The sequence below is a fragment of the Megascapheus bottae genome, chromosome 10 (genome assembly GCF_031878675.1).
Source record: "Megascapheus bottae isolate mThoBot1 chromosome 10, mThoBot2.hap1, whole genome shotgun sequence".
NCBI lineage: Eukaryota > Metazoa > Chordata > Mammalia > Rodentia > Geomyidae > Megascapheus > Megascapheus bottae.
In genome coordinates this window covers 43459905-43575462 of record NC_143518.1, presented here as the reverse complement: position 1 = coordinate 43575462, position 115558 = coordinate 43459905, and the positions used below count along the sequence as shown (strand labels likewise).

The following is a 115558-nucleotide window of genomic DNA, read 5'->3' as shown; positions in this document are numbered from 1 at the left end:
GGCCATAGACCACCGCATATGAAAAAGCCAGCTCGAGAGTAGGACGACTCAAGCAACATGAAGGGCAAGTCATCTTGAGTCAGGGGTGCAAGATAATGTAGTATGCGGCTCAAGTATTTGAAGGACTGGTCTGTGAAGGAAGAGCCAGACGAACAGGAGAAAAGAACAAGAAATAAGCCAGTGAAAGTTATCACAAGAGAGAATTTTATTCATAAGGGAAGCGTCACAGAAAAAGGTGTAGGCTTCACCACAAGCTTCTGGATTTTTTTCCTAGCCGTGAACCATTTGAGAATCTGAATATTATAGAGATTAAAGCGTCCAGAGTTAGTACCTAGGTTCTTCAAGTACTACAAATAATGATGCTGTTTACTTTGTAAACAATGCACAGCCATTGGCTTGAAAGGAAAGATCTTGCTGCTGTTTTCCTGTATTTAGTTACCTTCAACCTGTGCTCTAACTCTGCAGCCAAGACTAACCTAAATGACATGCTAAAGGAGAGTAGGCACATTTAAAAAAAAAAAAGTCACTAGCTCCTAACCAAAGCCTCATATACATGGCTTGCTTGCTTGGCTACCTCTCTACCATTTGAACCAAGCCTCCCGACTGGCTTGTTAGTTGGAGATGAAGTCTCAAAGACATTTAACACAGGCTGGCATTAAACTATAAACTATGATCCTCCAGATCTCAGCCTCCCATGCATGTAGGATTAAAAACTTGAGCCAATGCTACCTGTCTTACTCTGGTTATATTTGAGATAAAGTCACCCAGTTGTTTTGGTTTGGTTTTGTCCTTCTTCATCCCTCTGCTGGATCATGATCCTCCCACTTACACTTTCTGTCATAGCTGAGATGACAGACATGTCCCACCATGCCCAACTTTTTCTGTTTAGATGGAAAATTGTCTGTCTGTCCTGGGGCTTGAACTCAGAGCCTGGCTGTTGTCTTTGCGCTTTTTGCACAAAGTTAGCATTCTACCACTTGCATCACGTCTCTACTTCTGGCTTTAAAAGAAAAATAGTTAATTGGACATGAGCCTCATGGACTTTCTTGTTCACGCTGGCTTTGAACCAAGATCCCCAAATCTCAGCCTCACCAGTCTTGTACCAGTACACCCAAGAAAAAAAATATTTCCTAGACATCCTCAAAATACACTCACCAATGTGTGTGTGTGTGTGTGTGTGTGTGTGTGTGTGTGTGTGTGTTTGTGTTGGTCATGGAGCTCAAACTCTGGGCCTAGGCGCTGTCCCTGAGCTTTTCAGCTCCAGGCTAGTGCTGTACCACTTTGAGCCAAAGTGTCACTTTCAATTTGTTGGTGGTTAATTGGAGATAAGAGTCTCATAGATTTTTGTGCCCAGGCTGGCTCTGAACCACAATCCTCAGATCTCAGCTTTCTTAGTAGCTAGGATTTCTGGCATGAGCCACTGGCACTTGGCTCACCAGTTGTTTTTAACCTTTGACAAAATACAGTGCCAAGGTTTGGGGTTTTGAATACTTACTTTCTACAAGAGAAATACATTTTTTTTTGACAACAGTTCCTGATCTTACATTCACACAACCCATTCTTGACATAAAAATAGAAAAAAAGATGTGTCTGTGTTTATTCTGCCGACTTTTAATTTATAATCTATTGGGTCAGCAAACCTGCTTTATAAAGAAATAGAAAATAAATACTTTGGACTTTGGAGAGCATACAGTCTCTGTTGCAACTCCTCAAATATGCTGTTGTAGCTCAAACATCAGCCAGAAACAGTATGTTAAAACATGAACATGTATTTCATGAAAACTTTGTTTATGACAGCATGTGTTATTACTCAACATAGTGGTCTATACCTACAGTCTCCACCATTTAGGAATCAGAGACAGAGATAGTCCTTGAGCCTAGGAATTTGGGACTAGCATGGGCAACATAAAAAGCTACCATGTCTTACAAAGGAAAAACAAAACAAGTTTTCTGCCGTGTAAGAAACAACTGTCTATAAGCAGATCTCCTCAGCAGTCACCAAATCTGCTGGCATCTTATTCTTTAATTTCCCAGCCACTAGAACTTAAGAGCTAAAATTGTTTATAAGACACCCAGTTAGGGATCGGAATGTGGCTTAGTGATTTTATATCGCTGCAAGTAAATTCCAGATTCTTTGTTTTTTAATATACATGTATGTTCTTTGTTCCAGGATATACCTGAAACATGGCAGCCCAGTTAAAATGATGGGAGATTATAATACAGTTATCACAAAGGATATATACCAGAGTGAAGAAAATGGCTAATTTCTTACAAAAGACTTCGATGCTCTGAAGGCACATCTTTCAGGCTCCATCAAAGATATTAAATCTGAATTTGGAATGAAGATTGTTAACTTGTATGCAACATTAATGCTGTAAAAAATGAATTTTTATCTACCATCCTCAAGTAGAAGTTGTCCTGGAGTTTACCCAAACTCTGCTTGCTTAAACTCATAGGGATGGGCTATCTGCAAGTCCTACAGGTATGTGCACAGGTCATGGTAATTGTCCTCTGGCAACTGCTACACTGGGCTGGAGCTCTGAGAGCCAGATCTCACTGATGACCTGTACAAAGCTCTCTTTTGATTCTGATTATCTATTAACTATGTGAAGCACTGCAAATCACAGAAGAAATGAATACTTTTTATATTGACTGCAAGTTGATGGCATTTTGAATATATTGAGCTAAGTAAAAAAAAAATACATTAAGTCGGGCACATGGCTACTCAGGAGGCCTGGGCACAGAAGGACCTGAGACTCTTATCTCCAATTAACCTCAAGAAAATGGGAAGTGGGGCTTGGCTCAAGGGTAGGGCGGTGGCCTTAGCTGAAGAGCTCAGGGACAGCGCCCAGGCAGAGTTCAAGCCCCAAGAACCACAAAAAAAAAAAAAAAAGTAAGCGCATTTGTTTAACTTTTTAAAAATGTGGCATCTAGAAAATTTAAATTATATCATAGCTGATATTATATATTCCTTGGGCAGCATTCCTTAATAAATCAACAGGAAAAAGGGGAAATGCCAGGCAATGTTTAAATGCTTAATTTGGGTTTGATTTTTTTTTGTGCTATCACATACCACACAAATTTAGTTGAAATGGGGTTTTTTTTGCAAGTCCTGGGGCTTGAACTCAGGATCTGAGCACTGTTCTTGGGCTTTCTTAAGGCTAGCACTCTACCACTTGGGCCACAGCACGACTTCTGGCTTTTTTATATATGTGGTACCAAGGAATCAAACCTGGATCTTTGTACATGCTAGGCAAGCACTCTACCACCAGGCCAAACTCCTGGCCCAACATAGAACTCCTGTTTTTCCTGGGTGTAATACATTCATGCCAACTTTTATTTTATTCATTAACCATATATTGGCTATTAAAATCTAAGATTTCTTTATTTAAACAACACAACTGAGCAACCCTTTCCTATTATCTAATGTTATAAGTTTTAATTCAGCCCTTTTATTATTATTATTATTAATGAGGAATCTGAGACTCAATGGCTAATCATACAACTAGATCTTTGATTCCTGGTTCATTTGTTGTGACTATATTTCCTGCCTCCACTGTTGTTCTGATAAGGGGGTAATTCATATATGAATTAAATGGACAGAGCTAAACAGCCTGCACTGCAGAAATTGCACTGTACAGGACACATCCTGAAACCTATTCTGCATTTGTTTCAAAACATCAAATATTTAAGTTCTGTGGAAACAGAGCCAAAGTAAATTAGGCAGAACCGGAAACAGGAACACAGATACACCTGATATTCATTGCAATTACAGCTCTTTGTATAATAGAAAGTGGAATAATATTTGCCAGAGTTAGACAAACAGAATATGCTGGCAGAAGACCTTGCCTTGCATATGACTCACTGCCTGTAGAACATACACGTTTACATGCTTTTTAATTGTAGAAAGGGAGTTAACCCTTTTTGTCAAACATAAATTTCTATTCTCCCTGCTTTCAGAACATGATGCTTGCTTAAGTTCCACTTAGTTACATAACCTATGTATTTCAAGTCTGACATATTTCTACAGTTTTTTTAAATTCTATTAAGTCTAAATTCTTATGCTTGGTTTTCAATGATTTGCACAATTTGCCCTATAACCAACACCCAAATCTGCCTTCCTTTGTTTCTTTGCAGCACTAGAGGGTTGAGCTCAGGACTGGGGATCACACTTGCTAGGCAAACATTCTACCACCTGAGCCATATCTCTAGTGCCAAATTTATCTTCCAGTATTCACTCTCAAATCCCACCACCCAACCTTACTTTCCTCTGTCTTTCAATTCTTTGTGTGTGTGTGTGTGTGTGTGTGTGCACATGCTAGTCCTGGGTCTTGAACTCAGGGCCTGGGCACTGTCCTTGAGCTTTTTTTTTCTCTCTCCAGGTTAGCACTCTACCACATGAGCCACAGTACCAGTTCCAGCTTTTTCTGTGTATGTGGTACCAAGAAATTGAACCCAGGGCTTCATATATGCTAAGCAAGCACTCTACTACAAGGCCATACTTCTGACCCTCTTATAACTCTTTAATGCTTAGAATTTTTTTTACTAAGTTTTAATGTTTATGGTATGACAATATAGGGTTCTTCAACACTCCCAACTGCCCTTATTTTTACTAACAAGATAATTAGCAAAGGAGGCTTGTTTATCTTTGATTACTTCACTCTGTAAAGAATATCATCCATCTTAGAGGGAGCCTTGTTGGGGTTCCTTGGGCACAGGTGTAAAGGTAGACTGATCTTCTAAACTCTGGTGTATAAGACATATTGGACACAAAAGAAGCCAGACTTCAGGGAAGAGGGAAGAAAGAGAACCTCAGGATATGGAGCAGGAAATATTTTGTAGCTTGACCTGATGAATATCCATGCCATTTTCTGACTCACCACTCATAGTGTTTGCTTTTGGCCTAAGTTCTTTACTAAGTTTTACCTGTTTTATAACTCATTGGCCACTTTGTTGTTGTTATTTTGATTTTGTTTTGTTTGCTTTGTGTTTTTGAGGTTAGATCTCACTGTGGAGCCCAGGCTGGCCTGGAACTCATAATTCTCTTGCCTTTGCCTTCTGACCTGTGCCACCAATACTCTCAGCTTTTTCAGCTCCTCTTATTATATATTTCCTCCATGTAACTCTATTTAGTTATTAGTAGTACTGTAATATTTAAGTTATACAGTTGTATGAGTTTAGACACAGGCAGAAGCACACAAAATTGTCAACACAGACAAAACATGTTACATACCCACCACCCCAAGTTTTTTTTTGTCCATCTACCCCTCCCTGGCCTCCACATCCCATTATCAGGTAACCCCTGCTTGTGTTCTGTCATCATGGATGTTTGAATTTTGTAGCACCTTATCCAAATGGATTATATAGGATGTACTAATTTTTTCTGGTTTAGTTCACTCAGAATCATCCTATTGTTGAGTATCAATCATTCCTTATTTTCTGAGTAGCTTTCTAAAATTTATTATCTATTTGTGCTTTTATGTGCATCTAGGTTTTTTTTAATGTATTCCAAATTAACTAGCACTCTACCATTTGAGCCGCAATGCTACTTCTGACTTTTTTTCTGTTGATGTAGTACTCAGCAATGGAACACAGGGCTTCATGAATTCTGGGCAAGCACTCTGCCACTAAGCCATATTTTGAAAGAAACTACCATACTATCTCCTAGGGTTGAATTATTGTTGATGGTCTCATTTTATTTTTTACCATATATATATATATATGTATAAATATATGGCTTGAACTCAGGGCCTGAGCATTGTCCTTGGGCTTTCCTCAAGGATAGAGCTCTACCATTTGAGCCATAGCACCACTTCCAGCTTTTTCTATGTATGAGGTACCAAGGAATCCAACCAACCTGGGTCTTCGTGCATACTAAGCAAGCACTCTACCACTAGGCCAAACTTCCATTCCCATATATAATTTATATTATGGCTTTGATTCACAATTCACTAGTGACTTAACAATGTACAAATTTGCCATGCATATATTTACTTTGGTGAGGTAGCAAATGAAATCTTTTGCTTAGTTTTTCAAATTGGGATTTGTGTGTGTGTGTGTGTGTGTGTATTGTGGGGCTTAAACTCTGGGCCTGTGTGCTGAGCAATTCAGCTCAAGGTTAGCACCCTAAGCCACAGCACCACTTCTGGTTTTCTAGTGGTTAATTGGAGATAAGAGTCTCACAATCTTTAGTGCCCAGGCTGGTTTTGAACCTCTATCCTCAGATCTCAGCCTCCTGAGTAGCTAGGATTACAGGCTTGAGTCACCAATGCCTGGCTGTTTTCTTTATTAATATAAAAATTATCCATTCATTCTAGATACAATCCCTTTAACAGATAGCTTTTTTTTTTTTCTAGTACTGGGATTGACCTCAGGGCCTGGCCGCTGTCCCTGAGCTCCTTTGGCTCAAGGCTAGCACTCTACCATTTGAGCCACAGCTCCACTTCCAGGTTTTCTGTGATTAATAAAAGATAAGAATCCCAAGTGCCTCCTATCCAGACTGGCTTTGAAAGTGATCGTCAGATCGCAGTTTCCAGAATAGCTAGGACTACAGATTACAGGAAGGAGCCACAAGAGTAGACTACAGATAGCTTTGTTTTGTGACAGTTTCTCTTAGTCTTTGGTTTACATTTCCATTTTCATAACTATAAGGGTGGAAGAGAAAGCCTATCACTATTTTGAGGCCATAAGTATCCCTGTGAGAACCAAGGCGAGGGTCGGGATACATGCAGGCAGCAGATCAAGATGCAGGATCTTAAGTCATTGGTGCTGATGGCCAAGGATGCTCCTGACCTGGCCAGGTCAGAAGTCTCATTTGGTGCAAGAGAGATGGGTACCCACAGGCAACAAGGCATCCCAGGTTACATGACCCTCCCCCTTGTACCTCCAGCTCTGGGAAAGATTCCCTGCTAGGACTGAGAGGATAAGCTGCCCAGAATCTAGTGGACATCAGGCCTGTATTAGGCCTGGCTGGACACTCTTGAAAATGATTGGGCAGACAGATTGTGTCAGGTCTGGATGGATGCTTTGAGCCCACATCTGAAGAGCTAGGAAGTCAATCACTCTTCTTCATCTTCATAGAATTAGAGATGTCTTTCCAGTCTCTGTCTCCACATGCCAAGTCCCCCAACGTGTCAGTATAGAAACTGAACACAGTTTCTATACCTACCAGCTGTAAGACTGACTGCTGAAGTCTGGAGACAACTCATATCTGCATCAGTTTTTCTGGTTGCTGCATACTTTGCAATGCTTTATATCCTTAACCTCATGTCCTTTTTCTTTCCATGCATCCTTTCCTAGAAAATCAGCTATGACAGGAGCTTCCACTTTATTAAGGGGGCCTAGTTTTTCACTCTGGAGTGCTTTGGGCTAGTGTCTTCCTGTTGTTGGAGGAAAGGTGTGCTTACATATTTGTTACAAAAGAAATGAAACTAGTCTGTGTATGGTTTCTGTTCCACATCTGTGCCTCCATACTTTCTTGCCTTTGTCCTTGTGTTGAAGGTCAGGTTCTCAAATTCATGTTTTCTAGAGTGTCAAAGAAGACAGTTCAGAAAAAGGAGGAAATGTGTCCTGTCCTAGTCAATGTTATACATTAATATGTCAGACTCTGAAACTATTTTTATTTAAGATATGAGTAAAAGTTCTTCAAAAACTTGCAGTTTAACACATTTCATGGATTATAAAGTTTTAATTTTCATGTGACTTATTGATTTCTTTCTTTGTGGGAGCTTACACTTTTTATGTATTTTTTGTTAGTTTAGGTTTTTTGTCAGTTGCAGTGCTTAAACTTGGTTCTAGACTCTGTCCCTGAGATCTTTTTGCTTAAGGATAGCACTGTACCACTTTGAGCCACTTCTGGTTTTCTGGTGGTTAATTAGAAGAGTCTTTGAGACTTTCTTCTCTGGGCTGGCTTTAACCATGGCCCTCCTATTTCTGTCTCCTGAGTCACTAGAATCATGAGCCATCTGCATCCAGCTTTGTGTGTGTGTGTGTGTGTGTGTGTGTGTGTGTGTGTGTGTGTGTGTGTTTGTGTGGGTGTCTTAGGGCTTGAATTCAGGTCCTGGCTGCTGTCCCTGAGCTTTTCTTTGCTTAAAGCTAGCAGTGTCCACTTGTGTCCTAGCTCCCCATCCAGCCTTTTGGTAGCTTATTGGAGATAAAAGTCTCACAGGCTTTCCTGCCAGGGCAGGCTTTGAAGTGCAACCCTCTGTTTTTAGTCTCCTGAGTAGCTAGGATTACAGGTGTGAGCCGCCAGCTGCCAGTAACACCTTTTTCCTTAGTCAACATTAGAGATTGATTACATTGTGGATCATATTCTTTGTCCCTTGACTTTAAAGAACCCAATCCGTTTGGAAACCCAACAGTTGATATTGTTTCTCAAGGTTCAAGTATTAATATATCACTCAACACGAAGAATTAAAATATAACTCCTTAGCAGAGATAACAATGAGAAGCTCCTGGTCTCAGACAAGAGCAAGTATCCCAGCAAGGACTGGAGCCTCTGAGCAACTCTTCCTTGGGCTGACCTGCCTGTGTGTTTGTCACATGCAGGTAGATAGTTTGGTTAAATTATGATTGAAATGAGATGTTTCCCTAGTCAGCAAGATAGTACCAAAAATGGCTAATTGGTTGAAGAAAACACTAGAGTTGTGATTAAAAGGGAATTATTATCTGGACTTGAATCTTTTTCTTTTTTCCTAGTCCTGGGGCTTGAACTCAGGGCCTGGGCACTGTTCCTAAGCCTTTTCACTCAGGCTAGTACTCTACCACTTGAGCCACAACTCTACTTTTGGCTTTTTGGTGGTTCCTTGGAGATAAAGAGGTTCAAAGATTTTCCTCCTGGGAACCATGAGTCTCAGATCTCAACCTCCTAGTAGTCCTTTGTACGCCCGCTGGCTCAGATGTCTTGACTTTGGACTTCCACCTCAACCCTGTCCCACACCACCATGCCAGGGGCTTTGTCCAGTGTCTGGCAGGAATGGGAACACAAAAATGCAAATCCAGCCCATTGGTGTTGAATTATTTCCCTTATGGAAATAAATGGGAGGAAGGCTGCCTACTTCTATAGGTCCTAACCCCATCTCCACCTTGAAGATTAAACTGGCCTCTGTCTCTAATGTACATCCTCGCCCACTCCTTTCTTCCCTTTTCCCTTCCATAACGAAAGGCGATCCCGGAGTGAGGGCTCCAGAGCCCCTGGAGTGTCTGAAGTGGGAGCACAGGTAGTGGGGATCCATGGACGAACGGTGGCAAATCTTAGAGGGCATTGGGTAGGTAGTTCAGAACCAAGAACCGGGGCTTGGAGGGTGGTGGTGAAGTGGAACAGACACCCAGAAAGGACCTGTTGAGGTTCTGGGATTGGGGGTGAGCGATGGTCGGAGTCACGCGGAGGGTCGCTCGTGGGGAGGGGGGGCGGCGCCAAGGCAGGCGATTGGGCGAGGGAGAAGATACAGAATCGCGGTTGCCAAGGCAGCAGCAGCCGGAGGGGAATGCCTGGGGAAGAGGGACCGGGCTGCGGCCTCCCCAATGTCCCTGGGCATCTCTGCGGAGCCCGGGCTGACGTGTCACTCGGGAACTGCTGAATCCATCCGAGGGCGCCGCCCCTCCGCGCCGCGCTCCCCGACGCCGCCCCCTGCGCTCCGCCCCCGGCACCGCCCGCCAGCGGCGCCCGCCCGGCCTCGGCCTCCTCCTCCTCCTCCTCCTCCGCGTCACCGGCTCCCGAGGTGACCACAACATGGCTGCGGCGGCGCCGGGGCTGCTCTTCTGGCTGCTGGTGTACGGGCCGCCCTGGTGGACGGCGGGCCAGCTAGACCCCAGCCCCGGCCGGCGCTTCTCCGACTACAAACTCTGCGCCGACGGCGAATGCAGCAGTGAGTGCGCAGGCCGGGGTCGGGGTGCGGGGGGTCCCGGGTCGCCGCGGAGGCGCCTCCCCGGCTGCGCCGCGCGGGGGACCGGAGCCCCGCAGCCGGGCCGTTGGCCTAAAGGGGGTCTCTGGCCCCCCCGGGCGGGGCGCGGGGGATGGGCGATCCTCGGGGTCGTTGGACCCCTCCCGCCCTGCGGTCGCGTGGCCGGCCGGCCCGGGTCGTGGGGAAGGGGAGCTGCACCCCCCACTTGTTGCCAGCGTTTTCTTTTCCCTGTGCTGGTGGCAGCCGGATCTGGGCCGGGGACCCCGCTCCTCCTCCCCAGTGACAGTTCCCTCCCCGCTCCGCCTCGGTTCCCTGGATGGTGGGGTGGAGCGCCGTGCGCCCTGGGCTCCCCACGCTGCCGCCTTAGCGCTTTCTCGCCCCCGCCACGGGGGTCTGGGTGGCGCTGGACGGCGGAGGCTCGGTGGGCAATAAACCCCAGCTGAGATGGCGTGGGGTTCCTAAGGAAGGGCGCTCCGGGCGCTGCCCCTTAGCCCTATCCGGCTGCACTGAGATTTGGGCTCATCCATTGCATTTTGGGATAAGCCCAGTGTTTTGCAAGGTCTCCGCCCCGACTCTGAAACGAATCCTGTCATTTCGGTGCGTGGAAGCCTCCTGGCCAAACTGCCAGGTAGGGCAACAGGAAGGCCCAAATCGTTCATTCTTGAAAGAGGCCACGATCGGCACGGTCCACCGCGGGGCCGCAGCCGCAGCCTTTAGTGCGCAAGAAACGGAATTGAGCCTTAGTCCTGGCCGGGAGGGGGCAATGGGAAAGACGCAGATCTTGAAATTCTGAGGAGGGTAATTACAGTAATAATAAATACTCCAAGGATCTTCTAAGACAGTCCACCTTTTAGCTCAGCGGCTTGGGTTGATGGAACCTCTTCCTGGGTGTTTGCCCACCCAGGAATAATTCTTGTGGTGTTCAGGGTGGGTGGTCTGCAGTAACTTGCTGACAGTGTTACACGTGATCGTAAATAATAGGCATAGAAAAATACCCATTCTCAAAAGGCCAAAATGTTTAAGCTATATATTCCAGTTGATAGGATCAAAAACAAAGTTCATAATTCTAGTTGCAGTCACTACAATATCTGTCAAGAAAATGGAAGGTGTTATTTTTCAGCGATTCCTAGAGGAAACCTTAGGGTTTGCAAAACGAAACAAAAACAAAAACAAAACAGAGCAAATGCCATGATTTTCCCCCAGGCTATTCTTTCACCACAATGTACTTGGGTGCCTTGAAAAATTACCTGGAGACCCAAACCACTGAGACTTAGACACTTTTGGAACGGCTGGGAGTTGTAATATAAATTGTCTAAACACACAACTCAACAATGAGCAAAAGGTGGAGCAGGGCTTGGGTCTGTTGTGTTGTAGAAGTGTGTAGTGAGGTATGTGTGGTATGTGTGTGATTGTGTGTGTATATAGTGTCCTTGAGTCTGTTCCACAGTGTGCCGTATGTTGTCATTGGATTCATTACTACCAAATCTCAAGATCTCCATGGAAACGAGAAACATTGCCATTTCCAGTTCTTATAGAATTCTCAGCCTTGAATTCCTTCAACCTGGCACTGTACTCAATTATGTCTGTATTAGGATGCTAACATGTCTGAAAATAATGTTAGCTTCAAAAACCAAGTTACTCCTCTGAATCTGTATATTTTCCTCTTTAATACGTATTTTTTCCTAATTTTTTTTTTTTTTTTTTTTTTGCTAGTCCTGGGCTTGAGCTCAGGGCCTGAGCACTGTCCTTGGACTTTCTCAAGGCTAGAGCTCTACCACTTGAGCCTCAGCACCACTTCCAGCTGAGGAATCGAACCCGGGTCTTCATGCATGCTAGGCAAGCACTTTAACCACTAGGCCAAACTCCTGGCCCTTTCCTAATGTTTTTTAAATGCACACTTTTATGTATTGTTGCGACATGGCTTTTAGAAACAAGTGTTATTTCCATTTCTTCCTCATCTCTGCTACTTAAGTGTGTCTATTGTCCATTTGTCTTACATTAGAACTGTGTATTTGGCTTCTACCAGTCTCTAGGTTGAGTGTGCTTCAAGAAAATTACTGACCTGATCACATGAATTTCCTTGGTCCCTGGAAAATGGGATGTCCACTTTTGATTTTGTATGTAGGAAAAAGATAAGAGCATCTTTTCTTTTGAAACACTCATTATTATTTGCTTTGTGATTGATTGGTTTCATAATATGACATGGTAGCTTCTTAACTTTCTCAGATACTGTGCAGACACAGCAACTTGGCTGCAAATGAAATTGATTGTTTACTGCTACATAGTAGCAGTTGCAGCCACTTAAAAGATAGAACTTTTTAGTGGTTAGATCAACTTAATTGATCCCTTGGGGGATCCTGGGGGTTTGTTCCTGTTTTTTATGATCTCCTTAGTAACTACAGTTAAGCCAATCAGAATCTGTACTTATCCACCTGCAAAGTGAGGCTTTTTATGATGATGAAACATTGAAAAATTGAGGCCTAAAAAAATTCTAGATGGAACCAAGAGGTTGAGTGGAGACCATCCACGTGGTGGTGGTGGTGGTAGACACATTATTCTTTGCTTCCCTGTATGAGGCATACAGAAAAAGAGGTTTTTCATGTCCGATTGTGGAAGATGGTAAGATTTCTAGCAATAAAGCTTTAAGGATTTTAAATTCTTTGAGAATGTGAACTAAAAGCAATTCCAGAAAGTACTGGAAAACATTATTATTTATAGTGGGATTATTATATCAATGACAGATGTGTGGGACTGTAATATCAGATCATATTATCTGGTTACTTATTAGTATTTTTTCCTGTGTTTATGTGCAGTGTTAATGTTCCGAGGGGAGGCTCTGGAAGATTTCACAGGCCCTGATTGTCGCTTTGTGAATTTTAAAAAAGGTGACCCTGTATATGTTTACTATAAGCTGGCAGGGAGATCCCCTGAAGTTTGGGCCGGAAGTGTAAGTAAAAAGTTAACCAAACTTTATTTTCTCACTTGGATTAAATGGCTTATTTAGTATACTCCAGTGACTGTTTTCTTGGGTTTTTTGGTAAAGGTAACCTGTCCTCTTTGCTGGACTGAATAAAGATAGGCCTGTGAGTTCAAAGCCAGCCTTGCCAGAAAAGTTCCTGAGAATTCTTTTTTTTTTTTTTGCCAATCCTGGGGACTGAACTCAGGGCCTGAGCACTGTCCTTGGGCTTTCCTCAAAGCTAGTGCTCTACCATTTGAGCCACAGCACCACTTCTGGCTTTTTTTTTTCTATGTATGTGGTACTGAGGAATCGAACACTCTGTCACTAGGCCAAACTCCTGGCCCTCCTGAGACTCTTATTTCCAAGAAGCTAGAAGTAGAGGTATGGCTCCAATGATGGAGTGCCAGCTGAGTTAGAAAAGAAAGAAGAAAGAAAGAAAGAAAGAAAGAAAGAAAGAAAGAAAGAAAGAAAGAAAGAAGAAAGAGAAAAGAAAAGGAAAAAAGATGGCTCTGATTTTAGCAGAACTGCTCAGAGAGGAGACTCAACAGAGATTCCTGAAACAAAACCAAAGTATTCTGGCCATTGCCCCTCAGAATCAACTTCCAGGATGGTTGAAATGGTGAAAACTTGGTTTTTTTTTTTGTTTTTTTTTGTTCCAATTCTGCAGCTTGAGCTCAGGACCTGGGCACTGTCCCTGAGCTGCTTTTGCCCAAGGCTGGCAGTCTACCACTTGCCACAGGACCACTTCCACTTCTGTTTATGTGATACTGAGGAATGGAAGCTAGTGCTTCACGCACGCTAGGCAAGCACTCTACAACTAAGCTACCTTCCCAGCCCCTGCCCCCCTCTTTTTGTGCCAGTTCTGGGGTTTGAACTCAGGGCCTGAGTACTGTCAAGGCCAAAGCTCTTACCACTTGAGCCACAGCACTACGTCCAGCTTTTTTTTTTTTTTTTATGTATGTGGTAAGAGGAATCGAACCCCAGTCTTTGTGCATGCTAGACAAGCATTCTACCATAAGGCCAAACTCCTTCCCCCCCCTTAAAAAAAAGTTGTATTTAAAGATGCACTGGGCATTGGACTTAATCTTGAAAACTTTATGGGAGATACTGTTTCAAATATGTAAGTGTAAATTTGACTTTACTTTTGACCTTTTTATATTGTGAAAAAAAGACAAGATATCTGCCCTGAGAAGAGTTAACTAACATTGGTGTAGTTCTTAGTTTGTTTAAACAACAAAACTGTTGTGTTCTCTGTATACTCTGCCCCCCCCCCCCCCCCCCGTCTCCTCCTGAAGTCCTAGGGCTTGAACTCAGGGCCTAGGTACTGTCCTTGAGTATTCTCAGGGCTAGTGCTCTACCACTTGAGTCCCTGTACCACTTCCAGCTTTTTCTATGTATGTGGTACCGAGGAATGGAACCCAGGGCTTTGTGCATGCTAGGCAAACACTCTACCACTGAGCCACGCTCCCAGCCCTTTGCTTGTTTTTGTTTGTAATTTCTGGGTCATCCCTTGCCTGCTTTTCTGATACTTAGTGTCTGGGAGTTTTCCCAGGGCTTCTGTTCCCAGCCATTTTCCTGATTGCCATCAGATGTGGTGATCAAAGACTTCATGTTCTGATATTTTTAATCACGAGATTCATTAGTAGTGATTTGATGGAGAGCCTTTCCTTTTTAGAATGTGATGTTTACTTACAGTAGTAGTTCTTGATGACTTTAGGAATGTTTCTGCTTAGAATGATTCCCAGTCTCAACTGTGAAAATTCTCACCCTCAATATAACTCTTAACAAACAACAGAAAATAAGTCTCTAGAAAGCCCTGTGGGAAAAAAATAAATTTACGTTGTTATCATTGTCAGTATTTCTGGGTCACAGCTCCCCCCAGCCTTCTCCAGGCACTCACCTTAAGTACTCAGCTGGAAGGGATCTCAGCTGGCAGTGGCTGGACTGTTCATGGGGCAGTCGTTTTACTGCTTTACATTGCACTCCATTTATGTACTATCTTAGTTCAAATAAAGTAAAACAAAACAAAACAAACCTTTGTAAAGGAAGCCTTATCTTTTTTCCTTTTGGTATTTTGTTAGGGAATGGTGACTCTTAATTATATTTGTTCTGATTGTAGCACACGTAGAGTTTGTTCTTTCCTTCCCTACCCTCAAATCAACAGTGCCTTGGCAAAGATGATCTGTGGAAGCAAAATCAGACATAATTATTACTTCCAGTCACGAGGCCCAGTGGTTCTGCACCACTTTTTGTCAGATCGTAAGAAATAGGATATCAACCAGTGTGTAATTATGGAGCTTTAGATAACCTATGGTCTCAGTGAATGAAGATTTGGCAAAGATCTCACCTTTCCTTTCTGCCTGTATTTCTGGTTTCTTTCCCTTTTCTAGAGTTAAGCTTAATGGAATCTTCCTCAGAAAGAAAGAAGTATACTTCTCAGACTTCCCTCCTATTTCATGAAACTTATACTTAGGAAATGAAAAAACTCTCCAGAGGTTTCAAAATGTGTCTTATTTCTGATTCTTAGTTCGCATTCTGCAATCTGTGTGTGTGTGTGTGTGTGTGTGTGTGTGTGTGTGTGTGTGTGTGTGTGCTTTCTTAAAAGTTTCTGTCTTTATTGATAATGCAGCTTTTAGTTGCATTGTCTTATCTATTTTATTCTACTAGCCACACTGGCTTTCAGATGGTTTGCAGGTAGAATAAGAACATTCATGAAATAGTATATTTTAGAGCTAGTGATAAGATGTCTCTTTTTTTGTGCACTTAATCTACAGATCAGGCTCTTTTAATGATTGTGAAGAAACTTACTACTGCTTCCTTTTAGACAATAGCTAGTCAGAGGCTCGTGTTTCTCAAGAGAACTTTGTATACTCTGTGTGTACTTTATATGGCATAGCTGTTGTTGATGAAAATAAATGGTGTTATTTTCTGTAGAGAATTTATTTTACATGGAACCAAGGCCTGGTATGTAGATAAGCGCTTCAATTTTATTGTCATGTAGTTTTTATTTGTTTTTTTTTTTGTTGTTGTTGTTGCTGTTTTTTTAAGGGGGATAGGTTTTGAACTCAGGGCCTTGTGCTCTCACTTGACTTTTTTTGTTCAAGGCTGGTGTGCTTTCCCGCTTGATTCACATTACCACTTTCAGCTTTTTGTTGGTTGATTGGAGATAAGAATCTTGCAGGGGGCCTGGAATATAGCCTAGTGGTAGAGTGCTCATCTAGCATGTGTAAAGTCCTAGGTTCCATTCCTAGGTACCACATACATTTCTAGCCAAAAGAGGTGCTGTGGCTTAAGTGGCAGAGCACTAACCTTGAGCAAAAAGTGTTCAAGGACAGTGCCCAGGCCCTAAGTTCAACCCCCAGGACTGACACAGAGGGAGAGAGAGATAGAGAGAGAGAGAGAGAGGGAGAGTCTTGCATGCTTTTTTGCTCTTTGGCTTTAAACTATGATCCTTAGATCTCAGCCTCCTGAATAATTAGTATTATAGGCATAAGCCACTAGTGCTTTCTTCAATGCAATTTTTGAAAAACTTGGTACAACATATAATACCAATAAATATTTGCTATTTGTTATAGTGGTTATATATTTTGGAAGCTTCATACTTTTTACTTATTAATTTTCATGATTATGTTATGATTTTTGTTTCCATTTCCTGGAGTTTATTTTGATAAATAGTATTTTATATGATCAGAGACACATTCAGATTATTATTATTATCATTATTATTATTTTTTTTTGCCAGGCCTGGGCTTGAACTCAGGGCCTGAGCATTGTCCTTGGGTTTTCTCAAGGGTAGCGACACATACTTTCTTTCTTTTTTTTTTTTTTTGCCAGTCCTGTGCTTGAGTTCAGGGCCTGAGCACTGTCCTTGGACTTTTCTCAAGGCTAGTGTTCTAAGCCACCGCACCACTTCTGGCTTTTTCTATGTATGTGGTACTGCGGAATTGAACCTGGGTCTTCGTGCATGCTAGGCAGGCACTCTACCACTAAGCCAAACTCATGGCCCAACATACTTTTTTCTGTGTATGTGGAACCAAGGAATTGAACCCAGGGCTTTGTGCATGCTAAGCAAGCACTCTACTGTTAGGCCATGCTCTCTGCCCCTCACAAGTCTATTTTAAGGAAGGTGAGCATTGTTCATAAGCAGGTACTTTTATTTTATTTTTTTGGTGCTGTGGCTTAAACTCAGGGGTTGGCCCTTGGCCCTGAGCTTTTTTGCTGAAGGCTAGTATTCTACCACTTAAGCCACAGCTCCATTTCCAGCTTTTGTTGTTGAGTTGATCGAAGATAAGAGTTTCATGGATTTTCTTGCCTCAGCTGGCTTTGAACTGTGATCCTCACATCTCAAGCCTCCTGAGTACTGAGGTGTGAACCACTGGTACTCAGGTCCTAGGCACACTTTATTTGTTCAGTTAATGCTTGCTGGAGATCGTTTGGAGATGTGTTTCTAACCAGCTTTTATTTGCATAGTTTTAATTCTATAGTATATAATACTCTTCTGTTAGGCAGATCTTTCATTTACCCCTAAATCAAACTAAACATCCCCAGTGTTTAGAAGTAAGCAATCGATCATTTATATTCCTTGGTTTGAATTTAACTGGTATTTGTCCTTTTGCCTATTCTTTCATATAGGTGGGGCATGTCTTTGGATATTTTCCAAAGGATTTAATCAAGGTACTCCATGAATATACAAAAGAAGAGCTACAGGTTCCAGCTGATGTAAGTTGTTGAGTTCTTTTTTGTTCTCAGTTACAAATTGGCTTATCAATTTATCACCTGTAGTTAGTCAACTGTTTTTGACAGTCTGAGTAAAACACTCAAACATTTATGTATCAGATTTAATTTGGAATCAAACTATGTAAGAAAAGAAAGGTTTGAAAAGCATTGAAAGGATATTATAACCTAGTGGTTACCTAATATTTTTAAGCAGATATTCTTAGAAAAGGGTATATGCTCATATACAGGATTTCCTTTACTGTTTCATATGTGAAAACTAGAGACATTTGTACTTACTTTCTAGAGATAAAGGCAAATACCACTCTGAAGCAAAAGGAAGTGTCCCAATATGAAGACTACTCATTTAATAGGTATTAGACCTTTATATATGAACTAAAGTCAGCTAGATACTAGTGAATCACCTATAATGGTCTCTATTCCAGAAGTTAAGGTCTGAAGATCAGACCTGATTTGAAGCCAGCCAGGGCAAAAAAAAAGCTGGAGGGGCAGCTGTGGTTCAAGTTGTAAAGTGCTAGCCTTGAGTGAAAAAGCTAGGGGACAGCACTCAGGCCTTGCATTCAAGCCCTTGTATTGGCACACACACACACAGAAGCAAAACTCAAAAAAAATAAGGAGAAGGGGAAAAAAGGAAATGAGGTTAAATGAATCCCACTCTAAATTATGTGCAGGTTTAGAAATGCAAAACAACAGAGGTTTTCTTATTGCCTGTAATGCTTTGAGAAATCATAGTAGGTTATAAATTGAGTAAAGTGACTTAAGGTTTTGGGTGAGGTCCAGTCTCAAGTCTGTAAAGGCAGCAGGTGCGTACTCTGCACTCATCTGTGCTGCATGCACTGAAAATTTTGTCACGGCCAAAGTTCTAGACTATGTATTCCAGCGGATTGTTTTCTGGAGTTTAAGCCTTATAGGAATTCATTTTCACCTCCATTGAAGCATCCATGATCAGCATATTTGGAGCAAGTCCCAAGCTATAAGATGGACAAAATAGACAAAGTAACAGAGCCACTGCTGTTTTTAAAAATCTCTTGATAATCTCATGCACCATAACATCAGTACCTGCTGGGGATTCAGTGTTGATAAAGATACTGGGCAGGATTTAAGTGAGAACTAGCAATTCATTGTTGTAGAGAGCTCACCCATTTTGGATTCTGCCTTCTCATTATACATCCCTTTGAGGTGTGTGTGTGTGTGTTAAGAAATGCATATATATGTGTATGTGTGTGTTAAAAATAATGCAGAAATCGGAACTGGGAGTTTGGCCTAGTGGTAGAGTGCTTGCCTAGCATGCATGAAGACCTGGGTTCAAATCTTCAGTACAACATATGTAGAAAAAAGCTGGAAATGGTGCTGAGGCTCAAGTGGTAGAGCTCTAGCCTTGAGAAAGTCCAAGGACAGTGCTAAGGCCCTGAGCTCAAGCCCAGGACTGGCAAAAAAAAAAATGCAGAAATGCATGTGATACATAGGAGAAATCCCTTCTATACTGGTCTCTCCAGAATATTGTAAAGGTTTACTTAGGAGATGAAAATTATCATATTTTTCTTTCCTCCTCCTCCTCCTCTTCCTCCTCTCTCCTTATTCTGCTGCTGCTTTTTTCTTTTAAGTTTTTCACTTAGGTTTCTTTTTGTGCCAGTTTTCTTAATAGTGCGAAAAGGGTGAATATAGATTATGAGTAGTCCTGAAAGCAGATATTAATGACTGTCTGAAACCTTGAATTAGAGAAAGATACATTCACCTTGCTGAATCTTGTTTTTAAGTTATCCTTATGATAGTAATAAAAGTGGAGTGCCTTTTTTTTTTTTTGCCAGTCTGGGACTTGACTCAGGGCTTGGCCACTGTCCTTGGACACTTTTTGCTCAAGGCTAGTGCTCTGCCACTTGAGCCACAGTACAATTTTGGCTTTTTCTGTATATGTGGTACTGAGAAATCAAACCCTGGCCTTCTTGCATGCTAGGCCAAGACTCTACCATTAGGCTATGCTCCCGATACTGGAGTGCCCTTTTGACATCATTTTTTGGCTCTTTAATTTTTTTTACTGCTTATCCCCTGAATCTCAGAAAGATTCATGTTAATCTGATTTATCTAAAAATATGTGTAGAAAAATAGAGTCTGTCAGCAAGGTGATTCTGCCTATTTCCAGCTGAGGGAGAAGAGGATAGTATAGAGGATACAGGGGTGGAAAAGCTGCTCCAGCACTGATTACAACAAGAAGAAGTAACAAAATATCAAGTGCAGATACTGTGACATCCTATTTTCCTTCCCTCTTTTGCTCAGAACAAATTGAGAGACATAGAACCAGGAAGATGGGGCAAAATCACGGCTACTTACTCATTGAGCTGTTTAAAGAATATGGCCTATTTTTTTTAACTTAAAAAATGTAGACATAATAATCTTTCTAGCTTTGCAGTCTAGAGTAAGACTGGTAGACCCAACTGCAGAGATACTCAACTGGGAGCCTATCCAGGAAATTCTGTTCATATAAATCTAAAAGCATGGAAAAACAGTATTTGTTTACCTTATGGCTGTCCCAGTTAGTAAACAGAAAACAGAGATGGGACTGAGAAAACTCACTGGCCACATCATGAGTCTCTCTTCTTTTTAGGAAGAGAGAATGAGGGTAAGTGAGGGTTATTTCTTGGGATCTAGCCTCTCATCTCCCATTGCACAAGAACAGTCATAACCCAAGATTGGCTCAAAAGCTCCTCTAGAGCCAGGCATTAATTTGTGATTCTCTTTGTTATTACCATAAGGCAAGACTTGCTCCCATGTCACTTGCTTGTTGACATAGTAAATGTTTTTCTTCTCCTGACAGGAGACAGACTTCGTCTGTTTTGATGGTGGACGAGATGATTTTGATAATTATAATGTAGAAGAACTCTTGGGGTTTTTGGAATTATATGATTCTGCAATAGATGATTCTGAGAAGGCTGGAGCAAAGGTTTCTCAGACTGAAGTATCTAAGGAAAGTGAACCTGAACCTGAGCCAGTAGAAGTCAATGTAGAGAAAAGTGAAAGTGCATTTTCAGAAAGCAATAATAAGGAGCCAGAGGAACCATTCTTGGCTCAGAAGGGTCACCCACATGCAAACAGTCAAACAGATAATGCTCAGGGACAGCAATCCTCATTTGACTCTTTTGAAGAAATGCTAAAAGATAAACTAAAAGTACCAGAAAATGAAAACAAAACCAGCAACAGTTCTCAGGTCACCAATGAACAAGAGAAGATGGATGCATACAAACTTTTGAAGACAGAAATGACTCTAGACTTGAAAACCAAATTTGGCTCAACTGCTGATGCTCTTGTATCTGATGATGAGACAACTAGATTGGTTACTTCATTAGAAGATGATTTTGATGAAGAATTGGATGCTGAGTATTATGCAGTAGAGAATGAAGAAGAGGAGAATACAGACAACTTTGATGAATTACCATTGCTAACGTTCACAGAAGGAGAAGAAGAGAAAGCACCAGTGAAGTCTGGAATGGAAAAACATTTGACTGATAAAGAACAAAATTTGAACAAAGAGGGTAAGGTTGAGGTGACTCTGCCCCCTACTGTCAGCACTGACAATAAAAATGTCTCTGTTGTTGCAGATGGTCAACAAAAAGCAGGGGTGAGTAGTTCAGAGAGCTCTAACTCAGAAGAAGCAAAGGAAGATGGTGATACAGGGGGACCAGAGAGCAAACAGGGCAGATTGCAATCAGCCGCAGCTGCCATTGCCCCTGAACATACAGAAGATGATCTTTTTGTAGAAGCCCCTAACACCAATGATCAAGATGACTCAGAGCTTCATGTTAAAGGAGAAAGGGAGGATGTCCAGAAGCCCAAGACAGACCTAGTGCCAGACAAATCAGAGTTAAAGGATGTGGAGCCCGAAGGGGTGACTAGACACAGTTCTCAAAACAATAAGCTCGGCTCTTTGTCAGCTGTGGAAAAGGATAAAGACATATGGAAATCAGTGTTTAAAAGCAAAGAAAATGACCTAAAAGAAACAGTTATTCATATCTCAAAAGAAATGTTCCATGAAGAAAAACCTGGAGAGAAGATTTTGGAAGATAGCCCAGAGAGTGTATCTACACATCAGGCTGGGGAGAACCAGATGACCGAAAGAAAGAGCAACCAGAAATCCCTGGGTATTGTACCACTCTCGGGAGAGAATCAGCATCATACATCAAAAGATAATATGGAGGAAGTAGATGTTTCAGTAAATGGACCAAACGTACACACACCTTCAGCAGAGCATCAACATAAAGAGGACGATGTTTCTAAAACTCAAAGCCAACCAAGCTTCTCTTCTCCAGATGAAATTGGTTTGGCAGGAGAACTGAAAGAAAAGGTTCCTACTTTGGGAAGAAATCTTTCTTGGCAGCAAGAAAAAGTCATGACTCCCACAGAAAGTGAGCAAGCAAACGAGAAGTTAGGGCTCTCTGAGAAAGAGGGCAGTGAGGACCCCACAAACGCACACTTGGTTCATCAAAAGGCAACACAAGGGAGACAGGACATTGAAAAACCTGAGCAAGCTGATCTGCCAGAAATACCAGGCGCCAATATTGAAAAACCAGATTCAGATGATGATGACTTCCTCCCTGAAGAACTACTGGAGGATGAGAACGCTCAAAGTGCGAAACAGTCTAAAGAGACACCCGCTGACATTCAGGAAGGGAAGTCAGATGTTAATTTACAAGTTAATGAAAAAGCAACTTTAGGGACCATGAATCCTGATGCAGAAACCAATGGAAACACACTGTCAAGTATGGTTTTGGAGATGAAAAAAAGTGACATTGTAGCTCCTGGGGTAGACAAGTTAGGCAGGGAGCCAGGTAGTGTGATGGCAGGCAGAACAGAAAGCTCTATGCTAGATGAGAAAGCCCAGACATCATCAGAAGAGGATGGCTTTCCTGACAAGGAAAATGCTCAGCTTCCAGGGTTAGAAGAGAGATTTCTAAATAAAGATCCTGATGATGGGGAAAAAGACAACCCTGAAGAAAATCTAAACACCCCAGGACTTGTAGAGGTGACTGATGGAGAAGAAACCTCAAAAGAGGAACCTGAGAACATGGAGAAACTCATGGACTCAGAAAGCCAGGGGCCTGGGTCTGAAGACCTCAACCCTGACTTCTTCCCTTGGAGCTCACCCACAGCTCAACAGCCAGAGCTCGGCAACCTCAGAGAGACCTTGCCCATCATAAGCAGCTTCTTCAGAGAAGATCAGTCTCTGCAGAGGTTCCTGAAGTACTTCAATGTCCACGAGCTAGAAGCCATGCTACATGAGATGTCATTAAAGCTGAAGTCGGCACAGCAGGAGAGCCTGCCCTACAATGTGGAAAAAGTCCTGGATAAAGTCTTCCGGACTTCAGAGTCACACATTCTGAATGTGGCAGAGAAAATGCTCGATGCTCGAGTGGCTGAAAATAAAGACCTGGGAGTGAAGGAAAATAACATATTTGAAGAGGCTGCGGTGCTGGATGACATTCAGGACCTGATCTATTTTGTCCGGTACAAGCACTCCACTGTGGAAGAGACTGCCCCACTCCTCACTCCCCCTCCTCTAGAGGAAGGCTGGGCTGGGCCAACAGAAGGTAAAGTTCCTGCCTGCTGCCTTATCTGTTGGGGTGGTGAAAAGTGGTGGTGGTAGTGGTGGTGGTGGCTAAAATGCTTATCTGTAAGGTTCCTGAATCCAGTTTTCCATGTATCTCTGTCATAATGAAACCTATGTGGTCCTTCTTGCAGGCTAGAGCACAAAAGGAGATTTTTTTTCTTGTTGTTTCTCTAAGGGGGATTAGTGTTTCAAAAAGACACTTTATAAAAAGCTAAAGAGAAAGCTACAGCCAGAAACTTAATGCACAAAGTAGACTTCTTAACAAAGCACAGATCTCAGATAAAATTGTAGAAAGCCTTTATTGGACCTGATTTCTTCATCCATCATAAAGTAATGGCTCCCTAACCAAGGACTGACTGCATAATTTTTTTTCTATTTCTTTTATTTTTATTTTATTTTATTGGGGTAATGTATAGAGGGGTTACAATTACATTTGTCAGGTAGTGGGTGCATTACTTCTCACAGATTGGTACCCCTTCTTATGTGTTTGTCCCCCTTTCCTGCCCCCACCCCCTCCCAGTCATTTTGTTTTCCCCCTTCCCTTCCCTATTTCAAATGAACAAATAAACGTATACAATATACCAAGTAACAAAGTCAGATACAGTAGCTACATGAGATTAACCATAGGGGAAAAAAGAAAAAAGAAATAACATAGTACATTTAAGAACAATAATCACAAAGATAAACCTCTTGTTTTCATATCCTAGAGTTCATTTTGTTTAGTCTCATCCTATATGACCATATGTACATAGCTTTAGAGCTATTGTGATCCTCTGCTAGGAGAGTCCTAGATGTGTACTAATTATTACAAATGAGGGAAACCATTGAGTCTGTGTTCCTTTGGGTCTGGCTTCCTTCACTTACTCTGATTTTTTCCAAGTCTTTCTATTTCTTTACAAATAGGGCGATGGCATTCTTTCTGATGGCAACATAGAATTCCATTGTGTATAAGTACCAACGTCTTCTTGATCCTTTCGTCTACTGAGCAGCAACTGGGTTGATTTCATATCTTAGCTATGGTAAATAATGCTGCAATGAACATTGCTGTGCTAGTAAGTTTAGTATGTCCTTGTTTCTGGACATATGTGTAGATGCCAAGGAGTGGGATTGCTGAGTCATAGAGGAGCTCTATGTTTGGTCTTTTGAGGAATCATCGTACTGCTTTCCAGAGTGGTTGAACAAGTTTACACTCCCACCATGGCATAATTTTTTTTTTTAAGTGTGGTACTAGGGTTTGAACTCAAGGGTTTCTGCACTGTAAGGCAGGCACTCTACTATTTGATCCATGTCCGCAACTCTTGTCTAAGTTATTTTTCAAATAGGGTCTCATGCTTTGTGCCAGGGCCAGCCTTGGACCATGGTTCTCCTTCCTACAACTCTCACGTAACTGGGATTATGTTTTCACGTCATGTTTATCATATAGAGATTGGGGGGGAGAACCATGTCTCAAACCAACCTACCAATCTCCATACCCCAAGTGGCTGGGATTGTAGGCATGAGCCACTGAACCTGGCCCTTGGCAGAACTCCCTCCTCTCCCAGTCCTGAGGCTTGAATTCAGGGCCTGGACACAGTCCCTGAGCTTTCTTGATCACAGCTAGAGCCACACCTCTATTTCCCATTTTTTGATGGTTAATTGGAGATAAGAGTCTCCTCGACTTTCCTGTCCAGGCTGGATTTGGTCCTCAGAACTAGAGAGAGTTGTGTTGTTTCTAAGTAGAATAGGCTTTTCATATTTCTATTCTTGACTGGAATTCTTTTCTGCACATTTACTTGTGTGGGCATATGTTAATTTTCCAAGGGAGGTTAGAGTATGGAAGTCTCTTCCACAAATGTATGGAATTTATTTATGAAAGAAATGCGTTGGAATAAGGATCCCTTTGTAAACTTGGTAATGTAGCTCAGTACACTTCAGTGGTGTAAAAGAAATGGAAACTCTTATGTCACTGCCTGGTTAGACTCAGGGGACATCTGGACACAGGAGACAGTGCCCTGGAACTGTACAGTGAAGAAATACTGGATTGTGGGACGGGCTGAGTGGACAGTATCAATCAAGGTGGCTCACTGAATTCCTTTTCTCCTGTAGAGATACATCCTCCCCATGAAGATAATTTCCCACAGGAGAATACAGACTTCAGTGTGCAGCTTCCTGAAGAGCACAGTCTGGATCAACCTGTGACTGAGGACACAGATACCTCACAAGTGTTCCAGAAGCTGGATACTGAGACAGATGTAGACCCAGGTAAAGCTTTTACTTGGTCTATATCATAGAGGCTTATAGTATAGAAACTGTTGTTGCTAAAGGTAAGATAAAGAAGTAGGTGTAGTTGCTCATACCTGTAATCCAAACTACTTGGGAGGTAGAGATCAGAATGATTGTAGTTTGAGGTTTGTTAACAGGCCTGGAATGGAATCCTAGACCTGCCATCCCAGCTATACAGAAGGCCAAATGAAAGAAGATTTTAGCCAGAGACCTGTCTCAGAAAAAAAACATTGAAACTACCTGAAAACAAACTAAGCCAGGTGCTGGTGGCTCACACCTATAATCCTAGCTACTCAGGAAGCTGAGATCTGAGGATCATGTTTCAGAGCCAGTCTGAGAATGAAAGTTTGTGAGACTCTTATCTCCAGTTAACCACCAGGAAACCGGACATGGTATTGTGGCTCAACATAGTAGAGCACAAGCTTTGAGCTGAAGAGCTCAGGAACAGTGCCCAGGCCCAGAGTTCAAGTGCCACAATCACCACCACCACCACCACCACCACCACCAGAAAAAACTAACAAAAAGAGTTGGGGGGAGAAGGAGGCTAGAAGTATAGCTCAAGTGGTAAAGTACTTGCCTAGAAAGTATGAAGCCTTGAGTTTAAACCCTAATACTTCCCAAACAAAAAACAACAGCAAAATAAAACAAGGTAGGAAAGAGAAGAAAGGAGAGCATCTAGATGCATATGAGTTAAAAACCAAACCAAACAAAAGCAATCCTAGAGTAATTGTGAGAAAAGTGTGAGTTGTAATAAAGACCAAAAATAAGAAAGAGTCCAGAGGCTGTTACTTACCTACAAATCAGTTTGCCTGTATCTGGATTTTTAATCTAAAATATCATTTTTCAGTGGCCATATGTGCAAATACTGTTCAACTAGACTAAGAGTTTCAGAAATTCTAGGGGTTGAAACAGCAATGTGTGGCTTGGAGCTCTCTAAGAAACTCTGGCCCCACACAAGTTTAGAGTTTCATGTCCTAAAACACACACATTCTGTGTTTTTTCACTTCTTCATTTCCTTCAGTGGATAAAATTGTAATGTAGCTCAGATTGTTTTTTGATTTGTTGGCTCAAGATTACAAAACTTTTCAGGCTACAATGAGCATTGCAGATATCTTTAATTCTGTATCCATCTAGGAAACAGTCCATTATACACTGCCACTTGTCAATAGTCCTTCATACAATGGGAGATGAACATTTTTTTAAAAAATTCCCAGTAAGCTAGAGCCAGGAGCTCATGTCTGTATTCCTAGCTACTCAGGAGGCTGAGATTTGAGGATCACAGTAAACAAAAAACACAAAATCTTCTATAATAGAGATTATCCAATTTTTGTGCAGCTTTGCTCATTTTACTCATAAATCAAATTAATACGACATGATTACAGTTTTGTGTTATTATTGTTGGTAGTAGTAATAGTACTGTGGGTAAAACCCAAAGTCTGTGCATGCAAAGTGGCAGCTCTTTCACTGAGCTGTATTCTCAGCTGTGTGTGTGTGTGTGTGTGTGTGTGTGTGAGGATTCTGGTCCATAAGTCCAGCCATAATATTAGTTTGAAGAACTGTAGTGTTTGTAGCACTGGACCCCAACCACCACTGCCATGGAAATATGCACAGTATAGGGAAAGTAGAGAGAAATGCAGCTAATTTGAGAGGGAATGACATATCAAAGGCCTCCATACCCTAGAGGATACCTCATTCATCTATAATACTTTCTATTACTAAACTCGTGTTTGAGCTCAGAAAGGTTCTATGCACTGAAAAATGATTCATCTACCACAAAGAGAATTAAGAGCAACACAGAATATTATCCCTGATCTCGTTTTTGTTCAAGGCTAGCATTCTATCACTTGAGCCACATTACCATGTCTGGCTTTTTCTGTGATTAACTGGAGATAAGAGTCTCATGGGCATTCTTGCCTGGGCTGGCTCCCTATTGCAGTCCTCAGATCTCAACCTCCTAAGTAGCTAGGATTACAGGTGTGAGTCACCTGCTCAAATCTTTTTTTTTTTTTTTTTTTTTTTTTTGCCAGTTCTGGGGCTTAAACTCAGGGCCTGAGCACTGTCCTGGGGTTTTCTCAAGGATAGTGTTCTTCCACTTGAGCCACATTACCACTTCTAGCTTTCTCTACATATGTGGTACTGGGGACTTGAACCAAGTGCTTCATGCATGCTAGGTAAGCACTCTACCTCGCTCCCAGCCCACCAGCTCAAATCTTTAAAAATATCATATCATGCATCTCAACATTGAGAAGCTGACACAATTGGGAAGATTCTCACCAGAGGTGAAACTCACAGAGCAATAGCCAGGGGCCACTAAAGGTTCCCAATCTCTTACTAATCTCATGTTAGACTCTTGGCTGTTTAACCAAATGTGTCCAGTTCACATGACTCATACTGAAATGCTATCCCTCCCTCCTCATGTGAAAATCCTCTCAGGTACACTGGAATTCATACTCTTTCATGGAGCCTTTATGGCAGGGTCCCAACTCTGCAAGTCATTCTCTTTAGATTCTTTTGGCAGTCATTTACCACATTCTCTTATGTCTCTGTCACCTGTCCATTCAGTAAGGAATTACTGAGTACCTGCCAGGTGTCAGATGTGTTAATCCTTGGTGATTTCCACCAGCAAGTCTGTGGAACAAGTTTCATTCTGTCAAATCTCCTGAAGTTTCTAATACAGTGCTTTTCAGCACCAAATCCCTATTGGCCAAATGAGACTGTGGCCATATAGTGAAATCTCACTTGCTCTTCCCCCATTTAGCATGAGTAAATAGTTTTAATGGCAGTTATATGGACAGGGGAGTGATGGGAGGCTGAGGAGGGTGTTAGAGTGAGTGGAGAGATGTTCATTTTATTAACTGAAGGGTCTGATGGCTCTTATTAAAATTCTGCAGTTTCTTTTCTCTTTAGTTTCTTTAGGAGAACCACATATTCTTTGCATTCTGACTTATATTTAGTGAACTGTCAAACCTAAAGCATAAAATAAAGTATCTGTTTTCTCCCTCATTTTAGGGCTACTTGCAACAGAAGGTACTCCTGTTGAGTCTGTTGACACAAAAAAGCGACTAGAGACAATTGTGGAAGAGTCAGCGAGGGTCTCACCTTTAGAGAATGCAATCCTTTTAATATATTCAGTCATCCTTGATTTCACCAAGAAGGTAAGTCTGATGCAGTTCCTTAATCTACAATGTTGCTTAAAGCAATTTTTAATTTGATTTTTGAACATGCCTGTAATGTCTTTAGGAAAGCAGGCTCTGGTCCTCTAAAGACAATCCTAAAATGAACCTTAAGCATATATAGCTTCAGTTAGGATTCTGTGTGTGTGTGTGTGTGTGTGTGTGTGTGTGTGTGTGTGTGTGTGTGTGTATCTGTGTGTGTGTATGTTGGTCCTGGGACTTGAACTCAAGACGTGTGCACTATCCCTGAGCTTTTTGCTCAAGGCTGACATTACTGCTTGAGCCCACAGCTCTACTTCTGGATTGTTTTGGTGGTTCATTGGAGTAAGAATGTCATGGACTTTCCTGCTGGCTTTGTACCATGATCCTCAGATCTCAGCCTCTTGAGTAGCTAGGATTGCAGGTGCAAGCCACTGGTTCCCACCTCATGTTAAGGATTCTTGATTTAGTACGACAGGAGGATTTGTTCCCTGCCAGGACTGAGCATGTACATACCTATAAAAAGATGGTTCTTCTCATCAGGACATTTCAGTCCATAGCAGGGAGATAAAGACATTCACATGAAACAGAACAAGATGTAGGCAGGAACAGAAATATGTACCTGATTATGGACTAGTATATTCTGGAAATGTGTTTATCGTGATTTGAAGATGACAGTATTAAAATTAGCTGAGAGATGTGTTTTAAGAGAATCAAAGGACAAATGGGAGTTGTCACATAGTTTGTTGTTGAATAGAAGAGCTCAGGTGAGGGATGGAGAAAGTGGGCAGTCAGAACAGGTAAGAGATGGAGAATTGCAAGAAAAATGAAGAGTCCAAGCAAGTGTAAGTAGTGTTGAATTAGAAGTCAATGTTGGCTGTTGGAAGGAGTTGTGTGCCCAGGATATGTGGTGCTAAACTGTTGGTGGAGGGGATTTTTTTGAAAGTTTAGGCAGGGGATTTTTTGAAGGTTTAGACAGGAACCAGTCAGAGCTGTTTCTTCGAAAGAGTCAAGTATGACAGATGATTTATTCAGACTGATCTTTTGAAATAGAGTCAGGATCCAAATGAGACATTTTGTTTAGGAGCTTCTCCAAGACTTTTGAGGACTTAGCTCCCTCTTGTGGTACTTGTTGATATTGGACACTTTTTTTCTGGCTAAACTATTGGAATGAGCAAGCTTTCAGAAGGTGGAGGCTAAAATGGTAGCAGGACTGAAAAGTGAATGATCTTTCCAGCCAAAGTAGTTTCCTGAAAGTGCTATTATTTCAATGCTTATGTAGGAAATGTTTTTTTTTTTTCCACCCAGGGTGATCTGGTTTCAAGTCTCAAAGTTATAGTTTAGAAGTTTGGGCAAACTACTGAATTTTTGTTGTTGTTATTGTTTTTAAATTGAGATTTAATATTTACACATTTGAACATGAATGTAAGTCAATATATGTATATATTGCTTAATGATCAAATCAGTGCAGTTAGTGCTTCCTTCTCTTCAAACATTACCCAAGTTTTTGTGTTGGGAATTTTGCACTCATCTAGTTATTTTGAAATGTATCATAGGGATTTTTTCCTTCTTTGCAGGACTGGGTATTACACTCAGTGTTTTGCTTGCTAAACAAACATTCTACCACTTGAGCCTCAGCCCCAGTCCTTTTACTTTAAGTTTATGTTCCAGATAGGGTCTCACACTTTTGCCTAGTCCAGACTCAGCCTGGTAATACTCCTGTGATGATATCCACCAGTTAGCTGGGACTATCAGCTAAGTACCATTACACTTGCCTTATAAATTGTTTTAACCAGTTGTTATCTTACTGTACTATAGAAAAGCTAGAACTTACCCCTCTCTTAATTGTGTTTTGGTGCCTCTCTTCTAACAATTCTGTCCTTTCTATTATTCTTCCAAGTCTCTACTGACTCCTATTCTATTCTGTTCTCTACAAGATTAATATATTATAAAGTACTAAATTTTGAATCAATCTCAGCTTCTTTATCTGAAAAAAAAAGATGAAGATACTTATATCTTTTTAAGGAATCAAATGATTTGCTAATGTAAAGTATCTGGTGATGCACTTGGCATTTTAGAGTTTTATCTTCTAATTTTTATTTTGATCATCACATTAAACCAGCTAGAGAGTCATACTTTGATGATCAGAACAAGCCATCACTTGGAAAATTGAACAGCCTCCAGATATGGGAGAAATTCTTCATTATATTTCTAGGTATATGCAGCCCTCTCTTTTAGGTCTAGATTAGGGACACACATGTGAGGGTAACAGAGGGAGAAACAGACATAAATGGCAAGAAGAGGCCCAGTGTTATAATATTAATTACCAAAATGCATTTTGATGACTTAATATGTACAGGATATAGTGGTAGGAATATCTAAGACAGATAAAGGCTTAAGGAAATAGCTTACCAAATATATGTGGCAACCGGAGAAGTGGAGAGTATATAAACTGGTTGATGTGAAGTTTCAAATAAGTAATATTATTTATCTCATAAGACTGGGGAGAATGGATGCTAGCTTGACTGGCTGACCTGCACCAGAGATCAGATTCATAGTCAATTGTTGATCACTACTCAGAACCTTAGGGTTAGAAGAGGTGTTAGCAGTCACTTCCTCTACTACATCTTGGACAAGAAGTTATGAGGCCTGTGTATCCGTGGTTCCCAGTACAAAGTCACTGACTTTATAGGTCTCCCATTCCTTGACAAGCTAATTCATTCTTTTTTTTTTTTTTTGGTTGATCTTTGGGCTTGGACCCTGGGCTTGCACGCTGTCCCTGAGCTCTTCAGCTCAAGTCTACCACCTTACCTCTTGAACCACAGCCCCACTTCTGGTTTTCTAGTGGTTAACTGTAGATAAGAGTCTCACAGTCTTTAGTGCCTGGGCTGGTTTTGAACCAGGATCCTCAGATCTCAGCCTCTTGAATAGCTAGGATTACAGGTGTGAGCCACTGCGACCGGCTAATTCTTTTTTTTTTTTTTTTGCCAGTCCTGGGGACTGAACTCAAGGCCTGAGCACAGTCCTTGGTCTTTCCTCAAGGCTAGAGCTCTACCACTTGAGCCTCAGCACGACTTCCGGCTTTTTTCTATGTATGTGGTATTGAGGAATTGTACCTGGGTCTTTGTGCATGCGAGGCAAGCACTCTACCAGTAGGCCAAACTCCTGGCCCTAATTCGTTTTTATCATAACTCATATTTTCCTCTGTATATTATCCCTTATAAAATCTAATTCCTCCTTGCTACTTGAGAGGCAGAAGTTCAAAGTTTGAAGCTAGTGTGGCAAAAGTTATCAGCAAGACCCTATTTGAACAAGTAAACAATAAACAATAAACCCCAAACTAAAAGTAAAATGATAGGATGGGTTAATCTCTCATGAGGTAGAGCACTTGTCTAATAAGCAAGAGGCCCTGGTTCAAGTCTAAATAACACGCACAAACACGCCCTATGATTTCTACATTGTAATCCTTTAAATATTTGAAGGCATATCTTAATTTTAAAATTGTGTTTAGTATTTTGCCATGGAAAAATATCAAACAACCGCCACCACCACCACAACAACAACAAAAAGAGAATAAGATGGGCTGGGAGTTTGGCCTAGTGGTAGAGTGCTTACCTAGCATTCATGAAGACCGGGGTTCCATTCCTCGGTCCCACATACATAGAAAAAAAAGCCAGAAGTGGTGCTGTGGCTCAAGTGGTAGAGCTCTAGCCTTGAGGAAAGCCTAAGGATAGTGCTCAGGCCCTGAGCCCAAACCCAGGCCTGGCAAAAAAAAAAAAAAAGAGAACAAGATGATTGTAAATAATAACAGTAATGTGGAAGAAAGGGTTTTTGAAGTTTTCCAAAGGTAGATGTTTGGGCCAGGTCGAGTGGCTCGTGACTGTAATCCTTCCTTCTCCTCTCCCGCCCCATCTCAGTTCGGAATGAGAGGTGTGCATCACTGGTACCCAGCTATGCCTTGAGAAGAGGGCCCCTTAACTTTTTTCTCTCCAGGCTGGCCTCGAGCTCCCTCGATGCTCCCTTTCTTTCCAAATAGCAAGGGTTACAGACATAAGTGACTGGCTTCGGACTAGGATAAGGCCTTTTAAAAGAATGAGATCAGCAAGTAGAGGTCAAGAGGAGAAAAGCAAGCAGAGGACTGAAGTGGGCTGGGAAGGAAGGTTTTGTCCGTTCTGAATGGTAGTCCTTCCGAACCGAGCAGGAGAAGCATCTCTGGTGTGGACATTTTGGGGGGCCCAAAGGTCCATTTTCAAAGGTCCCGAGAGGCCTGAGCCCCGCCGCCCCTCCCCTGCTCCCAGCTTCGGATCTCTTGGTAGCTCGACGGCTGCCCCCTGCACCCTTTAAATCGCGGGTTCTCACATCTCACTGTCCTGTCCCACCCCACCTCCCCTTCCCTGGACTGTCCCGCTCAGCTCTCACCCCTGCGCCGGGAGTTGGTTGGTTTCACCCCGGCCCCGCCCCCGGCCCCGGCCTCGCCCCGCCCCGGCCCCGCCCCGACCCCGCCCCCATGGGCAAGCACGTCGACGTCGTGGTCCGCCCTGGGCATTGTTTGATGACGTGTTTTCCCGGTGGCGGAAGGCGGAAGGTGCCGGCCTTGGGGGAAGGCGAAGTTCATTCGCGGGGTCCGCCCCCTTGCCGGGGCCCGGCAGAGGAGGAAAAGTGGAGCTCCCGGGCCCATCCGCAGGGAAGCGTCGCCTCCGCTGTGCCGTCTCCACACCATGGACACGGTACCAGCCACCGTGCCATCTGTCACCGCCTCCCCGGGGGACCCGGAGCTTCTGGGGCCCCTGTCGGTGCTCTACGCAGCCCTCCTAGCCAAGCTCCTGGAGGTGACCGTCCCCGCACCCGGGGGGGGGGGGGCGGGCGAAGGAGAAGCGGGTGTCAGGCCCGAGGCAGGCGGGATGTTGCCGGGCTCTTTAACGGGGGCTTGAACATGTAACTTGAGAAGCTCGATCTTTATTTCTCTTTTCGGTTTAAACGGAGCACTCAGGCAGTGTCCGGCCCTGTTAGGTTCTAGAATGCAGTCGCAGTCAAAACAGCTAAGGTCCTGTTGGGGGATGGGCCGGGGTGGCAGTTACCAGGCCGCGAAAACCGGCTGGGCGCCCGTCGGGCTAGGTGCTGTTGTAACGCATTGTCTTTGAGGAAACAGTTACCTCCAGAGCACTCTATCGAAACCAGTTACCAGCATTTGTCCTCGTGTATATAGGCGCAGAATGGAATGATATAAACTCTTTGAGGAATGTCACTTCATTTGGGCTCTTCATTATCATATTGGCTTTTGGTTTTATTTACAGCCTTTATTATACAATGTGTGTGTGTGTGTGTGTGTGTGTTTGCTTGCTTGTTTGCTTCCTTCCTTTTATTTCTTCCCTCTCTTCACTCCTCCTCCCCTCCCTTTTTCTCTCTGCTTTTTAGTGATTAAGGGGGGCTTTGAACTGTGATCCTTAGATCTCAGCCTCCTGAGTAGCTACTACAGGAGCCACCAACACTGGCTTGTATGTCTCCCCCCCAACTCTGTTCTCTTCCTTTCCCTTCCTCCCCCCTCAATTTTTTTTTTGACAGTCTTGGTGCTTGAACTCAGGGCTTGGGCACTGTCCTTGGACACTTTTGCTCAGGGCTAGTGCTCTACCACTTGAGCCATAGCGCCACTTCGGTTTTGTTTTTGTTTTTTTGTTTTTTTTTATTCTGTGTATGTGGTACAGAAGAATGGAACCCAGGGTTTTGTGCATGCTAGGCAAGCACTCTACCACTAGGCCAAAGTGGAGGCCCCTCCCCTCATTTTTTTTTATTAAGAATACGTTTATTGTTATGAGTAACAGAAATACTTTAAATCATGTTTCCTTTTGAATATCTCTTGTTTTCCCCTCATTTTTAAAATAATATATCGAAGAGTAAAATACAATCCAAGGGACTTCAGCCATTTATTAGCTTATAGCAAATGTAACTGAAAATATGACTTATTATATTAAAAAACAATACAAGCCAAAAGTTCCTTTCTTGAACCAGGAGCTATTTGAGAAGACTTTTGAAAGAGTAGTTTTTTTTTTCTGAGTTTCATTTAGAATTTCTGTGATGATTGTGGTGACTGTTGTGAGTGGAAGGTTTCCCATTTATTGTGTTTATCTATTTCAGTTAGTTGCCACTTTGCCCGATGATGTTCAGCCTGGTCCTGATTTCTATGGATTACCATGGAAGCCTGTACTCCTCACTGCCCTCCTGGGAATAGTTTCATTTGCCATATTCTTCTGGAGAACTGTTCTTGTCGTGAGTAAATTAAGTGAACATATACTTCGACTTATACATGGAACACTTTTTAATCAGAGTTTTTCTTTTTTTAGTTTCTGACAAAAATATATACAATTCAGACTAACCTTGTAAAATAATTTACTGTATTTTTTTTTTTTGCCAGTCCTGGGGCTCGAACTCAGGGCCTGGGTACTGCCCTTGGACTTTCTCAAGGCTAGTGCTTTACCATTTGAGCCACAGCACTACTTCTGGCTTTTTTTCTGTGTATGTGGTACCAAGAAATCGAACCCAGAGCTTCATGCATGCTAGGCAAGCACTCTACCACTAGGCCATGCTCCGGCCCCTATATTTACTGTAATTTTTGTGTTGAAAATCACCTAAGAGAACTGTGGATATATAATCGCAATAGAAAAACTCTGATTTGTAAATCCCTTTTATTAAAACCTGAAGATTAAGAATTAAGTGGATGATTATGTACCTGATAGTAGTTAAGAGGATTGATTCTTTCTTTGTTTCTTTTTTTTTTTGCCAGTCCTGGGCTTGAGCTTAGGACCTGAGCACTGTCCTTGGACTTTCTCAAGGCTAGAGCTCTACCACTTGAGCCTCAGCACCACTTCCGGCATTTTACTATGTATCTGGTACCTAGGAATCGAACCCCGGTCTTCGTGTATGCTAGGCAAACACTCTACCACTATGCAAAACTCCCAGCCCTCTTTCTTTGTTTCTCTCTCTCTCTCTCTCTCTTTCTTTGTTTCTTTCTTTGTTTCTCTCTCTCTCTCTCTCTTTCACTATAGTAACATTTCACTATAGTAGCATTTCACTATAGTAACAAAATGGGTTCATATATCAAGGTAAGAATTTAACAGAACAGACATTGTTTGGATATAAAATTACGGGAGACTTAATTTATAAATCACCTTTATAGTATTTAGATTTCCATCTTGGTATATAGAAGAAAGAAGTTAGCTTATCTGAAAATTAATGAGAACTACTTAAGTATAATGTGATCAGATTCTCTTCAGAAATCTGCATTAAAAAGTTCAGAGAACTGACCCTTGTTTTTGGAGCCTTTGTCCATAGCCCAGTGTCTTCATTGTTGTGGCAGGGGAGATTTTCCATCTTCACACAGAAGGGAAGCAATTTGAGGATGGGCTGTCGCCTCTCTCTTACAGCAGCTATATCAGTGTTCTTTTTAGCCTTCATTTTTCTCTTGAGAAGAGTGGAGTAGGAGGATATCTGTAGGAATAAGATATGACATTCATTTATCCAACCCTCCTCTTTTCCCTCTAAAATTAAAAAAAAAATCTTGTATCAGCTCACTGGTGGCTCACACCTGTAATCCTAACTACTCAAGAGGCTGAGATCTGAGGATCACAGTTCATAGCCAGCCCAGGCACAAAAAGTCAGTCCATGAGACTCTTATCTCCAATTAACCACCAGAAATCCGGAAGTGGCCTGTGGCTCAAATGGTAGAGTGCTAGCCTGGAGCTGAAATGTTCATGTGTCATAAAAGCGCTCATTTATTAAGTATATAAACATGTCTTTAGCTACAAAGTAAAATGTTTATGTTTTATGTCTTGAGGCTGTTTATGATATATCAGTATCAATGAAATCTAAAGTGATTTTTTACCTTTCTGTATTTTTTAATACTCTAGATTTACTATCCTGAACCAAGTGATTATTCTTACTTATCATGCTTCAATTGTATTTAGTAATGTACTTCTGTTTATCAAATATTTGACATCAAATTGAATTTTATCTCTCTCTTCTAGGTAAAGAATAGAGTATATCAAGGTAAATTTTTTAGGCTTATATTCTTATCCTCTATTGGTGTTTGATAGGAATTTTGGGGGCCAGTACCGCGGTTTGAACTCAGGACTTTCAAGCTTGTTAGCAGGCATTTATCACTTGAGTCATATACCTCTAGCTCTGAGTTTTGCTGGTTGTTTTTGAGATAGGATTTCACTTATTGCCTAGGCATATACCTGTGTGTGACCCACCTATGCCAGACTCTTAATAAAGCTAGGACACTGATGTACACCATCATATCCAGCTATCTTGATTGACAAATGGCCTCTCAAATTTTTCTGCTAGCCTGGCATCAAGGCTAAGATTCTTCCAACTGGCTTCCCAACAAGTTAGGCATATGTGACACCACTATGCCCCATTTTTAAGAGGTTTTTATGTAAGCTGGAAGCCATACCCCCAGCTCTATGATGAAGAAACTTTTACATCCTTATAGCTATAATTCCTGCTAGGCTAGCACTCTACCACTTGAGCCACAGCACCACTTCCATCTTTTTCTGTGTATGTGGTACCAAGGAATCAAACCCAGGGCTTTGTGCATGCTAGGCAAACACTCTACCACTAGGCCAAACCCCTGGCCCTAGGTTGCTTTGCAAGGGCAAAATGTTTATGGTAAGGTTTTCTTTTTCTTTATAGTGCTAGATAATGTGTTTGCCTCTAATGTTGGGGATAAATCAAATTTATTTACTGCTCATAATAATCTTTATGGATGTTTCCCTTTTAGTCACCGAACAACAAATTTCTGAAAAGTTGAAGACTATCATGAAAGAAAACACAGAACTGTTACAAAAATTGTCTAATTATGAACAGAAGGTATAATTACTCTTTTGGTCTTTTCCCTCTGGTTCTAGCTTGAATTATTTCCGTATGTCTTACAATTCAGTTATTTTTTCAAATTGTATTTTCTCTTTTATTATTTCCTATAAGCCATTCTAACTCTTAAGCAGTCAGTATATTTGTAAAGCACTGTTTCCTTCTGTTAAGATCCACCTACCTGGATATAAGTTTTGGTAACACTGTAATTTTTCCTAATTCCAAATGTTTTTTTTTTACATAGATCAAAGAATCAAAGAAGCACGTTCAAGAAACTAAGAAACAAAATATGATTCTCTCTGATGAAGCAATTAAATATAAGGTACAAGTTTCTTATCATTTGGGAATATATTTTAAAGGCAAAAATAAATGTTAGCAACTAATTTTTACTGTAATTTCATTTTTTTTAAAGGATAAAATCAAGACGCTTGAACAAACCAATGAAATTCTGGATGACAGAGCCAAAAATCTTCGTGTTATGTTAGAAACTGAGAGAGAACAGAATATCAAGAATCAAGACTTGGTAAATGTTTTACTGCTAATGTTACTATAATACAACTTTTAAATTATTTTGGAGGTTGAGTTGAATTTTTCCTATGTTAATTTAAAGTAATATTAGGGTATGGAAGTTGAATCTACTTCTGCTTTACTTCTGCTCACTTTGTAGACTTTTAAGTTCTAATTAAATGTTATTTTTAATGATCATAGAAAGTGTTTTTGCATTCAGTCCTCTCTTATTTTCCAGTGTCTTGATTCTGCCCTCCAAAGCACAGTGAACAACTAAAAAACTAAAGTTCAACTAAGTTGAACAGTCCTTTTATTTTATTTTATTTTGTTTTGTTTTTAAAATTCCTTTTCTGGTAAACTTTTAGAATTACATAGTAGTAGTTTTACTATCTTTGTATAAGAATATAAAGAGGATTCCTGTATGTCCCATCCCCAGTTAAGCTTAATCACTTAGCCAAGGCCATATTTGTCCCATTTCTGCACTGTAAAATCACCTTGCAACTCATTACAATACTGTATTTTTTGAAAGCATCTATGCACTTTACACAGCTGAGGAGTGAAGATTTACATGCTCTTACCTCCTTCAGGCAGTTAGTGTCTGCATAAATGTTTTGGAATTCTTCTGTGTGATTATCTATTCTCCCTCCTGTTCCACATTTTTACTTTAAACAAGAGAATTGTAAAATGACTTTTTTCCCCCCCTACTACTAGGGAATGAAAACTAAAAACAAAATAAGATACAAACTGTTCCTGGGCTTGAGGCAGGGCCTGAACACTGTTCCTGGGCTTTTCTCAAGGCTAGAGCTCTACCACTTGATCCACAGCACCACTTTTTCTATGCATGTGACTGAGGAATTGAACCCTGGTGTTTGTGCATGCTAGGCCCGTGAACTTTTTATTTGAACGTTTTTTCATTTTCTTGAATGTTTCTGGTGTTCACCCTACTATGTTATCTCTTTCCCAGGAAGGTTGTAGATACTATGAAATATTTATAACCTCAATTTCCTTAAATTTCTGATTTTTTTTGTGTAGAACCAAACTGGGTCTCTTTTATCTGAAATGCATAAGATGGCTTGGATTATGTTTTGTAATATTTTCTTTATTTTAGCTTATATATCCAAAATTTTACTGAAATTTTGTGTTTTGTATTATATTTTTTACCTGGCAGATATTGGAAAAAAAGAAATCTATCGAGAAGTTAAAGGATGTTATTTCAGTGAGTGCCTCAGAATTTTCAGAGGTAAAGCTGCCTGCATTCCTATATAATATCAATGCTCTTTGTTTTGCTAAATAGCACAGATTTCACGTGTGCTTACATGTGCAAAAGTGAAAACTGTGATGTTTGGGGAAATGTAACTTATTTTTCTTTGGAATTATTTTAGTAATAGGAATGTTTTACGTTAGGTTCAAATTGCCCTCAGTGAAGCTAAGCTCAGTGAAGAGAAAGTAAAGTCTGAATGCCATCGGGTTCAAGAAGAAAATGCTAGACTAAAGAAGAAGAAACAGCAGGTAAAGAAGAGCTCATGTCAGTTGACATTACATCTCAATGATTTTTGCTCAGAATTGCCTTTTTTTTTTTTTTTTTTTTTTTTTGGTGGGTCATAGGGCTCGAACTCTGGGTCTGGGTGCTGTGCCTAAGCTCTTTAGCTCAAGACTAGCTCTAGCTCTCTATCACTTTGAGCCACAGCACTACTTCCAGTTTTCTGGTGGTTGATTGGAGGTAAGAGTCTCAAGACCTTTTGTGGCTGGAGTGGCTTTGAACGATGGATTCTCAGATCTCAGTCTCCTGAGTAGCTTGGATTACAGGCATGAGCCACTGGTGCCCAGCTTCAGAATAGCTTTTAAGGAAAGACAATATTCATGGAGGGGGCCTGTTCAATATAGGCTTATATAGGTTTTCTCTATCTGTTCTATGCTTTTCTGTTCTGAACAAGTTACTGTAGCTTTCAAAAGAGTATTTAGTCTTTCTATTTTCAACCATCAATCAGATTAACTTGAGTAGTCTCAAAGCAGTAGATTGGTTTTTTAGAACAAAAACTCTGAGAAATTACTGCTTTGCTGGCTAAGAAGTTATTTGACCTGGAGTCTGGATTTAGCATTTAGCGAGGGGCCAGTCCATTCTTACTAGAAATAAAGTATTAGAAACAGTTTTTTGAAGTATACAGTGAGGCCAACTTCCCTGAGAACTCTTGACTTTCTTACTTACTCCCATAATGCATGTCTTAATCCCTCATCAGAGTCCAAGAAGAACTTGATTTCCTGTTCTGTCGCATTTACATTGTCCTGATGTCTGCTATGAAAAATATCTAACCCATAGGAATTCATGTGTTTTTAATTTTCAGTTGCAGCAGGAAATTGAAGACTGGAGCAAATCACATGCTGAACTCAGTGAACAAATCAAATCATTTGAGAAGTCCCAGAAAGATTTAGAAGTAGCTCTTACTCACAAAGACGATAATATTAATGTAAGTTTATTCTCATTATGCATGCTCAGTATCATGGATTTTTCTGGAAGATACCAAATGAAAATTCAGAAGCTCTTGCACACTTGTGCTTCTTTTTTTAGGCTTTGACTAATTGCATTACACAACTGAATAGGTTGGAGTGTGCATCCGAATCTGAGGATCAAAATAAAGGAGGAAATGAATCAGATGAATTGGCTAATGGAGAGGTAGGAGGTAAGATTGGTCTCAGGAAGGCTGGACCCTTTTTACCCTCATGTTGTACTCTGTTACTGCTTGTCAGCTGGATGAATATCTTTTCAGGCTTTAAAGTTCTAGACATTATCACTGCACATGTGTAGATATGTCTCTCTTCATTTGGCAGAAATGGCTGAGTTGAAGTGTAACAGTAAGCATACAGAAAACACTGACTTTTTTTCATCCCATTGAGAACTAGATATGTATACTAGAGCTGCATTAGTCGTGTCTTATATCTCTAAATATTGAACACTATACAGTAGGAGAAATTTGTTTCTCATTTTTATGGAGATATTTGACTAATACTCATATGTCTGTGCTTCTAAGGCCCACAGCTTATTTCAGAGTTCTAGGATTAGAATCATTATCAGATGCTGTAAGAGTAGAGAGTAATGTGTGTACTGATGAGGAAAATATCTCCAGATGTTGTTTCTTGGGTTGATAAATCCTTGCATAGTGTTCCCTTTAAACCACACCTTGTAGCAGATTCATGGGCAGAACAGAAAAGTAAACCTTAAGACACTTGCCAAGGTTGAGGTGTGCCTGAAGAAGAAAGGACATGTCTTTCCACACATGTCTTCTTGCTTAGGAATAGTAAGGACATTTTTTTTTTAATTGTACAAACAACATTTTTTTTATTAGTCTTACTATTTTTCTTAGCAGTTTGTAATTCTTTTAAAGCCAGATCTGTTGGCAAGTTTTGTTTTTTCCTCTAGTGTTTGAAGATGATCATTGTTTAGCTTTGAAGAAGTCAAAAAATGTAGAGTTTAAAAAGCAAGGGAAGAAGAAGCAATTACCACCTTTGTTTTTCAGGTGACCGAAGTGAGAAGATAAAAAATCAAATTAAGCAGATGATGGATGTCTCTCGGGTAGGTCCTTTTTTTTTTGTAGAGTTGCGTTAGTGTCTGTGAATTCTCATCATAACCTCACTTGTAAGACTGCATCTGTCTTCTGCAATTTTTAGACCCAAACTGCAATATCTGTAGCTGAAGAGGATCTAAAACTTTTACAACTTAAGCTAAGAGCCTCGATGTCCACTGTATATAGCCTGGAAGGTAGGTTTTTGTTGAGAAGAAATTCCCATAGGTTGGACAGATTTAAAGTTTTGTTGTCAAGATAAAGTTGAGGCTCTTCCTTTCATGCTTCTCACCCCACCCAACACTTACCTCAACCAAGTTCTCCAGTCTTCCGAACACCTATGAAGATAACTGCTTTATCATTTATAGAACAAATAAAGAAACTGGAAGATGACCGCAGTGCACTGCAGTTCACTAAAGTTGGACTGGAAGATGAATGCAAAACTCTGAGGCAGAAAGTGGAGATTCTCAATGAACTCTACCAGCAGAAGGAAATGGCTCTGCAAAAGTAAGATTTCACTCTGTTCTGTTTATATGCTTGTTACCACTGAATGGGCTGTCCAGTTTATGTCTAGTCCAGCCTTGCATCTACACTTCCCCCTTAGCTGGGATGACAAATAGATAGGCCTAGCTAGTTGAGATTTGGTGGAGGTTTGGGGGTATATCTCATGAACTTTTTTTCCCAGGCTAGCCTTGAACCATAATCCTGATCTCTTCTTGAGTGGTTAGGAATATAGGTGTGAGATATTCTTCTTCTTCTTCTTCCTCTCCTCCTCCTCCTCCTCCTCCTCTTTTTATTTTTTTTAAACATTCCCCCCTACCATTTGTGATAGTTTAATCTTTCTTTGTGACTTGTTTCCCATAGCTTCTTTTGTTCTAATCAGAAGTCAGAAAATGTTTCTGTAGTTTATATGAAAGGGCATAGTTATGGGCACTCACAACTGGTTTATTCAACTTCTCTCCTAGAAAAGTCCATCCATTCCATTTCTTTGCCATCTTCCCACAGCCACTCTCAGTTTAGGCCCTGCCAGTTATCTCATCACCTACCTGTCTCAACCTTTCTTTAAAGTTGCTTGAGTGGATTTTCTAAAGTCTACAAAGGATTTGCTATTTGATGACGTGTTCTGGGTTTTGTTTTGGTTTTTTTGACTCACGTGTGCTTGTGTGTATGGGGGCTGTGATGGTGGTAAGGTTAAGACAAGATTTTACACTGTAATCTGAGGCTGATCTAAAACTTGCTATGTAGGCCAGACTAGCTTGGAACTTGTGATGCTCCCAATTTCTTGGATTACCGTGTACACCACTTGCTTTTGGATTATTGGACTATTTTTAGTTATTCTGATTATTTATTAAGCTTGGTGGAGCCATAGATTGTCTGACCCATCATCTTCAAGCTCACAACATATATCGGGTACTTACTAAAATACTTCCTTTTACCCTCATTGCCAGTGCTGCCTTGTTGTCTTCAAGATATAGATGTAGGGGGAAAATGTCTGCCTTACATGTGATTCTGAGATTCATTTTTCTACTGGATCTTGACCACAAACACATGTCTTCACTGCCTTATTAGAAGCTCTGTGCCTTCAAGGACATTCTTTCATCTTATTTTTTTTTCCAGATGTTCTGATTGCTCACAGGATTCTGACTTAACTCATCATTATTGGGAACAAAATTCTGTCTCGGGGTTTGAGACGGGATTACATGAGTATACCACCATGCCAAGATTGGTCCTTTTTTTTTTTTTTTTTTTTTTTAAACACTTAGTTTTCCACATTCTTTCTTTAAAAGCATTTTTAGTTTTTTTTATTGTCAGATAATGAGTACATTTCTTTTGGAAAAATGTCACTTCCTGCATTCTTTCTTAGAGTAGAGTTAGGGAGAGATTGTTTTGTTCCTGCATGTACCTTTTATTCATAAAACTGAACCCTCAGTGCAGGAATAATGCTTTTCTCTTTAGCATCTTACAAGTTAACTGGTATGTTATAGCCACTCATAAAGTATTAGCCACAGTATTGAATGAGCAGCTATAAAAGAATGTGAATGGATAGTTTCTCTTTTGTGTTAATGATCTCTTTTAACTTTTTAAATTCTACTTCTGACTTAAAGTTCAAGTTAAGTATCTTTTGAATTAGAATTGTGTATAATGTAGTACAAATATAAACAGAAAGTAGGTTGTTTTGGTTTTGTTTTGACACACCGCCTTAACTAGGTATCCTTGGCTGTCTAGAACTCATGACTGCCTATCTTAACCTCCTGAGTGCTGGGATTCAGAGCATTTAAAATACATCAAATGCTGCTGTCTTTATAATCTGTAAAGATTAGTAAGATAGTAGTTTACACCTGATTTTCGTGATTGGAGCGCACTCATTTTCTGGGTGCTAGGTATTTCTAAGTGCTCAGATTTGCCTTTTCTTAATCATAGTCCCATTGAAATAGTGTGCAAATGTTCTGTGGTTATTTTCTTTTTTTTTTTCTTTTTTTTTTGCCAGTCCTGGGCTTTAGCTCAGGGCCTGAGCACTGTCCTTGGACTTTCTCAAGGCTAGAGCTCTACCACTTGAGCCTCAGCACCACTTCCAGCTTTTTTTCTATGTATGTGGTACCGAGGAATCGAACCCGGGTCTTCATGCATGCTAGGCAAGCACTTTAACCACTAGGCCAAACTCCCAGCCTCTGTGGTTATTTTCATAGTTAGAAGACACGTCCTGAAAGGCTTTCATTGACCGACAATATGTTTAACATGTACTAGTCTTGGATTGAGCAAGTTTTTCAGTGACAAAACAAGGAAAGTATTTAGTGCTCTTCCCATGGCAGAAATAAGAGAAATAAATATTCCCTCCTTCTCCTAGTAAATTCATTAAGTTAGGTTGGTCAGTCCTGGTTTTCTATGTTGAAAGAAAGGGAGTTTTCAACATCCCAAGCGTAAGAGACTTACTCATGGAGCATAGTATTTGTGCTGGTACTTACAGGTTGATGCAGAGAGGTGATTTGTCAGAAAGCTAGAGTCCAAGTTCCGATAGCAGGTTTGAATTCTTTCCTATGATTTTATATGTTTGCATTTTTGAGAAGGCTGGAAAATGACATTTGAAAATCATATTCAGACAGACATCTGTAAAGAAAGAGAACTTTTCACTTGACAACTGGTTTTACTTTAGGAAACTGAGTCAAGAAGAGTATGAACGGCAGGAAAGAGAGCAGCGGTTGTCGGCTGCAGATGAGCAGGTGGTTTTGGCTGCAGAGGAAGTTAAAACCTACAAGTGAGTTTGGCCTCTAAAGAGGGGCTGGTGGCTTGGAATAACTAGTGTTCACTTCATTTTAAATAATGTTTACATCACACAGAAAACAGTATGGAATAATAAATAAATGGATAAATGGTAAGAGGGAATAATTTTTTTTCCTGCTTTCACAGGGAAAAAAAATACATTTTAGTTGATTGAGAAAATGTTAACTGGAATTTACTTAGACCCAGTACTGACAATACTATAAGAACCTTCTAGGTTCATATTAACAGTTTGGAGGATTTTGTCTACTGAGGTCATTAAAATTTTTTTTTGTTATTATAGGGTAATATATGGAGTTAAGATAATTTTTTAAGAAATAATTTAATGTGTAATATATTATAAAAAAAACTATTCAAGTACTTGGGCCATATAATAGACCCAGTAATCACAGCTTTGCTATATAGTAAAGTGAAAAATAGGGCTGTGTGGAAGAAGGTAGTCTTAGCAGATTATTTAAGAATACATTGAGGAACAGTTATGAAGGTTGTCATCTATCAACTCAGTTATAAACAAGGAAACTGTGATTAGTTTTGATCATTGTTTTTATTTTTTTAATTTTTTTCCATATATTTTTTATGGTAATTAATAGAAGGGTTACATTATATTTGCCAGATAGATGGTGCATTAATTCACATACATTGATAACCTTTCTCATGTCTTGGTCCCCATTTCCCTCCCCCCTACCCCCACCCCTAATCTTGTTTTCCCCCCTTCCCTATCCAATTTCATATAACCAAGTTTTGATCATTGTTTTATTATAACTGTATAAAATATTCCTATATGTCTGCTGAAATCTTTAAAAGTGCATTTGTTAAAAGTAAATGGCAAATTTTCAGATTGTTTCCAATTCTGTTCAGTTGTGTTTTAACTGATAAAACTATATATATTTCTTAGGCGGCGAATTGAAGAAATGGAGGAAGAATTACAGAAAACTGAGCGCTCATTTAAAAACCAGGTAAAAATTTTACTGCTCTGTAGTTTTAGAATTCTTTGATATCTATTAGAGAAAATTACAATGGCTATAATGAATTCTTAAACATGTTTTTTGTTGGTGTGTGTGTGTGCGTATGCGTGTATGCATGCTGGTAATGGGGCTTGAACTCAGGGCCTGGACACTGTCTTTGAGCTTTAATACTTAAGTCTAATACTTCACTACTTGAGACAGGGCTCCACTTCTGGCTTTTTGTTGGTTAGTTGGAGTTGTAAGAGCGCCGTGGACTTTTGTCTGGATTGGCTTTGAACTGTAATCCTAAGATCTTAGCTTCCTGCCTAGTTAGGATTTCAGGCATGAGCTATTGTGCCTGGCTCTAAACATGTTTTTGATGTGTTATTTTTTCAGATTGCTACTCATGAAAAGAAAGCACATGAAAACTGGGTAAGTTTTTTTTCTTCTTTGTTTTGTGCCTTGCTTACCACATGTGAATCTGAATACTTTCTCTCAACAGCTCAAAGCTCGTGCTGCAGAAAGAGCTATGGCCGAAGAGAAAAGAGAGGCTGCTAACCTGCGACACAAGTATGTGACTTTAATATCTCCCCTTTAGTGCTTTTAGAATGCTTTACACCTATGCTAAGTGATAAATAAGGACTTGATTGATACTGTATATTTAAGTCCATTTTTTCTAATATTCAAGATTATTGGAAATGTCTCAAAAGATGGCAATGCGACAAGATGAACCTGTGATTGTAAAACCTATGCCAGGAAGACCAAATACACAGAACCCTCCACGAAGAGGTAAGGGGACTTTGTCAAAGGCTGCAATCTGTTCTTGTTATGTTTATGTTATGTAAATTGCTGTTCATTTCTATGTGTACTATGTGAAGTTACTAAATGAAATAAAGGAAAAATTGTTTAAAAGTAGTCACGTGATATTGTTGTTTTCAGGTCCACTGAGCCAGAATGGTTCTTTTGGCCCATCCCCTGTGAGTGGGGGAGAATGCTCCCCTCCCCTGATGGCAGAGCCAACAGGGAGACCTCTCTCTGCTACTCTCAGTCGAAGAGATATGCCTAGAAGTGAATTTGGTGAGCATTCTCATAGTACTTGGCAATAAACTGTTTCAAGGATTTTCTTTTTCTTTTCTTTTTTCAGCATTTTAGAACTTGGGTCAATTAAGACAGAGAAGAAAACGTCTTAATTTATCTTAGCAGATAGATAGTTTATTGCAAGATCTGCTGTAGAACGGAAACTCTGTATATTTCCAGAGGTCTCTTGTGTTTTGCTTTTAAACTATGTACTGGGAAGTATATTTATTTTTAAATCTGTGGGTTTGCTCAATGAATATTATAAAAATAGACTTAAACTGTTGCAGTTTATTCAGCATATATACTTGTTTCTCATTACTGCAATTGAAATGCTTAATAACTCTCATTTCTGATTCTAAAATGTCTCTGTAACACTGAGATTAGAAGCCAGATTACATGTAGACTGCACCCCCCCAAAAAAAAGCACCAGCATATAGAATTGTATCAACTGTAGCTTGAAATACAAGACAGTACTTTTTTCCTTCTTCAGTACTAGAGTATGAACTCCAGGTATTCTAGTACTTGAGCATTCCTTTTTTGCTTTCATTAATTTTCAAGTAGGGTCTTGCTTTTTTACCTGGTCTGGCCTGAACGTCCTATATATATGTTTCTTGCATAGCTGGGATGACAATTGCAATGCCACTGTACCCAGCTTTTTACTGATTGAGATAGAGTGGCATAATTTTTTTCTCTAGGCTGACCTGAAACTGAGATCCTTCTAGTATCAGTCTCTTGAGCAGCTAAAACCACAGTTGTGAGCCCCCATACCCAGCTGGCACGCTGAAATATAGGTCTAATATCATTAATACACAAGGTTTATTGCCTTTCAATCCAATTCAATCTTTTGAGTCTGTACAGACAACAAATTGTTGCTCATCTCTATTAAGAGATACCTCCCCCACCCCCTTTTTGTCAGTCATGGGGCATGAACACTGGGCCTTGGCACTGTCCCTGAGCTCTTCAAAGAGCTCATGGCTATCACTCTACCACTTGAACCACAGCACCACTTCTGCTTTTCTGGTGGTTAGAGATAAGAATTTCATGGACTTTCACTCACGAATCCTCAAATCTCAGCTTCCTGAGATGCTAGGATTACAGGTGGGAGCCACCAGCACCCAGCTCCTTCCTCCTTTTTTGAAAGAGTCTTGCTATTGTAGTCCAACCTGGTCTTGAATTTATGATCCTGCTTCAGTGTCCTCTGGGTGCTGGGGTAATGAGCATGTACCACTACATCCAGCTGGACAGATCTGTGTTTTGTTTGTTTTGTATTGTGGGTCATGGAGCTTGAACTCTGGGCCTGGACACTGTCCCTGAGCTCTTCAGCTCAAGGCTACTGCCCTATCCCCTGGAGCCACATCGCCACTTTCCCTTTTCTAGTGATTAATTAGAGATAAGAATCTCAAGGTCTTTAGTGCCCAGGCTGGCTTTGAAACTTTATCCTCAGATTTCAGCCTCCTGAATAGCTAGGATTACAGGTGTGAGCCATCACACCTGGCAGGACAGATCTATTTTTAATGTTGCCTTAACTCAGACTTGGCACTGTCCTTGAGCTTTCTGAAGGCTAGTGCTCTACCACTTGAGCTACAGCACCACTTCTGGCTTTTTTTGGTACCAAGAAATTGAACCCAGGGCTTTGTGCATGCGAGGTATGCTACCACTAGGCCAAACTCCCAGCCTCTGATGTTGCTTTTTCTAGTTGAGTTGTATCCAGTAATTTTTTTTTTTAACAAACAAAAAAAACAGAAAACAGGCTTGGACTCTGTATTTCTTTTCCAAGGGACAGTGGATGGGCCTTTACCCCGTCCTCGATGGTCATCTGAGACATCTGGGAAACCCTCAGCCTCTGGTAAGGGATCTTTTAAAAAATCATGGGCACAAAATATATTCTCAGAGTACACAGGTGAGAGTGAATCTTAGTTCTCTGGCCTTCCACAGACCCAGGATCTGGTCCAGCTCCCACAATGAATAGCAGCTCCAGAAGCTCTTCTCCATCCAAGGCCATAGATGAAGGCAAGGTAAGCTTTGCACTCTTGCTACATTGTAACAGGATTTTCCATAGCATTCTCTCTACCTCATCTCCAGTTTGTACTAGCTTCTTTTGTTTTTTTAAAAAGCCTACTGTCCCCCAAGAGCTTGATGGCCCCTCAGTTACCAGCCTGGGCTCTTTGGCTGAGCATCCAGTCACAGTGAGTACCTAGTGGTTGAGGACTGATCTGGGCTTTTATTTGGTGTAACTGTGGAAAGGATATAGGAAACAAAATCAATTTCCATTTCTTTAACTTGCATGGCAGTATTGATGTTGTTATTCTTCTCTAACTTGGGAGTGTCCTTAAAGTTGAACTGGTTGGTTGTTGTTTTCTTCTCTTGTTTTGGTTTAGAGCATCTACTTGTAAGTGCAATTAACTACAGAATGTGAAAAGTCCACTCCAACTTAATTTTGTGTGCTTTGTGTTGCATGCTCTGAGGTCAAATGAATTTGTTATAAATTATACAATTTATCATTACTGTGTTTGCAAGTATGCTAATTAAAATTTCTCCATTTTTATGTTAGCCAAGGTTTGAAAAGTTAGATTAATAAAATGTCTGCTCAAAGTGAATAGTGTACACAAATGTATTCTCTTGAAACTTGTGTAGCTATTGTAGCTGCTAAGTCTTTGGATTATGCTTCTCAGTGCTACTCTATGTTGAAATCAAGATAGGTTTATTTTGATTAGTCTCCAACCCAGTTTCCCTTAGAAAATGATTAGTGGCCCAAACAATTTACTAGTGAGTAAAGGTAAATATTTACTTTGCTAATTCATGTGTATAAACATTGGCTGGGAACCACTTCCAAGTTCCAACTCAAGGGACATATACCTTTTAATTAAGAGAGCTGTTTGTCCAAGTGCAGTTTGGATAAGACTCAAGATCCTTCTGTAGTAAAAGGCTTTAAAGAAAGTAGCAACCACTGTATTAGACACAGAAGTGAGAGGACATAAGCTTCGATTTCAAGACGTGAGAATTTAATATTTGAAAGGCTATTGAAGGTAATCAGAAGAGTCAACAGTTGTAACATGTAGAAAAGGGATTTTCAGTCTCTAATTTTCTGCATTCTTAATATACAAATAAAGTTACTGTGTTGCTGAGAGGGGCAGGAGACTCCTTTGGAAATCTTGGTGTGTAGGGTCTGGCTTTTCTTACAAATCACATCTGAATGAACTGAAGTTCTCATTTTCCCTTTCCTATACTGATAGCAGTGTACAGTTCGGCAGACCTGCTCACTTGGGTGGCATTCTTCTAACCTCTCTGAACTGACAGAACACAGTGATGGGAAACGGGGTAGAGTTTCCTTGTGGTTTGTATTCTTTGGACAGGTGCCTGGTGTCAGCTTTTCAGGTGTTGGTGCTCTAATGCATCAAAGAATTTCAAAATATGAATGGTCTCTTGCAGGTTAATATGGCTACCAAAGGGCCCCCTCCTTTCCCAGGGGTGCCTCTGAAGGGTTCTCCCGTGGGAGGTCCTCTACCACCACCCATTCGATATGGACCACCTCCTCAGCTCTGTGGGCCTTTTGGGCCTCGGCCACTCCCTCCACAATTTGGTATGATGATCTGATCTGTACTGATTCACTTGTAAAGCATTTTCGCCTTTTCTTTTTATTCCTTGCTAAAATAGTTGCTATTGCAGGGCTTTGCAATTCAAGAATAAATCTGAGTACATTTTATTTTTTCCCCAAGTTTCTTAGGCTATATAGTGCATTACATAATTTCCCTATATATGGAGCTGTGCAGTAGTTACCTCTTACAGATAAGAGAAAGGGCTTTATACAGAAAGCAAGAATTTACTTCTGTAGATGTTGTTTTTACTACATTGTACTACAATGAATGGAGGCAGAATGACATGTGCCATAACTTAAAGATGCCTTTTAGTTCCAGATATGTGCATCCTATAGCAGAAAGAAGCACAAGCAGTAAGATTAAACTTGCTCTCACCTTGACAGTACATAGCAATGAGCTTTTAAAAAGGACAATGTAATGTATTTATGCACAATGGAATTCTATGCTGCTGTCAGAAAGAATGACATTGCCCCATTTGTAAGGAAATGGAAAGACTTAGAAAAAAATCATATTAAGTGAAGTAAGCCAGACTCAAAGGAACATAGGCTCAATGGTTTCCCTCATTTGTCATAATCAGTAGAAACCTTGGGCTCTGCTAGCAGAGATTTACAATAGAACAAAACCTAGATACATAAGGCTATATAGTATGACGCTAAATGAAAGGACCTCCAGGACATAGAAACAAAAGCCATATAATGAGTGATTGTTGTCCTTAATGTACTGTTATCTCTCACCTCTTTTGCTGTCCCTTGATTATCTCATATTGTTATAGTATTTCACCTTGTTATCTGCTTGTTATCTGATATATTGTAAATAGGATAGGGAAGGGGGGGAAACAAGATGAGGGGTGGGGGGGTGGCAGGAAGGGAAATGGGAACCAAGACATGAGAAAGGGTATCAATGTTTGTGAAGTAATATATCTTCTATCTGGTGAATATAATGTAACCTTTCTATTAATTATAATAAAAAATATATGGGGAAAAAAAGGACAATGTATTAGGAACCCAATGAAGGCTGCTGAATTCAGGCATAACTAGAACGCCTTTTCCTGCAGAGCAAGTACCTTGATTTTGTTAGCAGATGCTAACAAAGTAGCTACATGCTGAGCTACTTACTGTATGTCATTTTTACTGATAATAGTAGTAAACAGATTTCCATTATCGAGATTCCTTTGCTACAATAAATTTCACAATCTTTCATGAACAAATAGAACTGTTCTTAGAGATACAGAACTGTAGTGAAGCATACAGCCTTGGAACCAAGCAGAGCTATACTAAGTCCCATGTGTGGCTTAGTAGCTAAGTGTCCGTATGCTAAAGACTTGCTGAGCTTCCATTTGCCTCAGCTAGTGAGGCAAGTCAGCATGCAGCTACTTACTTCACTTTCTAAGGTTGCAAAAATGAGAGAATATGTTAATATACTTTAAGTAATTTTAGTTTTCGTATGTTCCTTGGTATTTAAAAATGACTTAACTTCTGTTTTGCAGTTCCTGGTATGCGTCCACCACTAGGCTTAAGAGAATACACACCAGGCATGGTTCCTCCTGGGCCACGGGACCTGCCTCTTGACCCTCGGGAATTTTTACCAGGACATGCACCATTCAGACCCTTAGGCTCACTTGGTCCAAGGGAGTACTTTATCCCTGGTGCCCGGATACCACCCCCAACCTATGGTCCCCAGGACTACCCACCACCACCTGCTGCAAGAGACTCGCTGCCTTCGGGTTCCAGAGAGGAGACACCATCTGACTCTCAGGGCAGTGGCCAGGACTGTTCTCAGGCTTTAAAACAGAGCCCGTAACTAGGACCTCTGACACTTCAATCAGAGAGAGAGTGGACTGGATACTATTCATTATGATAAAGGGTTTCATTGGCTTTAATTAAAATCAAAGTTTATTTTAAAAGGTTTTTAGAACTAAGCTGCCTTGGCAGTGTGCATTTTTGAGCCAAACAATTAAAAAATATTTTCCTCTCTAAAGAAAAATCACCTCTTATGCTAGAGTGTCCTTCTAACTTTGAAATGTGCAATAAAGAATACCTGTGTTTTAGTTAATGTAGCATATGTAATTGATAAATGATTTACAGTGTCAAAAATATGAACATTTCCTGTGGAAATGCTTTAAGAACATGTGTTTCCATTATACTGTTTTTAGTGTGTACCAGCTGAATACAGAGCAATGGTGTTTACAGCTTGATCTTTTTTCCCCTTCCAGTATCTGGTCACAAAGACTGTTACGCTAAAAATGTTTACTGAAAGATCATAAACTTTATCCTTCCTGTTGCTGAAGTTCTTTGTAGTAATAGTTCATAAAAATTTGTTAATATTTCCCCAGTGTCTGTTGATTCACTGGATTGTCATGAGTCGTGTGCCATTTGGAAAACACGTAAGCCAGGCGCTCAGAACTGTGTTGCTCGCTACTGCGGAGGTTCAACCTCAGAGTCACCTGTGAACACTGTAAGGATTTCTGGTCCTACTTGCCTGGCATTTGTGTGGTTTCTTATGACTCTCACTGCTTATTTAAGGGTGGTTTTAGGAGTATTAATTCATATTAGTAGCAAGAATTATTTGACCAGATGTCTTACTGCTTTTATCTTTACTGCAATGATGGTACTTAGCAACATGAACTGACATGTTATGACCCCAAAGTAAGGAAATTTCCTTTTAAAAATGTAAACAGTCTATTCTTTTTGTACTACCTTACTACTTGTTTTCAAGGAATATTAAAATAAGAAAAAAATTCATGACAGTGGTTGAGGACTATATGACTTATTAAAATGTGTCAACAAACACACACTAAATTCAATTCTAGTTTTGTACCCATTACTATATTGCTTCTTTGTTTGTTGTTTTTGTGGTAAGGCTTGAGCTCTGTGCCTAGGCGCTATCCCTGAGCTCTTCAGCTCAAGGCTCCAGCTCTACCCTTGGAGCCATAGCCCCACTTCCCCTGTTCTATTGATTAATTGGAGATAAGTCTCACATTCCTTTAGTGCCCAGGCTGGCTTTGAACCCCAATCCTCAGATCTCAGCCTTCTGAGCAGCTAGGATTACAGGCATGAACCACCACACACGGCTGTTACATTGGTCTTAAAACAAGATTTCTAAAAATTACCTCTTGGGCTGGAAGCCTGGCTGAAATGGTAAAAATGTGAGGTCCCGAGTTCAAACTCAGTACCACTAAGTAATGATAATTATAATTACAACTAGGTCTTCAGCTGCCTTAATTTACAGTAATTTCAGCAGCACATTTTAAGAAGTTTAAGATTTAGATTAAATTAAAATTTTACAACTTAATGCTTTGACAGGGCTACACAATGTCATTCCATGTTTTGAGATCCAATCAGGTAATATTATTGAAAGCTAAAGCATGCCATGTAACTGCTGAATGCTTTTCAAAGGAAGAAAAGCTTCAATGTGAAACAAAAATGTTTTTTCTTAAACTACTAAAAGTAATTCAGAAGACAGTATCTCTGAAAGAAGATAAGCCAAAGTTCATAATTTAATCTATGGATCCTTCCAAGAAAATTCAATCTTATGAATCCAAATAATATCAAAATAAAAATAATTAGCTCGGTGTTATGGTATATACTTATAATCCCAGCATTCTGGACACCAAAGCAAGGAAGACTGCAAGTCAAGGGTCAGTTGAGCTAACAGCAAGACATCATCTCAAAAAAACAAAGTCCAATATAAGCTAAGTGGTACAGTGTTGCCTTAACACATTTAAGACCCTGCATTTGCTGGTGCTGGGCTCATGTCTGAAATACTAGCTACTCAGGAGGCTGAGATCTGAGGATCATGCTTCAAAGCCAGCTGGCACATGAAAGTCCATGAGACTCTGATCTCCAATGAACCACCAGAAAACCAGAAGTGGTGCCCATGGCTAAGTGGCAGAGCACTAGCCATGAGCTGAAGAGCTCAAGGACAGCACCCAAGCCAAGTTCAAGCCCCATATCCTAAAAAAAAAAAAAAAATAATAAGAATTATGAAGAAAAGCAGAAGTCATGTCTAAAAAGAGAACTTCCATTTTTAACCATGTAAAGTCACAAACACAATGTTTGGATATACCTATTGACTGCTACAGAACATAAAACAATGTACAAGTTAATATAACATAATGTTAATGGATTTTATTTTTCTTTTGAGATAGAGTATCATTTATGTATATCCTAGGCAGTCTTTGAATTTAGGTCTTCTGGCTTCAGAATCCTGAGTGCTAAGACAGACATATGCCACATGCCCCATTGACTTAAAATTGTAAGTAGCATCTAAATAAGGCTTATGCTACACAGGAAGATAAAAAAAGATAACTTTAGTTCTAAATTCAACATTAGAATGTCTTTTTCCTTTAAAGCCATTTTGATACCTATAGCTTATATCACAGGAAAATCATTAAGCTTCCAGCATAGCTCATCTGAGCAGTTCGAAACCAGCCCATAACTGCCTCCTCCACATCCACTGACTGTACCACTTAAGCTGAAAAAGCTGCCAATGTACAAATGAGGTGGAGAACACTGCCCCTCAGTTAAACCAGACATTTCAGAAGGCACTTCAGTATCAAGTAGCTAAAATAGTCTTTTCATGAATCAGGTTTTCAGCCTGAAAGCCTATCTACCACAGTAATTATTATTCAATGCCTGATTTCCTCCCACCTCTCTCACTGATAAGTAATCAAAATAACTTATGGGATATTCTATGCCAGGCTGCTTCAAAATGTATCTTTTTGTCTGAATTAAAACTAAGCCAATCTTGGAGTTCAATTTAGCATCTTTAGTATGAATTAAAGGCACTTGTGGTTCATATAAACCATTACACTTAGGTGGTTATGAGGAAGGAGGAAATATATGAGTTTTGTAAAAATTTAAGTTTTTTTTTTTCTTGCTCAGTTGTGGGGCTTGAACTCTGAGTGTGGGTAATAGTTTTTTGTTGTTGTTTTGTGGTCATGGGGCTTGAACTTGACCTGGGCACTGTCCCTGAGCTCTTTAGTTCAAAGCTACCACCCTACCCACGGGCCTGGGTGTTGTCTCTGAGCTCTTCAGCTCAAGGCTACTACCCTAACCTTGAGCCAAGCCCCACTTCCCGTTTTTCTAGAAGTTAATTGGAGATAAGAGTCTCAGGTCCTTTTGTGCCAGGGCTGGCTTTGAACCTTGATCCTCAGATCCCAGCCTCCTGAGTAGCTAGGATTACAGCCGTGAGCCACCTTGCCTGGCTTGTGTTTTTAATTTTATCAAGAATTTATTTTAATATAACAGAGTTTAGAGAGAAATGATTCTCCTCGTGCAAGAGATGAGAGTTAAAGAGACTAGCATTAAGTTTTTAGAGGATTTTTTTTTTTTTTTTTGCCAGTTGTGGGCTTGAGCTCAAGGCCTGAGCACTGTCCTTGGACTTTCTCAAGGTTAGAGCTCTACCACTTGGGCCTCAGCACCATTTCTGGCTTTTTTCTATGCATGTGGTACCGAGGAATCGAACCCGGGTCTTCATGCATGCTAGGCAAGCACTCTACCACTCGGCCAAACTCCCGGTTCCTAAGGGATTCTTTTTTAGGTCTTATCAACATCATCAAACAAAAGGTACTGAGTACTCCATGGGGTGCAGAGTATTGTCAAGTACCTTAAGTTTATATGGACATATGGTTCTTGGCTCCTAAGAAGCCTGAAGTCAGAGGACCTGACAGCTCTGAGTTCAGGAAGTGAGTGAGCAAAGAAATAATTTACTAAAGTAAATCAAGAGCTATTGTGGACTGAATTATTTTAGTATTTGGAACTAATCCAATCAAGATGAAAGACAAGACTAAATTTGGTTGAGAATTCTTTCAGGCTCATATATTTTTATTAACATTCATCTAGTAAACAATTGACCTAACAGACAACTGAAAATAAGAGACTACCTCTCTCTTGAAGTGCAAGGGTTAAAACATTTGTGATTATTTTAAAAAAGCAAACGTATCGACTTGGGTTACTACACTAGTTCAAAAATAGGCCACATACTGACACTGCATTCCCCTCATGCATTGTTCTTTTAAAAGGTATTAAAATATGTGGGTTCTATATTGACCCACAGAAAGCCCATCACAAATTTAATGTTTTGTGTATCAAATAACTACCTCATGTGTACTATGAAAATTTTATGTATCATTAAGCCCAAGGTAATACTCAACAGTAAAAAGCTGCAAATTTTCATATGGATGGATGTCAGTGTATCTAAATAGTAAATAAATGGTAATCCTATCTACCTATATTAAAAAAAATAGACTATCTTTTCAGATTTTACATACCCATCATTCTAAGGAGAGGTACGAAGGATTTAAGATTTTATGATCAACTGCCAGAAGAAAGTCAGTTCCTGCAGTATCTCATTAGCTCTGATTTTAATTTTTATGATTTACAAGACACTAAATCCACCTAAAAACATGTAATTGTTCTGAGATGGTTCCAATGTTAAATCTACAATCTATTAGGAAGAATATCAATGCTAATCAACATGACTACAAATATACTCACTTGCAGAGAAACATTCTGGTCATTTGAAAAAAGAGAAAAATCACAGCAACAAACTGGGGAACACTCCCATACTGGATACTTATCTGGACAAGGCACACAAGTTCTAGTCAGCAGAACTGTTGGTCAGGTTAACGTCAGGCCACATGTAAAAATCAGCCTACAAACTTCCAGACTAACCTTCCAAGGCAGCAGAACTGGTCCAATTCCTCTCAGAAGTAGTTTGGTACTGTCCTACCCACCCCAACCCAGAATCTGAAGTTAAATCAAAAGAGCAAATGGGAGAAAAAGTGAGTGGATGTGTAAACTCTTCGCACATTCTTATTGCTGTATTAAGTTTTGAAGATGAGCACACCTACTACAACTGTATGGTTCCAGGAAGCAGAGTAGGTGCAATGGTAATTAGAAAATAGACTGTTAGAAAAGTAAAAACATGTTTCAAAATCTACAATAAACCTGTATCCAAAGGAGTCTTATATGTCAGTAATATGCTGAGTTCTGTGGTACAGCTTTGCAATGGGCTCCCTTGGGCACGGCTCACTTCCTGCCTGTTGAGGGGGAACATGCTACACAGAGCTATGATGGTTTCTACTGAGTGGTAAAATTCACAGATGTTACAGGTTACTCATGTCAGAATCATTCCTTGTGCAATGTTTGATGTAGATGAAGATAAAGTGGTTTCTTGGTCAATAGTTGTAATTTCTTTCGTTTAAAGTCAGTGGGTTTCTTGTATCTGTAATCACAATAGAAAGACCATCTTTAAATACTTAGGTTACTGACATATTCTAAGGTTACATTAAGTTTAAAAGAGACAAACATAACAGTCACCATTAGAATAGTACAAATCCTACATGCACATCACTTACAGTTCTATTATAATTGGTCCAGGTTTTATTTCATCCATCTCCATGAAAGCAAAACACTTGGTGCTGGTAAACCTCTTTTTAGGCTTGTAGTGTTTAAATTCAAAGAAGATAGCTGCACCTAAGGAATTAAACCACATAAATCATAGACACTATTTTGATTACCAATGAAAAGTATATGAATATGCAATGGTTTGCCTAGAATGCAAGTTATATATATGTACTACTACAAACCACTAAATAATATAAAAAAATAGGCAAGGAATATGAAAAATTCTTAAGTATCCTCAATACCAATAGATACTGTATCAAAAAGCAATGGACAGAATAAGCATCAAAAAGTTCCTTAAAAAAAATCCCAAGTGATTGTGAAAGGGTATCAATGTATGTGAATTAATGCACCTTCTATCTGGCAAATATCATGTAACCCTTTTACTAATTACAATAAAAAAAAAAAATCCCAAGTGGGCTGGGAGTTTGGCCTAGTGGTAGAGTGCTTGTCTAGTATGCACAAAACGCGGGGTTTGATTCCTTGGTTACCACATACATAGAAAAAAGCCAGAAGTGGTGCAGAGGCTCAAGTGGTAGAGCTCTAGCCTTGAGACAGTCCAAGGACAGTGCTCAGGCCCTGAGCTCAAGACCAGGACTGGCAAAAAAAAAAAAAAAAAAAAAAAAAAATCCCAAGTGATGGGCCGGGAGTTTGGTCTAGTGGTAGAGTGCTTGCCTAGCATGAACAAAGATCTGGGTTCCATTCCTTGGTACCACATACATAGAAAAAGCCAGAAATGGTGCTGTGGCTCAAGTGGCAGAGTGCTAGCTTTGAAGAAAAAGCCCAAGGACAGTGCTCAGGCCCTGAGTTCAAGGCCTAGGACTGGCCAAAAAAAAAATCCCAAGCAGGGTTGGGAGTCTGACTTAATGGTAGAGTTGCTTGCTTAACATGCACAAAGGCCCAAGTTCGATTCCTCAGTACCACATACATAGAAAAAGCTGGAAATGGATGCTGTGGCTCAAGTGGTAGAGTTCTAACCCTGAGAAAGCCCAAGGACAGTGCTAAGGGACTGAGTTCATAGCCCCAGGATTGGCCAAAAAAAAATCCCAAGCTTGGGGTGGAGGGTATATGTAGCTCAACAATAGTGTTTGTCTAGCACACAAGCCATAAAGCTGTGACTTCAATCTTCAAAATGGTGTAGGTGGATTCTTCTCTACATTCAAGTTTGAACAATATCTCTCTGAAGCCTCCAAAGTCTACATTGGGAAGTCTGGAATCCAAAAACATGAATAACATGCTGGTTTAGTTGTAAAATATCACCAATTTCCATTTTCAGAGTTTAAAGCCCTACTTTGTAATTATATTTGTATCAAGACAGAGCTATAGAAGGAAAAGGCCGCTGCTGCCCTCAACAATGAAGTGATCAGGAGGAATCTGGGCAGTTGTACATTCCCAAAGCCCAACAGATAAGCTTTCCACTCTGCAAAGAAAAAGAGCTAAAAATAGACAAATAAGTTGTCTCACCAATGTAGCTAAGAACAACTGATTTCTATAAAAGGAAATTCGGGGTCTTGCTCAACTGGCTACTTCTTAATGCTTCCTTAACTAGAATGGTGCTGAATATTGGCTTTTAAAGAGAAATTAAATTAACAGGGGCTGGGAGTTTGGCCTAGTGGTAGAGTGCTTGCCTAGCATAAACAAAGACCTGGGTTCAATTCCTCAGTACCACATACATAGAAAAAGCCAGAAGTGATGCTGTGGCTCAAGTGGTAGAGCTTGAGAAAACCCAAGAACAGTGCTCCAGCCCTGAGTTCAAGCCCCAGGACTGGCAAAAAAGAAAGAAAAAGTTAAAGAGAAGTAACAGGCATGCAATATTTTTAGTGATGACAAAACTCCAGTGACTAAAAGTCTATCAGTGTTTGGAAATCTGTGTACATCTTGGTACTTTGATAATGGAGCCCCTTACATGTCAGAGAACAAAAAAACCCAGTTTCTCAATCGACTCTAGAAGGGAAGGAGGGAAGAATGGCATTCTTAGACATGTACTTCCTGCCTCTCATAAATGATTACACCAAGTGGTTACCAGTGACCAATCTACTTTATCATATCGACAGAAGAGAGGTTTTTTTCTTTTTCCTCCTACAGCAACAGCACAGACATTTGGACATTTTAAAAAAACTCCATTTGAAGTCAGCATTTGAAGTCATATTTCTTAGTCTCTTCAACTAGGGAAATCATTTCCTTTTCATAATGATTGTGTGTAAGTGTGAACAAATGTGGAAATGCACAATTAAAAAAATGTCAAAGCTCAAATGTTACCAACACTCTGTCGAAGTTAAAAATTTTTTTGCTCCTGGTGTGCATAGCTTTATACTCCATGCAATTGCTAAGAATTAATTAAATGTAAATAATTAAGAAGCTTCTAAACATGAAAGTATGTCCATTAGTATTAGTATTAGCTAGAACAAAGTAACTGTAAATAAGAAGTTCAAAGATAAAAAGGAATACACATTCAAATATTAGCATGTGAGTCAATTTATCAGGAAAGAACATAATAAAATTTAAATATTAGCTCACAAAACACTTGACCTTCTCCCCTTCGTATCATAACATTTCTCAAAGCAATGGAAACAACTAGAAAGTTTAGTATTTCTTAGTACTTCAGGTATACTTCCATACTAAAAATGTTCAACATTACTTATTAAGCATATCAGCAACATTGTAACAGGGGCAAGCTCTGGACACATCAGAAAGCCTAGGCAGCTGAAGCTGCTTCACAGTTTGACTCAGATGGGCTGGGCCACTTGTACTTAGTGAGGTTTTAGGTGTGGTTGCTGCTCTGAAGGCCACACTCAGAACCACTGCGGTGCCAGAAACACTGAAAGATGAGTCTCTTGAGTGGCCAAGCACCAGATAAGGAGATATGAAATAGCAAAAACTGTAGTGTCAATTGCTTCAAAAATTACTGGTCTCATCTTGTATGAACTTGCAAATTGAAATTTTCATGAAGTGCAACGGAAAAGTGATAAGGGGATTCTAAAGTCGTCTTTTTGGGAGAAACAAATTCAGTGGGCCAGGCAACGAGAAGCATTTTATCCTAATAACTGTGTGAACTAGAAATGTAATGTTTTAAAAGTTTAGTTCTTCCTTTTCCCATCTTCCTTCCAACTAACTACATTATGGCTTTTTTTTTTAACCCAGTATATTCAAGTAAAAGAAAACCTTCCTAAAACTTAATATGAGAAAAATTTCCTGTTTTGTAAGAATGACAAAGAACAAACATTAGTTATATTTGTTCTTGTTATAAAACCAAGAATGCATTTGTAATTATAAACTAGATTTGTAATTATAAACTGGACAGCACAATAATTTCCTCAGTTAAAAAAAAAAGTTGTGCTGGCACAGTGGCTCACACCTGTAATCTTAGCTACTGAGGAAGCTGAGATCTGAGGATCAAGTTTCAAAGCCATTTTCAAAAGCCAGCTGGGGCAAAAAAGACCATGAGACTCTTATCTCCAATTAATCACTACAAAACGGGAAGTGGTGCTGTGACTCCAGGGGTAGGGTGGTAGCCCTGAGCTAGTTTGGGGACAGTGCCCAGGTTCAGAGTTCAAGCCCCATGACCCACCCCCCCAAAAAAAAGTCAGTTTGCTTTTTCTTAAACCAATAAACATAACTGCATGATATTTGCTTCTACCAGACCAGGTACAAGGTCAAAATGTGCATAATTCCAAAAGAGGGCTCTGTCCATCAGAGGCCAAGAATTTAATGGTTACAAACCTTTGGTTAACTTTTCAACATGCTTCTGGAGCTCAATATCCACATTAAAATGGACATACGTGTCTTCTTTTCTTGAAGCCACAGGGGTATCTTGCACAGGAGTTAAATCTATGCCATTCAAATCTAGAGACAAATAAAAGTTTCTTCTTAGAAGCATTCGCATTGCAGACTGCACAGTTATGTATCGTACAGAGGCCTGGTGAGAGCTGAAAGGCAATTCTCGGGCTAACAGAGCTCCCTAGCTAGGGTAAGCAGGGGCCTGAGAGCAGTTGTGTCCATGGGGGTAGGTGGAAGGAGTTGAGCAAAGGATGAGAAAATCTTATGGGGGTAAGGAAGGTTTGGCTGGTACCAGGTATAAAACTAAGCTTGTGGAAGACAAAACAATTTTTTTAAGGTTTAAAAGTGAAAGGAAGTTTCTGCTTTCTTGACGAATAGACGACTTTGTGTGAAGTAACATTTCAGAACATATATAATTGGCCACAATGTTGGTTCCTGTCTCTACTTTCCAACCTTCATCCAGAAAGGCCTTTGAATCTAACGTCAGAATTTCCTATTTGTTCAAGTCAAATGGACATGAGAGCTGCCAAGGAAGCTCTTTTATCAGCAAACAAAATTAGATATGTAACCTAAATACTAGTTTATGTGCACCAAATGGTATTCTACATTACTGTGTATGGTTTTTAATTTTCTGGATCCAGAAATCCCAGTTTAGTCCAATTCAACATGGACTCATAAATAGTGTTTATAACATAGCTGGCATACAGAACTTAAAAACAATTTAGTACAATTATTTTAGTTCTCAGAGATATCTATTTAAAATTTTTTCAGTTCAATATTCACAGGTAATAATATCTAATTATTATTTATTTTATTTTGCCAGTCCTGGGGCTTGAACTCAGGGCCAGAGCACTGTCTTAGAGCTTTTTCAAGGCTTGAGGTCTACTACTTGAGCCACAGCATCACTTCTGGCTTTTTCTAGGTATGTGGTACTGAGGAATCAAACCTGGGTCTTCGTGCATGCTAAGCAAGCACTCTACCACTAGGCCAAACTCCCAGCCCTACTTTTATAGTATATATTTCTGAATGAGCTATGTAAGTTTTTAAAACAACCTACTGAACAATGTATAAAAAATTTCCCATTGAATACATATCTGATAATTGGTACCATCAAAAGTTAAATATTACGCATATAGTTATGTTGGTAATAATCTTTACATATTAAAATTCTTTTTTTTGCCAGTCCTGGGCCTTGAGCTCATGGCCTGAGCACTGCACTTGAGCCTTTTCAAGGCTAGAACTCTACCACTTGAGCCATAGCAACACTTCTGGCTTTTTTTTTCTATGTATGTGGTACTAAGGAATCGAATCTGGGCCTTTGTGCATGCTAGGCAGCACTCTACCACTAGGATAAACTCCAGGCCCCCATATTAAAATTTTCTTACTATGGCTTAATTCCTTTTTTTGTGTACCAGCCCAGGGAGCTGAAATCATAATCTGAATTTTGTCTCTGAACTTTTATGCTCAACGCTAATGCTCTACCACATGCTCTACTTCTGGCTTTATTGTGGTTAATTGGAGACTACAAGTCTTACAGACTTTCCTGCCTGGGATGGATCTTCAGATCTCAAGCTCCTGAATACCTAGGATTACAGGTGTGAGCCACAGAAATCTGGCTTCCTTTTTTCTTTTAAATTATGGCAATAATTTCATAGATTTGAATTTATTTTATGACTGATAAGTTCCACTTAATTTCAGCCTATTTGTCTCAAACTGTAGGTTAAAGTAAATGATTTGCATCAATAAAACAGTTATTTCTTGGTAATGATATGGTAACTTTATCATTAATAATGCAATCATTATTTTTAATCTTTTTTTTTTCTTTATTTGGTGGGTCATGGGGCTTGAACTTGGCCTGGGCCCTGTCCCTGAGCTCTTCAGCTCAAGGCTACTGCCCTACCCTTAAGCCAAGCCCCACTTCCTGTTTTCTAGAGGTTAATTGGAGATAAGAGTCTCAAGTCCTTTTGTGCCTGGGCTGGCTTTGAACCTTGATCCTCAGATCTCAGCCTCCAGAGTAGCTGGGATTATAGGCATGAGCCAGCACTCCTGGCTTTAATCTTATTTTTGTTTTTGAGGCAGTGTCTCAAAAACAAAATGAAGGTGGGTATAAATTATAAATAAAAAAATATTTTCAGTAAATCTCTTAGAGGTGTTCAATGAAAGAGTGGTGATCTTTTCTAGGGGTTTTGTTTCATAGTAGGATTAATTAAAATGTCATAAAAATGAAAAAGGTTCCCAAAGGAGAAGCAATTAGCATAAAATTTGCTGGGGGGGGTTATAAAAAGAATGTTATTTACCTTTTACACTAACTGTAATATAGGGATCGATGCACTGCCCAGCATCTTTCAGACCAATTTTCTCAATTCTGATAGTGAGTAACGTCATTCCAGGTTCCGATGGCAATCTGGGTAATAAAGTACCTGGCAAAAGAGAATCACAATAAATGTTGGCTCTACCAATAATTTCAAAGTAAGTATTTTAATGAACTGAAAAGATACAAATTTGTTCTTAAATAAGTAGCCAGAAATTATACATTTTGTTTTCTAACTCCCAAACACTTGCTCTTCTCTTCAGAAAAATATTCTAATTATAAGCAAGATAAACCTGAAATTCCATACCTCAAAAACTCCATTAAGCATATATACTAATTCAAGCTTGTTAAAAACTCATGTTATAAGGAGGCAGGATCACAGTTCAAATCTACTCTGTGGAACTCTTAATTTCCAATTAATTACCAAAAACCCTGAGCAAAAAAGCTCAGAGACAGCATCCAGTTCCTGAGTTCCAGCCCTATGATTGGCACACACACAAAAAATTCAATTCATAGGGCTGGAAGTGTGGCCTAGTGGTAGAGTGTTTGCCTAACATGCACAAAGCCCTAGGTTCGATTCCTCCTTATCACATACACAGAAAAAGCCATAAGTAGTGCTATGACTCAAGTGGTAGAGCATTAGCCTTCAGAAAGTACAAGGACAATACCCAGGCCCTGAGTTCAAGCTCTAGGACTGGCAAAAAAATAAAATTCAATTCACTCAAAAAGGCCCAATTATGAATTACTACATAATGACAATATACTTCAATAATACATTCCACATATTTACAATTTATACTTCAATTTGAAGAAAAAAGATAGGAAAAGCCTTTAAAACCTGTTATACTATCCTAAAATGAGAGATTTCATATCAGAATTGATCGATAAATCTTTTGCTACTGATAATGTATAATTTAATATTTATGTTTAATTGTTGAGTTTTAGTATAATTTTCTATTTTCCTCATCCTGTATGATTTATTCTCTCAGAAATTACTGTAGAGTATCATATGAAATCATAAGACCAACTTATATGTTTGAAATCTTCTCTATATACCAATTAAAACATTTAAAACTAAAGGTCCACCCAGAATGAGATGAGAACCTTTACCAAAAAAACAACAAAAAAAAGGTATAAAGTAAGAAATAACTTCAAGTCATGAGATTCCAATTAAATAATCTAGCCATAGTGATTCACTCCAGATACAAGGGACATGATCTGTATAACAGGCAGATCATGGCTCAGATATAAAGGCACCAGGTAAGATCTTATCTCAAAAATAACCATGACAAAAAAATGACTATAGATGTGGCTCTATTGTACAATGCCTGCCAACTAAGCTCAAGACCCTGAGTTTAAACCTCAGTACTATCAAACAACAACAAGAAGTGGAGGGGCCAGGAGAGTGGCCTACTAGTAGCGTGCACACCTAGCATGCACGAAGCCCTGGTTCAATTCCTCCTATCACATACACAGAAAAAGCTAGAAGTGGTATTGTGGCTCAAATGGCAGAGTGTTAATGTTGAGCAAAACGTATCCAAGGACAGTGCCTGGGTCCTGAGTTCAAGCTCGAGGACTGGCAAAAAAGGAAATGGAAAGTAGACTAAACCATACAGAACAAAGAAGATCAAGGATTGAAGATAAGGTCAAGCAGGTCCTATATTAGGATAGCAATACAGAAAAGAAATAAGTAGGGAGACAACTTTCAAGGACTATGGGGTAACATAGAGATAAAACCTAAAAGAAGCTTTGCAAAAAAATGTGATAGAAATGAAACCACAGGATTTTTATTGAATGTAATTGTAAGAGAACATTTCTCATATCCAGGAAGATACAGATATCCAAGTATAGGAGGCATATAGAATACTAAATAGACTACCAGAAAAAGAAGTCTAACATCACATTATACTTCAAGAGAGAAATCTAGAGATCAAAGAGAAGACACTGAAAGCTGCAAGTGAAGAATATCAATCTAACTTTCAAAGGTAAAACATCAGGATTACAATAGACTTCTCAGCAGCAGCCTTTTAAATTTTTTTTTTTTCAGTAGAAACTTGAAAAGCTAAGAAAAGCATGGGATGATATATTTTAAGCCCTGAGAATAAATGGAAAAATATTTCAGAGTTAGGGAAGAATACATTATATTCAATTAAACACAACAATCTCAATCTGCAAAGGGTAAAAGAAGAAAACAAGTATGTACAACTCTTTCTTTTATTTTTGGCTACTCCTGATACTCCACTGCAAAATCTTTTCTTTTTGCTAGTCCTGGGGCTTGAACTCAGGGCCTGAACACTGTCCTTCGCCTTTCTCAAGGCTAGAGCTCTACCACTTGAGCCACAGCACCACTTCTGGCTTTTTCTATATATGTGGTACCAAGGAATCGAACCCAGGTCTTCGTGCATGCTAGGCAAGCACCCTACCACTAGGTCAAACTCCCAGCACCAATGTTTGCTGTCTTTTTTTTTTCTTTCTTTCTCTCTCTTTTTTTGTTGGTCTTGGGGATTGAACTCTGGGCCTGGGTACTGTCCCTGAACTCTTCAGCTCAAAGCTACTGCCCTACCCATTGAGCCACAGCACCACTTCCTGACTTCCTGTTTTCTAGTGGTTAACTGGAGATAAGAGTCTCACAGACTTTAGTGCCTGGGCTGGATTTGAACCTCAATCCTCAGATCTTAGTCTCCTGAGCAGTTAGGATCACAGGAGTGAGCCACCATGCCTAGCTATTAAATCTTACTCAATAACTACATACATACCTGAAAAGTAGATTAGCTGAAAATTGGTACTGGAGTTTTTGCTATTTACTTTGACTTCATTTTTTTCTTTTTCCTCCTTCTTGATCATTGATATTGCCTGTTTCTTTTACATTTGTTATCCCTATACCTACTCATTTCCAACTTCACTATGTTCTAATCCTACACAAATAATTTTTGTTTTCTACTTATCTCAGTTCATCTACTTATTAACCTGTCCCTATGGGAGGGCCACCACAAAATTTTGGCATTATGAGAGGTTATCATGTAAATGCTTTATATTTAAGGACTTATTTAATCTTCATAGAGATCCTATACGTTAGGCATGGTCATTTTCTCATTTCACATAGTACTGTGTATAGTATAACTCTACTAATGTTTGACAGAAATTAGACTTCTGCTTGTCCAAGTCTACATTGTTCATACTACAAATGTTTCCTCTCCAAGGAGTATTAAGAACACTGAAAGTTCTGGATGACACACATATTGAATTCAATTGCATTATAAAGCTCATAGAGTCTATTCTAAAATCCTTATAATATTACAGCATCTTGCTACACCTCTTAAAATGAACTTGTTTTCCAGAAAAAAAAGGAATATGCACAGAAGTAGATGTGATAATGCGTGCCTGAAATCTCAGCAATCCAGAGATTGTGTTACAAGACTGTTTCAAAAAGATATAGATATATATTATAGTTTATATATATACACATATAATGTATTAAGAACAAAACAAAGAAGTAAATGAAAATCAAAAACTTTAGAGTCCTTGTGAGATTATTTATAAAGAACAAAGATCCTTATCAAGACCCAGAGATAAAAAGACTTATTATATATTCTTTTGTTTCCCTTAAACAAGGGAACTTATGTAGTATATGTTCTGCCTGGTAACAATTTTAATAATCATAATTTGATTAATTAAAGAACTTATGATAATGTATATAAATGGAGCCTAGAATATATAGAAAAGGTGTCTGGAAGTAAGCCTAGAAGGCTTATTATAACATGGCCTGATTGGAGGGCTGGCCTGTGGCTACCATTTGGGATGGTGGTTTAAGGAAGGTCTCCTTCATTCTCTCATAAAAGTATAATGTCTAGGGGCCGGGAGTTTGGCCTAGTGGTAGAGTACTTGCCTTGCACACACGAAGACCTGGGTTCGATTCCTCGGTATCACATACATAGAAGAAAAAAAAAAAAAAAAAGGCCAGAAGTGGTGCTGAAGCTCAAGCTCAAGTGCTACAGCTCTAGCCTTGAGAAAGTCCAAGGACAGTGCTCAGGCCCTGAGCTCAAGCCCAGGACTGACCAAAAAAAAAAAAAAGTATAATGTTTAAACCATCAATGAAAACAGTGTGGTTTTTGCTTAATACCTAAATTCCTTCTGGAGTCTGGAATTTTGATCTGTGGTAAGCAGAGAGTGCCTACATGATGATCAGCCCCCAAAAGACTGAGCACTGAATCCCTAATGAGCTTCCCTAGGATACATTTCAGTATTTCACAGGTGTTGTCACAACTCATCACTAGAGGAACAAGCACATCCTATGGGACTCCACTAGGAAAGGTCTCTTAGAAACTCATACCTGGTTTCCTCTAGACTTCACCCAAGTGCCTTTTCCCTTGCTAATTTTGTTGTGTTTTGTCCTAACTCACAGCTAAGAGTATGACATATACTTCGTCTTGTGAGTCCTAGCCAGTCAGTGAACATGTGGGTGGTTTAGGGGGACTCCCAACACAGATGATGTTACCACACTACATACTTAAGTAGCTGCTATTAAGTAGCTGCTATTACCAATCTGCTTAAGATTTTGTGGGCTCCTTAGGACGCAAAAGCACTGGGTTTAATGCCCAACAGGATTTGTTGGGCATTTTTAGCCATCCCTTGAGCTCAGGGCCTGAATATAGTCCTTGGGTTTTCTCAAGGCTACCACTTGAACCACATCACTTCCAAACTCCCGATCCCTGAAATTACTTTTTTGTTGTTGTTGTTTCCAGTTCTGGGGCTTGAACTCAGGGCCTGAGCATTGTCCTTGGGCTTTCTCAGGGCTTGAGCTCTACCACTTGAGCCACAGCACCATTTCCAGCTTTTTCTTTGTATGTGGTACTGAGGTGTCGAACCTAGGTCTTTGTGCATGCTAGGCAAGCACTCTACCACTAGGCCAAACTTCCAGCCCTACTTGAAATTACTTTTGAAGGAGGGAGGTGGATAAGGGAGAGTGACAGAGGGGAAGGACATTGAATGTATGTATAAAAATGTCACAAGGAGGGCCGGGAGTTTGGCCTAGTGGTTAAGTGCTTGCCTAGCATGCATGAAGACCCAGGTTCGATTCCTCGGTACCACATACATAGAAAAAAGCCGGAAGTGGTGCTGAGGCTCAAGTGGTAGAGCTCTAGCCTTGAGAAAGTCCAAGGACAGTGCTCAGGCCCTGAGCTCAAGCCCAGGACTGGCAAAAAAAAAAAAAAAAAAAAAAAAGTCACAAGGAACTCTCTTACCTTGTACAAAATAAAGTATGCTAAGATTTGTTTTTTAAAAAAGACTATATGGCTGTTGAAGTTTTATTCTCCACTAGTAGTAAGTTTCAAACACCTTGGCCTTTGATGAAACAATGAATATTCTTGTAAGTAGTACGCACCGGGAACTCGAGCAGGGAAAGAGTCAGGAGACCCTGCTCCAGCACCACCTTCTTCTTCATCTTCTTCAAATTCCAAATTCTCTTCTTCACCAGGTGCTAAAATTCTTCTATATGAAAAAAACCACAAAAATAGCGTAGTAAGCTATAATACCACTATGTTAATAAAACCTCATACTGATGGCTCTATTGATGATCACTGTTTCCACTAATATCAATCTTACAAATGTCAAACTTTTTTTTTTGCCATTCCTGGGGCCTAAACTCAGGGCCTGAGCACTGTCCTTGGGTTTTTTCAAGGCTAGAGCTCTACCACTTGAGCCACAGCATTATGTCTGGCTTTTTCTATGCATGTGGTACTGAGGAGTTGAATCCTGGTCTTCATGCATGCTATGCAAGCACTCTATCACTAGGCCAAACATTTTTGATATCAAAATTTGACATTAAAACTACGACATTAAAAAGTATTTTTTAGAAACTTATAAATAGCTAATAAAATGAGAAGACAATATGGATATTCATTTTACCTTAATGGTACAGGCTGAACATCAAATGGAAATTCTTTATTATATGTAAGAATATTCTTTAGTACTAGAATAAAAAGATAAATAAACATGAATTCTTCCATGAATTAAAACCAAATACTGTATCTTAAATAGCCAATTTTATCCATTTTTACAATATATACACCACCACCACCTCACCTCTCTAAACGTTTTAGAAAACAAATTCCCAAACAGTACAAGGTAGAGTAGGAGGATACTTCCTCCCTGTAGTACTTTAACTAAGACTGATTTCAAAAAAGAAAACTGGAGAGAAATACATGTCTTGAACAGATTTGCCCTGGATAGTATCCAGTTAGTAGGCCAGCATGGTAGCAGCCAGGTTGTAATTTTTTTTTTTTTTTTTGGTGGGTCATGGGGCTTGAACTCTGGGCCTGGGTGCTATCCCTGAGCTCTTCAGCTCAAGGTTACCATCCTACCCCTTGAGCCACAGCCTCACTTCCCATTTTCTAGTGTAACTGGAGATGAGTCTCAAGGTCTTTAGTGCCTGGGCTGGCTTTGAACCTTGATCCTCAGATCTCAGCCTCCTGAGTAGCTAGGATTACAGGCGTGAGCCACTGTGCCCAGCCAGGTTATAATTTTTACATTCCATTTAGGATTAACTTTACTATGAATATTTATATATTTATATAGGTAGACCCACAGAATGGGATTTATCCTCAAGAGAAGTCTTCATAATGGAATTACATCCAGGATATGGTCTAAATTCCAATGGTTATATTTTGGCATATAAACTTACAGAAAGAAGTTCTACAAAGCTATTTATAGCTGGAGAAGTACCCTAAGTATATAATGTAGTGTCTCATTTTTGGTCTTCTATGTTTCTGCAATCACATCAAGGCAAATTCACAGTATTAACAACTTCCCAAAAGGCACCTGTTTCTCTCAACTTATTTAACCTTTCATTTTGAAGTCCCACAGTTTAAAGCTAAAAGAGAAAGTGTTATTAGGAGAGCACAGTTGAGAGGATTTATTTGAGTTTTGGGGATGTAGCTGTGGCTCAAAAAACCAAATGAACAGTGTCAATTGATAAAATACCTGTGAAACAACAGGAGAAAGAATTGAAGATTTTTCTTTTTTTCTTTTGCCAGTACTGGCGCTTGGGCTCAGGGACTGGACTTCTTTTGCCCAAGACTAGCTCTCTACCACTTGAGCCACACAACACTTGCAGCCTTTTCTGTGTTACTGAGGAATCGAATCCAGAGCTTCATGCATTCTACCACTAAGTCACATTACCAGTCTGAATAGAAGATTTTTATAGGAAGAGATAATATATACCCAAGGATAGTTCATAAATCTTAAAGTTAATCCTGTATTTATAACTTTTTCCCCCCTTTTGGCAATACTAAGGGTTGAAACCAGATACCTGTGAATTCAAGGCAAGTGTTCTACCTCTAGGTCTCATCCACAGATCTCTATAATTTTGTTTGTAAACATAATGGAAAATAGTGACTAAATAAGGAACTAAACTTCTATTTTATTTTTGTTGTTGGTCCTAGGGCTTGAACTCTGGGCCTGGTGCTGTCCCTGAGTTCTTCAGCTCAAGGCTACTATCCTACCTCTTGAGCCACATCACCATTTCCCGTTTGTAGTGGTTAATTGGAGATAAGGGTCTCACAGACGTTAGTGCCGTGCTAGCTTTGAACCATGATCCTCAGCCTCTTGAGTAGCTAGGATTACAGGAGCTATCCATTGGGCCCAGCTCTAATCACTTTTTATTTTTAGTTACTTTAAAAAAAAAATCTATAGTTGTAGTGTATGTGTGTGTGCGTGTGAGTGTGTTTGTGTGGCTGAGGATAGAACCCATGCCCTCTCATATGCTAGGCAAAATTTCTACCACTGAGCTCCACTCCCAATCCTACAGTTGTAATCTTTTATTTAAAGGCACCAATGCATTTTTCTCAAAATATTCTTAATCCTAACTAGTCATAAAAGACCATGGACCATGATTCCGTTTATAGAAAATGTTCAGAATAGGCAAATTTACAGGCAGAAATTAAATTAGTGGTTGACTAGAGTTGGAAATTTGAGGCTTTCAGGGTGGATGAGAGAAATGACTGATTGCCAATGAGTACAGGGTTTCTTTGTGATGAGAAATGTCCTAAAGTAGCTGGTTATGATTATACAATTGTCAATACATTAAAAAAATAAACTGTATACTTTAAATTGATGAACTGGTATGTGAATTATATTTCAATAAGCTGTTATGAAAATAATCTTACCAAAAAAAAGAAAAAAATTATCTTACACACAGTATCTGTATTGTCTTTTTCAAAAGTCATCAAGTTAAATTGTAGGTACAAGAAAAAGTATTCATTAAAAATAAAAACTTGTTGGCTGGGAGTTTGGCCTAGTAGTAGAGTGCTTGCCTAGCATGCACTAAGACCCGGGTTAGATTCCTTGGTACCACATACATAGAAAAAAGCTGGAAGTGATGCTGTGGCTCAATTGGTAGAGCTCTGGCCTTGAGAAACTCCAAGGGCAGTGCTCACGCCCTGAGCTCAAGCCCAAGACAGGCAAATAAATAAATAAATAAATAAACAAACAAATAAATAAATAAAATAAAAACTTGTAAAATATTTTGTATTATTTGATTGACATTTTTATTTTACTTATTTATTTTTGTTGGTCACAGGGCTTGAATCTGGGCCTGGGCACTGTCCCTGAGCTCTTCAGCTCAAGGCTACCACTCTACCCCTTGAGCCACAGCACTACTTCCTGTTTTCTAGCAGTTCATTGGAAATAAGAATCTCACAGACTTTAGCACCCAGGCTGGCTTTGAACCTCAATCCTCAGATCTCAGTCTTCTTTGTAGCTAGGATTATGGGCATGAGCCATGGCACCTAGCATGGAATTTTTTTTTTTTTGTCAGTCCTGGGGCATGAACTCAGGGCCTGGGCACTATTCTTGTGCTTTCTCAAGTCTAGTGCATTACTATTTGAGCCACAGAACCACTTCTGGCTTTCTCTGTGTATGTGGTACCAAGGAATCAAACCCAGGTCTTTATGTATGCCAGGCAAACACTCTCACCACTAGGCCAAACTCCCAGTCCCCATTTTTTATTTTATTTTATTTTTGCCAGTCTTGAACTCGGCCTGAGCACTGTCCTTGGGCTTTCTCAAGGCTAGGGCTCTACCGTTTGAATCACAGCCCCTCTTACAGCTTTTTTTGTGAATGTGGTACCAAGGAATTGAACCTAGGGCTTTGTGCATGTTAGGCAAGCACTCTACCACTAGGTCATGCTCCTAGACCCTGACATTCTTGTTTGTACTGGAAACAGATAAAATTATTTTGAATATAAAATTATATATCTTATAACAAAAAATTTATGATCTGGATTATATAAAGTAACAAAAACTATTAAAATGACAGTTCATCATAATTCTGGTCATATGCAAACCATGTTCAGAAGAGATGAAATATGATAATAACTTGAGAAAGCCACCAGAATCGTAACAAATTTGTTTTCTACCACCTCAAACAATAGAAATCAGATTCCTTGCAGCATAGACTTGGTTCCTCCTTTATAGCCTTTGCCTGTAATTACATTCACACTCCAATCGCTCAGTAACAGAAGCCTACCTTTCTCAAATTTGGTATGAATGGATTAAAAACTGAGTCTGAGGAATTTTCATAAGAAGTCTCTTTAGTTCTTTTACTTCGTATCCAAGGCATGGAAACCTGTCCTGAAGTATCCTGAGATTCAGGCCCTATTCAGCTACTAAGGGCAGGGGTAAAAAGCAAAGCAAGTCTACCTTATTTACATAAGTTTAAGGTGTACAATCCTCTCTCAAGGGAAGACTTCAGTCATACTCACCTTTGTACCATGGTCCATACTGCAAACATTTCTCCTAAGAGAGCATTTCTTTAAACAAACAAGAAAGCTTTATTGGGCATTATCCTAACCACCGACACATTGGAAGGAATTCCTTAATTTAGAAAAATTTTTAGGTTATCTCATATTGTTATAGTATCTCACTTTGTTATCTGATATATTGAATATATTTGTATTTGGTTATTTGAAATTTGATAGGGAAGGAGGGAAAACCAAGACGGGTGGGGAGTGTGGGGGGGAGGGTAATGGGTACCAAGACATGTGAAAGGGTATCAATGTATGTGAATTAATGCACCTTCTATCTGGCAAATATCATGTAACCCTTTTACTAATTACAATTAAAATAAAGCAAAAAAAAAAGTTTTTAGGAAGAAAAAAGAAATGGAGACAAAAGGTAAACATTTTGTAGTGTTGCCTTCACAGGGAGTCTGCAGTTTTCAAAAACATAATATCAATGGCAATCAATACCTGTAACTTGATATTTTCTGTTCTATTCTACTGTAAATGTCTGTCATCAAAAGTACAGTCTTATAAAAGACATCAAGACAAAATGAAGGCTATTTATGTATTTAGTGCCAGGACTAGGATTTGAACTCAGCCTAGGCGCTACTCCTGAGCTTTTTTCTTTTCTTTTGCTAGGCATGGGGCCTTAACTCAGGGCCTGAGCACTATCCTTGGGCTTTCTCAAGGCTAGAGCTTTACCACTTGAGCCATAGCACAGCTTTTAGCTTTTTCTATGTATGTGTAACCAAAGAATTGAACCCAGGTCTTCGTGCATGCTAGGCAAGTACTCTGCCACTAGGCCAAACTCCCAGTCCCTATTCCTGAGCTTTTCTGATCAAGGCTAGTGATCTACCATTGGTGCCTCAGTGCCACTTCCAGCTTTTAGGGATTAATTTGGAGATTAAATGTCTTATAGACCTCGCCAACACTGGCTTCAAACCATGATCCTCAATTCTTACCCTCTTGAACAGCTAGGATTAACAGGAATGAGCCATCAGTGCCCAGCTTATTTATTTTTGTATACCAGTACTGGGGCTTGAACTCAAAACCTCAGGTTCGTGCTCAGCTTTATCACTAATGGTTGGGGTTGTACCACTGAAGCCACATCTTTACTTTCAGTTTTTTTTCTATTAAATTGGAGATAACAGTCTCATGGATTTGTTTGTTTGGACTGATTTTGAATTGCAGTTCTCAGCCTCTTAAGTTTCTAGGTTATAGGCATAAGCCCTTGGTAACCAGCAAGGCTAATATATATTTCAATAAAATACAATCTCATATGTTCTATAAATGAAGGTAAAATCTAAACTATAGCTACTATGAATATTGTAAGAATTAAAAGAGTGCCAAAAAGATTACATAGGACTACACACTAAGAGAAATAAGCCTAATTACCATTTTTGTTAGTGATAAGTAACCATTTTCCTAAAATAGTACCACTAAAAATATAAGAGAAAAACTTACTTGGTTCTAGCTTCTTCAGGTCCTCCAGTTTAAATTCTTCTTGGGACTGTGTGGACTAAATTTAAAATATGCACATTACATCTTTTTACAACAAAGATTTCACTGTACCCTGTCTTTTACACAGCAAGAACTAAATATTCAAAATGAATCTATTTCTTGATTTAAAGTAGATAATGAAAAGTCCCAAAAAATGTTTTTGCTTTTGTATTCTTGAAACATTCAGTATAAAAGTAACAGAAAAGAACTAAAGTTACATCTCTATTTCCAGAGTTTATAAAATATGAGTGAGTGATTTTTAAGCATGAGTTCAATAGATAAATTCCTATTAATATAGAACTCTAAGACAATATTGCTTTTGGCATGAATGTCTTTTTTTTTTTTGCCAGGCCTGGGCCTTGAACTCAGGGCTTGGGCACTATCCTTGGGCTCTTGGGCTTTCTCAAGGCTAGACTCTACCACGTGAGCCACAGCACGTGGCTTTTTTCCATGTATGTGGTACCAAAGAATTGAACCTGGGTCTTTGTGCATGCTAGGCAAGCACTGTACCACTAGGCTAAACTTCAGCCCCTGAATGTCTAATGTTTTATCAGACTAATTTCTTTTTCTTTCTTTTTTTTTTTTTTTTTTGGTCTGTCGTGGAGCTTGAACTTTGGGTCTGGGCACTGTCTCCGAGTTCTTCAGCTCAAGGCCACTGCCCTACCCCTTGAGCCACAGCACCACTTCCTAATTTATTCTTCTTGTATTAGAAAAGGAAAAACAAAATCTCTACCTGTAAAGCTGCACTTCGCAATTCCAAGCATGTTGCGATTTTGCCTATGGTTCTCTGTAGGAAAAAAAATGCTATAATTACAAAATTATTATAACTGTTGTTACAATTAATTTTTGTTTATCTGTTTTGGTCACTTGTGGGGCTTCAACTCAGGGCCTGGGCACTGTCCCTGATCTTTATTCACTCAAGGCTAGTGCTCACTTTGAGCCATAGCAGCACTTCTCTATTTCTGGTCATTAATTGAAGTTTAAGAATCTCACAACTTTTCTGACAGGGCTGGCTTTTAACCATGATCTTCAGATCTCAGCCTCCTGAGTTGCTAGGATTACAGGCATAAGCCACTGGCACCTGGTACAATCAAGTTAATTTTAATTGACAAAAAAGGTCTATAATGCATTTGAACAAATTAAATCTTATTTCTATCACCTTACAGACTTTAGAGAAACTTAGGAAAAAGAGCTGAGGAAGAGACACTGAGCATATATTCCTTTCTAACCTCTCATGCCAGGATCATTTCTAAGTCATTTGTATTGGTTAAGAGCTTTGGATACAACTCAAAGGGCAATAAATAAGCTGTTATGGAAAGGCATATGGATGTTCCTCAAAACAAACCTACAATCCAGCAGCCCTACTCCTACATATATGAGGTAAAACAAATGAAATCCGTGTGGCTGAAAAGACATCGATATGTCACACTCATTGGCAACACAACTACCATAAAATGGTAACAATCTAAGTGCCCATCAACTGATGAATAATAAAGAAAATATGTACATTTACACAATGGAACACAATTCAGTCATTAAATTAAAATAAGAAATCCCAACATTTCCTACATCATAGATGGAACTGGAGATAACTCTCTTAAGTATCAAGTTAAGAGGCTGGATGAGTAGAAGGGAGAGGAGGAAAGACTGAATACTAAGTTAGAAAGCAACAAGAAGTTCTGGTGTTGTTATAAATAACAACAATGTACATTTACAATTTTTTTTGTTCATCCTGGTTTTGAGCTCAAGGCCTGAGCACTATCCTTGACCTTTCTCAAGGCTAGGGCACTACCACTTGAGCCACACACAGCACCACTTCCAGCTTTTTGTGTGTATATGGTATCGAACAATCGATCCCGGGTCTTCCTGCATGCTAGGCAAGCACTCTACTACTAGGTCAAACTCCTGTCCCAATTACAAATTTTTGGAACTTGTTAATATAAAGCAACAATAAACTAACCACTGAGTAGATGTTTTACTGCATTGAAATGTTACACAATGTACTCATGTGTTAAAATATCACTATCTCATTCATATACTCAATTTTTATCTACCAGTTAAAATTTAATTTAGCCAAGCATGGTGGCTCACACCTGTAATCTTAGATACTCAGGAGGCTGACATCTGAGGATTGAGGTTTTTTTTTTTTTTTTTTTTTTGGCCCCCTTCTCTTTCTGGCCCCGCTCGCTCCGGCCCCGCTCGCTCCGGTCAGGCTCGCATGAGGATTGAGGTTTAAGGCCAGCCCAGGCACTAAGGACCATGAGACTCTTATGACTAGAGTGATAATCACTAGAAAATGGGAAGTGGCACTGTGGCTCAAGGCATAGGGCAGTAGCCTTGAGCTGAAGAGCTCAGGAATGGCACCCAGGCCCAGAGTCCAAGCCCCATGACCAACAACAACAAAAAAAGAATTTAAAAATAACAACAAGAGGGCTGGAAGTTTGGCCTAATGGTAGAGTGCTTGCCTAGCATGCATGAAGCCCTAGGTTCGATTTCTCGGTACCACATACATGGAAAAAAGCTGGAAGTGATGCTGAAGCTCAAGTGGCAGAGCTCTAGCCTTGAGAAAGTCCAAGGACAGTGCTCAGGCACAGAGCTCAAGCCCAGGCCTGGCAAAATTAATTAATTAATTAACAAGAAACTTTCCAAAGACAAAACGATGAAAAAGGACTTTTTTTTTTTTTTGCCAGTCCTGGCTTGGGCTCAGGGCTTGAGCACTGTCCTTGGACTTTCTCAAGGCTAGCACTCTACCACTTGAGCCTCAGCACCACTTCCAGCCTTTTGCTGTGTATGTGGGGTACCAAGGAATTGAACCTGGATCTTCGTGCATGCTAGGCAAGCACTCTACCACTAGGCCAAACTCCCGGCCCCGAAAGAGGACTTCTTAAGCGTGAAAGAGAATCTCTTGATATATTCCCTACCATATTTCAGCTGTTTTCCTCCATAAAGCCTGAAATGAACCAGAAGACAGCAGTCTTCTGACTTCAGATTGATCCTAACATATTTTATTGACAATATTAAGCAAAATCAGTATTTATAATGGACAGCGGCAAATTTTTCATAATGAGCTTCAAAAAATTGGATATCAATGGTAGGATATAGTTCTTGCCTTTAATTAATTTCATTATGTGAGAAAAGACATACAGAATCAGATAACAGAAGAGACAGTAATTTCTATAAGCTTTCCCACCATTTATATATGCTAAAGAAATGAATTAAGATCTACTTTTAGGAATTAAGTCCCAAGGGCTAGAAGGATTTCTAAAACTTATATAAGTTAGAAAGCAGTATCATCTATCTGGCGAATATAATGTAACCCTTTTCTTAATTACAATAAAAATATATGAAAAAAAAAGAAAACAGTCAGGGCTCCAAGCTAAAGCAGAACAGGTAGAAAAAAATAACATGGAATAGGGACACAGTAGGAGGAAACAGTCATTCTGAAACCAGCCTCCATGATCAGATAGGAATCTGTATCTACTTCAGCAGTAAGGTACACGGGGAGGTTTTTGAACAGGACTCTGTCAGATCTGTCTTTAGTGAAGATGTTGTGAGCTGATCTGATTGTGTACTATTCACGATGCCAGCTATTTGGGAGTTTAAGGCAGGAGGACAGTTCAGGACCAGCCTGGAGAACATAGCAAGATTATCTCAAAAATAGAAAAAGAAAAAAAAGTAGCCTGTCATCATAAAAGTATACAAGGCATACATAAGAAGAAATTATGAAAAGAAATGATCAAAGCAGGCAGCTGAATTCTGCCCATCAAGACTTTTAGACCTTCCAAAACATGTATTTCTTAAGTGTTGTTAGAAACAAATCCAGGCTAGTGAACTATGTATGTACAATGTTCTCAATGCTTGAACAAGGGAATCTTCTTAAAAAAAATGATGTATTTCTTTAACTTTACTGATAAGTTTGCAAAAGTTCCGTAAACTAGACCTGGTGGGTTTCTTGTTGGTTAACTTTTAGGGAGGTAAATGAGGAGTGAAGGGGAGCAAGTACTGCCCTGGCCCTGGGGTGATCAGGGAGTGGGTACTATTCAAGTATGGCATCTACCTCAAAGAGATGATCAGCAACTCAAACAAAACCACTACTAGCAAAATATGCTCCCCAGCCAAGGAACAAGGAACTGTATTTAACCAGCTTTACAACAATGAAAACTTCTGCTAAGTTCAAAAAGTTTATAAAATGCCGAATTTTATTCCAAAAAATCTAAATTTAGAGATTACATCTGAAAGTTACATTTGTAGGAAATAAATGTAAAGGACTCAAGATACTCCTAGATTTATCATCCTCTGAAATAGCTATTCTATATGTCAATATTTTCTTCATAAAATCTAATATTCTCAAATACACCACTCATTTTTGACAATACTAGTAAATGGTTTTAAATGTAAATCTAATAATAATATAATGATGGTGGTGGCCATAACTATTAATAACCCTAAGTAATATACAATCATTTTACTGGTGTGAAACCTGAAGTACAGAGAAGTTCTGAAACTCATCCTAATATCTTCCATATAACAAAATAAGATGTACAACAAAGCCTACATTAATATTAATGCAATCAGTATAATTTCTTATGGTTTTAAAATAGATTGTTTTAAAAGAACTGTTTGTGTTAAAATGTATCAATGAGTTAATCTTTGAAACTAGGATCTAACATCTTTTTCTTCTTTACTACAAAAATCCATTTAACTGCATACATTAAATATTTAAATACATTTTAGCTTAACAATTATGAGCCTACTAATAAACTTTTATATTAGGCATTTCTTCAAGTTAAGCAGAAGCAAAAGCCTTTTATACAGAAATGTACTCAGCTATGGCAAAATACCAAGAGGCATTATTCATAGCTATTTTAAGGAACCACACCCAACTTCAGTATTAAAAAAGGAATGAAACACTATCATTGCAGCAAAGGCAATAACTTTTAAAACATGTAGAATTTTTCAATGCCAAAATCAAATGATTGCTACTGAAATATTTTCACATTTCTTAGAAATAAAAATGATCAAGAAGCTCAAGTTCACATGTACCAGGGTACATGAGCCTAAGTACTAATAATTAGCATGCTTTAAGACTACCTGTAAGTAAGGTAGAAGGACTGCTAAGTTCAAGCCCAGCCCAGGGTAATCAGGCTGATGAAAAAAAAAAGGTTAATTTTAGGAAAACTTCAAATGTTAACAACTCATTTAAATCAATTGTTCATATATAAAGTGCTACAGAAACAGAAAACAAATTTTTAAATATGGGTTATTTTATGTAGGCATTGCTAGGGAAATCGATAGCTCAAAAAATCAGTTAAAGGAAAGGATGAAATGGAAATGGACAATTAAAGAGTTGAATTAACTTTGCTAAAATATATTCAACTTTTGTAGGAAAAAATAAGTTAAAATACACAACAAATAGTATATCTTCACTTAATCCAGATTTAATTTAAATAGGCTTCTGTCTGGCTGGAAAGGAAGAGAGGTAGAGTTAGAAAAGGGCAGGGGTCTGATAAAATGTAAAACAAGACTAACGTGACCAGAAAAGAGCTGGAATTCTCATTACCACCAAAAATTAATTCAAAACAGAAGAAAACTTTCCAAGTGTTGTAAGACAGGATGTTCTTCTCGGTCCAGAAACTTACATGAGAAAATGTAGTACACCAAAGTAGGGAATTCGATGGAGTGAAAGCTATTGGCAGCTTTCTTGCTGGCTACCAAACCTAATTGTTATAAATGACAAAACTATTGAGAACAGAAATGAGTTAAGTGAACTCATTATGAAGACAATTTATTAAGAAATATAAGCCTATTCTAGCCGGGTGAGGTGGCTCAGGCCTATAATCCTAGCTACTCAGGAGACTGAGATCTGAAGATCAAGGTTCAAAAGTCAGCTCAGGTACAAAAAGACCTGAGACTCTTATCTCCAATTAACCTCCAGGGTAGGGAAGTAGCCCTGAGCTTAAGAGCTCAGGGATAGCATCCAGGCTGAGTTCAAGCCCCATGACCCACCAAAAAAAAAAAAAGAAATGTAACCCTTTTCTAAACCAGAACTTAAGAGCATTAAGAACAGGAAATAAAGATAAAAGTTTACAGTAACACCCATAGAAAGATTAGTAATTCTTTACATTTAAAGTAAATATAATAAAGACATAGCTATTCAAAACTTATATTAATAATCTAGTATTTAACAATAAATATATCCATCAAATATCTTTTAATAACTCACTATGAGCTAGAAAAGGAAAAGTTCCATAGAGTTTCCTAAAGAAACTGGGTATGGTAGCAATTCAGGCTATTTGGAAGTGGAGGTAAGAACATTACTGCAAAACAACTGAAACAGAAAAGAAAAAAAAAAGAGGGCAAGAGAGAGAAAAGAAAGTATCTGTTTATAGTTTTTAGTTCTACAGTTATGTGTCTTGTTATGTGTCTTGATGCACACCTGTATTCTTAGCCATGTAGAAGGCAGTTCTCAATTCAAAGTTAGCTGGGACAAAAAGGTAGAGAAAACCACATCTATCAACAAGTGGAGGGCGATAGTACATGCCTATAAAAGAATCTAGCAGGCCAGCCCCAGGCAAAAAAAACTCTCAATCTTGTTTGAAAAGTAAAACTGAAGAAAAAAGTCTTGGAGGTATGATTCAAGTAAACATCTGTCCAGCAAGCTTGAAGCCCAGAGTTCTAATTCCAATACCAGAGAGGAAAAAGAATGCTATTATCAGAACACTGAAGAAACTGAAAGTATACAGAATACAATTCAAATAAAAATTGTTTAACAAGGTAAACAATCTCTCTCCCTCCCTCCCTCCCTCCCTCCCTCCCTCCCCTCTCTCTCTCTCCCTCCCTCCTTCTCTCCTCCCTCTCCCTCTCCCTTTCCCTCTCCCTCTTCAGGAAAGTATTCTGAAACTTGTCTCTGCCTTATTTACCAGACATAGCATTTCATCAATTTTGAAACAACAACTTGTAGTAAAATTTCTCATGTTCTTCAGCACCAAACTCAATGAAATATTTTATAAAATGAAGAGGGGAACTTCTAAAAGCGAATTTTAAAAATATTACACACCCAAACCTTTTCTGGATTTTCTGAACACTCCCTAACTTGAAGACTCTGAAATCTTTTCCCCTAAATCACACTCAACAAAGACTATATGTCCATCTGAGTTTTCTGGCCTTTTGTGAATGCTTCCCTTGTATTTTTAAAGAAAATGAAGCCCTTAAATGTCTACCACCTGCTGTATATGCATAATATAGTTCTAAGACCAGGGAATAATAGGTAGGCACAAGTGTTCTTGGGAATCACAAGCAGCAAACAGAAAAGCTTCTGAAACAAGGATTATAAATAATACATACCTCAGAAATTAAGCTTCCAGGAAATCAGGAGATGCAGACTACTTCAAAGGCAAAGGTCATTAGCGATTAGAGGAAAGATGCCTCTGAAGGTCATTTTATATTTAAAGAAATTTAAGCCCAAAGCCAGAGCCAGAATGTAAGACGTTAGCCTTCTATCTCCAGATCTCAGCTCTTACCTCTGTGCCATGTTGCTTCCCAGTCCTTTGGGACCACAAGATTTGGTAGTGTTTAAAACAAAAGATAAGCCATGTGGCTACTAAGGAATAGCTATATATTAAGAATACATGGCATTCATTATGAAATACCAGCTTTGCTCTCAGAAGGTTAAATTACAAAAGAGTTAAACTATTTTTTTCTCCTTAGTATAATATGAAAGAGTTATTTACTGATGGTATAGACACATACATATTCAAAAATTCAGAGGTTTTATTACAGTGTTAAAGACTCAGTGTATAGCTGAGTGTCAATGGCTCAAGGCTATAATCCTATGCCCATATTCCGATGGCTCATGCCCATAATCCTATGTGATCTGAGGATTGTGGTTTGAAGCCATCTCAGGCAGGAAATCTGCAATTCATTTCTGATTTATCACCAAAAAAAGCCAGAAGTGAATAAGTGGCTCAAATGGTAGAGCACTAGCCTTGAGCAAAAAACAAAAAGCTGAGGAATAGTGCCCAGGCTTTGAGTTCAAGCCCCAGGACTGATATATGTAACACAGACCTATACACATACATGGAAAAAGCCTTGATGTATGTATCTGTCTGTCTGTCACACACATACACACACGCACACACACACACACACACACACACAAAGGGACTTGTTGCATATAAAGGTACATTGATGGTATTTTCTAAAATTTTAGTGTGCTTTTGGAGATTAAATCATCTCTGAGGTCATGTGACTTGTAGGTGTTAGTCCTTTGCTAGAGATAATGAAGACAAGGCACATAAGTAACTCATAGTGCATAGGTGACCATAATATGGGCTCTTGGAACTAGAGATGTGGCTCAAGTGGTAAAGCACCAGCCCTGAGTGAGAAAACTGCAGGAAAACTTCAGATCCTGTGTTTAAGCCATAGTAATGATACACAAAAAATAACTCATTAAAAAAATTCCCCAAGTTTTCACTTTGTTTCCAGATTTATTACATTCTTACCTATTAATTTATATACTTAGATATCTAAGATTTAGTTCATAAAAATTTAGAACAACACTTAATGTTAGCTAAAGCATAATCAATATGATCTTTTTATTTACTTACAACAGTTTTACTTAAAATTTTTTTAATTTAATGGGTCCAAAAGAACCCTTTCCATATGGAATCAAATATATCAATAAATTGTTTTACGATACCTTTTGTTCTTCTGTGAATTCTGAATTATTGTGTTGAGCTTGGGCCTCTTTTTGTAGATGTCTTGCTAATCTGTTTAGAAAAAAGGATTCATTAGAATTGGAAGAAAGCAAACTATCTCAACTGTAACAAGGTAAAACAATTTAAATCTTTAAAACACCATGACTTACAATAATACTTTGTTCTGTTTTCAAATTAAAAGTCTACATTACCCTTTGGTCAAACTCTACTCACAATGATGATAAAAACAAGATACAATACTTTCATGCTGTTTCACTGGAACAAATTTTAGCTCTAGGAAGTTTTTTTATTTTTTTGCCAGTCCTGGGCTTGAGCTCAGCGCCTGAGCACTGTCCTTGGACTTTCTCAAGGCTAGAGCTCTACCACTTGAGCCTCAGCACCACTTCTGGCTTTTTTCTATGTATGTGGTACTGAGGAATCGAACCCAGGTCTTCATGCATGCTAGACAAGCACTTTAACCACTAGGCCAAACTCCCGGCCTGCTCTAGGAAGTTTTTAAAAACAGAATTCTAAGGCTGGGAGTTTGGCCTAAAGTACTTGCCTAGCATGCACAAAGACTGGGGTTTGATTCCTCAGTACCACATACATAGAAAAAAAGCCAGAAGTGGTGCTGTGGCTCAAATGGTAGAACGCTAGCCTTGAGGAAAAAGCCCAAGGACAGTGCTCAGGCTCTGATTTCAAGGTCCAGAACTGGAAAACAACAACAACAACAACAAGAAACCCCAAACCAAAAAAAACAGAATTCTTTTTTTTTTTTTTGCCAGTCCTAGGCTTGAGCTCAGGGCCTGAGCACTGTCCTTGGATTTTCTCAAGGCTAGAGCTTTACCACTTGAGCCTCAGCACCAATTCCGGCTTTTTCTATGTATGTGGTACTGAGGAATCAAACCCGAATATCTGTGCATGCAAGGCAAGCACTCTACCACTAGGCCAAACTCCTGGCCCCCAAAAAGCAGAATTCTAAAGCTGTTAAGACTTTCAAAGGGCATCTAATTCAACTTTCTTTAGTATGTACTAATTTCTTCTGTAACCAAAGGATACATAATAGTACAGATTCTACTTAGTACACTTCCAGTAAGCACAATGATGGTATCAACCAAAAGATATTTTATCAGTCTATTATTAATTTGCTGCTTAATCCAAACCCAAATTACAGCCAAGACAATGTAATAATACTACCCTTCCAAGACATATTTTATTTTTTTTTAATTTTTTATTGTAATTAGTAAAAGGGTTACATGATATTTGCCAGATAGAAGGTGTGTTAATTCACATACATTGATACCCTTTCACATGCCAAGACATATTTTAGAAACATTTTCATGAGAAAAACAAGTCTCCGCCAAACAAAATTAGAAATCATTGCTTGGCCAATTATTGATGTACCTAAACGCAGAAACTAGGCCTTAGGTAAATATTCAAGGATAGATGTGTTACTACTAGTCTAAACTCATCAATAAAGATCAAAAGCTCATTTACTTGCTCTCTTTCATTTTCTCTCCCTTTCTTTCTTCTCTCTTCTCTCTCTAAAAGTTCATACTTGCTAGACAGGCGCTCTACCTTTTGAGCCAACCTATCAAAGCTATTTCTCAGATAGCAAATTGATGGACAATTGTACAGATGAATAATAAAACACCAATTTTGAGCAAAGGAATTGAACATTTTTGGAAAGACAGAAAAATGAACAATATGTACATAAAGAGATATAATATTAGAGAATTGTGTATCAAAAGCACGAGATATTACTTCACACCAATGTGGATGGAAAAGAAATGGAATCTTCATACACTGCTGATAGAAGATGTAAAATGCTGTTCCTCTGAAAAATAAAAGAATTATGATAACCTTGACAACTGAAATTCCTAGGCATATGCCCCAAAGAAATAAAAATGCTGGGGCCAGGAGTTTGGCCTAGTGGTTAAAGTGCTTGCCTAGCATGCATGAAGACCCGGGTTCGATTCCTCGGTACCACATACATAGAAAAAAGCCTGAAGTGGTGCTGAGGCTCAAGTGGTAGAGCTCTGACCTTGAGAAAGTCCAAGGACAGTGCTCAGGCCCTGAGCTCAAGCCCATAACTGGCAAAAAAAAAAAAGAAAGAAAGAAAGAAAAATGCTACATTCAAACAAACTACCCGTAAACACAAATGTTTACAGTAATACTACTCACAATATCAAGAAAGTAGACCAAATCAAAATGTCCATCAACTGATAGATTAACAAAATGTGGTATATCCATTCAACATAATATCATTGTCATAAAGAAGAATGAAATTCAGATAACACATTATAATAAGGATGAACTTCAAAATTACTATGATAGCAAGGTAACGATAGCTTATGCCTATAATCCTAGCTACATAGGGTAAAATCTGAAGATTGTGGTTCAAAGTCAGCTGGTAGAAAAGTTTGTGAGATTCTCATCTCCAATTAACCATCTAAAAAATAAAAACCAAAGTGCAACTGTGGTTCAAGTGGTAGAATACTAGTTTTAAGCAAAAAAGTTTAGGTCCTGAATTCAAGCCACAGGACTGGAGAATGCGCATGTGCACGCACATGTACACCTCCACATACACACATACACACATGCCCCAAAACAGAAAACTATGACAAATATAAAGGATGATACTATATGATTCCATTCACATAGAAACAAAAAGCAAGTTAGTGGTTGTAAGGAAATGGGGGAATTTGAATTGACTAATACTGAATATTGAGTTTCTTTGGCCAAGATGGAATGCTAATATTTAAGAATAGAAGTGGTGATGGCTGCACAAAATAGTAGACACTTAAAAAATCCTCAACTGTATCTTTGTAAGTTTTACGTTATATGATATTTACCACCATTTAAAAAGTTTCAGGGAAAACTGGCAATAGAATTTAAAAATGAAATTCCCACATATAATATATTATTCTGAGTGGAAAATAAAGACAGGAATGTAATGTATAGCTGGTGCTAGCCATCCCACTGATACAAAGGGAGACACTTAAAACAAGTTTGAGGCTGAGAAAGCTTCCATTCCACTATACAGGAGTATGTATAGGAGTCACATATGCCTAGGTAGCTGGAAGAGACCATCTACTCAAATTTTAACTGGCTACATATATTTTGGATAAATATTTTCACCTACTCTCTTTAAATGGTTTATAGCATTTTAACATTGGCTCCTTATTGCTTCCCTCATACTCTTGAATGTAATTATGTAATATCTAAACAAGCATGCATTTAGAATGTAGTATTACTCTGGATATTGAGATTAGAACAGACACCATCCTTCCCCATCCTCATCCACCCTCCAAGAGCTTATATTCTGGAAGACAGAGATATTACATAATGAATAGTAAAATACATTTTACATCATCACCAGTGCTATGGAAACAAATAAGGAGGATAGGAGGAGGGGGTAGGGCTGCAAGACTGAGATGCAAGAGTGAAGGGTAGCTAGAAAGCTTTACAATTTTAAGTAGGTGGCCAGAGGGGATCTTGCTAAAGAAATAGTACTTGAACATACCAGAAGTAGATGACCAAACAGCCTGAACAGAATAGAGGATATGAGTGTTCCAGAAAGAATATACAAGTTCTGAAGTGTGTGCTTTGGTTCTTTTTTTTTTCCCCCTTCCTGCCAGTTGTGGGGCTTGAACTCAGGGCCTGGACACTGTCCTTTGGCTTTCTTAAGGCTAGAGCTCTGCCACTTGAGCCACAGCACCACTTCTGGCTTTTTCTGTGTATGTGGTACCAAGGAATCGAACCCAGGACTTCATGCATGCTAGGCAAGTACTCTACCACTAGGCCATGCTCCTGGCATGAAGTGTGCTTTCGGAAATATTTTCTGATCATTTTTTTTTTTTTTTGCCAGTCCTAGGCTTGAGCTCAGGGACTGAGCACTGTCCTTGGACTTTCTCAAGGCTAGAGCTCTACTACATGAGCCTGAGCACCACTTCTGGCTTTTTTTTCTTTGTATGTGGTACCAAGGAATTGAACCCAGGTCTTCATGCATGCTAGGCAGGCACTCTACCACTAGGCCAAACTCCCGGCCCCTGTTCATATTTTTCAATCGCAATATTCTAGTCTAAAACATTCTATTAAACTCTGAGTGCAGAAATCCAATTTTGTTGTAACTCCAGCCCTCATTTTTGATGATGAAACTGTGTAAGGTACAATATTCTAACATGATGGTAGTGTACCTATCTTTTCTCCAATGTCCCCCTCCCTCTATAAACCAGTTACTGAGCCTTTGTATTACTACCTACCCCTTTAGAACCCTTAATTACCCTAGTCTTCCTACTTCACTCTTAATATCCAGCTGGGAAGAAAATCCTATCAGTAATTGCTCACATCATTAAGGTGGTCCCCAACTGGCCTCCTTGGCTGCAATCTTTCCGCTCAAAGAATTCTTTTGAATACAAAAGCATTTTGCCTTCAACTATAGATACACTAGAAAAACCTAAACCGTTGATCCTTCCACATAGTATATTTACAAAGATTAAGCCAACTATCAATGTCTATTGAAATTTGACCTAGTAGTTTTTATAATAATAATTGAAGGATTATTCTGAATTTCTCAAAATTCAAAGATTAGTATATAGAACCAACGATGGATTTGTATAGGCCTCAGATGTTGCTACAAATTCCAGCAAAATAGTCTGCATATCCAATTTTCCTTTGTAATTTCAATGGTATTCTTCACTTTCCATTGGGAGGTGTGTAGCCCAATGCCAACAGCTTCCAGTTTCCACCACATCACAAACGAGAGGCTATTTTGTATTTTAAGCTGCACACTCTTCGTTAACACACAGGAGTAGAGTATCTGTATGCTCGGTGTGTAACTGATACAGTATGGTAGGGTGTGTTACCCAATAATAAAGGAAATCTTGAAACTTGATCAATTTATTTAGAATTACTCCTTCAGTGTTTCTTTATTTAAAAAAGCACCTTAACACTTAAGTATCAGAATACACAAGATTTAGAGTAATAATAAAAAAAAAGTTCTAAATTTTAATTCCACTTTGTGGTCCTACATAGTGTTTAACTTGAGGTTGTTTCTTCATTTGGTAAATGAGAATAACTATATTCTCAGTGAACAGTTACAAGAGCAAATGAAATCAAATCATGTGATAGGGCAAAATAAGAGCTAGCAGTTGTTAGGCACAGTAAAAAGGACCAGAGCTTCGAGAAATGAAGGGACAAAGGGTGCACAAATACAGTAGTGGTATTCAGTAGATATTATGTTGAAAATGAACTAAAAAACTTGTGAACAGGAGTGATAAGGGGAAACTGGGAGAAAGCAAAGAAAGGGGTAACAGTGCCGCCAAAAGAAATGTACTCAAGAAGAATATGAAATGATAACTCATGTGCGTCACTTTAATAGTAACAATTTAAAAAAAAAAATGCCCAGAGCATAGTTGTTTGCAGGTTTGAGGAAACTACCAGCAATTTGAAATCAGTAGTATGAAACAGAGACCATCTACAAACCTAAATTATCTTACTGGTCAGATAAAAGCAAGTAACTACTGAAGGGGGAGGTTCAGAATGATTTACCAAGTACCAATCCTGTATTCTTTCCAGAAGGCATGGGTGTATGTGTGTGGATTTTACTCACACATTCTTTCTTACTCTGTGAAACCTCAAACAATAACTTGCTTCAAAACCAAGAAGCACATTAATGGCAACAGTTTACAAAACAATAGCATTTTAGTAAGCAATTTGCATGTTCAGTGATGTGTCCAAGAAATCGGGCAAGATGCTCATACACAAACCTGGCTTTCTCATTTAGAAATCATCCCTAAAGCTTTTTTAAACCAAAAAGGGAAAGAAATTCAACTTAGATGGGCAAGGGAAACTGGCGCTCACATGTACCCCGGGGCTATACAGTGTACACAGGAAAAGGAGGAGGGACTCAAGGAGGGAGTGGTGGCCTCCTGTGCGTGGTTTGTTAATTCACATTTTGCTCTCTACGGTTCACATCCTGCGGGGACTCCACCCAAAGCAACAGAGCGAGGGGGGGGAGGTGGGAGGGTGGGGGGGGGACTCAACAGCCTAGCAAATAACAGTCCCAGAAAGCGAAACGAAATCGAGGTGGAATTGTGAAAACAGAGCTCACCAGAAAAGAGGGGTGGAGAGGAAGCCCAAGAGAGGGGACCTTTTTTCTTCTTCTTCTTCTTTTTCTTTTTTGCCCCCCTGGCAGGAGAAGCATCCTTGGCTCTCACTACAAATTGGGGAGCAACCCTCTCCCTCCCGACACCCCAATCGCAACCACTTCCCCACTCTCCCACACATGAACACACACACACACTCATCCTTTGAACGTGGGCGGAAAACACACACAAGTATTCCTCGGGGATTATTTTTTAAAATCAAGGAGTGGCAGCCCAGGAGAGGCGGAGGAAGAAGAGGAAAAGAAGCGGGGTGGAAAGTGTGTGTGGTGGTGGTGGGGGAGAGGCGGGGAGAGACCCGTGGGGAGCTTGGGCAGGCACTGGGGAGGTAGCCCGGGCAGGGCCGGCAACCCCGGCACGGGCAGCGGCTACCTGTTGAATGGAACGCGCCCCGCGGAGGCGGAGGACGTGGAAGAGAGGGCCGACACCCCTAGAGAGCGGACCTGGGGCGGGGGGGGGGGGGGTCCCCGGAGCAGCGTCGCCCCGCCGGGGCCGCGCCCTGAGAAGCCTGGCTTGCAGCCCCGGTGATGGAGACGCCGGCAGCCGCGAGCGGGGCGGAGGGCAGAGGGCTGGGGCGGACGTGGGGAGTGGGGAGAGGCCCACTCCCGCGCGGGCTCGGCACTCACATCTGATACTCGTCGATCGCCTCCACCAGCTGGCCCCACGAGTCGAAGTCGGCGCCTCTCCTCAAACTGGCGCCCCAGCGCTGCAGCAGACTCCGGGTCACCTCCGACATGGCCGGTGCCCACCCCGGCCCCCTCCCGCCCCGGCCCCTCAAGAAGCAAGGCCGGGTTCTAGAGCGCCATCCTCCCCGGGCCTGGCCCCGACATCAACAGGGCCAGGAGGAACCGCTAGGGCCACCGCCGCCGCCACCCGCCGAGGAGCCGCCCAAGCCCATTTGCCGCCACAGCCAAACTTGGCGGCTCTGAAGCGGCCGCCCCGCCGCGGCTCCGCCCACCGGGCCCCGCCCCGCGTTAGGTTGAGGCCGCCCCGCTCCGCCCCCCGCCGCCGCCGCCGCCGCCGCCGCCGCCGCCGCGTCGGAGCTTCCCTCGTCTCTGAGTCCTGGCCGCCTTTCTCCTTCCTCTCTGCGGACGACACCCAAGAAGGACCGGAGAGGAGAAGGTAGACGGGACGCGGAGGCCCCGAGCGCCGTGACCGGGCTGCAGCGGCGTGGAGCCCTCCGCCCCCCGCGCGAGGCGCCCGGCCGCCTCGGGAGCTGTCATGGCCGCCGGTCACGTGACGCCGGCGGGGCCCCGGCCTGGTTCCCTGCGGTTGTAGCTTCCGCAGTCTGGGCTTCTCGCTTTCCTGGCTGCTGGTCTGACGGACTCGGACGTTACTTCTTCTCCCCTCCGGAAGAGTGGCAACCCGGACTTCGAGAACCCCGGCAGGTAAATACGTCCCAGAAGGGGCGTTTACTCCTCATTCCCGGGAATCCCAAAGCTAGGCTTAGACCCCTGGATGGTGGGCCAAGAAGAAGGAAAAAGGCCTCGTCATGAAAATAGGTGCAGGTTGATCCGGGAATCATAGCATTAACAGATGATTAATAGATGCGCCCAGTATCTTGGCCTCTCCATTGCAGGGTTTGTCAACTACACAGACGGCGCGCGGGGGGGGGGGGCGAGTGGAGGGGGAGGAAAGCTGCTCGGTGGTTGCTTCCCCGCCCCTCCCCGTTCGATGGCATCGGCTTTCTACCAAAGTGCCTGTTTACCTCGGGCTCTCTGGGGACGACGCGTGCGCGGGGTCGCTGCCCGGGGTCTGGGTGGGACCTGCTCTAGAGGTAGGAGTGGCTCGCAAGCCGGAAGTGTTCGCTGGGAGAGGAGACTCAGGTGGGTTCCTGGAGGACTCGGAGCTGCGGGGGTCAGTTCTAGGTGGGTCAGGTGACATTCTTCACCCCGAAAACTGGAGAGTGCCGGGTTATCCGGGGGATTGCAAGATGGGGCAGAAGATAGGGTATTTTATGAAACTTGTTTTTATAAAAGCAACCCTGAAGGTGTGACACCGTTGTTTAGAGAGCTTGATTTATGTGCAGTTGCATACTGTATTTACTTACTCATGAAGGTAGTGTATGTGGAAGATTTATAGGTGATGACTTTCTAAAAGGATTTGTAGTGCTAGAGATTGAACCTAGAGCCCTGCAAATACTAGGCCAGTGGCATTCTGCACATCATGGAGCTGCATATCCCCCAATCCTTCTAAAAGGACATGTGAAATGAACTTGCCCTGGTTTTCATTGAGTACACAATGCATCCTCTATTCATTAAGTACTTGGTACTTCTCAAAACCAGTTTGGCCATGAATAAGTAAATAACATGAGGGAGGTGTTTAACATAGATATTTCACAATGCTCTACAGCCTAACCCTTTTCCTCCAATAAGAAAAGTTGATTGGCAGCCTTGTGCAATGCCTTCAAATTAAATAAATCCTACCAGAATTTTCTTGTGCATTCTGGGAATGTAATTAGTTATACTAGCTACTCGGGGACGTTTAAGCAGGAAGCACACTACTTTTTTTGTTGTTGTTTTGTTCATCAAACGGCTTGAACTCAAGGCCTGGGCACTGCCCCTGAACTTTTTCACTCAAGACTAGTGCTCTACTTCTGGTCTTCTGGTGGTTAATTGGAAATAAAAGTCTCAGAGACTTTCTTGCCTGGGCTGTCTTCTAACTGCAATCCTCAGATCTCATCCTCCTGAGTAGCTAGGATTACAGGCATGAGCCACTGGCATCTGGCTTTTTAAAATTTTTTATTTTTTTTGCCAGTCCTGTCTTGAGCTCAGGGCCTGACCACTAGCCTTGGCTTTCTCAAGGCTAGAGCTCTACCACTTGAGCCACAGCACCACTTCCGGCTTTTTCTGTGTATGTGGTACTGAGGGATTGAACCTGCATTTGTGCATGTAGGCAAGCGCTCTAACACTAGGCCACACTCCCGGCTTCTACTTTTTTTTTAAACCTAAAATCTGTATTTTTTTTTCCCATGGGGCTTGAACTCTGGGGCTGGGCGCTGCTTCTGAGCTCTTCTGCTCAAGGCTACCACCCTAAATCATGAGCCACAGCCCTGCTTCCCATTTTCTAGTAGTTAATTGGCAATAAGAGCCTTAACATTCTTCAGTGTCCATGCTGGCTTTGAACCGTGATCCTCAGATCTCAGCTTCCTGAGTAGTTAGGATTACAGACTTGTAAATTTTTTTAAGTTGACATTTCACTTTAGTTTCTCGATGGTTTTAGCTTTGAATAATAGTTATTGCCTTTGCCTTATAAAATCTTCTTATAAGTTTTGTGGAAAAGTATATTTGTTATAGAATACATCCATTGTCAGCAATATGTTGAAAAGAAAATTAAACTTCAAACCTATGTAGAGACTGGGTGTTTGGCACAAGTGGTAGAGAATGCCAGCCTAGCAAGTGCAAGGCCCTGAGTTCAGACTCCAGCTGTATCCAAAACATAAATAAAATTAATTATTTCAAATAGAATTGGCATATAAGTAAGGATTTCCATTTAATCCTGTTTTGGATATTAGATTCATCTAGTACTATACCCTTTTCACTTACAGCTCTCCAAACAAATTCTAATGTTTTCTTGTAAATGTAGCCTTGGGACCTATGGTGTCAGCATCTTACCTTCTTCCTCAGATTGTTGAATTGGAATTTCCATTTTAACAAGACCAATCCACTCCCAGGTGCTTTTTATGCACAATAAAGCTTAAACATTACTGCCCTAGTGATTTTTTTTTTTTTTTTTTTTGCCAGTCCTGGGCTTGAGCTCAGGGCCTGAGCACTGTCCTGGAACTTTCTCAAGGCTAGAGCTCTACCACTTGAGCCTCAGCACCACTTCCAGCTTTTTTCTATGTTTGTGGTACCAAGGAACCAAACCCGAGTCTTTTCGTGCATCCTAGGCAAGCACTGTACCAGTAGGCCAAACTCCCAGCCCTCCCTAGTGATTTTAACATTGAAGTTGCTATGGGTATATTTCAAAAAGCTTGCTCTTTTTTGCATATCTGATCCAAATATAAATAACCATAAATGGACCATCAGTTTAAAAAAATGGTTTGTAGAGATGAAACATATGTTTCATGCTAATAGTTTATATGTAAAATATGTATATTGTATAAAACTTTTAAAAGTAACTACCTTTCACACTGTATGAGTTGGTCAGTATATTTTATCTTTAATTTTTATGTATTTGTTTTTTTTTGTATATAGAAAACATCTGGAGAAAATGACCCATTGGTTTCATAGGAACCCATTAAAAGCTACAGCTCCTATCTCTTTTAACTACTATGGTATGGTCACTGGCCCTTCTGCTTCAAAAATTTGCAAGTAAGTTTTTAACTCAACAGGAATTAATTCAGCAAGTTACTTGATTTTCTTGGCAGTACTGTGGTTTAAATTCTAGTCCTGGAGCTTGCTAGGTAGATGCTTTCACTGCTATGCCTCCAGACTGATTTTGCTGGGTTGTTTTGTTTTGAAGATAAGATCTTAATTCAGGTGAAAACCTGAATTAGGCTTTCTTTCTTATATAGGAGGGATAACAGGTATATAATAAGATCCTTGATTTGCTCCTTTGTTAGACTGAATTTGTTTTAGTAAAAAATTTAAATTATGAAGGATATTTCATTTGTCTTCAGCTGTTGATGCTAATTAAGTTTATCCCTGTATTCTGGTATACATATCTAGTAGAGGTAGGGGTTGTAAGTGAATGTTGTGTTTTCAAGCTCTTATATTAATGTCTCCCAAGTCTTTTTTTTTTTTTTTTGCCAGTCCCTGGGCTTGAACTCAAGACCTGAGCCCTGTCCTTGGTCTGTCTCAAGGCTAGAGCTCTACCACTTGAGCCACAGCACCACTTCTGGCTTTTTCTATGTATGTGGCACTGAGGAATCAAACCCAGGTCTTCGTGCATGCTAGGTGACCATTCTACCACCAAGCGAAACTCCCAGCCCCTCCAAATCATTTTACATAGAATCATGTAACACAAGTGAATTTTATTCTGTTTCATGAAAGTGAGTTGCGATCATCCAGGATGCGCCTCCTCGAACTCTTCACTGATTTGAGCTGTAATCCAGAAATGATGAAGAATGCAGCAGATTTGTACTTTTCACTTTTACAAGGTTAGTTTATTTACATGAACTTCTGAGTTTGTTAAAAAAAAAAAAAAAGTAAAGAGAACTATATTGAAATTTAATTCTTAAACTTTCCAAATTTGTACAGTTTAGTGTTTTGGGCTATTATTTTGTATGTTTGAGTCTCAGAAATAGGAGATTGTAATGGTAGCATGTGATTGTTTTCCTACCATTTCAAAAATTAAATATATATCATTTTGTACTCTGTTACACTAGGAGAAGGAATGAAGTATGGAAAAGGAAAACAGGCACCTGGAAACCTAACTGCTTTTCTTTTAGAACTAATTTTTCTAACTAGAACAGGTTCTACTTCTTTCTGAGACTTAAGACATCTCATATGTCTTTATAGGTTTCATATATTCACCTGATGAATCCACCCAAGAAAGCAAACTAAGATATATTCAAAATTTCAAGTGGACTGATACATTGCAAGGACAGATTCCAAGGTGAGCAGTGTTAATGTAGTGTGAAATTGCAGTAATATGCAGCCAATATGCAGCCACTATATCCTTGTATTGAAGAAAAATGTAAGAATGGTCAGCATTTTCTCTGAATCAGGCAGTTAATTAAAAGCATTTGGCCTAAGTTATCATGCATATTATTGATAAAAATCAGATAATTTTCTTCCAGACCAAATCTAGTTTTTTGTATTTATGCAAATCTTAACTAGAACTGAACTGCCTGACTATTTTAATGACACACAAAGAATAGCTTGGAAATATGGAACCTACCCTGGCATTCTGTTTGTGCCTTCTTTCAGCTCAACAGAATTTTGTTTTTCTCTTTTTCTGATCAATTTTTCTTTTTTTTTTTTTTTTTTTTTTTTTGCCAGTCCTGGGCTTGAGCTCAGGGCCTGAGCACTGTCCTTGGACTTTCTCAAGGCTAGAGCTCTACCACTTGAGCCTCAGCACCACTTCTGACTTTTTCCTATGTATGTGGTACCGAGGAATCGAACCCGGGTCTTCATGCATGCTAGGCAAGCACTTTAACCACTAGGCCAAACTCCCGGCCCCTGATCAATTTTTCTTTTAAAAAATATTTACTATGTTTTAAAAACACCACTAAGGGGCCGGGAGTTTGGCCTAGTGGTTAAAGTGCTTGCCTAGCATGCACGAAGACCCGGGTTCGATTCCTCGGTACCACATACATGGAAAAAAGCCGGAAGTGGTGCTGAGGCTCAAGTGGTAGAACTCTAGCCTTGAGAAAGTTCAAGGACAGTGCTAAGGCTGTGAGCTCAAGCCTAGGACTGGCAAAAAAAAAAACAAAAAACAAAAAACAAAACACCACTAGATTGTTAAGATGCCCACTATCTTTGTCTGAATTTGTTTTGGAATTACTCTATCATAATAAGAACAACAACAAAAGGATTAGAGATTGCCAAATGACCAGAGCCAACAAGAAAGGATATAAGCAATGTTTGTGTGTAGCCGGGCCCCCTCCCAGGCTTCTTCCAATGGAACATCTTCAGCTATTCTTATTCTTTCTAATGGATGAGTCCCTTATGTGTACGTACCACATTTTATTAATCCACTCATCTATTGAAAGCCATAACTTGGCTAATGTGAATAGGGCAGCAGTGAACATGATGTGCAGGTGTTTCTACCATAACTTGATTTGTGACTGGTGTGTCTGGATTTTAGGGAAGTAAAAGACATCTTTTTTTCAACTAAATTTTGGAAACTATTCTCATCGTTTTTTGTTTTGTTTTCTTTATGAAGTACATAGCATATTCAAGGCCACTATTTACCCCTTCATTAGTAATTACCTGTGTTTTCTTTCCTTATGTTAAACACAAGTATTATTTGTGTGTGTGTGTGTGTGTGTGTGTGTATATATATATATATATATATATATATATATATATATAAACATGATTGCTTGCACATATCAGTTAACATATCTTTGTAATTTCAGCATCCAGGAGGCTTCGTGTGGTAATGTTGTAATCATTTACAGAACATAATGCTTGTGTTTTTAACTCCAGTACCCAGCAGGATGCTGTTTTTGAATTGATTTCCATGGGATTTAATGTCGCCTTATGGTACACCAAATATGCTTCAAGGTTAGCTGGAAAAGAAAAGTAAGTTAAAAGGAGAAAACAAAATGTATATGTGTTATTTTCAATAATATTGAAGTTCATTATTTAAAAGTCCAAGCTGTTGATTAAAAAGTACCACTTTAGGTAAATGAAAGTTACCCTTTTTTTTTTCCTGTGTTGGGACAGTATAATGGAAGCAGTGCTTTTCAGTCTTGGTCAGCTTAATTCCTCATGGATGTTGCCTTATGGCTAGCTTGATCTCCACCTCCAGGCCAGGTTTTTTTGCTGGATAATTACAAATGAGTTTCTTGGATTTTTCTCTCTGGGCTGGCTTTGAACCTAAATTCTTCATGTTTCAGCTTCTTGATTAGCTAGTTAAGAAAGTGCAGGTGTAAACCACTGGTGCCCAGTTTGTCTCATATTTTAAGTATTTGAATTACATAGCCTAATGTTAAAATTTAATATTTGCCATGTGGAAGGTTTTTCTAAATAAGACTACAAAGAAAAATACTATGTATGTAACTATACAAAATACTGAAAACAGGGTCGGGAGTTTGGCTTAGTGGTTAAAGTGCTTGCCTAGCATGCACGAGGACCCGGGTTCGATTCCTAGGTACCAAAAGTGGTAGCCAAAAGTGGTAGCCAAAAGTGGTGCTAAGGCTCAAGTGAAAGAGCTCTGGCCTTGAGAAAGTCCAAGGACAATGCTCAGGCCCTGAGTTCAAGCCCAGGACTGGCAAAAAAAAAAAAAAAAATACTGAAAACAAAGTTCAGAAAGTAAATGATAGTATTCTCCAAAAAACATTGTAATGGCAGGGTACTGGTGGCTTGTGCCTGTACTTAGTTACTCAGGAGGTTGAGAGCTGAGAATTGTGGTAAAACCAGCCTGGGCATGGAATAGTATCTCCAATAAAGTACTTAAAAAGTTGGAAGTGGATCTGTGATAGAGTAGTAGAGTACTGGCTTTGGGCAAAGAAAAAAAGCACCGGGACAGCACCCAGGACCTAAGTTCAAGCCCAGAATTGCCACGCACATGCACATGCACACACTTGGGCACTGCTGGTTCACACCTGTAATCCTAGCTACTCAGGAGTCTGAGGTCTTGGTATATTTTTTATGTACCATTTTTGAGTGTCATTTTTTTTTTCAAAAGAAAGAAAACAAGTAGGGAAAAAAACAACTAATTTTGTTTAATGATTATTATGTACTAGTAATAGTGTGTGAATTACTATTTTCTGATTCACCCTCTACTTAGTAATGTAACTCATCACTATCTTTAAGCATAACAGAAGATGAAGCAAAAGAAGTTCATCGAAGCCTGAAAATTGCAGCTGGGATTTTTAAACATTTGAAGGTAAAAGAAATGTGTGTGTGTGTGTGCATCTAATACTTTAATACATACATAATGTTTTCTTTTTTCTTTTTGCCAGTCTTGGAGCTTGAACTCAGGGCCTGAGCATTGCCCTTGGGCTTTCTCAAGGTTAGGTCTCTACCACTTGAGCCACAGCACCACTTCTGGCTTTTTCTATGCATGTGATACCTTGGAATAGAACCCAGGTCTTCTTGCATGCTAGGCAAGCACTTTACCACTAGGCCAAACTCCTGGCCCAAATACATAAATAATTCTCACTTTGGGTGAGGGAGACTGAAAAACAGCTAGTACTAGTTGGGTACCAGTGGCTTATTACATCTATAATTCTAGCTGCTCAGGAGGCTCACATCTGAGAATCACAGTTCAGAGCCAGCTGGGACAAGAAAGTATGAGATTCTAGTTAATCACCAAAAAGCAAGAAGTAGAGCTGTGGTTCAAAGTGGTAGAATGTTAGCCTTGAACACAAAAAGCTAAGGAACTGTGTTCAGGCCCTGAGTTCAAGCTCCAGGACTGGCACCAAAAAAAAAAAAAAAAAAAAAGAGTTAGTGCTGGCCTTCAGTATTTGTAGTATATTGATTCCAGAACAGTCACCTTCCCTCCAGGATATCAAATGTTCAAGTCTTTTTTTTTTTTAAATAAAATCACATAGTACTTTCATATAACCTATGTATTCAAGAAGGTGTACACATCCTCTTGTATTCTTTAGTTTGATTTTTAATAAAATTTGGTAATATAGGGCTTTGAACCCAGCTCCTTGTTTCTGTTAAGTAGGTACTGTATCACTTGAGCCACATACCCAGCAAATCTTGTATACTTTACATCACCTCTAGATTGTGTGTATATGTGTATATACATATATATATATATTTTAAAACACATTTAAGTGTTTTATAAATTGCTATACTGGACTGTTCAGGGAATAATGATTAGGAGAAAAGTTACTGTATGTTCATATATTAAACTTTATTTTCAAATCTTTTTTTTGTTGTTGTTGCTGCAGCTCTAGGGACTGAGGTGAAAGCCTTGAGCTTGCTAGACAAGTACTATACCACTTGAACCAAGCCCCTCTAGCTTCAGTTTTTAAATAAGTCACCCAGGACTGGAGTTCAAACCCCATGACCCACAAAAGAAAAAAAAAAAAACTTGTAAATAGGAGGTCATTTTTATCTGTGCTGATGTTTGACCCTGATCCTTCTACCTCTGCCTCTTAGGTAGCTGGGGCTAGAAGCATGTACCACCAAACCCAGCTATTTCCCACAGTTTCAATTTGATGTAAATGTGGAACCCTTAAATTCATAGAGCCAATTGTCTGTGTTCTGTAAACTTCCATATTGATAAGTTTAGTCAATAACTGAATGTGAATGTCTCCATCTGTGTCTTAGAAGCAGTGACTTACCACTAAAAAATTCTAGTTGTAATATTGTGCTTTTTTTCCTCTACCTTCTGAGAAGACAGGCAAAAACAAAGCTTTGAAAGAATCTCCCTATCATTTCCCACTGTTCTCCAAAGCAGGTTCCAGAAGCAGCCACAATTCCACAAAACTGAACATGTGTCATATTTGCAGTATCTCAGTGAAAATACTAGAAAAGTGATCACTGCACTCTGATTCTATTAGATAGCCTGAAAGTGTGCTGAGAAAGTATGTACCCATCTTCCTACATGATTTTTCTCTCCCCCCCACCCCTCTCTCTCTCTCTTTTTTTTTTTTTTTTGCTAGACCTGGGCTCCTTTTGCTGGAGAGTAGTACTATACCACTTGAGCTACAGCACCACGTCTGTTTTGTTGTGTGATTAATTGGAAGTAAAAGTCTCATGGACTTTCCTGCCCAGGCTAGCTTCAAACTGCCATCCCCAGATCTCAGTTTCCTGAGTAGGTAGAACTACAGGTGTGAGCCATTGGTGCCCAGCTTCCACAGGACTTTTTCCTCTTGATTCTCACTGAGCTCCTGCTTACTGAAGGTCTGTGAAAGCTATCGGGGGTGGTTTTTTTTTACCCCTCATGATAAAATACTGTTCTTTTTCAGTGATTAAAATGCTGTGGTTCTGAATTAAGTGTAGAATTATGCTTTGAATATGTCTTTATGAATAAACAAAGCCACATTGGAATTTTGGTTAACACTTAAGTATGTTCTATGATGGAAATGTGGTTTGTTTGCATTATGTATTTTTCCTAAGCAATCTATTATAATTTTATAATTTTTTCTAAATTTTTTCTTGGATTTCTTAATTTTTTTTTTGGTAGCACATGGCAAAATCCTTTGTTTTCATATTTACTTTAAAATACAGAAATCCCATTGCCTTCTTCTCAAGTTTGTTACAAGGATGCATATAGTGACAAGATAGTTGCTCAATTTCAAACCCTAAAATGGAAGAACAATTTTGGAGGTGGGCTAAAGAAACAGAGGGACAAGGACTCTGGTGATGCTCAGAGACTAGAGGCTAGGTCTTTAGATGAAGTCTCCTGCAAGTAGGGGTGAGAGTAGGGGATGGAGCAATGCTTTCCTTTTTCTTTTGGGTTAAGACAGAGTCTTGCTTAGTAGCCCAGACTAACCTGAAACTTGAGCTCTTCCTGCCTCTGCTTCCAGAAAGTGCTGGGTAGTACAGGTGTGTGCTACATACCTGGCCTGAGGTTTTCATTTCTTTTTGTTTCTAGTGCAGAGATCAGTCCTCAGTACCAATCAAGCATTTTTTATTCTTAGAAGAGCTAACTTTTAGTATAAAATTCCTTATGTTATTGCTTGTATCTTACATAAATTTTTTTTATATCCTAAATTTCTGCTAAGTCCTCAAACTGAGTATCTCATAACTTCTCCTCTCTTCATTTCTAAAAACTGGATTAAAATAAAATTTGCTTTTTTTTTTTTTCTTTCTCAGGAAAGTCATATACCAAAACTGATTACACCTGTAGAAAAGGGAAGGGATTTAGAGACCCGGCTCATAGAAGCTTACATTATCCAGTGCCAAGCTGAAGCTCAAGAAGGTATCTTAATTTTCTTTTTTTTTATTGTATTTTATTGTCTGGGTAACGTGTAGAGGGGTTACAGTTATATTCATCAGGTAGTGGGTACATTACTTCTTGAACATTAATACCCCTTCTCATGTTTTCCTCCCACTTTCCCTTCCCCCCTCCCTCCAAATATCTTGTTTTTTTCCCTTTCCTCTTTCAAACAGACAAATAAATGTATATACAATATACCAGGTAACAAAGTCATATACAGTAGCAGCATGAGATAAACCATAGAGGAAAAAAAGAAATAACTTCATATAGTACATTAAGAATAGCAATCACACACAATAAAGCTCTTGTTTCCTTATCCTAGAGTCCCTTTCATTTAGTCTCATCATATACGATCATATGTACATAGCTTTTGAGCTATTATGATCTGGGAGAATCCTAGATGTGTACTAATTATTACAAATGAGGGAAACCATAGAGCCTGTGTTCCTTTGGGTCTGGCTTACTTCACTATGATTTTTTCCAAGTCTTTTCATTTTCTTACAAATGGGCTGATGTCATTCTTTCTGATGGCAGCATAGAATTTCACATCTTCTTGATCCATTCATCTGTTGAGGGGTATCTGGGTTTGTTCTTAATTTTTTTTTTTTTTTTTTTTTGCCAGTCCTGGGTTTGGGCTCAGGGCTTGAGCACTGTCTTTGGGCTTTCCCAAGGCTAGAGCTCTACCACTTGAGCCTCAGCACCACTTTCGGCTTTTTGCTATGTATGTGGGGTACCGAGGAATTGAACCCAGGTCTTCGTGCATGCTAGGTAAGCACTCTACCACTAGGCCAAACTCCCAGCCCCTGGTCTTAATTTTTTTAAGATTGATTTTTATTTTTAAGAATGTTGAGATTGCATTTAATTATTTTTTTAAATCAGAATTTACTTGAGTGTTAGTTTTTTGTTTGTTTGTTTGTTTGTTTGTTTGTTTTTGCCAGTCCTGGGCTTGAGCTCAGAGCCTGAGCACTGTCCTTGGACTTTCTCAAGGGTAGAGCTCTACCACTTGAGCCTCTACCATTTCCAGCTTTTTTCTATGTATGTGGTACTGAGGAATGAAACCCAGGTCTTCATGCATGCTAGGCAAGCACTCTACCACTAGACCAAACACCCGGCCTTAAGTGTTAGTTTTTAAGAAATTTATAGTAAAGAATAATTTTACCTATACCTTTCACCTTCATTCTAGCAGGAAATGTCCTTCTAGCTCATTGGCTGTTTTTGTTTTTGTGTCAGTACTAGGCTTGAACTTCAGGCTCTGGGTGCTGTTCCTTAACTTTTTTGATAAAGGCTAGTGCACTGCCGCTTGAGCCACAACTCTACTTCTGGCCTTTCGGTGGTTACTTTAGAGATAAGAATCTAACAGATTTTCCTACGTAGGCTGATACCCTTCTGAGTAGCTAGGGAGGCTTTTGATTCTGTGCCACTTCTGCCAGCAAAAATGTTAGCTCTAACTCTCGTTTGCTCATTCTTTTTCTACTTCCAATGCCTAACTTACTTAAAATCTTCATCTTTTTTGTTTTTACTTTATTTATTTATTTTTGGTCAGTCCTGAGGGCTTGAACTCTGGGCCTGGGCACTGTCCCTAAACTCCTCAGCTCAAGGCTACCTACCTACCATCCTACACCTTGAGCTGGTGGTTACCAGAGATAAGAGTCTCATAGGCTTTAGTTCCCAGGCTGGTTTTGAATCGTGATCCTTAGATCTCAGCCTCGTGAGTAGCTAGGATTACAGGTGTGAGCCACCAGCACATGGCTTTGTTTTTATTTTTATGCTTAGCCTGGGGCTTGAACTCAGAGCCTGGGCATTGTTCTTGAGCATTGTCCCTTCTCAAGACTAGTTTTCTCCCACTAGAGCTACAGCTCCACTTCTGGCTTCTTAGTGGTTAATTGGAGATCATATTCTCACTGACTTTATTGCCTAGGAAAGATCTCAGTCTTCTCAGTAGCTAGGATTATAGATAGACATGAGCCACTGGTGCTCCGCTGTTGGCAGTAATCAGTCAAACCAACCTATGTGAGAATAACTAAGAAACCTAAGCTTTTGATTTTCTCTTTCTTCTTTCTTTTTTTTTTTTTTTTTTTGGTCAGTTGTGGGGTTTGAACTCTGGGCCTTGGCCCTGTCCCTGAGCTCTTCAACCCAAGGCTACTGCCCTATCCCTTGAGCCACAACGCCACTTCTGGTTTTCTAGTGGTTAATTGGAGATAGAAGTCTCACAGTATTTAGTGTCCAAGCTGGCTTTGAACCTTGATCCTTGGATCTCAGCCTCCTGAGTAGCTAGAATTACAAGCGTGAGTCATTGCGCCTGGCTTGATTTTCTTTATTTCAAACTGTATTCTATGTTTTGAAATTATTTTTTTTGCATTTTATATTGTAGTAATTCTCTGATTAAATAATAATTAAGGTGATTTATTTAAAGAAATTGTGTCAGAAATTGTGTTCAATGTTTTCTATTGGTGCTTATGTTTTTTGTAACCTGTCATATTAAAATTTCAAACTATATGAAAATCTTAAGAAAACCATAACAGACTGTCTGTTGCTATTGTAATTGAATTGCAAGTGAAATTAATTATATACTCTTTCCTTTTGTTGGTCATAGTAACAATTGCCCGAGCAATCGAACTCAAACATGCTCCTGGACTGATCGCTGCGTTGGCATTTGAAACAGCTAGTTTCTATCAAAAAGCTGGTAAGCATAGAATTCTGCCGTTAGACTTTTAGTCTTGAGATTCTCAGGTTTATTTGCTCTGAAAAAGGAGCCACCAGAACATTCTCAGATTTTTTTTTTTTTTTTTTTTTTTTTTGCCAGTCCTGGGCTTGAGCCTAAGGCCTGAGCACTGTCCTTGGACTTTCTCAAGGCTCTAGCTCTACCACTTGAGCCTCAGCACCATACTTCTGGCTCTTTTTTCTATGTATGTGGTACCAAGGAATCGAACCCTAGTTTTCATGCATGCTAGGTAAGCACTGTACCACTAAGCCAAACTCCTGGCCTCATTCTTAGATTTTTTTTCTAGTATTTGCAAAACTGAAATAACTTTATTATAGATCTTGTTAAAGAATTAGAGCTGTTAACAGTTACAGCTAGTAACTAGCTCTTTTGCTTTTAAAATTGTTTTTAGTCTTTGTAACTATCTTTATTTTGATAAGGAACTGAAACTAAAGATCTGACATGAGCAACTCAAAACTTCAGCTGCCAGATGGGAGCTGACTCATTCCCTGTGACAAGTTATTATTCATTGATTTAGGAGACTTACCTGCATTTCTGTTTTGCAAATATTTTACATGCTGAGTAGAGAGCAGTAGAATAAATTCACGGTCTAGGGAAGTTATGATGTGCATAGCTGAAATACAGGATGAGTGAAAGAGAAAATGTGAGAAAAGTTCACATGTATGAGATCAAACTGAATCATATGGCTTGTTAGTTTCACCTTGATTCAATAAATGCTTGGTACTTAGGATCCATTAAAAAAAAAAATAGAAGTGAATGAATGACTGTCCCTGTGCTTGTATGAGGGATGGGCTTGCTACATGAAAAAGGAATGATCTGCCAACTCAGCACTTAAATAAAAAATTGCTATTCCTTTTGGAGGAAATGGCAAAAACGTTGACAAATACAATGAAATAGGAAGTGGAGAGAAACAACTAAATTGAAGAGATGTTTAGATATGTATTTATATGTGAGTGTGGGCCTATATATTTTTATTAATACAAGATAAAAAAAGATTCAATGATGGTAGGCATAAAGTAGATGAGATTGTCCTCCATCCAACTTGAGTCTGTTTAACCTTTACATTGTTATATTGCCTAAGTTTCTGAAGAGAGACAATAAAAATAGTAACTAATTTGTTATCAACTCGGTTACATTAACCATTAGATGCACCATGGAATTTAATCTTTACAGCTTAAAATATAATTACATCACTTTAAATAAAGGGTTTTGGTGTTTTTTTAATGCTTGAATTTGTACTTGGTAGTATTCTGTTTTTATCAGCAGAACAAATGTACTAAAATCTTTCTAGTGAATCAGGGTGAAATTATATTTTACTTTTTAAAATGTAACTTTAGATCATACTTTATCCAGTTTGGAGCCTGCATATTCTGCTAAATGGAGAAAATATCTTCACTTGAAAATGTGTTTCTACACAGCTTATGTGAGTATTAATAACATTGAAGACAATATAGTTTACTGTCTCTCTGGCCCCTGTAGTACCAGCCTCTCATTTGGCAGACTGCTTACTTGCTCTCACTAAGTGTTCACTGATACGTAGCTATTGTGAGTTAATATGAGTGGAAAGAAATGATAGATTGGAGTTTCTGTTTGATTTGGGGTTCGCTTTGAGGCTGGAACCTTCTACATACCAACAAGAGTTTCCTTAGTTTAATTCTGTTCTGTATTAAAGGCATTTACTAATTCTTATCATAAACCAGTACCATGCAGAGTAAGGCCTTACATGGGCGAAGGACAACTGTATGCACCATCTCATTACCAGTGTATTATGCCTGCCTAACTTGGTTTATTGATTGAATCAAGTGAGAGACCAAAAATCCCTTTTTCAGTTTAACTTTTTTCTTACACTTTATATTACCCGAGTCTATGTACAATTGTTGTGTGGATGTAAACATTTAAAGAGCAAATTTGTAGGGTTCTGTATTTGCCTTCAGTCTTTGCTCAGCAAGGTCCAGGTTACAGGCACAATAAGGACCTTGGATTTTACCAGAGCTATAATCTTGAAGTCAGGAGACTAAGGTAGAAAGGTCATGAGTTCAAAGTGAGTTTGGACTACAGAGCCATACGCTGTCTGAAAAAAAATAAAAGATACAAGCACAAGAAAAACCCTCCCATCTCCTTTATTTGCTGTGTCCTGATTTTTTTTTTTTTTTTTTGCCAGTCTTGGGCTTGGGCTCAGGGCCTGAGCACTGTCCTTGGACTTTCTTAGGCCAGCACTCTACCACTTGAGCCTCAGCACCACTTCCAGCTTTTTGCTATGTATGTGAGGTACCGAGGAATCGAACCCGGCTCTTCGTGCATGCTAGGCAAGCACTCTACCACTAGGCCAAACTCCCGGCCCTGTGTCCTGATTTTTAAAAACAAACTTCATCTAGTATTTTTTTTTAATTTGCTCTGTGGACATAGTTAGAAGGTAGGATATGATGTAAGTCCTTTTTATATGAACAGAGATGGGGAAAAAGTTATAAGTAGCAAGATATAAGGAATTTTACTTATATTCATGCAGTGACTAAAGGTATTTCTGACACAAGTAAAGGGAAAGAATAAATAAAAATGTGTTTCTTAAGCTGGGTGTGATGGCTCAGGTGTGTAATCCTAGTTACTCAGGCTGAGATCTGAGGATCGCAGTTCAGAGCTAGCCTGGGCACTAAAGCCCATGAGACTTTTATCTCCAGTTAACCACTAGAAAACCAAAAGTGGTGCTGTGGCTCAAAGGGTAGGACAGTAGCCTTGAAGTGCTCAGAGAGAGCGCCCAGGCCCAGAGTTCAAGTCCCATGACCACCAAAAAAAAATGTGTTTCTTTTGCCAGGCTTACTGTTATCATGGGCAGACTTTGCTGGCTAGTGATAAGTGTGGTGAAGCAATCAGATCTCTCCAAGAAGCAGAAAAGTGTGAGTTTCCGCTTTGAATTTTAGCTCCTTTTTAAAAGCTAACATTTTATCGTGAAAGGAAGTAAATATTTTTGATTCCATCACAAAAGGGTACTGGTAACAAGGCAATTGGAGGAAGTAAGAAAAATCTGCAAAATGCCGCCTTCCACTTAGAACATTATTATTAGCATTGCAGCAGAAGTTATATCAGCTGATTCACAGCTTTTTAAGTATAAATAAGCAATGCTTAAGTATTACCAGATAATTTTGATCTCTTTCATATACAGTATATGCCAAGGCAGAAGCACTGTGCAAGGATTATGGAGAAACCAAAGGACCTGGGCCAACAGTCAGACCTTCCGGACACTTGTTCTTTAGGAAGCTTGGGAACCAAGTGAAGAACACCCTAGAAAAGTGTCAGAGAGAAAATGGATTCATGTGCGTTCAGCTTGATACTAATGTTATATCAGTATCCACTATACATGTATTGGTCGTTTAAAATCACAATTTCTACTGGTTTGTATTCCCAAAAGTTTTATGCTACATTAGTGACACAGTTCAAGTGTATGTGGCCCAACTTTTATTCTGTATATTATGATGACATATAAAAATACATTTTAAGATTGAAACCTGAATTGTTAGTATACCTCACTTGACCACCCATGATATCCTAATGCTTTGTTTCCTTATTCCTTTTTCTCCATTTATCACTTCTCAGCTCCTTTGCATACTCATTTCTGGTTTCAGCTATTCAGAAATAAGGAAAATAATTTTCTTACAATTTCTTCTAGTACTTTCAAGCAGCTTCTGTTATCAAACCATTGTTGGAACCGTAGGCCATTGTCTTTGTAGGTTGGTAGAATCAGTCTTGGCCCTCCTTTTATCTCTGCATTCTTCCCTCATGTTCTGCATTAGTCATGTTGAATTGGCATTTCCTTGAATGGGTCTAGTCGAGCTTTCACACACTCTGAGCCCCTCATACGCCTTCTTTATGTTTTCATGGCACTTCACATCCATAACAGCTTCTTTTTTTTTTATTTAATTTTTTTTTTTTGTAAAGGTGATGTACATAGGGGTTACAGTTACATAAATAAGTGTATTTCTTTTTTCTTTTTTTTGCCAGTCCTGGGGCTTGAGCTCAGGACCTGAGCAGTGTCCTTGGACTTTCTCAAGGCTAAAGCTCTACTATGTGAGCCTGAGCACCACTTCTGGTTTTTTTTCTATGTATGTGGTACCAAGGAATCAAACCCAGGTCTTCATGCATTCTAAGTAAGCTCTCTACCACTAGGCCAAACTCCCAGCTCCAAATGAGTGCATTTCTTTCTGAACAGTGTTACCCCACCTTCATTTTCACCCACTTTCCCTCTTCCCGCCCCCAAGTTGTAAAATTCATTTCCAGTCTAGGGTCTTTTGTGAGTATCACCTTTGACTCACCATTTTGTTATTCCTTTCTCTTCCCCAAATCAGAAAAACATACATATAAGACACAGGGTACCAAAATCAAAAAGTGACAACAGGGGATAAACCAAAGGGGGAAAAAAATAACTTCACATAGTACATTAAAACAAGGGGTGGGGGGAAGTTTGGCCTAGTGGTAGAGTGCTTGCATGAAGACCCGGGTTTGATTCCTCCATACCACATACACAGAAAAAAGTGGAAGTGGTGCTGTGGCTAACATGGCAAAGCACTAGCCTTGAACAAAAAAAATGTGTCCAAGGACAGTGCCCAGGGCATGAGTTCAAGCCCCAGGACTGCCAAAAAACAACAAAAAAAATCCCTCTTGTTTCCCTTTCTTGGAGTTCATTTCTATTAGCATCATTTTATACGGTCATATGGTCATATGTACCAAATAATCACAAACAAGGCTACACTAAAGCTATGTACAGTTATGTTCATTGGAGCATTATTTACCACAACTAAGATAGGGAACCAACCCATGCCCCTCAGTAGATGAATGGATCAAAAGAACATGGTATATGCTTCCATCAGAAAAAATGGTATCACGCCATTCATAAGAAATGGGAAAACTTGGGAAAAAAATCATATTAAGTGAAGTAACCCAAACCCCAAGAAAACAGGCTCCCTGGTTTCCCTCATTTGTAATACTTAGTATATGTCTAGGATAGTCCTAGCAGAATATCACAATAGCTTCTTTACATTGTAATGCACAGGGCTTCTTAACTATATACTTTATGAGACAGAGAAACTCCTTAACCTTGGTATTAATTTGGGCTTCAAACATTATGCACTCAAGTTACTGAATAAATGAATGAACCACTATTTCAATTGCTTTTTGCAGTTACTTTCAGAAAATTCCAACAGATGCTCCACAGCTGGAACTAAAAGCAAATTACGGGCTGGTAGAACCTGTACCTTTTGAATTTCCTCCTACGAGTCCTCACTGGACACCAGAAACGATGGCGGCATTTGATCTTACCAAGAGACCCAAGGACGACACTGTATGAAACCTTAGTTTTTCCTTCACAAAGGTTTAAAAAGAGAATTATGAGTTAGAATTTTGATATTTTTCCTTTTGAAGTAGGTACTTAATATTAGCTATATTAAATGAGCTAATTGAAACACTTAATATGATCTGTTCTAGAACTCTTGGAGACAGTCTAGTACTTCAGTGTTTTCAGATTTTCTGCATGGTGTTCTGACATTTTTTTCAACACGTTATCTCACCTTTTTACAACCTAATGATGTCATGTCTGTGTTACTATAGCAATATTCTACTTTTAGCATTGGAGGGTATTTGAAGATTTGATCTAATTTCAGCATGCCACAAGTCCTCCAGGAGTAAAATAAGAATGCTTTTATTCAATTTCTATCTAAAACATCTGGATGTTCTAAATCAAATAGTAATTTAAATGAATATTTTCAGATTTAACTACCAAAAATCTAGGTCCTATAACAAAAGAATTGGGAATTAATTTGCAACTGTTGCTTCTGTCCTCAAATTGAATTTATAAATATATACACTTACCTCCTGTAGTAAAACCATTGTTCCTTATAGTCGCCATTGCTATATCCTCTGAAACTATATCCTCACTATCACTGTCATAAGTTATCATAAGCCTATCACTTTCATAAGTTATTTCCAAACGTTGGGGTTGCACATGCATGGATTCATTACTCAGTTTCTCAAAAAGACTTGAATTGGAGTACCGTTAGCTTGACTTTTGCCTCTCAGTGTAGGTTTTTGTATTCACTGATAACATCGTCTGTATCTTTAAATTGTAGGTAGCTTTGGGGATAGCATAGTTAATGTTAATATTGTGTCATTTTTTACATCACCTTTTAAAAGTGGAAAGGTTATAGTATGTGTTTTCCTGATTTCAAGTTGTATGTTTACACTGTTTTCTCTCTGTGTAGGCCAAACCTAAGCCAGAAGAAGAAGTGAAGCCAGTGAAAGAACCAGATGTCAAACCTCAGAAGGATACTGGGTGCTACATCTCCTAAAATGAAATGTGCATTAAAATCTCTACTTGCAGATAAGATACACCACAGAACTATTTCTTGAAATGATATATCTGATGCCTGTAGAATAATTATTAAATTCAGAAGGAATTGGCTTTCAGATTATTCTTGATTTTTAAATGTAGAAATGTTCCATGCTTTGTCTCTGGACATTACTTTTTAATGAGGACAACTTGAAAGGTTGAATTGTGTCTCTCGAGTGAATGTGAGGCTTGGATCATTTCTGAACTCTGGTTGGTTTCTGGCTTCCTATTTTCCCTTATACTGGATACAAGAAGAACTGTCTCTCTTGAACAGAAACAGTTGCTTTTTCCTGTCACCATTGTATTAATTGTAGCACAGACTTATTACATTTATCTTCTCTAGTGGAAACAAAAATCACACTTGCCTGGGGGCATAGCCTAAATGAGAGAGCACTTCGAGGCCCTGAGTTCAAAACCTAGTGCCACAATACTAATTTTAAAACCCTTCACCCCAGATTCTTTATACATACCGGAATCTATCATTTATATTCTATTAGTCATTGTGTTTCATTCATTCTCAATGACCCTGCAATGATTTTTATGGACGTCTTTTCTAGTGGGTTTTTTACTCAGCGGGTAGAACTTTGTAACTGTGATTAATGTTCCTGTGTAAGGGCAGACAGGAAGAGTGGGAAATGTTTTTTGAGGAAAAGAAATAAAATATTGCATGCTATAAAGAGAAAAATTTTAAACTTGAATGAGATAGGTTGTCCTGATAACTACTGATACTGATAACTACTTCTTTGTTAAAGAAGTTTTAATAAAAGTTGTAAAAATAAAAAATAAATTGTAGTATTTGAAACATTTTGGGACATACACATACATGGGAAATAGTGAGTGCATACTCTTGGCAAAGTCATGCATCTGTAGGTTTACCTTGTACTGATAGTTCTTCTGGGTGTTGGATAATTTTCCTGTTTGTAAATGTCACATTGGTTCACTTAATAGGAATAGTACTAGTCATGTGGCTGAGGGCTTTCTATGTACCAAGCAATGTACTGAGCATGTACATAGGTAAATCATGAGAAATATATAACATTTATAAAAGTTTTGAAATAGGAATAAATATTTCATTATGAGGCATTAACAGATTATATCTATCTGAATCAAGATTGTGTTCAAATAAGTGATTATAACACACTATTCACTCCTTTGAAAAAGCTATGTAGAACCAGGGGTTTTTAACTATAGAAATGCTAGTTACTGCTTTCAGTCAGTGTAAGATTCAGTATTTGAAGCTATAGTTTAGCATAATAATTGAACGGGCTTTTTTAATTTGCAGTTTGTAGAAAATTTTATTAAATATCACTTTCATGTGCTCCTTACTACAAATCCCTGTGTGTTCACCTCTTAGTGACAAAACTTTGACAGTAATTGATGCTGGCTCACTCTGTATTCTCCACCTCTGTTTATCTTAGGTGCTGATTACTAAGTTTGCACATACAGGCTTATGTGGATAATACTACCATGTATGAAATGAAGACATAATTCCGCGCACTGCTTCGTGAGATGCAGTAACTAGTACTCGGTAGTTAAGTCCATAACTGTCAACACTGGGATGGTCAGATAATTAATACCCTCTTGGATTACCAATTTAACAGTTTATGACAAATCCCATTGTATGTAGTACTTTTGGAAGTGGTACTTCTGGGAAATTGCCAAAGGGAAAGAAATTGCATGAGAGCTATAAAGAGTTGTTGATGTTAACTATTGCCTATCTTTCAAAGCAGCCATGATAGCTAATGTTAATTCTGCTGAGTGTCCTTTGTATATGAGTTACCTTTTTATTTATGAAAATAAAAGCAATTTATATACATTTCCATTTGAGTTTTTTGTTTTCTGATATTTTTACCCTAATTCAATAAGACTGAAAATTCTTAACTGCAGTAATATTGTTAAAGCACATATACATTGCATCAGTTGTTTTTACTTCATAAGTCTCACATTCATCATTCCTTGATCTGTTTGGTTTCTATTTCTGTTGTTTGGTATCAGTCGTCTCTTACATAGTGTGGTTTAGGTTGGCTTGTATATATCTGATGTGTTATATCAAACATGATAGTACTATGTGCCGTGGAAAGGTAAACTAGAGTGCTTAGCATTACAGTTGTTCAGTTCCTTGGAGAAAAGTTTATACCTCGCAAATCAGAAGTGGCATTCTTAGTCTATATAAAGATACCTAGAAATGAAACTGTTTGGAAAAATAATTGCATACACTTTTTCACAGTTTAGTTCTAGTGCTTCAGAAAATCCTGAAACACATTGTCTTTTAACACATATAAACCTAGTGTCACTTTGGGTTACCATAACTCTGTGTTTAAAACCTTTTTCTTTTTAATACATTTGAGTAATTTGCTTACAATCTTATTTTAAAATGTCTGTAATTTTAATTCTCTTAATACTGAGAACAGTTTAATTCACACTGTGGTTTGCAGCCTTCTGGGTGACCTACTGAGTAGGGCCCAAGGTTGGCTGGAGCTCCCAGCTCACTATGTCCAGAATTTCTTTTTCTTTTTTTGCCAGTCCTGGGCTTGAGTTCAGGGCCTGAGCACTGTCCTTGGACTTCCTCAAGGCTAGAGCTCTACCACTTGAGCCTCAGCACCACTTCCGGCTTTTTTCTATTTGTGGTACCAAGGAATCAAACCCGGGTCTTCATGCATGCTAGGCAAGCACTTTAACCACTAGGTCAAACTCCCGGCCCCTATGTCCAGAATTTCTAACAGTTACCTGTACTATCTGCCATGAGACAGACAAAGCTGTGGATGCCTCAGTAGGACAGGCTTCTATTAGTACACATACACAATTTAAACTAAATTTAAAGACAGAAAAACTTCACAGCTGCTCCTCTGCAGTAATTCTCAGGGAGCAAGCAATGATTTATATTTACACATGGATTCATCCAAGTACTATGCACACGCCTCCCCCTCACCCCCCCCTCCCCCCGTCCCTAATCACAGTGGCCAATTTCCTCAAAGCTGATGCAGACAAGTAGGGCTCATGACAACCCATCCAACTTGCTATCTCCCCAGAGGTTCAACATTCAATCTCTGGAGGACAAGGTGGAAGCAGGAAGGGAGTCCAGTGCTGGTGTAGGTGAGCAGTACAGATTCCCAAGTGCTGGTTCTTTGCAGCGTTTAACATAAAGGACTTTACTAAACTTTATGCACTCCTTCAAATTAAATGCCAAAATAATATACATCTAGTATGATCTAGTATGTTGCTTTCTTTATACAGATTACAGTACATGTATGTTTCAGTAAAGGAGTTAATTGATGAGCGAACAGTATAAGGAGAATAAATATTAAGGAGAGTTTTTAAAATAGGGCAGTTAAAAATCTGTCATTGTTTTGGGGCAGGGAATGTGGCTTAGTGGTAGAGTGCTTGCCTAGCATGCATGAAGCCCTATGTTCGATTCCTCAGTACTCAAAGTCAGAATTGGCTCTACAGCACAAGTGGTAGAGCCTTGAGCGAAAGAAGCTCAGGGACAATGCCCAGGGACTGAGTTGAAGCCCCAGGACTGGCAAAAAAAAGTCATTGTTTTTTCCACCCATTAAAACTGATTTTTTTTTTTTAAGTAGAGACTGCATTGGGACATTTTGGGGCAGAAGAAGACTCGGGCAGTATATAGGTACACCCTATTTTCTGAGGAGAGGCTATGAGGGAGGGGAAGAAGACAAAATAAATGAGTATGTTTGGTGTTGATACTGAGGAAAAAGATAAAACAAGTTGAGTGGTAGTGAATTTAGGTGTAAAAGGAATAGGAAGGTCCTTGAAAGAGATGGAGAAGGGGCTCATGATAGGCTCTGTTTTGATTGCGTTCCAAAGTAAGCAAGCAAGTCTTAAGAAGAAAGAATGGGAGACTGAAGTTGGCACAAAGATTCCTGGAGGGATATCATTGTGGGAGTGTTGGTGTAAGAGCTGGTTAGATGACAATATTGCAGGCCATTGTGAGGATTTAGCCTTCTATTCTGAGCAATCCACTGAAAAGTTTTAAGCAGAGGAGTAACAGTCTGACATGCTGAACAACTTGGGCTGCTTTTTTTAGGTGTAGATTGTAGGGGACCTAAGAAGACCTTTGCAATAATACAAGTGAAAGGTGATGACCAGAGTGGAAGCAGTTGTGAGAAGTATTGAAGTGTTGAAAAATGGGGTGGGAACGAAGGAGGAATCAGGAGAAAGAAGTGGTGAGGGGAGGGGGAAATGAGAAAGGAAGATTAAATCAATTGCCTGTGGCTTACACCTGTAGCACCAGCTTCTTATGACTGAGATCTGAGTTATACAGAAGATCCACGAGACTTAGCACCAATAAGCTATTCAAAAAAGCTGGAAGTGTAGCCATGACTCAAGTAGGAGAGTACTAGCCTTGAAAAAAAAGCTCAGAGACAGCACTCAGGCTCTAGAAGAGGCACCAGAAAAATCTAAAAATTCAATTATGAAACTACTTGGTCCCACATCTGTCTAGGAATCGATGTGAATATACTACAAATTTTGAAAACAGATTCCAAACTGTTCAGTATTCAGCCTGTGTAGCGTATTTTAAAATGTCCATTAGGTGGCAGGAAAACATTCACTATGTCAACTGTAAGCTTTGTTTCCCCACTCCAATCTCCCAGTAAGCTCTCTGAATTAAGAGATGTATGTGTCCATTAATACACATCTGTTATGAAAAGCAGAGACTAGCATTTTCTTTATTGAGTCAATTGTTATAAACCTATGATAATACAGGGTCAGCCTGTGAGGGGGTAAACCAGATGTGTAGGAAATAGGATGTGTGCGTGCTTCATTTGGTTTGGAAATGTGTGCATTTGGAGTGAACTGACTAATGAGACCATTGAGCCTTATTTTGAATTTTGGATATTTAACCTTTTTGGCTTGAGATGGGAC

At 39.5% G+C, this 115558-nt stretch overlaps 3 protein-coding genes across 8 annotated transcripts; 2 read left to right on the top strand and 1 right to left on the bottom strand.

Annotated features, from left to right (window-relative positions):
* Nucleotides 1-9498: 9498 nt before the first annotated feature.
* On the top strand, nt 9499-53171 carry Mia3 (MIA SH3 domain ER export factor 3). Of its 6 annotated transcripts, XM_090341152.1 has the most exons (29): nt 9500-9866; nt 12716-12849; nt 17494-17580; nt 20408-23174; nt 25280-25435; nt 28466-28611; nt 34741-34872; nt 36627-36648; nt 37385-37473; nt 37718-37795; nt 37886-37996; nt 39149-39220; nt 39385-39489; nt 40323-40445; nt 40547-40658; nt 41493-41548; nt 41644-41734; nt 41906-42044; nt 44689-44790; nt 45709-45769; nt 46154-46189; nt 46260-46327; nt 46446-46546; nt 46697-46834; nt 48612-48680; nt 48770-48849; nt 48949-49020; nt 50264-50414; nt 51917-53171. In XM_090341152.1, exons 1-29 carry the CDS (start codon nt 9731-9733, stop codon nt 52228-52230), a joined length of 5748 nt encoding a protein of 1915 aa, XP_090197278.1. In that variant the 5' UTR covers nt 9500-9730; the 3' UTR covers nt 52231-53171. The 6 variants fall into 6 exon arrangements, with proteins under 6 accessions (XP_090197276.1, XP_090197278.1, XP_090197275.1 ...); XM_090341149.1 differs by lacking the exon at nt 48949-49020 and having other exon boundaries at nt 48618-48680; XM_090341148.1 differs by lacking the exon at nt 48949-49020 and having other exon boundaries at nt 9501-9866.
* Nucleotides 53172-55117: 1946 nt separating this feature from the next.
* On the bottom strand, nt 55118-90953 carry Aida (axin interactor, dorsalization associated). The gene is made up of 10 exons (XM_090341155.1): nt 90689-90953; nt 83898-83967; nt 75933-75986; nt 75164-75218; nt 69829-69892; nt 69305-69411; nt 63911-64033; nt 61557-61679; nt 57791-57908; nt 55118-57657 (listed from the first exon to the last, which is right to left on the bottom strand). Exons 1-10 carry the CDS (start codon nt 90796-90798, stop codon nt 57561-57563), a joined length of 921 nt encoding a protein of 306 aa, XP_090197281.1. The 5' UTR covers nt 90799-90953; the 3' UTR covers nt 55118-57560.
* A 130-nt stretch (nt 90954-91083) lies between these two features.
* Nucleotides 91084-112494, top strand: Brox (BRO1 domain and CAAX motif containing). The gene is made up of 13 exons (XM_090341154.1): nt 91084-91450; nt 94259-94375; nt 95057-95163; nt 95525-95621; nt 97160-97255; nt 98492-98564; nt 101456-101561; nt 104173-104262; nt 105639-105724; nt 107111-107192; nt 107459-107609; nt 109471-109630; nt 110547-112494. Exons 2-13 carry the CDS (start codon nt 94275-94277, stop codon nt 110631-110633), a joined length of 1236 nt encoding a protein of 411 aa, XP_090197280.1. The 5' UTR covers nt 91084-91450; nt 94259-94274; the 3' UTR covers nt 110634-112494.
* The last annotated feature ends 3064 nt before the right edge of the window (nt 112495-115558 follow it).

What these genes read in the sequence shown, in the direction of transcription:
- Mia3 (XM_090341152.1), top strand. Translation starts at nt 9,731, where the DNA reads ATGGCTGCGGCGGCGCCGGGGCTGCTCTTCTGGCTGCTGGTGTACGGG. An exon ending in AGCTACAGGTTCCAGCTGAT is followed by an intron (nt 17,581 to 20,407) that starts GTAAGTTGTTGA and finishes TTCTCCTGACAG; the next exon opens with GAGACAGACTTCGTCTGTTT. An exon ending in AGCGCTCATTTAAAAACCAG is followed by an intron (nt 45,770 to 46,153) that starts GTAAAAATTTTA and finishes TTATTTTTTCAG; the next exon opens with ATTGCTACTCATGAAAAGAA.
- Aida (XM_090341155.1), bottom strand. Translation starts at nt 90,798, where the DNA reads ATGTCGGAGGTGACCCGGAGTCTGCTGCAGCGCTGGGGCGCCAGTTTG. An exon ending in GCGATCGACGAGTATCAGAT is followed by an intron (nt 83,968 to 90,688) that starts GTGAGTGCCGAG and finishes TTTTCTAAACAG; the next exon opens with ATTAGCAAGACATCTACAAA. An exon ending in GTTCAGCCTGTACCATTAAG is followed by an intron (nt 69,412 to 69,828) that starts GTAAAATGAATA and finishes TTTTTCATATAG; the next exon opens with AAGAATTTTAGCACCTGGTG.
- Brox (XM_090341154.1), top strand. Translation starts at nt 94,275, where the DNA reads ATGACCCATTGGTTTCATAGGAACCCATTAAAAGCTACAGCTCCTATC. An exon ending in TCTGCTTCAAAAATTTGCAA is followed by an intron (nt 94,376 to 95,056) that starts GTAAGTTTTTAA and finishes GTTTCATGAAAG; the next exon opens with TGAGTTGCGATCATCCAGGA. An exon ending in TGTGTTTCTACACAGCTTAT is followed by an intron (nt 105,725 to 107,110) that starts GTGAGTATTAAT and finishes TTCTTTTGCCAG; the next exon opens with GCTTACTGTTATCATGGGCA.